The sequence below is a fragment of the Cucumis melo genome, chromosome 2 (genome assembly GCF_025177605.1).
Source record: "Cucumis melo cultivar AY chromosome 2, USDA_Cmelo_AY_1.0, whole genome shotgun sequence".
Lineage (NCBI taxonomy): Eukaryota > Viridiplantae > Streptophyta > Magnoliopsida > Cucurbitales > Cucurbitaceae > Cucumis > Cucumis melo.
In genome coordinates this window covers 15,782,311-15,926,489 of record NC_066858.1, presented here as the reverse complement: position 1 = coordinate 15,926,489, position 144,179 = coordinate 15,782,311, and the positions used below count along the sequence as shown (strand labels likewise).

At 37.9% G+C, this 144,179-nt stretch overlaps 2 protein-coding genes and 1 long non-coding RNA gene across 7 annotated transcripts; 2 read left to right on the top strand and 1 right to left on the bottom strand.

Moving 5' to 3' along the window:
• Positions 1-36,550: 36,550 nt before the first annotated feature.
• On the bottom strand, positions 36,551-38,456 carry LOC127148243 (uncharacterized). Of its 4 annotated transcripts, XR_007819094.1 has the most exons (5): positions 38,239-38,456; positions 38,048-38,132; positions 37,862-37,961; positions 37,566-37,615; positions 36,551-36,761 (listed from the first exon to the last, which is right to left on the bottom strand). It is a non-coding gene; the product is annotated as an uncharacterized LOC127148243 (long non-coding RNA). The 4 variants fall into 4 exon arrangements; XR_007819092.1 differs by having other exon boundaries at positions 38,048-38,456; XR_007819093.1 differs by having other exon boundaries at positions 37,862-38,132.
• Positions 38,457-59,945: 21,489 nt separating this feature from the next.
• On the top strand, positions 59,946-120,179 carry LOC127148241 (uncharacterized). 2 transcript variants are annotated; one of them, XM_051081635.1, is made up of 3 exons: positions 59,946-59,962; positions 118,887-118,953; positions 119,577-120,179. In XM_051081635.1, the coding sequence occupies exon 3, from the start codon at positions 119,582-119,584 to the stop codon at positions 120,173-120,175; it is 594 nt and encodes a 197-aa protein (XP_050937592.1). In that variant the 5' UTR covers positions 59,946-59,962; positions 118,887-118,953; positions 119,577-119,581; the 3' UTR covers positions 120,176-120,179. The 2 variants fall into 2 exon arrangements, with proteins under 2 accessions (XP_050937592.1, XP_050937591.1); XM_051081634.1 differs by lacking the exon at positions 59,946-59,962 and adding an exon at positions 63,551-63,600.
• Positions 94,667-96,834, top strand: LOC127148242 (uncharacterized). Its single transcript, XM_051081636.1, has 8 exons — positions 94,667-94,844; positions 94,935-95,348; positions 95,421-95,669; positions 95,737-95,904; positions 95,970-96,074; positions 96,167-96,239; positions 96,327-96,422; positions 96,504-96,834. The coding sequence occupies exons 3-8, from the start codon at positions 95,665-95,667 to the stop codon at positions 96,585-96,587; spliced, it is 531 nt and encodes a 176-aa protein (XP_050937593.1). The 5' UTR covers positions 94,667-94,844; positions 94,935-95,348; positions 95,421-95,664; the 3' UTR covers positions 96,588-96,834.
• Positions 120,180-144,179: the final 24,000 nt, after the last annotated feature.

The following is a 144,179-nucleotide window of genomic DNA, read 5'->3' as shown; positions in this document are numbered from 1 at the left end:
AAAATTTAGCCCTGTTCCCATTGCTTTCTGTAAACTAGGCCAAAATTTAGAAGTAAACCTCGGATCCCTATCTGAAACTATGGACACTGGTACTCCATACTGACTCACAATCTTATCAACATATAATCTCGCTAGCTGGTCTAATGTAGATGTCATTTTAATCGGTATAAATCGTGTCGTCTTGGTGAGTCTGTCTACTATTACCCATATACCATCATGTCCACTGGATGTACGAGGTAATCCAAATAGAAAATCCATAGTAATATGCTCCCATTTCCACTCTGGCACTGGCAAAGGATTAAGAAATCCTCCTGGCCTCTGTCTTACTGGTTTAACCTGTTGACAAATCAAACATCTATCAACATATTCAGCTATCTCTTGCTTCATTCCAGACCACCAATAAGTCTTCTTTAAAGTTCTGTACATCTTGGTGCTACCTGGATGCATAGCGTAAGCTGAACTGTGAGCTTCTTCTAGAATAGCATTCTTAAGCTCACTGATATTCAGAACACATAATCTTCCTTGTTTAACAATGGCTCCATCTGTTCTCAGCTCAAACTCCACCTCTAAGCCTTTCTTGGATTTCTCAAACTTCTTCTGTAAATTACTGTCTTATGACTGTCTTCTTACAATCTCAGTTACTAGAGAAGACCGAACCTGAAATTGAGCTAAGAGACTTCCTGAATCCTCTGTAGTTACTACTGCCTTGGAACCTTTTAACTCATTCAACAAAGCTACTCGAATACCACACAAGGCACTCTTCGCAAGTCTTGACTTCCTACTTAATGCATCTGCTACTACGTTGGCCTTACCTGGATGATACTCTATAGTACAATCATAATCTTTAATCAGTTCTAGCCATCGCCTTTGTCTCAGATTTAGCTCTTTTTGATCAAAAATATACTTCAGACTTTTATGATCTGTGAAACTATGGCACTTTTCCCCAAACAAATAGTGTCTCCAGATTTTTAGTGCTAAAACAACTGCTGCTAGCTCAAGATCATGGGTAGAGTAATTACACTCATGCTCCTTCAACTGCCTTGAAGCATAAGCTTACATTCCCATCTTGCATAAGCACACAACCTAATCCTAGCCTTGAAGCATCACAATAAATCACATAGTCCTTCCCTGTTACAGGAAGTGCCAAAATAGGTGCTGTAACTAGTCTTTTCTTCAATTCCTGAAAACTTTGCTCGCATTTATCTGACCACTCAAACTTAACATTCTTCCTTGTCAAAGCGGTCAAAGGCAATGCCAATCGAGAGAAATCCTCAATAAAACGCCTATAGTATCCTGCCAAACCCAGGAAACTACGTACTTCTGTGGCACTAATTGGTCTTTCCCAATTGACAATTGCTTCTACTTTTTGTGGATCGACGCTAACTCCTTTTGCTGAAACTACATGCCCTAAAAATACTACTTGTTCCAACCAGAACTCACATTTGCTGAACTTAAGTATAACTGTTTTTCACGTAGAGTCTGTAGAACAATCCTCAGATGTTCCTCATGAGATTCTCTGTCAACCGAGTAAACTAATATATCATCAATGAACACAATCACAAACTGATCTAAATATCGATGGAAGATCCTGTTCATAAGATCCATGAAAACCGTTGGCGCATTCGTTAAACCGAATGGCATAACTCGAAACTCATAATGCCCATACCTCGTTCTAAATGCTGTCTTAGCAATATCTGATTCTCTAACCTTCAACTGGTGGTATCCTGACCTTAAGTCAATCTTAGAGAACAACGCTGCTCCCCTTAGTTGATCAAATAAGTCATCGATGCGTGGTAAAGGATACTTGTTACATATTGTAACCTTGTTTAACTGTCTATAGTCAATACATAATCTGAGGGTACCATCTTTCTTTTTCACAAAAAGCACTGGTGCTCCCCACGGCGAAACACTAGGCCTGATGTATCCCTTGTCAACTAGTTCTTGTAACTGCATCTTCAATTCTTTTAGCTCGCTTAGAGCCATTCTATACGGGGACTGTGAAATAGGTGCTGTTCCTGGTAATAATTCAATGGTGAACTCAATCTCTCTATCAGGTGGCAAACCTGACAGATCATCTGGAAATACATCAAGAAACTCTTTCACCACAGGAACATCTTCTGGCTTTAGCTTTTCTCTCTGCACTACTACGATGTGTGCAAGAAACGCTGTGCAACCCTTCCTCAGTAATTTCTCAGCTTTCAAAACTGATATTAAACTTCTAGAAACGGCCTTCCTCATACCTCTAAAAACCACTTCAGCAAAGCCTGGTTTTCTGAAAACCACTTCCTTCCTATGGCAATCCATAGTGCATAGTGAGCAAATAAGAAATCCATTCCCAAAATTACATCTAACCTCTACAACTCTAGTGGTAGCAAGTCCACTAGCTAACTGATACCTTCTACTAAAACTTCACAATTACGTAAAACCTCATTAACAAGTAAAACGTCACCAACTGGAGTGTATATAGCTAACCCCTCAGATAAAGGCTCTAGCATCCTATTCAACTTAGTCAGAAATATACTAGAAACAAAGGAATGCGTAGCACCTGGATCAAATAAAACATCTGCAGGTACATTACAAATAAGAATCGTACCAGTAATAACGTATGGTGCGTCCTCCGCTTCTTCTTGAGTCATAGCATAGACTTTTCCCTGTTGCCTCGGTCTTCCAACAACTCCCTTTTGCCTTGCACCACTGGTGCCCTCTGTTGGAACCACTGAAACTCTGGATTGCTCAACTGTCTGGGACCCAACTCCCTGATCTCTCTGAATTATCATGTTCAACTGCGGACAATCTTTCTTGAAATGTCCTGGCTGTCCGCACTGGTAACATACACCGGCACCTACCAAACACTGACCCCGATGGTTCCTGCCACAACTCGTGCATGGTATTCGCCTGACGGTACTAGCAATGGACTCCTGACCTGGTTGCGATCTTACTGTTGATCTAATGGGTTGACTAGGTATTCTCTGGCTCTGTCTCTGAAAAACACTACCATAACTCACGTTCCTCGATGCTTGGCCTCCAGAGCGATTCTTAAAATCTTGACGGCTTGAAATATTTATCCCAGGCGTGAACCTCCGCTGCTCACGGCCTCTAAATCCACTAGCTGTTGAAGTCCCACGACTAAACTCCACTGCCGATTTCTCTTCTGTTATACTCTGCTCCACACGAAGGGCAGTCTCCACTAACTGAGAGAAATTCGTCCACTTAGCAATGGCTGTAACTGGGGTACGTATTTCAAAACGCAACCCTCTTTCAAACCTTCGGCACCTGTCACTCTCAGAAGCTACAATAACGTCAGCATACCGTGAAAGCTCGGTATACTTCCTCTCATACTCAGCCACTGAAAGTGATCCTTGTTTCAACCCCAGAAATTCATCCCTCTTGGCTTCGCAGTATGTGCTGGGATAATACTTATCTTCGAATATGCCTCTAAAAGTCTGCTAGTCTAAAGCACGTGCATCACTGCGTCTTGCTAATATAGATTTCCACCATCCTTCAGCCTCTTTTTGCAACAAAAATGTGGCCAATCTAACCTTTCACTCCTCAGGACAATTCATCACATCAAAACACTTTTCAAGCATATTCAACTAGTTCTCTGCATCAGCCATTCAATTCCGTATGCCTTTTCTGGATCACTAGGCTCTGCTCTATCTGGCCTTCCTATTTCATGTGTAGTTCTCGCAAACTGCTCATTTCCTGCCCCACCTCGAACTCCTAGGGTACTAGATTCCCCTACAAATGGACCTTGGGTAGGACCTTGCATCCCGTCCTGATTCTGCCGGCGTCGTCTACCAGTACGTGGTGGCATGACTCCTATAATATGTCAACACATTAGACATACTATAAATACTTAACTCAAATGCATGATACTAAATGTCTACTCACGTATTAATAATAATTGGACTCACTTCTACCCTTACCTAGACCATACTCCACTAGTTCCCTTTAAGCTAACTTGACTTTCAATTATTTACTTTCCAGTTTCTTCTTAGAGCTAACCGCTCTACCTTAATTCCCATGGAGCAAACTGCTCTGATACCAAGTTGTCACACCCCCTCCCGGACTACCTGCTACCTTAGACCGAAAGATGGCGTGAAGCCGACGAACAACGCTTTTCTGTACCTGTATCTGTCGACTCTGCTTAAAACTTTCATGTGATGAACTTGCCAATATAGTATATAAACTATTGTACATGCCACAAAACACAGCGGATCCTAGGCTAGTCAAACACAGCTAGTCAAACACATACATGAAGTGTACCTCAAAATTTACCGATTTCACGAGTAAACCTAAAGACACCTTAATCAAAATATAACCAAAAAAATTTACACAACTACAGCTCCTAAAGCTTATACAAACTGTGGAGTATATATAACATAAAAGGGTGTATATACACCACAACACAACAGACTCTATGCCCAACTCAAAACACGTACTGGCAATCGATAATGAAGCTTCCGCAGACTAAGGCAGTTTATCAGGCACCGGGAAGTCGATATCTACCTGGAAAATGGGTAAAACATTTTGAAAAGGGTGAGCTATGAAGCTGAGTGAGTGACTCAGTTTAAAACTATGAATTTAAAGATAAGAGCACGTGAAAACTTTACACATATAAATCTGTTTATACAAGTCGCAAATGTAAATGTGTAGTAGTAAGAATAGCTTCCTTAAATACTCAGCATGTTCATTATTGAAATCTAGCAAGGCATATCAAGTATATCGAAGCATTTTAACTAACATGACGAATCTACGTTGTGTAGGGTACACCTAGTACAACAACGTTTACAAGCACTACAATGTAGTGGGGCCCGCCCAACACTCCCATCATCTTTGTCGTAGTGGGGCCCGCCCAGCACTCAGGACAGCATCGTTGTTACGGAGTACACTCAACGTCAACAACGGAATCTAACCAGTGTGCACACGGTAATCTCTAGCCTCAGGCTCAAGATCTCAGTCATGTAGTTAATGAAAATTTCATAAATCATGTTTAAATATTAAAACATGCCTGCTTATAAATTTTACACAAAGCTCGAACTTTACTCAGCTCTTTTGTGGAAAATTGTAGTTCTTAAAACAAAACTTCATACTAATTCATGCTTTGCTTAAAATATTGTGGTTTAAATACTTTCCAAACATTTAATATCTACGTGCTAGCATAAATTTCTTTAAGAAATCTAGTCTCCAAATGTATACTTGAAAATAGTCATGAAATTCAAATACTTTTCATGGCTTCGTAAATAAACATTTATCGCATTCAATCATAATAACAATTATAGAAAACTCTTGGGCTAGATCCTTGATCTATAAGCTCGGTTTAATTCTTCTCGGCCTGCCAACAACCCAACCGAGTATTAAAACTCTAAACATTCTGGTTTCCTAAAGATATACATAACATGTCGCACCAAAGATGACGCTCACGAAAACAAAGCTTGAGAAATAAAATCCTATTTCAACAATTCTCTAAAATTTCCAGATTTCTAACATAAACTTCAAAGGACTATAACTTTCTCAATACTTAACTAAAATGAGTGTTCTTTATATAAAAAAATTCAGTTTGAGATCCTCTAAAACTTACCTGAAGACATATAAATCTGATTCCCCGTGCATAAACACATATAACCCTCAAAACAGAACCACTTCCAGAATCGCGCGCACACGACCTCTTTAACTTGTCCCTACAATTTAACTGATTTTTAGTCGTTTTTGGTTTACAATTTCTTCGTGAAAGTTGTAGTAAATTGAATAAGCTTTCCAACCATACCAAATAGAGATTCTAACTCCACCGATACACTCTGAAATACAAGAAAAACCAGAGACATTCTGATTTCGAGTGAAAACCAACTGCCCTGTTTTCTTCATCAAAAAGCACCAAATGAATATCCGAATTTGCTCCAACGTTCTTCATAAAGTTTGTTTAAAAATGAGTTAACTTTCAGTAAATGTAAATCTCACCTCTTAATTTCTTTTGAAGAGTTCAAACCGAATTAAAAACCATGATGTGCAGAATGAACTAAAATTCAGCCATTGATACACTTTGCTTGAGTTCTCCTCCTCTTCTTCAACCTAAAAATTCTAGTAAAATTTTTCTTCTTCTTTCAAACTCTCTCTTAGAAGTTCGCTGCAAATTGAAGAAGGAAAAAGAAAGAAAAAATGGAACTTGGATGTCTTCAAAATCTTGGCGGTGAAGGGAAGAGAAGAAGAAGAAGAAAAGAAAAAATGAAATTTTCTTCTCCTTTTCTTCTTTTTATCCTTTCTTTTCTTTCTTTTCTTTACTTTATTTAATAAAACTATTTAATATATAAATATATATATATATATATATATATATATATATATATATATTTACACTTAATTTCCATTTTCTTTTTCTTTTTTTTTTCTTTCCACATTTAAAGAAATTAAACCAAGAAAATATTGGGTTTACATGTTCTGTCGAGCCACCACATTAGATTAACTTAACCTCCCTCATCAGATGCCTAGAAAGAGATCCACTTGAATTCTCGTGGAAATCACCCTAATGCCAGAACATAGGCATAGATTTAGAAAGCTTAACACCTCCGTAGGATGTAGGAGGAGGTTCTTTGTCGTAGGTAAGGTATCGTAGGCTGCTTTTTATAGACGAATGACTAATTTATGGAACTGAAGCTCAGTCTCGTACATAAATACCAAATACTTGTGAACTATGTCGAATGAATAATTAGGGAGTGTGTCCTAATATAGTGAACATGCCTAGATGATAATAGTGTACAACCCAAGGCTAACCTACTCATTTGCATAAACAAAGGGGAAACCTCTGCTCTGCTGAAAATAGAAAGCTTGATCCCTTCTTCGGTAAGAAAGATCATTCGATTGTCACACCCTAGGCCTTGAACACAATTTCATGGGATAAACTTAGAGATGTAAGTAAAAGGATTTAACCTTAAAATTCATGCTTTAGTCTCAGTCTCAATTTACATACACTCGACAGATGAGGTGAAGGCCTTATTGTACGTACATGTTTCACGCAGAAAGTTACCTATGACAACTTACCTATGGAAACTGATATTGCATTGAGCATATGGACCCCTTATATTCTTCGAACTCGACCTTGTCTTCTTCCTTAGTGCGCCTTTCTCGCAACTTCTATAACTCCGTATGCTCAATGTAATCGAGCCTCGAAAAGAAGTATTTGAAGGAATGGAATTCCCAAAGCAGAAGTATATAAACACCATGCATGTGAAATTCAATTTGTAAAACCAAAAAATTCAAAGAAAAACAAAAACTAAAGCCCAAGCATGCTTCTGTGGAGAAAAAAAGGAAAAGAAACTAACCTTTGTAGAATCTTCCAAGCTTTCAAGAACCCACAAAGTCTTCCTCATTACTCTCAAGAAAAGAATCAATAGAGAGTTGTGGGCTTCTGTGATTTGGTAAAGGAATTTTCTTTATGAGATTTATTTTTCTTTTTTGAATGTAGAGAGATCGTTCAAAAAATGAGAGAGTATAGAGAAATACACAATGAATCTTCTTTATATCTCAACTATTAGGAGAGATAGAGGGAAGTTATTAAATAACTTCCTCCATCTATGCATGTAGAATAACTCCCTTGGGTGTTATTTTACTAATTAAAAATATATTAATTACAATAAAAATTAATATAAAGTTAATTTATATTATATCTCATATGACATAAGCAATCGTTTAGATCTCTCATATAATCTATAGTGCTAATATGAATCGAATCCACATTAATTTAACCTATATTTTATTTATGAGTCTTATTCATATTATATTCAGATATTAATTTCTCTCATAAAAATTTTATGTTATAATATATCAAATACATTATATTAATTGTACCATATACAATTTATTCCCTTTATACAATTTGTACAATTCAAATTAAATCAAAATAAATTTGATTCTCATTTATCCTTATCGAGCTAACAACGGGACCTTATGGATCTACAGATTGAAGCTCCAATGATATGAGGTTAATTAATTAAACTCTTTAATTAAATTAATCTATATTCATTAACTATCAGTCATTCCACTAAAGACTAATAGTTGAACTCTTCTTACTATAGATATATTTTTTTATGTCAATTAAATATAACCAATCAACAGTGCAATGACCCTTCACAAATCGCTCGTAAGTACATCTAAGCCAAAAATTACCATTTTGTCCCTATAGTTCATCTAACACCTTAAGTACCAATGATTCCTCTAATGAACAATAATTATAGTTCTACTATAACTGAACTCCTTTCGGTCCAAGAGAGGGTGTGGCGCCAGATTATTCAAGCCCTAGAATCAGCCCTTAAGAGAGCAATTTCTCTACTTACTCTATCTATAGAGGAGTGAATTCTTTCTTATGTAGCTGTGTTCCTAGCTCCCCAATTAGACGAATCTCCAAAATAGTAGGCATATTGAGCCAGCAACATAGGCCACTCTCACCTATGCAAATCAAAGAACCGCCTTCATAGGCAAGAGTTCACAACTCACTCAGGATTTAGGCCAAGTCCCCTATGGTCATCCTAGTGAAATGTAATTTCAACTAGTAACGGTATTAATAAGAGAGACTATTCATTTCATGGTCCAGTCTTATACAAACTCTTTGTATAGAATATCCTCGCTCTACTCTCTCGACATAAATGATTAGGATCAAATCATTTGTAGCACTTTAGAACAATTGTAACAACTAAAAAGTTGGTCGTATTCATAGTGTCACCAAGATAAGGTATCCACAGACCATTTAGGTTATCACTTAAACATGATCCACTTGTATGTCTCCACATACATGTTTAGGTTAAGAAGATAACATTGAATGTTAGTTTATTGGTTTTGTGGGTTAATGCAACTAAATGTCAAATAAAATAAAACACATTATTTTATTAGATAAATAAAATGTTTGTATAATATATACAATTACAAACTAGAAGACCACGAGATTTAGGACATCAACCTTAACAGTAATTTCCCAGGCCCATGGAGCGGGTTGCCTTTCAATCAATTTCATCAAGATTTTTCAAAAGGGTTCCGTAGGGTTGTCTTTAACTTGTTGTTTACTTCGTTGTGGATTAGACGCTCCCAATAAAGAACGGGGAATGAGGAATGGGAGCTTGTTCTCCCTACTTTTCTCATATAATAAGGAGAAAGTTTTTCTCATATAAGAAAATAGGGAGAAAGCCAAAGTCGGACAACTGACTGACGAACTAGTTAGGAAAGACAAAGCCGGTAGCCCAGGTAGCCCACAACAACTACCGACAAATAGGGAGAGAGAGACTAGAAAGCTTAGCTCTGAGGTTTCCTTTTCCCTAGTCTCTTTCCTACCTTCTTCTTCGTGGCATGAGGTTGTGGTATTTCAAATAGCGCTTCAGGGTTCTTTAGGAGCCTTGTTGATTTTGGCTCACTACATAGTTGGGGCTCTTTCTAGATTGTACGAACTATTTTTATCTTCTCTTTTTCGCTATATTAAAGGGCTTATGCCATGCCCCTTTTAGAATAAGGAATGTTAGTTCTCACCATGTGCTTGAGACGGTGTAGAGCGGTTGATGCCCTCAAAAATGGGTTAGTTTCAAATCAAAATAGGAGTCACCACCAATCCTTTTTACAGTGTGATTGGACGCCAAAATATAGTAAACACTTTTTAAAAAATAGTCTGTAAAAACTAGAGTTGAGTTTAGGAGTCATTTGTGTATGACGAAGGTGACCCGTTCAGAAAACGATAGCCAAATTTCAAATCTTGAATTGAAAATATTATTTTAATTCCTTTTAAAACTAGTGTCTTATTTTACCCCTCATTACTCAAATATTTAAAGCAATGATCTCATAAAATAAGTGGAGAGCATTCCATCAATTAGACTATATTGAAGAAAATCTTTTCACCACAAGAAAATGAGGATTTTATACAATTTCTCAAAATTCGTCATAGAAATAGCCTTCTAATAAAGAGATTTTTTTTTTAATCATTAATCAAAATCGTTTTCTTTTGGGATCAAATCTTGGACTCACAAAGATGTAATCCCTCACCTCAAGAATTCTAGAAATCGGACTCCCAGATTTCCTAGATTCCGTTGTAGGATTTCATTTAGGAAAAACGGTATAAGTTATTAGAAAAGATTGATTAGGAAACCTTATAAAATCATAGATTAAATTTTGAACATTTGAGAAAACATAAAAAGTTATAACTTTAAAAGGAAAATTTTCTAAGTGATATAAGAATAAAATTGTGAAAGATTTGAAAACTTGGAGAATTTTAAAATAGGAAGATTTTAAAACATTGAAAATTTTAACTAGAAAGAGTAGAAAATTTTAAATAGGAAACAAGATGGGGCTTAATAGGAAATTTTAGATAAGTAGAAACAAGAGTAAAGAAGCATTATAACAAATTATGCAAACACAAAACTACTGAAATTTATGTCCTAAACTCGTAGTTTGTAGTTGAAATTACATTATATTCAATAAAGTATTTATTGAGGATTTATTAGTGAAAATCAAATACTATAATATTGAATCCAATAAACTAAGGTCTAGAGGCTATCTAGTGTAGACTTGAACTTTATATAGAGAAATAAACTTGGATCAGGTTCGACTACTCAGCCCAAACAGTCTATAGTGAATGAATAAAGTTGGGCAGCTTATTTTGGAAACGTTATGGATGCAGCCTCCTTTATAGTTAGTACAAATGAAGTGATCCTAAATCCCTCATGTAGAGACATGGAAGTGGGGGCATCCTATGAAAGAGTTTACGTAAGACTTGAACCAAGAAATAGTCACTTTTAAGTTATAACACCGTTGACTAGATAAACTGACTATTTCGATTATGATGACCTAAGTAACTTAATCTTAATCATAACCTAACTATGACTTCTGTTCAAACGGTATTATCGTTAGATCTGCATGGGTGAGGGCAACTCAATGATGTTGGCCCAATAAGCCTCCTATTTTGGGGGTAAGACTGGGTGGATAGCTAGGGACATGACGTGCAAGACGAAAATCACTCCTACCCGCTTTAGGGTTAGTATATACGTTATTCTCTTAAGGATTGAATCCAAGTCTTGAAAAAGGGGCCCCACTCTCTCATTGGCCCAAGAGGGATTCGGTTTATAGGTTTGAGCTTAAACTAATTGTTCAATAGTGGATCAGCGGAACTTAAGGAACAAGATGTAGCCTCAGGAGTAAAATGATATTTTGACCCAATCAAGGTTACGAACAACTTGTGAATGATTAACTTACTGATCATGGTTATATCATATGGATAGAAATATATCTATAGTGAGAGGAGTGCAACTACGAAACTTTAGTGGAATGACTCGTTAGTTAACGAAAGTTTATTAGCTTGGTCTAAAAGGGTTTAGCCAGTTAATCTCGAATCGTTGGAGCCTATGATCTATAGGTGCATTAGGTTCCTCTGCTAGCTCATACGGAATTAACTTAGAACAGCATGTTGGAATAATTCGAATTGTTCGAATTATGTAAGGAGAGAGAAATCGACAACTACATGTGATGTAGTCGTCGATTATAGCTTTGAGCAAGAGCTTTATATTTAAACATGATTTAAATATTACAAATATGAATAGAGATTCATATTCGGAAGCTCGAAATTAATGGAAATGGTCAAAGTTGTAAAACGTCAATTGATTCTTGACTTTGAAAAGTCAAACTTTGATTGACTTTATACTCAAATATGATTTGAATTTGAAAAAATTGAATGCGGATTCATGATCAGGAGGTTGGAATTAGTCAAGATGGACAAAATGGTAAAAAGTCAAAATGTTGACTTTTGGCTTAAAAAGTCAATGTTTGACTTTGACTAGAATGGTCAAATGACCATTTTGCCCCTTGACCAAAGTTAATAGGAAAATCCAATATTTTGTTGGATAATCCCACTAACGCTTAGTGGGCTATGTGGAAGCTTATGGTGATGACACTAAACCCACTAAGATAAAATGGAATGATGATTAATTTCACTAAATGTTAGTGAAATGGTACGTATTGAGATTTTGGACAACTAATTACATACATTTTTGCATGTAATTATGTATAAATAGTCGTCTTTTCAAATTAAATGTTTTTTGGCCATTTGATGTTTTTTTTTCAAAACTTTTTTTCCTCTCTTAAAAAAATTAAACATATCTCAACCTAATTCCCTCCAAATTTTCACATCTCTCTCTAATTCCTTCAATTAACGAGTCCCACAACCTGCTTCTTAGTTCAGAGATTAGCAAGTCAACTCTAGTGGTAGTCCGGTTCGAGTTCGGGAGAAGATTTTGAGATTTCGGGAAACTACAAAGGTATGTTTTCCTTGAACCTTATTTTAGTGTAATTAGGGTTGTGTTTAATGCATGTTAATCTCGAAGTGTTTAGATGTAATTAGAGTAAAATTCGATCCATTTTTCCATTACTAATGTTCATATCCATAAAAAATAACATATTGAGATTTTAATAAAACATATTGGAGACCGATCTTGGACTTCCAAAGAATCTATTTTCTTACCTCAAGAATTTTAAGAAATCAGACTCTCAAATTTTCGTCGTCGGATGTTTTTAAAGAAAATAATTTAAAATGTTAACAAAACTAAACAATTTTTAGCAATAACATATTAAATTAACCACAAAAGTGGGAAAAAAATAAAATATTAAATAACATATAAAAGACAAGAACAAAAGCAATAATAAAGATGAGAAAAATATTTAAGAAGAAATAAACAATGCTATAAAAAGAAACAAAATTAAATAAATAAAAATGTTAATTATATATATATATATGTATATATATATATAAGTAAAGATTCAATATATAAGAAATAAAGCTTAAGAATAAATTAACAAAGGAAAGGAATAATAATAAATAAAAGATAACAACAACGTATGAAGAAATAAATAAATAAACTATAAAAGAGAAGCTCACAAGATAAATAAATAATTATAAGAGGAAGAAAAGTAAAGAAATAAGAACAAGAATAATAAGCAAATATTTAATCATTTGGTCTTTCTTTGTTTCTTTTTTCTTTCTCTTTTTTTTTTTTTTTTTTTTTTTGTGCATTTTTCATGGAAGCTTGAAGAAAGATAAATAAAACAATGATAATAGTAAAAATAAAAAAAAAATAAAGAACTTTGAAGAAAAAATAAATAAAATAAGAAGAAGAAGAAGAAAAAAGAAAAGAAAGAAAGATTGAAATCTCAACACACTAAACTCACTTGTTGTTTGAGGTGTCTATCATTCGGACCAAAGCCCTATCATAAACCTCCAACTAAGTCAGAGTTTTTTGTATGTTGGATACTTGACATTGTAGGGAGAAAGATGATGATTTTGGGGTTTCTATAAGAGAAAATGAAATGAGTGTTGTAGATTTTTTGGTTTTTTTTTTCTGTTTTTTAAAAGAAGATACGAAGGTTAAAGGAAGTAGAGGGTATGGAAGTTAGAGATATAGATGAAGAAGAAAGGATATGAAGGTTGTAAAAATTTCTAGGGTTTTTTTGTATGGCCTTGTTGGGATTTTGTGTCCCATGGATGAAGAAGAAGAAGAGATTATTTATAGCAAAAAATGCTTCTTCAAGTGGCTAAAAATTTAAAATGGTGGATTTTTTTTTCACAAAATTAAAAATAATCTAAATTAGTGCAAAAATTAATCTAACAATTAAATTGATTTTAAATAATGTAGACAAAATTAGGTGTCTACGTTAGTAAATGTGTATTCATGTTCATTAAAGGGATCTGAGGCTCAAAGAATTTGAGTGACTCTTTCCCAAGCCGAAAGGGTGGAAAGAGCTAGAGTCACACCACTACGTGGGTTAACAACAAGAGGTTGCAAAAGCAACTCAAGCTCCTAAAGCGAGAAGTGAAAAACTATATACTTAGAAGGAGAGGTTCAAAGGATATTGACGACTGTAAGGAGAGGCTCCGTAGGAGTTGAAAGTGAAACTCAGAAGTGAGGCTACCATAGGAGATTTATATAAAATCATTAGAAAGGACTCCCTAGAATTGAGGGAGTGGGGAGTGCAAGTGCAATAAAGGTAGCAATAGTAGCTATGTTTACTTAAAGAGTGAGAGGTTTGATGATGACTATTTAGGGGTTGCTCACCATCACTGCTAGTGAGTGTTCCAAAACCGTGGGTAATTAAAGTCCTTAGGAACTTTAGGCTGAAAGGGAAAGAACAATGCAGCTTGACCAAAAGTGGGTTTTCATGCACGAAGACTTCCTATCCTTGGTCTTTCCTTATTCATAATAGGAGAAACGAAGCACTAGAAAAGAGCATCAGATCGACGAGGAGGTCCAAAGTTAGGAGACTAAAGGAAGAAGAGCACAGTCACTCGACCATAAGATAAAGGAAAGAGAGAATGAGAAGTGGAATGAGTCAAGTGCTTTCGATTCTCTCTTTCAAGCGGTATTTGTAGTTTTGGAAGAAGCTTCAGAGGAGGCTCGATTAAATTAAAGACGTTCAGACCAAAAAAGCTTCTTACCCGAGCGAAAGGGTTAGAACAAGAATCATATGCTTTCCTCTTATGCTTTCTCGTATCTATAGAACGAGTAATTCTCTCTTTCATTCTTCTTTCATGACTAATTCCATGAGTCACTCTAACTATTAGAGCCATAAGAAAAGCCCACGTAGCGATAGCATTTTCGACAGCCCACGGAATGGGTAGAATATATTGTTCTCCTAATTAAGGGTATAGATATGGAAGACTTCTCTAACATAGACTTATGGGTTTTGAGGGAGATGATAGGACTGTTTCCTTTGTTCATTGAGGCGGTAACCACAAGAGCAGACTCTTGATATGAGTTTGAAGATAGGAATATAAGGAAGAAAGCTAAACAAAAGCATTTAAATAGGTTTTGTTGAAATAGGATCTAAGGGTGCGAATAGACCAATAAGGATCGAAGGATTGTCCAACGAAGATAGAAGTCTCCTTCTTCACTCTCATTCTATGAAATTGGTTATACTGCTCTGCTTCTTTGCTTCCTCGTCGAAATATAAATAATTAGAGGAGTCTTCTTCTGAGAAGAGAAGTTCAAGCCACTGAGACCCTTTAAGTACTAGTTCCCCTGAAGAAAGAACTCTCAGAGACGAGGTCCATTCTTAGGAGAACAAAGTCCCTCCCTTTTGGCATACTTGATGGACCGAACAACATATCAGGAAATGGGTCACAAGCAATGAATGAGTGAGGGTGTAGGATACTCGTTGGGGACCCCCAACAACATGATAAGCTGTCTAGCAGAGAATCTGTTGAGCTTTTAGAAGTAGCAGAGCATAAAAAGGGGAGGACTTTGATGGAATAGTTTTCTAAGAGGCGGAAGAGGATGCTTATTCCTTTTCTAGAACCTTCTAGAACCTAATATTTGGACGCCTTTGAGAGGTCCTTCATCCTTCAGACTCCTAACTACGGGGTTAGTGAAATTCGAAAAGAATTTAAGAATTCTTTAAGCCTTCAAATTCAAAAGATAAGGACTATACAAATTCTTTGCACCTACTCCGCCTTTCCTTCTTGGTCGAGATGCTTCGTACCCTATTGTTTTGAGTCTCGTTATTTCTAATCTTAAGGGCTCCTTAAACAGTCACTTCACCCCTCTCCTCTCCTATTTAGTTGAGCTTCTTCGAACCCAATTGTTTTGAGTCAAGTTATTTCATAATACACTCTCACCTAAGAATAATAGGGGATAATGACGTTCGCTCTCAAATTCTTTTCAAATTCTTTGATCCTTGAATCAAGTTATTTCTAAATACAGTCCTTTGATGAAGATAATGAGTTTCGCTTCGCCCCTCTCCTCTATTTGAAGTCAAGTTATTTCATAATGCACTCCTTCACAGTCGTTTCGCTTTGTGCCTTAAGGAGCCTTTGTTTTCGCCCTTTGTTTTTGGACTACGGATTAATATAGATTGAAGAGTCCTTCGGACCATTCAAAATTAAGAAAGAAGAAATTCAATGGATAAAGAAGTCCAAAAATAAAGGTCCTGATGACTTTAAATGTCCAGGTGCTAAAAAAGAAGAGGACTTTTTCATTGAAAAGCTATTATAAGGGGTCCAGATGACTATCCATATTAACCTGTGGAATCAGAATCGTCCTTCCGCGGTCTTAATACTCCTATTTAGTGGTCAAGGGTAGAAAACTTTTCCTTCGGAGTCCTACGCGGTCTTTCAAATGAATATGAATTCAGCCTCCTTCTATGTACTTCTAAGGACTGATGCATAAACAAGTCATATGGACCTTTGTTTTTTTAGCGATCGTGAATATGGATTTCTCAAATTCTTTGATAATTAATAGTCGTTTCGCTTCGTGCCTTTGATCTTAATACTCTTAATAGAGGGACCTTATCAATGATCTTTGCTTCTTCTTCGTTTTAGTGGAATTCACAAGTCCTTCGAAGATTTTGTGAATATGGTCCTTAGTGGAATTGGACTAAATATGAGCTAAAGCTCATTGAACTCGACTCAAAACAAAAGGAGGGGCAAAAAATAGCTCGATTATAAGGAAAGAGGTGGCGTAATTGAGTCGATTGTAGAAGGAGAGGGATGAAATTGTTGGAATTTATGTCATAAAACTCGTAGTTTATAGCTAAAACTATATTCTATTCAATAAAGTGGTTATTATAACTTATTAGTGAAAATAGAATACTATAATCTTAAATCAAATTAACAAAGGTCCAGAGGCTATCTAGTGTACACTTGATCTTTATGTAGAGACATAAACATGGATCAAGTTTGAGTTTATAACCCTAATGGTCTATAGTGTATGAAGGCCCAATTCGTTAGGCTTGCCGCTTGGTCCGCCAGCTCTCCCCGACTCGGTGTGACTCGCTTTACCCAACCTGCGTGCCTCTACCGCTGCCACACGTCTGTCTCTTCACCGACCTGGGTTGGACCTGGTTCACCCGACCCGCGCGTACCTGGTTTGTTGAATTGTACCGATTCAACCTCAAATGTTGGTTTCTTGGGCCGGTTCAAGCTTTTTTGGCCGATTCAAAGTTGTTTCAGTAGTTTTTCAGTCGGTTCGAGTTGTTCGGGAGCGGTTTATGTACTCCACCAAATTTTTATTGTAATAATTTTGTTTTTAGCTTAATTTTGTTTTTAGCTTAATTTAGAAGCTAAAACCAGTCCATTTTAAGGTGGTTCAATTAATTATGCATTTGATGTATGTTTTAATTAATGTTTAATTTGTATGTGCATAATGTATGCCATATAGATTTAAAATCCCACCATAGATTTAAAATCAACTGATGCATTGAAAGTATGTGATAATGGTTATAATGTATAGTATGCATGTTAATTAATTTATATGGAAATTAATTACTTTGATTAATTAATTATGTTAATTTTAATTAAATATGTTTTATTCAAATTAATTAATTAATTAATTAATGATTTATTTAATTTATTTAAATGTGATTTAATTAAATTAAATATGATCTAATTAAAAGTTAAATAAAAAAAATCCATATTAATTAATTTGTTTATATAATTATTATATATTACTAGATGAATGTTATAGGTTTGTCTAAGTTTTTTTTATAAGTGTTATAAAATGAATTAGACCTTTAAAATCTATAACAAAGCTAAGATGTATACTCACGTAGGTTAAAAAAATATCTTCCAAATTTCATAAAATTAGGTCGATATCTTGTATAACTAGTTACAAAAGGCTCACCTGATTAGATCTTGTCAACAACTCAGATAAGATAACTAAGGTTTGTAGTTCTTAAGTTGACGGTTTACGAAACACCTGCAACCTGGAGAACGTAATCAGTTCTTGAGCCTAATTAACCTAGTTTTATAAGCATGTGTGAGAGATTTGAGGTAATAAAACTGGATTATCACTTGTACATCGTATGTTAAAATCCGATATAATGGTTATACTGGATTTTTCACCTATAGATTAGGATATGTTTAAGTTAGCTTAAATATGATCCTATCTTTTTAGTATCCTTAAAAAAAACGCCTTGTACTTTTAGCTTTAGCGTCCCTAAGAGTTCGTACCGTGAGGTCCATACAGGGCTTTGGACCATGCATAGGAGCGAACTCCCTTAGGAGAGTGTTTGCATGGATCAATATCAAGGTGAATAGAGGAAGTAGTTCATAGTAAGTGGGTGAGGGATATATGACAACACATCCCACAATCTCTTTCATTGGGCCGCATCGTGAGATTTCTATAATGTGCCTGCTTGTCTTCCCTGGAGCGACGTTCCCTTAGGAGGGCTGTATTATAGAATTCGGAACACCGCGAACTCTATACATGGATAGGGTCTCTTAGATCAGTTTTCATATTGTCTTTCCACTTACGAGAGCATAATGATTCTTATCTCTGAGATCTGAAAATGGAGGGTTACACTTACAAAAATTACTAAGTTAGTATATTCTCGACTGAACTAGTGGTAACTAAGTGCTAAGCGAATATGAGATATTTAGGAGTTAGCATTTGGTCAAGGTTATCTTAGTTCAAAGGAGGAGTAATTGACTACCCTTCGGTAGAGGTTATTCTGAATCTTTGAAATATCGTCGCAAAACAGAATAATATTGGATACATTATTAATATTTGCTAAATTAATTGGTTCTTAAAGGATTATATTTTTTTACAAAATAAAGTATGTTTTACTTTTCTAGCATGAACAATTCAATAGTGCATCTCTTAGCTTTTGAAAAACTTAACGGCGACAACTATGCGACTTAGAAATCAAACCTAAATACAATACTAGTCGTAGATGATTTAAGGTTTGTCTTAACTGAGGAACGTCCTCAAGCCTCTGCCTCAAATGCTAATCGAAATGTTTGAGAAACATATGATCGATGGGTTAAGGCCAATCAAAAGGCTTGTGTCTATATTCTTGCCAATAGGTCTGATGTTTTGGCAAAGAAACATGAATCCTTAGCCACGGCTAAAGAGAATATGGATTCATTGAGGGAGATGTTTGGTCAGTCTTCATGGTCCCTCAGACACGAAGAATTTAAGTACATTTACACCAAGCAAATGAAGGAAGGGACCTCTATTAGAGAACATGTCCTGGACATGATGATGCACTTTAATATTGTTGAAGTAAATGACGGTCCCATCAATGAGGCAAATCAGGTGAGCTTTATTTTCCAATCTCTTCTGAAGAGTTTTGTACCGTTTCAGATGAAAGCGTCCGTGAACAAAATAGAGTTCACCTTGACCACTCTTCCAAATCAGCTCTAATGATTCCAGAACCTTACCATGGGTAAAGGGAAGGAAGTGGAAGCAAATGTTGCTACCACAGAGAAAGAGTTAGTAGGAGGATCGTCCTCTAAGACTAGAGTTGGAATTTTAAATATGAAGAATAAAAGAAATGGGAAGACTCCCAAGAATAGTGTGGGAAAGAAAGTTGATAAAGGTAAATGTTACCATTCGATGAGGACAGACATTGGTTGAGAAATTTTCCGAAGTACCTTACTGAGAAGAAAGCTGAGAAGGAAGCACAAGGAGACTAGTTCTTGAAAAGCTTGTTGAAGGCAAAATCATCCTCAAAGATTGGAACAAAAGAGACTATCTCAGCTAAAGAAGTGGGAGATCTGAAGTTGTTTAGGTAGATATTTCATACTTCAAAATATTTTGTATGCCTTTCAAAAGTTGAGGAATTTAATATCTATTTCATGTATTTTAGAAAAAATATATAGAATATATTTTGAAATCAATGAAGTGTTCACTTTTCTAGAAAAATTATTCTTTTTTGTTCTACTATACGTATAAACAACTTATATATAAGTTAAGACCGAATAAAGCGAAATTTATCTTTAATATTGAAATGTTTAGCATAATAGACAAAAAAGGTTTCTTCTAACGCCTTTATGGCATTTAAGATTCAATCATATAAATCTCAATTCGATTGAGAGATTGGTTAAGAGTAGACTTCTAAATTAGTTAGAAGACAAGACTTTACCTCCATGTGAGTCTTATCTTAAAAAGAATAATGACCAAAAGATCTTTTGCCGAAAAAGGTCTCAAAAACCAAAATACGATCAGAGCTCGTACATTCGGACCTCTTTGGACCATTGAATGTCAAAGTTCAAAGAGGGTATGAATATTTCATCAATTTTGTTGATGATTATTCAAGGTTTGGTCATATTTACCTATTGCATCACAAGTTCGATTCTCTTAAAAGTTCAAAGAATTTAAGACTAAAGTTAAGATTCAATTATGTAAAATAGAAAAAAGACACTTCGATCAGATCGAGGTGGAGAGTATGTGGACTTAAGATTACAAGACTATTTGATAGAGCACGAAATCCAATCACAACTCTCTGCATCTAGTACGTCTAAACAGAACGGTGTATCAGAAAGAAGAAATTAAGCCTTGTTAGACATGGTTTTCTTTACGATGAGCTTTACTCTTTGATCCTCAAGGAATAAGGAATTTATATAGACAAATACCGGATTCTTAGAGGAAAATATCACCATAAATCATCAAACTAGGTAGCCACATCCTTCTCAAAAGTTGAGAGTACATTGAAGTAGTGGGAGGTTGTTCATTAGCCTGATCGCTACTTGGTTTTATCGAAAACCAAATCGTCATACTTGATGATAGTTTAAGAGGATCCATTGACTTTATGAAAAGCAATGAATGATGTAAATTGTCTATCTAACGTCTAGAAATGACTAACTATGCACATTCAAATAAGAGTTTTGGAAATGCAAAATGTGTTCTCAAGATCCAAATTGTTTGGAACTACAAGAACATAATACTAGCCAGTGTCAAGCATCTTATATAGTCAAAGTGTTGTATATATATAGAAAATGTAGAATTCCAAAGAGTTGGATTACTGTTAAGAATATTCTAAAATGGTTTAGAAATTTAAAAGACTATGTGCTCGTATATAGTGCTAAGGATCTTATCCTTGTCAGATACACTAATTTTGATTTCTAAAAATGTTAGAAAGTCTACATTAAAATCAGTATTCATTCTAAATGGAGGAGCAGTAGTGTGAAGAAGCGTAAAGTTAAAATGTATTACTTTATCTGAGTAATTGTGCATCGTAGCGACGTTGTAGTAACCCAGATACTTGTTGAGCAAACTTGTGGCTGTTTAATTTGCAAAGCTAAAGTGTTTGAAGCTTACCTATAAATAGTTTAAGTCTACGAAGTTTATGCATTAGGACCTGTGGGAGAATTTTTTGGTATATGTTGTTCGTCCACTTGGCCCATTTTCTTTCCTGGAAATGTATTTCCAATAGTTTTTTCACGCTCGACAGACTTTCGTCGTTTTTTGGAAACATCGTCCATCTTTTCAACCGTTTTTGGATGCACCTAAACCCTCCCCCCAACGACCGCATTTTCCGACCTCTAATTTTGTAAATTTTTTACATACCATGTTCGAAATGTGGACTAAAGTAATTGTAGTTTAAATCCCTAAGCTCGAAATGCTTGTGACGAACACAACAGAAAGATACCGTTGACAGACCACTTTTGACCCCTATAAAAAAACTGTGTCCCGGGCATTGTCGTTGGCTTTTTTTCATGCTCGATAGACTCTTCCCACTTTTTGGAAACATCTTCCATCTTTTCGACCATTTTCGGATGCACCTAAATCCTCCCTCCAACGACCGCGTTCCCGCCTATAATTTGTGAAAATGTCTAATGGACCATGTCCGAATGTGGACAAAAGTAATTGTAGTTTAAATCCCTAACCTCGAAATGCTTATGAAAAACACAACACAAAGAAACCGTAGACAGATCACTTTTGACCCCTAGAAACAAAATTGAGTCCCGGGCATTGTCGTTCGCTTTTTCATGCTCGACAGACTTTTGCCACTTTTTGGAAACATTGTCCATCTTTTCAACCGTTTTTGGATGCACCTAAATCCTCCCTCTAACGACCTTGTTTCCCGCCTATAATTTGTATAACAGACCATGTCCGAATGTGGACAAAAGTAATGGTAGTTTAAATCCATAAGCTCGAAGTGCTTATGACGAACACAAAACAAAAAAACCTTTGACGGACCACTTTTGAGCTTTAGAAAAGAAACTGATCTCATGCATTCACGTTGGCCTTTTTCTATGACGAACACCAGGAGTTCATCTACTTGGCCCATTTTCTTTGCTGGAAATGCATTTGTAATAGTTTTTTCATGCTCGACAGACTTTCGCCACTTTTTGAAAACATTGTCCATCTTTTCGACCGTTTTTGGATGCACCTAAATCCTCCCTCCAACAATCGCGTTTCCCGCATATAATTTGTGTAAATGTCCAACGGACCATGTTCAAATGTGGACCAAAGTAATTGTAGTTTAAATCCCTAAGATCGAAGTGCTTATGACGAACACAAAACAAAGAAACCGTTGACGAACCACTTTTTAGCCCTAGAGAAAAACTAAGTCCCGGGCATTGTCGTTGGCCTTTTTTTTGAATGAACATCAGGAGTTCATCCACTTGGCCCATTTTCTTTGCTGGAAATTCATTTCCAATAGTTTTTTCACGCTCGACAGACTTTTGCCGTTTTTTGGAAACATCATCCATCTTTTCGACTGTTTTCGGATGCACCTAAACGCTTCCTCCAACGATCGCATTTCCCGACCTCTAATTTGTGTAAATGTCTTACGGACCATGTTCGGAATGTGGACTAAAGTAATTGTAGTTTAAATCCCTAAGTTTGAAATGCTTATGACGAACACAACACAAAGAAACCATTGACAGACCACTTTTTACCCCTAGAAAAAACACTGAGTCCTGGGCATTGTCGTTGGCCTTTTCATACTCGACAACTTTTTCCACTTTTGGGAAACATCGTCCATCTTTTCTACCGTTTTTGGATGCACCTAAATCCTCCCTCCAACGACTGCGTTCTCGCCTATATTTTGTGAAAATGTCTAATGAACCATGTCCGAATGTGGACAAAAGTAATTGAAGTTTAAATCCCTAAGCTTGAAATGCTTATAAAAAACACAACACAAAGAAACCCTTGACAGATCACTTTTGACCCCTAGAAAAAACACTGAGTCTCGGGCATTGTCGTTGGCTTTTTCATGCTCGACAGACTTTCGCCACTTTTTGGAAACATCATCCATCTTTTCAACCGTTTTCGGATGCACCTAAATCCTCCTTCCAACGATCGCATTTCCGGCGTATAATTTGTGTAAATGTCGAATGGACCATGTCCGAATGTGGACAAAAGTAATTGTAGTTTAAATCCCTAAGCTCGAAGTGCTTTTGACGAACATAAAACAAAGAAATCGTTGACCAACCACTTTTGAGCCCTTGAAAAGAAACTGAGTCCCGGGCATTGTCGTTGGCTTTTTCATGCTCGACAGACTTTTGCCACTTTTTGGAAACATCGTCCATCTTTTCGACCGTTTTCGGATGCATCTAAATCTTTCCTCCAATGACCGCGTTTTTCGCCTATAATTTGTGTAAATGTCCAACGGACCATGTCCGAATATGGACAAAAGTAATTGTAGTTCAAATCCCTAAGCTCGAAATGCTTATGAGGAACACAAAACAAAGAAACCTTTGACGGACCACTTTTGAGCCCTACAAAAAAAAATTAAGTCCCGGGCATTGTCGTTGGCCTTTTTTTGGGATGAACACCATGAGTTCATCCACTAGGCCCATTTTCTTTGCTGGAATTTCATTTCCAATAGTTTTTTCACGCTCGAAAGACTTTCACAACTTTTTGGAAACAACGTCCATCTTTTCGACCGTTTTCGGATGTACCTAAACCCTCCCTCCAACGACCGGATTTTCCGACCTCTAATTTATGTAAATGTCTTATCAACCATGTTGGGAATGTGGACTAAGGTAATTGTAGTTTAAATCCCTAAGTTTGAAATGCTTATGACGAACACAACACAAAGAAACCGTTGACAGACCACTTTTGACCCCTAGAAAAAAACTTGAGTCCTGGGCATTGTCGTTGGCATTTTTTTGAAATGAACACCATGAGTTCATCCACTTGGCCCATTTTCTTTGCTGGAAATGCATTTCCAATAGTATTTTCAGGCTCGACAGATTTTCGCCATGTTTTGGAAACATCGTCCATCTTTTCAACCGTTTTTGGATGCACCTAAACCCTCCCTTCAACGTCCGCATTTCCCGACCTTTAATTTGTGTAAATGTCTTACGGACCATGTTCGGAATGTGGATTAAAGTAATTGTAGTTTAAATCTCTAAGCTCGAAATGATTATGACGAACCCAACACAAAGAAACCGTTGACAGACCACTTTTGACCCCTAGAAAAAAACCTGAGTCCCGGGCATTATCGTTGGCATTTTTTTGAAATGAACACCATGAGTTCATCCACTTGGCTCATTTTATTTGCTGGAAATGCATTTTCAATAGTATTTTCACTCTCGATAGATTTTCGCCATTTTTTGGAAACATCGTCCATCTTTTCGACCGTTTTCAGAAGCACCTAAACCCTCCCTCCAACGTCCGTGTTTCCCGACCTTTAATTTGTGTAAATGTCTTACGGACCATGTTCGGAATGTGGATTAAAGTAATTTTAGTTTAAATCCCTAAGATCGAAATGATTATGACGAACACAACAAAAGGAAACCGTTGACAGACCACTTTTGACCCCTAGAAAAAAAAGTGAGTCCCGGGAATTATCGTTGGCTTTTTTATGCTTGACAAGCTTTCCCCACTTTTTGGAAACATTGTCCATCTTTTCAACCATTTTTGGATGCACCTAAATCCTTCCTCCAACGACCGCGTTTCACGACCTTTAATTTGGTCAATGTCTTATGGACCATGTTCTGAATGTGGACTAAAGTAATTGTAGTTTAAATCCCTAAGCTCAAAATGCTTATGACGAACACGACACAAAGAAACCGTTAACTGACAAGTTTTGACCCCTAGAAAAGAAACTGAGTCCCGGACATTGTTGTTGGACTTTTTTTTGGGACGAACACCAGGAGTTCCACCACTTGGCCCATTTTCTTTGGCGGAAATGCATTTTCAACAGTTTTTTCATGCCCAACAAACTTTCGCCACTTTCTGGAAACATCGTCCATCTTTACTACAGTTTTCGGATGCACTTTAATTTGTGTATATGTCTCACAGACCATGTCGGGAATGTAGACTAAAGTAATTGGAGTTTATACCCCTAAACTCGAAATGCTTGTGACGAACACAAAACAAAAAAACCGTTGACAGACCAGTTTTGACCCCTAGAAAAAAAACAGAGTCCCGAGTATTGTCGTTGGACTTTTTTTGGGACGAACACAAAGAAGCAGTCCACTTGGCCCATTTTCTTTGTTGGAAATGCATTTCAAATAGTTTTTTCATGCTCGACAGACTTTCGCCACATTTTGGAAACATCGTCCATCTTGTCGATTGTTTTTGGATACACCTCAATCCTCCCTCCAACGACCGAGTTTCTCGACCTCTAATTTGTGTAAATGTCTAAAGGACCATGTTGGTAATTTAGACTAAATTAATTGGAGTTATATCCCTAAGCTCGAAATTCATATGACGAACACAAGACAAAGAAACCGTTGACGGACCAGTTTTGACCCATAGAAAAAAAAAAGAGTCCTCGGCATTGTCGTCGGACTTTTCTTGGGACGAACACTAGGAGTTTGTCCACTTGGAACATTTTCTTTGCTGGAAGTGCATTTCCAATAGTTTTTCATGTTCGACAAACTTTCGCCACTTTTTGGAAAAATCATCCATCTTTTCGACTATTTTCGGATGCACCTATATCCTCCCTCCAACAATCCCATTTCCCAAACTCTAATTTGTTGAAATGTGTAACGGAGGATGTCGAAAATGTTGACTAAAGTAATTAGAGTTTATATCCCTAATCTCGAAATGCTTAAGACGAACACAAAACAAAGAAACCGTTGACGGATCACTTTTGACCCCAAGAAAAAAATATTATGTCACGGGCATTGTCGTTAGTGTTTTCTTGGCACGAACACCAGGAGTTCGTCCACTTGGAACATTTTCTTTGCTGGAAATGCATTTCCAATAGTTTTTTCATGCTCGACAGACTTTCCCCACCTTTTGGAGACATCGTCCATCTTTTCGACCGTTTTCGAAAGCACCTAAATCCTCCATCCAACGATCCCATTTCCTAACCTCTAATTTGTTGAAATGTGTAACGAAGGATGTTGGAAATGTTGACTAAAGTAATTAGAGTTTATATCCCTAATCTCGAAATGCTTAAGACGAACACAAAACAAAGAAACCATTGACGGACCACTTTTGACCCTTAGAAAAAAATATTGAGTCCCGGGCATTGTCGTTGGACTTTTCTTGGGACGAACACCAGGAGTTCATCCACTTGGAACATTTTCTTTGCTGGAAATGCATTTCCAATAGTTTTTTCATGCTGGACAGACTTTCCCCACCTTTTGGAAACATCGTCCATCTTTTCGACCGTTTTCGAATGCACCTAAATCCTCCCTCCAACGATCCCATTTCCCAACCTCCAATTTGTTGAAATGTCTAACGGAGCATGTCGAAAATGTTGACTAAATTAATTAGAGTTTATATCCCTAATCTTGAAATGCTTAAGACAAACACAAAACAAAGAAACCATTGGCAGACCACTTTTGACCCCTAGAAAAAAATACTGAGTCCCGAACATTGTTGTTGGACATTTCTTTGGACGAACACCAGGAGTTCGTCCACTTGGAACATTGTTTTTGCTGTAAATGCATTTCCAATAGTTTTTTCATGCTCGACAGACTTTCGCAACTTTTTGGAAACATTATCCACCTTTTCGACCGTTTTCGGATGAACCTAATTCCTCCCTCCAACGATCCCATTTACCGACCTAAAATTTATAGAAATGTGTAACAGAGCATGTTGGGAATGTAGACTAAACTAATTAGAGTTTAAATCCCAAAGTTCCAAATGCTTAAGACGAACACAAAAGAAAGAAACCGTTGATGGACCACTTTTGAACCCTAGAAAAAATTATTGAGTCCCAGGCATTGTCGTTGGACTTTTCTTGGGACGAACACCAGGAGTTCGTCCACTTGGAACATGTTCTTTGCTGAAAATGCATTTCCAATAGTTTTTCATGCTCGACAGACTTTCCCCACCTTTTGGAAATATCGTCCATCTTTTCGACCGTCTTCGAATGCACCTAAATCCTCCCTCAAACGATCCTATTTCTCGACCTCTAATTTGTTGAAATTTCTAACGGAGCATTTCGAAAATGTTGAATAAAGTAATTAGAGTTTATATCCCTAATGTCGAAATGCTTAAGACGAACACAAAACAGAGAAACCGTTGACGGACCAGTTTTGACCCATAGAAAAAATACTGAGTCATGGGCATTGTCGTTGGACTTTTCTTGGGACAAACACTAGGAGTTCATCCACTTGGGACATTTTCTTGGCTGGAAGTGCATTTCCAATAGTTTTTTCATGTTCGACAGACTTTTGCCACTTTTTGGAAACATCATCCATCTTTTCGACTGTTGATGGACCACTTTTGAACCCTAGAAAAAATTATTGAGTCCCAGGCATTGTCGTTGGACTTTTCTTGGGATGAACACCAGGAGTTCCTCCACTTGGAACATGTTCTTTGCTGAAAATGCATTTCCAATAGTTTTTCATGCTCGAAAGACTTTCCCCACCTTTTGGAAACATCGTCCATTTTTTCGACCGTCTTCGGATGCACCTATATCCTCCCACCAACGATCCCATTTCCCGACCTCTAATTTGTTGAAATGTGTAACAGAGCATTTTGAAAATTTTGACTAAAGTAATTAGAGTTTATATCCCTAATGTCAAAATGCTTAAGACGAACACAAAACAAAGAAACCATTGAAGGACCACTTTAGACCTCTAGAAAAAAATATTGAGTCCGGGGCATTGTCGTTGGACTTTTCTTGGGAAGAAAACCAGGAGTTCGTCCACTCGGAACATTTACTTTTGCTGGAAATGCATTTCCAATAATTTTTTCATGCTCGACTTATTTTTGCCACTTTTTTGAAACATCGTCCATGTTTTCAACGATTTCGGATGTACCTAAATCCACCCACCAACACTCCCATTTTCGGACCTATAATTTGTTGAAATGTGTAATGGAGCATGTTGGGAATGTACACTAAAGTAATTTGAGTTCAAATCCCAAAGCTCGAAATGTTTAATACGAACAGAAAAAATGAAACCGTTGACGGACCAGTTTTGACCCATACAAAAATAACTGAGTCTCGCCCATTTTGATTCCGTACAATGCATTTCCAATAGTTTTTTCATGCTCGACGGACTTTTCCCACTTTTTGGAAACATCGTCCATCTTTTCGACCGTTTTCGGATGCACCTAAATCCTCCCTCCAACGATCCATTTTCGAACCTATAATATGTTGAAATGTGTAACGGAGCATGCGGGAAAGTACACTAAAGTAATTGCAGTTTATATCCGTAAGCTCGAAATGCTTAAGACGAACACAAAGCAAATAAACCATTGACGGACCAGTTTTGACCCATAGAAAAAAAACTGAGTCCCTAGCATTGCAGTTGGACTTTTTTGTGACGAACACCAAGAGTTCATCTACTTGGCCCATTTTCATTGCTGGAAATGCATTTCCAATAGTTTTTTCATGCTCGATAGACTTTTGCCACTTTTTGGAAACATCGTCCATCTTTTCGACTGTTTTCGAATACAACTAAATCCTCCCTCCAACGATCCATTTCCGGACCTATAATTTGTTGAAATGTGTAACGGAGCATGCGGGAAAGTACACTAAAGTAATTGCAGTTTATATCTGTAAGCTCGAAATGCTTAAGACGAAAACAAAATAAAGAAACCGTTGCGGACCAGTTTTGACCCATAGAAAATTAACTGAGTGTCGGGCATTGTCGTTGGACTTTTTTTGGGACGAACACCAGAAGTTCGTCCACTTGGCCCATTTTCTTTGCTGGAAATGCATTTTGAATAGTTTTTTGGTGCTCGACTGCCTTTCCTCACTTTTAGGAAACATCGTCGATCTTTACGATTGTTTTCGGATGCACCTAAAACCTCCCTCCAACTACCGCGTTTCCTGATCTTTAATTAGTGTAAATGACTAACGGACCATGTCGCGAATGTAGACTAAATTTATTGGAGTTCATATCCCTAAGCTCAAAATGCTTAATACGAACACAAAACCGTTGGAGACCAGTTTTGACCCATAGAAAAAAAAGAGCCCCGGGCATTGTCGTTGGACTTTTTTTGGGACGAACTCCAGGAGTTCGTCCACTTGGCCCATTTTCTTTGCTGGAAATGCATTTCCAATAGTTTTTTCATGCTCGACGGACTTTCACCACTTTTAGGAAATATCGTCCATCTTTTCGACCGTTTTCGGATGCACCTAAATCCTCCCTCTAACGATCCCATTTCCTGACCTATAATTTGTCGAAATGTGTAACAGAGCATGTCGGGAATGTAGACTAAAGTAATTGCAGTTTAAATCCCAAAGCTCAAAATGCTTAAGACGAACACAAAAAAAAAAACCCTTGACGGACCAGTTTTGACTCATAGGAATAAAACTAAGTCTCGAGCATTGTCGTTGAACACAAGGAGTTCGTCCACTTTGCCCATTTTGTTTGCTGGAAGTGCATTTTCAATAGATTTTTTCATGCTCGATAGACTTTCGCCACTTTTTGGAATCATCGTCGATCTTTTCGACCATTTTCAGATGCACCTAAATCCTCCCTCCACCGATCCCATTTCCCGACCTATAATTTGTTGAAATGTGTAACAGAGCGTGTCAGGAATGTAGACAAAAGTAATTTCAGTTTAAATACCAAAGCTCGAAATACTTAAAACGAACATAAAAGAAAGAAACCGTTGACGGACCAGTTTTGACACACAGAAAAATAACCAAGTCACAGGCATTGTCGTTGGACTTTTTTGAGACAAACACAAATAGTTCGTCCACTTAGCCCATTTTCTTTGCTGAAAATGCATTTCCAATAGTTTTTTCATGCTCAACAGACTTTCGCCACTTTTTGGAAACATTGTCTAGCTTTTCGACTTTTTTTGGATGCACATAAATCCTCCCTCCAACGATCCCACTTCCCGACCTATAATTTTTTGAAAAGTGTAACAGTGCATGTCGGGAATGTAGACCAAAGTAGTTTCAGTTTAAATCCCAAAGCTCGAAATGCTGAAGACGAACACAAAAGAAAGAAACTGTTGACAAACCAGTTTTGGCCCATAGAATAATAACCGAGTCCCGGGCATTGTCGTTGGAATTTTTTTGCGACGAACAGCAGGAGTAAGTCCACTTGGCCAATTTTCTTTGCTGGAAATGCATTTTCGATAGTTGTTTCATGCTCGACAGACTTTCTCCTCTTTTTAGAAACATCGTCAATATTTTTCACCATTTTTAAATGCACCTAAATCCTCCGTCCAACGATCCCATTTCTCGACCTATAATTTGTTGAAATGTGTAACAGAGCATGTCGAGAATTTAGACTAAAGTAATTGCTGTTTAAATCCCAAAGCTCGAAATGCTTAAGACAAACATAAATCAAACAAACCGTTTACGGACCAGTTTTGACCCATAGAATAATAACCGAGTCCCGGGCATTGTCGTTGCAATTTTTTTGGGACGAACACCAGGAGTTCGTCCACTTGGCCAATTTTCTTTGCCGAAAATGCACTTCCAATAGTTGTTTCATGCTCGACAGACTTTCTCCACTTTTTTGAAACATCCTCCATCTTTTCGACCGTTTTCAAATGCACCTAAATCCTCCCTCCAACGATCCCTTTTCCTGACCTATAATTTGTTGCAATGTGTAACGGAGCATGTCGAGAATGTAGACTAAAGTAATTGTTGTTTAAATCCCAAAGCTCGAAATGTTTAAGACAAACACAAATCAAAGAAACCGTTTACGGACAAGTTTTGACCCCTAGTAAAAAAACTGAGTCCCGGGCATTATCGTTGGAATTTTCTTGGGACGAAAACCAGGAGTTCATCCACTTGGCCCATTTTCTTTGCTGGAAATGCATTTCCAAAAGTTTTTTAATGCTCGACCGACTTTCGTCACTTTTTGGAAACATCGTCCATCTTTTCGACCGTTTTCGAATGCACCTAAATCCTCTCTCCAACGATCCCATTTCTCGACCTATATTTTTTTGAAATGTGTAATGGAGCATGTCAGGAATACAAACTAAAGTAATTACAGTTTAAATCCCAAAGCTCAAAATGCTTAAGACGAACACAAAACAAGGAAACTGTTGACGGAGCAGTTTTGACACATAGAAAAATAACCGAGTCTCGGGCATTATCGTTGGACTTTTTTTGGGATGAACACCAGGAGTTCGTCGACTTGGCCCATTTTCTTTGCTGGAAAATGCATTTGCAATAGTTTTTTCAAGCTGGACGTACTTTCGCCACTTTTTGGAAACATCGTCCATCTTTACGACCGTTTTTAGATGGACCTAAATCCTCCCTCCAACGATCCCATTTCCCGACCTATAATTTGTTGACATGTGTAACGGAGCATGTTGGGAATGTAGACTAAAGTAATTGCAGTTTAAATCCCAAAGGTCGAAATGCTTACGACGAACACAAAACAAAGAAACCGTTGACGGACCAGTTTTGGCCCCTAGAAAAATAACTAAGTGTCGGGCTTTGTCGTTTGACTTTTTTTGGGACAAACACAAGGAGTTCATCCACTTGGCCCATTTTGTTTGCTAGAAGTGCATTTCCAATAGTTTTTTCATTTGGCAGACTTTCGCCGGTTTTAGAAAACATCGTCCATCTTTTCGACTGTTTTCGGATGCACCTAAATCCTCCCACCAATGATCCCATTTTCCGACCTATAATTTTTTGAAATATGGAACCGAGCATGTCAGGAATGTCGACTAAAGTAATTGCAGTTTAAATCCCAAAGCTCGAAATGCTTAGGACGAACACAAAACAAAGAAACCGTTGAAGGATCAGTTTTGACCCATAGAAAAAGAACCAAGTCTCGAGCATTGTCGTTGGACTTTTTTTGGGACAAACACCAGGAGTTCGTCCACTTGGCCCATTTCCTTTGCTGAAAATGCATTTCCAATAGTCTTTTCATGCTCGGTAGACTTTCGCCACTTTTAGGGAACATTGTCGATCTTTACGATTGTTTTCGGATGCACCTAAACCTCCCTCCAACGACCGCGTTTTCCGACCTTTAATTTCTGTACATGACTAACGGACCATGTCAGGAATGTAGACTATATTAATTAGATTTTATATCCCTAAGTTCAAAATACTTAATACGAACACAAAACAAAGAAATCGTTGACGAACCACTTTTCACCCCTAGAAAAAAAACTGAGTCCCTAGCATTGTCGTTGGACTTTTTTTGGGACGAACACATAGAGTTCGTCCACTTGGCCCATTTTCTTTGCTGGACATGCATTTCCAATAGTTTTTTCATGCTTGACAGACTTTCGCCACTTTTTGGAAACACCGTCCATCTTTTCAACGGTTTTCGGATGCACCTAAATCATCCCACGAACGATCCCATTTCCGGACCTATAATTTGTTGAAATGTGTAAAGGAGAATGTCGGGAATGTACACTAAAGTAATTGGAGTTCAAATTCCAAAGCTCGAAATGATTAAGAGGAAAAAAAAACTAAGAAACCGTTGACGGATTAGTTTTGACCCATAGAAAATTAAGTGAGACTCGGGCATTGTCGTTGGACTTTTTTTTGGGACGAACACCAGAAGTTCGTCCATTTGGCCCATTTTCTTTATTGGAAATGCAATTCCAATAGTCTTTTCATGCTCGACAGACTTTTGCCACTTTTAGGAAACATCGTCCATCTTTACGATTGTTTTAAGATGCACCTAAAATAATCCCTCCAACGATCCCATTTTCGGACCTATAATTTGTTGAAATGTGTAACGGAGCATGTCGGGAATGTACACTAAAGTAATTGGAGTTAAAATCCTAAAGCTCGAAATGCTTAAGAGGAAAACAAAACTAAGAAACCGTTGACGGGTCAGTTTTGACCCCTAGAAAACAAAATGAGTCCCGGGATTTGTCGTTGGACTTTTTTTGGGACGAACACTAGAAGTTCGTCCACTTGGCCCATTTTCTTTGCTGGAAATTCATTTCCAATAGTTTTTTCGTGCTCGACCAACTTTCCTCACTTTTAGGAAACATCGTCGATCTTTACGATTGTCTTCGGATGCACCTAAAACCTCCCTCCAACGACCGCGTTTCCTGATCTTTAATTTGTGTAAATGACTAACGGACCATGTCAGGAATGTAGACTAAATTAATTGGAGTTTATATCCCTAAGCTCAAAATGCTTAATACGAACACAAAACAAAGAAACCGTTGACGGACCAGTTTTGACCTATAGAAAAAAGCAGAGTCCCGGGCATTGTCGTTGGACTTTTTTTGGGACCAACACCAGGATTTCGTCCACTTGGCCCATTTTCTTTGCTTGAAATGCATTTTCAATAATTTTTTCCCAAAGCATTTCGAATAGTTTTTTTAGGACGGTTTTCGCTGCACCTAAAACCTCTCTCAAACGTCCACGTTTCCCGATCTTTAATTTGTGTAAATGACAAACGGACCATGTCGGGAATGTAGACTAAATTAATTGGAGTTCATATCCTTAAGCTCAAAATGCTTGATACGAACACAAAACAAAGAAACCGATGACGGACCAGTTTTGACCCCTAGAAAAAAAAATCGAGTCCCTGGCATTGCAGTTGGACTTGTTTTTGGAAAGAACACCAGAAGTTCGTCCACTTGGCCCATTTTCTTTGTTGGAAATGCATTTCCAATAGTTTTTTCATGCTCTATAAACTTTCGCCACTTTTTGGAAACATTGTGCATCTTTTCGCCTGTTTTCGGATACACCTAAATCCTCCCTCCAATGATCCCATTTCAAGAACTATAATTTGTTGAAATGTGTAACCGAGCATGTCGGGAATGTACACTACAGTAATTGGAGATCAAATCGCAAAGCATAAAATGTCACACCCCCTCCCGGACTACTTGCTACCTGGGACCGAAAGATGGCGTGAAGCCGATGAACAACTCTTTTCTGTACCTATATCTGTCGACTCTGCTTAAAACTTTCATGTGATGAACTTGCCAATCTAGTATATAAACTATTATATATCCAATAGAACACAATGTTGTTAAAACAAAGCATATATAAAACAAACTATTATATATGCCAATAACGACAACATCGTTGTTACGTAGTACACTCAACGTCAACAACGGAATCTAACCAGTGTGCACACGGTAATCTCTAGCCTCAGGCTCAAGATCTCAGTCATGTAGTTAATAAAAATTTCATAAATCATCTAAAAATATTAAAACATGCCTGCTTATAAATTTTACACAAAACTCACACCTTACTCAGCTCTTTCGTGGAAAACTGTAGTTCTTAAAACAAAACTTCTTACTAATTCATGCTTTGCTTAAAACATTGTAGTTTAAATACTTTCCAAACATTTAATATCTACGTGCTAGCATAAATTTCTTTAAGAAATCTAGTCTCCAAATGTATACTTGCAAATAGTCATGAAATTCAAATATCTTTCATAGCTTCGTAAGTAAACATTTATCGCATTCAATCATAATAACAGTTATGGATTATATTTCAAAGTTGGTTTTGTCACTCACCGTCTTGGGCTAGATCCTTGGTCTATAAGCTCGGTTTAATTCTTCTTGACCTGCCAACAACCCGATCGAGTATTCAAACTCTAAACATCCCGGTTTCCTAAATATATACGTAACATGTCACACCAAAGATGACGCTCACGAAAACAAAGCTTAAGAAATAAAATCCTATTTCAACAACTCTCTGAAATTTCCAGATTTCTAACATAAACTTTCTCAATACTTAACCAAAATGAGTGTTCTTTATATCAAAATCTTCATTATAAGATCCTCTAAAACTTATCTGAAGAAATGTAAATCTGATTCTCCGTGCATAAACTCAAATAACCCTCGAAACAGAACCGCTTCCAGAATCGCACGCACACGACCTCTTTAACTTGTCCCTACAATTTAACTGATTTTTAGTCGTTTTGGGTTCACGATTTCTTCATGAAAGTTGTAGTAAATTGAGTAAGCTTTCCAACCATACAAAATAAAGATTCTAACTCCACCGGTACACTCTGAAATACAAGAAAAATCAGAGACCTCTTGATTTCGAGTGAAAACCAACTACCCTGTTTTCTTCATCAAAAAGCACCAAATGAATATCCGAATTTGCTCCAACTTTCTTCATAAAGTTTGTTTGAAAATGAGTTCACTTTCAGTAAATGGAAATCTCACCTCTTAATTCCTTTTGAAGAGTTCAAACCGAATTAAAAACCAGTGATGTGGAGAATGAACTAAAATTCGCCATGGATACACTTTCCTTGAGTTCTCCTCCTCTTCTTCAACATCAAAATTCTAGTAAAATTCCTCTTCTTCTTCCAATCTCTCTCTTAGAAGTTCTCTGCAAATTGAAGAAGGAAAAAAAATAGAAGTTGGATGTCTTCAAAATTCTTGGCGGTGAAGGGAAGAGAAGAAGAAGAAGAAAAGAAAAAATGAAATTTTCTTCTCTTTTTCTTCTTTTTATCCTTTCTTTTCATTCTTTTCTTTAATTTATTTAATAAAACTATTTAATATATAAATATATATATATTTACACATAATTTTCATTTTCTTTTTCTTTTTTCCACATTTAAAGAAATTAAACCAAGAAAATATCGGGTTTACACAAAATGCTTAAGACGAACACAAAACAAAGAAACCGTTGACGGACCAGTTTTGACCCAAAGAAAATTAACTAAGTCCCGGGCATTGCCGTTGGACTTTTTTTGGGACGAACACCAGAAGTTCTTCCACTTGGCCAATGTTCTTTGGTGGAAATGCATTTCCAATAGTTTTTTCATGCACGACAGACTTTCGCCACTTTTTTCAAACATCGTCCATCTTTTCGACGGTTTCCGAATGCACCTAAATCCTCCCTCCAACGATCCCATTTCCCAACCTATAATTTGTTGAAATGTGTAACGGAGCATGTCGGGAATGTAAACTAAAGTAATTGCAGTTTAAATGCCAAAGCTTGAAATGCTTAAGACGAACCCAAAACAAAGAAACCGTTGATCGACCAGTTTTGACCCAAAGAAAAGTAACTGAGTCCCGGCGTTGTTGTTGGACTTTTTTGGGACAAACACCAGAAGTTCGTCCACTTTGCCCATTTTCTTTCTTGGAAATGCATTTCCAATAGTTTTTTCATGGTTCATAGACTTTCGCCACTTTTTGGAAACATCGTGCATCTTTTCGCCTGTTTTCGGATACACCTAAATCCTCCCTCCAATGATCCCATTTCCCGAACTATAATTTGTTGAAATGTGTAAACGAGCATGTCAAGAATGTACACTAAAGTAATTGGAGTTCAAATCCCAAAGCTCAAAATGTCACACCCCCTCCCGGACTATCTGCTACCTTAGACCGAAAGATGGCGTGAAGTCGACGAACAACGCATTTCTGTACCTGCATCTGTCGACTATGCTTAAAACTTTCATGTGATGAACTTGCCAATCTAGTATATAAACAATTATACATGCAACAGAACACAGCGGATCCTAGGCTAGTCAAACACAGCTAGTCAAACACATACATGAAGTGTACCTCAAAATTTACCGATTTCACGACTAAACCTAAAGACACCTTAATCAAAATATAACTAACAAAGTTTACAGAACTACAGCTCTTAAAGCTTTTACAAACTGTGGAGTATCTATAACATACAAGGGTGTATATACATCACAACACAACAGACTCTATGCCCAACTCAGAACACGTACTGGTAATCGATAACGGAGCTTCTGCAGACTAAGGCAGTTTATCAGGCACCGGGAACTCGATCTATACCTGGAAAATGGGTAAAACATTTTGAAAAAGGTCAGCTATGAAGCTCAGTGAGTGACTCTGTTTAAAACTATGAATTTAAAGATAAGAGCACGTGAAAACTTTGCACATATAAATCTGTTTATACAAGTCGTAAATGTAAATGTGTAGTAGTAAGAATAGCTTCCTAAAATACTCAGCATGTTCATCATTGAAATCTAGCAAGGCATATAAAGTATATCGAAGAATTTTAACTAACATGACAAATCTACGTTGTGTACGATACACCCAGTACAACAACGTTTACAAGCTCTACGATGTAGTGGGGTTCCCCCAGCACTCCCATCGTCTTTGTCGTAGTGGGGCCCGCCCAACACTCACGACAACATCGTTGTTACGGAGTACACTCAACGTCAACAACGGAATCTAACCAGTGTGCACACGGTAATCTCTAGCCTCAGGCTCAAGCTCTCAGTCATGTAGTTAATGAAAATTTCATAAATCATCTAAAAATATTAAAACATGTCTGCTTATAAATTTTACACAAAACTCGAACCTTACTCAGCTCTTTCGTGGAAAACTGTAGTTCTTAAAACAAAACTTCTTACCAATTCATGCTTTGCTTAAAACATTGTGGTTTAAATACTTTCCAAACATTTAATATCTATGTGCTAGCATAAATTTCTTTAAGAAATCTAGTCTCCAAATGTATACTTGAAAATAGTCATGAAATTCAAATACCTTTCATAGCTTCATAAGTAAACATTTATCGCATTCAATCATAATAACAGTTATGGATTATATTTCAAAGTTGGTTTTGTCACTTACCGTTTAGGGCTAGATCCTTGGTCTATAAGCTCGGTTTAATTCTTCTTGACCTGCCAACAACCCAACCGAGTATTAAAACTCTAAACATTCTGGTTTCCTAAATATATACATAACATTTCACACCAAAGATGACGCTCACGAAAACAAAGCTTAAGAAATAAAATCCTATTTCAACAACTCTCTGAAATTTCCAGATTTCTAACATAAACATTAAATGACTATAACTTTCTCAATACTTAACCAAAATAAGTGTTCTTTCTATCAAAACCTTGATTATAAGATCCTCTAAAACTTACCTGAAGACATATAAATCTGATTCCCCGTGCATACACTCAGATAACCCTCGGAACAGAACCACTTCCAGAATCGCGCGCACAAGACCTCTTTAACTTGTCCCTACAATTTAACTGATTTTTAGTCGTTTTGGGTTCACGATTTCTTCATGAAAGTTGTAGTAAATTGAGTAAGCTTTCCAAACATACAAAATAAAGATTCTAACTCCACCGGTACACTCTGAAATACAAGAAAAATCAGAGACCTCCTGATTTCGAGTGAAAACCATCTGCCCTGTTTTCTTCATCAAAAAGCACCAAATGAATATCCGAATTTGCTCCAACTTTCTTCATAAAGTTTGTTTGAAAATGAGTTCACTTTCAGTAAATGGAAATATCACCTCTTAATTCCTTTTGAAGCGTTCAAAACCGAATTAAAAACCAGTGATGTGGAGAATGAACTAAAATTCAGCCATGGATACACTTTGCTTGAGTTCTCCTCCTCTTCTTCAACATCAAAATTCTAGTAAAATTCCTCTTCTTCTTCCAATCTCTCTCTTAGAAGTTCTCTGCAAATTGAAGAAGGAAAAAAAAAATAGAAGTTGGATGTCTTCAAAATTCTTGGCGGTGAAGGGAAGAGAAGAAGAAGAAGAAAAGAAAAAAATGAAATTTTCTTCTCTTTTTCTTCTTTTTATCCTTTCTTTTCATTCTTTTCTTTAATTTATTTAATAAAACTATTTAATATATAAATATATATATATTTACACTTAATTTCTATTTTCTTTTTTTTTTCCACATTTAAAGAAATTAAACCAAGAAAATATCGGGTTTACACAAAATGCTTAAGACGAACACAAAACAAAGAAACCGTTGACGGACCAGTTTTGACCCAAAAAAATTAACTGAGTCCCGGACATTGTCGTTGGACTTTTTTTGGGACAAACACCAAGAGTTCTTCCACTTGGCCAATTTTCTTTGGTCGAAATGCATTTCCAATAGTTTTTTCATGCTCGACACACTTTCGCCACTTTTTCGAAACATCGTCCATTTTTTCGACGGTTTCCGAATGCACCTAAATCCTCCCTCCAACGATCCCATTTCCCAACCTATAATTTGTTGAAATGTGTAACGGAGCATGTCGGGAATGTAAACTAAAGCAATTGCAGTTTAAATGCCAAAGCTTGAAATGCTTAAGACGAACCCAAAACAAAGAAACCGTTGATCGACAAGTTTTGACCCAAAGAAAAGTAACTGAGTGCCGGGCATTGTCATTGGAATTTTTTGGGACAAACACCAGGAGTTCGTCCACTTTTCCCATTTTCTTTGCTGGAAATGCATTTCTAATAGTTTTTTCAAGCTCGATGGACTTTTGCCACTTTTTGGAAACATCGTCTATCTTTTCGACCGTTTACGGATGCACCTAAATCCTCCCTCCAACGATCCCATTTTCCGACCTATAATTTGTTGAAATGTGTAACAGTGCATGTCGTGAAAGTAGACTAAAGTAATTTCAGTTTAAATTCCAAAGCTCAAAATGCTTAAGACGAACACAAAACAAAGAAACTGTTGACGGGCCAGTTTTGACCCATAGAAAAATAATTGAGTCCTCGGCATTAACGTTGGACTTTTTTTGGGAGGAACACTAGGAGTTCGTCAACTTGGCCCATTTTCATTGCGGGAAATGCATTTCCAATAGTTCTTTCAAGCTTGACAGACTGTCGCCACTTTTTGAAAACATCGTCCATCTTTTCGACCCTTTTCAGATGAACCTAAATCCTCCCTCCAACTATCCCATTTCCCGACCTATAATTTGTTGAAATGTGTAATGGAGCATGTCGGGAATGTACACTAAAGTAATTGGAGTTCAAATCCCAAAGCTCGAAATGCTTAAGACGACAAAACAAAGAAACCGTTGACGGACTAGTTTTGACGGACTAGTTTGGACCGATAGAAAAAACTCGTTGGACTTTTTTTGGAACGAAGACAAGGAGTTCGTCCACTTGACCACTTTGTTTGCTGTAAGTGCGTTTCTAATAGTTCTTTCAAGCTCGACAGACTGTCGCCACATTTTGAAAACATCGTCCATCTTTTCGACCCTTTTCAGATGAACCTAAATTCTCCATCCAACGATCCAATTTCTCGACCTATAATTTGTAGAAATGTGTAACGGAGCATGTCGGAAATGTAGATTAAAGTAATTGCAATTTAAATCCCTAAGCTCGAAATGCTTAAGACGAACACAAAATAAAGAAACCCTTGACGGACCAGTTTTATTATTATTATTATTATCTATATTAAAACACCACTTTAGTATTTATACGATGTAGTTTTTTCTTTAGTTCTTATGTATATGTATATATACACTTTTAAACTATAAAATTAACAAATTGTCCTAAACAATATAAATCCACAATGGACAAATTATTTAGAAATTGTTCCGTATATAGTTGACAAAATTAAGGGGCCGTTTGGAGGAAAGAAAAGTAAAGAATTATGATAATCCTAAGGAATATGTGAGGAGATTATAATAATTCTTGTTATGGAAAATGAATAAGTGAGAATGATTACAAAGGGATTATGATAATCCTTATTTGGTGGGAGGAAGAATTATGGAAAAAAAATTATTATTTTTTGTATAAAATTTGTGCTCTTATATTTTTTAAAAAATTTGTATTATTGTATTTTTTTTAATTCATATTGTAAACCCAATAAAAAAATATTTATATTTTTAATTTAACGAAATTAGTTATTTATATCAGAAAGCATGTTCCATTATTTTCCATAAATACGATGTCAAATTTGAACGTGTTGTATACAAGCGTTGCATGCCAATAGATTATTAATTGATGAGTTACGTGCAAAAAAAATTATACCTCTTGTTTTAAATTGATGTTGTACATGCAATATCAGGAAATTGCGTAACGTTAACAATCGATTTAAACAAATTATAGGTCGGGAAATGGTCCTTCAAGGGTTTCTTTATTTTGTGTTTTTTGGGACAAACACCAGGAGTTCGTCCACTTGGATGATTTTCATTGCGGGAAATGCATTTCCAATAGTTTTTTCATGCTCGACAGACTTTCGCAACTTTTTGGAAACATCCTCAATCTTTTCGACCGTTTTCGGATGCACCTAAATTCTCACTCCAACGATCCCATTACCCGACCTATAATTTGTTGAAATATGAAACGGAGCATGTCGGGAATGTAGACTAAAGTAATTGAAGTTTAAATCCCAAAGCTCGAAATGCATAAGACGAACACAAAACAAAGAAACCGTTGACGGGTCAGTTTTAACACATAGAAAAAAAATAGAGTGCCGAGCATTGTCATTGGACTCTTTTGGGACGAACACCAGGAGTTCGTCCACTTGCCCATTTTGTTTGCTGGAAATGCATTTCAAATAGTTTTTTCATGCTCGACAGACTTTCGCCACTTTTTGGACACATCGTCCATCTTTTCAATCGTTTTCGCATGCACCTAAATCCTCTCTCCAACAATCCCATTACCCGACCTATAATTTGTTGAAATGTGTAACAATGCATGTCGGGAATGTAGACTAAAGTAATTGCAATTTAAATCCCAAAGCTTGAAATGCTTAAGACGAACACAACACAAAGAAACCGTTGACGGACAAGTTTTAACTCATAGAAAAAAACTGAGTCTCGGGCATTGTCGTTAGACTTTTTTTAGGACGAACCCCAGGAGTTCGTCCACTGGGCCCATTTTCATTGCGAGAAATGCATTTCCAATAGTTTTTTAATGCTCGATAGGCTTTTCCCACTTTTTGGAAACATTGTCCATCTTTTCGACCGTTTTCAGATGGACCTAAATCCTCCCTCCAACGATCCCATTTCCCGACCTATAATTTGTTGAAATGTTTAATGGAGCATATCAGGCATATAGACTTAAGTAATTGCAATTGAAATCCCAAAGCTTGAAATGTTTGAGACGAACTCAACAGAAAGAAACCGTTAAGGGACCAGTTTTGACCAATATAAAAAAATTGAGTCTCGAGCATTGTCGGTGGACAGTTTTGGGACGAACACTAGAAGTTCGTCCACTTGGCCCATTTTGTTTGCTAGAAGTGCATTTCCAATAGTTTTTTCATGCTCGACAGACTTTCGCCACTTTTTGGAAACATCGTCCTTTTTTTCGATCGTTTCCAAATGCACCTAAATCCTCTCTCCAACGATCCCATTTCACGACCTATAATTTGTTGAAATGTGTAATGGAGCATGTCGGGAATGTAGACTAAAGTAATTGCAATTGAAATCTCAAAGCTCAAAATGCTTAAGACGAATACAATAGAAAGAAACCGTTGACGGATCAGTTTTGACCTAGAGAAAAAAAACTGAGTCCCGACCATTGTCGTTGGAATTTTTTTGGTACGAACACGAGGAGTTCGTCCACTTGGACAATTTTGTTTGCTGGATGTTCATTTCCAATAGTTTTTTCATGCTCGACAGACTTTCGCCACTTTTTGTAAAGATCATCATTCTTTTCGATCGTTTTCGAATGCACGTAAATCCTCCCTCCAGCGATCCCATTTCTCGACCTATAATTTGTTGAAATGTGTAATGGAGCATGTGGGGTACGACCAGTTTTGACCTAGAGAAAAAAAACTGAGTCCCGAGCATTGTCGTTGGAATTTTTTTGGGACGAGCACCAAGAGTTCGTCCACTTGGCCAATTTTGTTTGCTGGATGTGCATTTCCAATAGTTTTTTCATGCTCGACAGGCTTTCGCCACTTTTTGGAAACATCGTCCATCTTTTCGACCGTTTTGAGATGGACCTAAATCCTCCCTTCAACGATCCCATTTCCCGACCTCTAATTTATTGAAATGTGTAACAGAGCGTGTCGGGAATGTAGACTAAAGTAATTGCGATTTAAATCCCAAAGCTTGAAATGTTTAAGACGAACTCAACAGAAAGAAACCGTTGACGGACAAGTTTTGACCCATATAAAAAAACTGAGTCTCGAGCATTGTCGTTGGACACTTTTGGGACGAACACTATGAGTTCGTCCACTTGGCCCATTTTTTTTGCTGAACGTGCATTTACAATAGTTTTTTCATGCTGGACAGACTTTCGCCGCTTTTTGGAAACATCATCCATCTTTTCCACCGTTTTCGGATGCACCTAAATCCTTCCTCCGGCCATCCCATGTCCCGACCTATGATTTGTTGAAATCTGTAATGGAGCATGTCGGGAATGTAGACTAAAGTAATTGCAATTTAAATTCCAAATCTCAAAATGCTTAAGACGAACACAACACAAAGAAACCGTTGACGGACAAGTTTTGACCCATAGAAAAATACTGAGTCTTGGGCATTGTCGTTAGACTTTTTTTGGGACGAACACAAGGAGTTCGTCCACTGGGCCCATTTTCATTGCGGGAAATGCATTTCCAATAGTTTTTTCATGCTCGACAGACTTCCGCCACTTTTTGGAAACATCATCCATCTTTTCGACCATTTTCAAATCGACCTAAATCCTCCCACAAACGATCCCATTTCCCGACCTATAATTTGTTGAAATGTGTAACGAAGCATGTCGGGAATGTAGACTAAAGTAATTGTAGTTTAAATCCCCAAGCATATAATACTTAAGACGAACACAAAACAAAGGAACCCTTGATAAACAAGTTTTGACCAATAGGAAAAAAACTGTGTCCCACGCATTGTCGTTGGACGTTTTTTGGGACGAACACCACGAGTTCGTCCACTTGGCCGATTTTCATTGCGGGAAATGCATTTCCAATAGGTTTTTCATGCTCGACAAACTTTCGCCACTTTTTGGAAACATCGTCCATCTTTTCGACCGTTTTCAGATGGACCTAAATCCTCCCACCAACGATCCCATTTCCCGACCTATAATTTGTTGAAATGTGTAACGGAGCATGTCAGGAATGTAGACTAAAGTAATTGTAGATTAAATCCCCAAGCTCGAAATGCTTAAGACGAACACAAAACAAAGGAACCCTTGACGAACACGTTTTGACCCATAGGAAAAAAACTGAGTCCTGCGCATTGTCGTTGGACGTTTTTTGCGACGAACACCAGGAGTTCGTCCACTTGGCCGATTTTTATTACGGGAAATGCATTTCCAATAGTTTTTTCATGCTCAACAGACTTTCGCCACTTTTTGGAAACATCGTCCATCTTTTCGACCGTTTTCGGATGCACCTAGATCCTCTCTCCAACGATCCCATTACCCGATCTATAATTTGTTGATATTTGTAATGGAGCATGTCGGGAATGTAGACTAAAGTAATTGCAGTTTAAATCCCAAAGCCCGAAATGCTTAAGACGAACACAAAACAAAGAAATCATTGACGGGTAACTTTTCACACATAGAAAAAAAACTGAGTCCCGAGCATTGTCTTTGGACTCTTTTGGGACGAACACAAAGAGTTCGTCCACTTGCCCATTTTGTTTGCTGGAAGTGCATTTCAAATAGTTTTTTTCATGCTCGAACGACTTTCGCCACTTTTTCGAAACATCGTCCATCTTTTCAATCGTTTTTGGATGCACCTAAATCCTCTCTCGAACAATACCATTACCCGACCTATAATGTGTTGAAATGTGTAACGGAGCATGTCGGGAATGTAGACTAAAGTAGTTGAAATTTAAATCCCAAAGCTCGAAATTCTTAAGAGGAACACAACACAAAGAAACCGTTGATGGACAAGTTTTGACCCATAGAAAAAACTAAGTCTCGGGCATTGTCGTTAGACTTTTTTTGGGACGAATACCAGGAGTTCGTCCACTAGGCCCATTTTCATTGCGTGAAATCCATTTCCAATAGTTTTTTCATGCTCGACAGACTTTTTCCACTTTTTGGAAACATCGTCCATCTTTGCGATCGTTTTCAGATGGACCTAAATCCTTCCACCAACGATCCCATTTCCCGACCTATTATTTGTTGAAATGTGTAACGGAGCATGTTGGGAATGTAGACTAAAGTAATTGTAGTTTAAATCCCCAAGCTCGAATGCTTAAGTCGACCACAAAACAAAGGAACTCTGGACGAACACGTTTTGACCCATAGGAAAAAAACTGAGTCCCGAGCATTGTCGTTGGACTCTTTTGGGACGAACACCAGGAGTTCGTCCACTTGCCCATTTTGTTTGCTGGAAGTGCATTTCAAATATTTTTTTTTCATGCTCGACAGACTTTCGCCACTTTTTGGAAACATCGTCCATCTTTTCAATCGTTTTCGTATGCACCTAAATCCTCCCTCCAACGATCCCATTTCCCGACCTATAATTTGTTGAAATGTGTAACGGAGCATGTCAGGAATGTGGATTAAAGTAAGTGTAGTTTAAATCCCCAAGCTCGAAATGCTTAAGACGAACACAAAACAAAGAAACCCTTGACGAACACGTTTTGACCTATAGGAAAAAAACTGAGTCCCGGGCATTGTCGTTGGAATTTTTTTGGGACGAAAACCAGGAGTTGATCCACTTGGCCAATTTTGTTTGCTGGATGTGCATTTCCAATAGTGTTTTCATGCTCGACAGGCTTTCGCCACTTTTTGAAACATCGTCCATCTTTTCGACCGTTTTCAGATGGACCTAAATCCTCCCTACAACGATCCCATTTCCCGACCTATAATTTGTTGAAATGTGTAACAGAGCATGTCAGGAATGTAGACTAAAGTAATTGCAATTTAAATCCCAAAGCTTGAAATGTTTAAGACGAACTCAACAGAAAGAAACCGTTGACGGACCAGTTTTGACCCATATAAAAAAACTGAGTCCCGACCATTGTCGTTGGACACTTTTGGGACGAACATTAGGAGTTCGTCCACTTGGCCCATTTTGTTTGCTGGAAGTGCATTTCCAATAGTTTTTTCATTCTCGACAGACTTTCGCCACTTTTGGGAAACAACGTCCATCTTTTCGACGGTTTTCGGATGCACCTAAATCCTCCCTCCAGAGATCCCATTTCCCGACCTTTAATTTGTTGAATGTGTAATAGAGCATGTCAGTAATGTAGACTAAAGTAATTATAGTTTAAATCCCAAAGCTAAAAAATGGTTAAGACGAACACAAAACAAAGAAACCCCTTGACCGACAAGTTTTAACCCCTAGAAAAATAATTGAGTCCAGGCATTGTCGTTGGAATTTTTTTGGGACGAACACTAGGAGTTCGTCCACTTGGCCCATTTTCTTTCTTGGAAATGCATTTCCAATAGGTTTTTCATGCTCGACGGACTTTCGCCACTTTTTGGAAACATCGTCCATCTTTACGATCGTTTTCAAATGCACCTAAATCCTCCCTCAAGCGATCCCATTTTCCGACCTATAATTTGTTGAAATGTGTAACGAAGCATGTCGGGAATGTAGACTAAAGTAATTGGAATTTAAATCCCAAAGCTCCAAAAATGGTTAAGATGAACACAAAACAAAAAAACCGTTGACAGACTAGTTTTGATCCATAGAAGAAAAATAAGTCCCGAGCTTGTCGTTGGACATTTTTTCGGACGAACACCAGGAGTTCGTCCACTTGGCCCATTTTGTTTGTTGGAAGTGAATTTCGAATAGTTTTGTCATGCTCGACAGACTTTCGCCACTTTTTGGAAACATCGTCCATCTTTTCGATCGTTTTCGAATGCACCTCAATCCTCCCTCCAGTGATCCCATTTCCCGACCTAGAATTTGTTGAAATATGTAAAAGAGCATGTTGGGAATGTAGACTAAAGTAATTGCAGTTTAAATCTCAAAGCTCGAAATGCTTAAGCAAACACAAAACAAAGAAACAGTTGACGGACCAGTTTTGACACCTAGAAGAGAAATTGAGACCCGGGCATTGTCGTTGCATTGTTTTGGGACGAACACCAGGAGTTCGTCCACTTAGCCCATTTTTATTGCGGGAAATGCATTTCCAATTGTTTTTTCATGCTCGACAGACTTTCACCACTTTTTGGAAACATCGTCCATCTTTTCGATCGTTTCCGGTTGCACTTAAATCCTCCCTCTGGTATTACCATTTCCCAACCCATAATTTGTGTAAATGTGTAATAGAGCATGTCGGGAATGTAGAATAAAGTAATTGCAGTTTAAATCCCAAAGCTAAAAAATGGTTAAGACGAACACAAAACAAAGAAACCCTTGACGGACAAGTTTTAACCCCTAGAAAAATAAGTGAGTCCAGGCATTGTCGTTGGAATTTTTTTGGGACGAACACTAGGAGCTCGTCCACTTCGCCCATTTTCTTTCCTGGAAATGCATTTCTAATAGGTTTTTCATGCTCGACAGACTTTCGCCACTTTTTGGAAACATCGTCCATCTTTTCGATCGTTTTCAATTTGCACCTAAATCCTCCCTCAAGCGATCCCATTTTCCGACCTATAATTTGTTGAAATGTGTAACGAAGCATATCGGGAATGTAGACTAAAGTATTTGGAATTTAAATCCCAAAGCTCCAAAAATGGTTAAGATGAACACAAAACAAAAAAACCGTTGACAGACTAGTTTTGATCCATAGAAGAAAAATAAGTCCCGAGCTTGTCGTTGGACATTTTTTCGAACGAACACCAGGAGTTCGTCCACTTGGCCCATTTTGTTTGTTGGAAGTGAATTTCGAATAGTTTTGTCATGCTCGACAGACTTTCGCCACTTTTTGGAAACATCGTCCATCTTTTCGATCGTTTTCGAATGCACCTTAATCCTCCCTCCAGTGATCCCATTGCCCGACCTAGAATTTGTTGAAATGTGTAACAGAGCATGTTGGGAATGTAGACTAAAGTAATTGCAGTTTAAATCCCAAAGCTCGAAATGCTTAAGCAAACACAAAACAAAGAAACAGTTGACGGACCAGTTTTGACACCTAGAAGAGAAACTGAGACCCGGGCATTGTCGTTGGATTGTTTTGGGACGAACACCAGGAGTTCGTCCATTTGGAAACATTGTCCATCTTTTCGACCGTTTTCGAATGCACCTAAATCCTCCCTCCAGTGATCCCATTTCCCGACCTATAATTTGTTGAAATGTGTAATAGAGCATGTCGGGAATGTAGACTAAAGTAATTGCAGTTTAAATTCCAAAGCGAAGAAATGGTTAAGACGAACACAAAACAAAGAAACCCTTGACGGACCAGTTTTAACCCCTAGAAAAATAAGTGAGTCTAGGCATTGTCGTTGGATTTTTTTTGGGACGAACACTGGAGTTCGTCAACTTGGCCCATTTTCTTTCTTGGAAATGCATTTCCAATAGGTTTTTCATGCTCGACAGACTTTCGCCACTTTTTGGAAACATCGTCCATCTTTTCGATCGTTTTCGAATGCACCTAAATCCTCCCTCCAGCGATCCCCATTTCCCGACCTATAATTTGTTGAAATGTGTAACGAAGCATGTCGGGAATGTAGACTAAAGTAATTGGAATTTAAATCCCAAAGCTCCGAAAATGGTTAAGACAAACACAAAACAAAAAAACCGTTGACGGACTAGTTTTGATCCATAGAAAAAAAATAAGTCCTGAGCATTGTGGGTCGACATTTTTTCGGACGAACACTAGGAGTTCGTCCACTTGGCCCATTTTGTTTGTTGGATGTGCATTTTGAATAGTTTTGTCATGCTCGACAGACTTTCGCCACTTTTTGGAAACATCGTCCATCTTTTCGACCGTTTTCGAATGCATCTAAATCCTCCCTCTAGTGATCCCATTTCCCGACCTAGAATTCGTTGAAATGTGTAACAGAGCATGTTGGGAATGTAGACTAAAGTAATTGCAGTTTAAATCCCAAAGTTCGAAATGCTTAAGATGAACACAAAACAAAGAAACAGTTGATGGACCAGTTTTGACACCTAGAAGAGAAACTGAGTCCCGGGGATTGTCGTTGGACTTTTTTTGGGACGAACACCAGGAGTTCGTCCATTTGGACCATTTTCATTACGGGAAATGCATTTCCAATTATTTTTTCATGCTCGACAGACTTTCGCCACTTTTTGGAAACATCGTCCATCTTTTCGATCGTTTTCGAATGCACCTAAATCTTCCCTCCAACGATCCCCATTTCCCGACCTATAATTTGTTGAAATGTGTAACGAAGCATGTCGGGAATGTAGACTAAAGTAATTGGAATTTAAATCCCAAAGCTCCAAAAATGGTTAAGACAAACACAAACAAAAAAACCGTTGACGGACTAGTTTTGATCCATAGAAACAAAATAAGTCCTGAGCATTGTGGTTGGACATTTTTTCGGATGAACACTAGGAGTTCGTCCACTTGGCCCATTTTGTTTGTTTGATGTGCATTTTGAATAGTTTTGTCATGCTCGACAGACTTTTGCCACTTTTTGGAAACATCGTCCATCTTTTCGATCGTTTTCGAATGCACCTAAATCCTCCCTCCAGTGATCCCATTTCCCGACCTAGAATTTGTTGAAATGTGTAACAGAGCATGTTGGGAATGTAGACTAAAGTAATTGCAGTTTAAATCCCAAAGCTCGAAATGCTTAAGACGAACACAAAACAAAGAAACAGTTGATGGACGAGTTTTGACACCTACAAGAGAAACTGAGTCCCGGGGATTGTCGTTGGACTTTTTTTGGGACGAACACTAGGAGTTCGTCCATTTGGACCATTTTCATTGCGGGAAATGCATTTCCAATTATTTTTTCATGCTCGACAGACTTTCGCCACTTTTTGGAAACATGGTCCATCTTTTCTATCATTTCTGGATGCACCTAAATCCTCCCTCCAGCGATACCACTTCCCGACCTATAATTTGTTGAAATGTGTAATAGAGCATGTCGGGAATGTAGACTAAAGTAATTGCAGTTTAAATCCCAAAGCTAAAAAATGGTTAAGACGAACACAAAAAAAAGAAACCCTTGACGGACCAGTTTTAACCCCTAGAAAAATAAGTGATTCGAGGCATTGTCGTTGCAAATTTTTTGGGACGAATACTAGGAGTTCGTCCACTTGACCCATTTTCTTTCCTGGAAATGCATTTCCAATAGGTTTTTCATGCTCGACAGACTTTCGCCACTTTTTGGAAACATCGTCCATCTTTTCGATCGTTTTCGAATGCACCTAAATCCTCCCTCCAGCGATCCCCATTTTCCAACCTATAATTTGTTGAAATGTGTAATGAAGCATGTCAGGAATGTAGACTAAAGTAATTGCAGTTTAAATCCCAAAGCTAAAAAATAAATAAGACGAACACAAAACAAAGAAACCCTTGACGGACCAGTTTTAACCCCTAGAAAAATAAGTGAGTCCAGGCATTGTCGTTGGAATTTTTTTGGGACGAACACCATGAGTTCGTCCACTTAGCCCATTTTCATTGCGGGAAATGCATTTCCCATAATTTCTTCATGCTCGACAGACTTTCGCTACTTTTCGCAAACATCGTCCATCTTTTCCGTCGTTTTCAGATGCACCTAAATCCTCCCTCAAACAATTCCATTTACCGACCTATAATTTGTTCAAATGTGTAACGAAGCATGTCGGGAATGTCACACCCCCTCCCAGACTACCTACTACCTTAGACCGAAAGATTGCATGAAGCCGACGAACAACGCTTTTCTCTACCTGTATCTGTCGACTCTAGTTAAAACTTTCATGTGATGAACTTGCCAATGTAGTTTATAAACTATTATACATGCAACAAAACACAGCGGATCCTAGGGTAGTCAAACACATACATGAAGTGTACCTCAAAATTTACTGATTTCACGGGTAAAACTAAAGACACCTTAATCAAAATATAACCAACAAAAATTTACACAACTACAGCTCCCAAAGCTTATACAAACTGTGGAGTATCTATAACATACAAGGGTGTATATACATCATAACACAATAGACTCTATGCCCAACTCAAAACACGTACTGTTAATCGATAACGGAGCTTTAGTAGACTAAGGAAGTTTATCAGGCACCGGGAACTCGATCTCTACTTGGAAAATGGATAAAACATTTTGGAAAGGGCGATCTATGAAGCTCAGTGAGTAACTCTGTTTAAAACTATGAATTTAAAGATAAGAGAACGTGAAAACTTTACACATATAAATCTGTTTATACAAGTCGTAAATGTAAACGTGTAGTAGTAATAATAGCTTCCTTAAATACTTAGCATGTTCATCATTGAAATCTAGCAAGGCATATCAAGTATATCGAAGAATTTTAACTAACATGACAAATCTACGTTATGTAGGGTACAACCAGTACAACAACGTTTACAAGCTCTACGATGTAGTGGGGCCCGCCCAGCACTCCCATCGTCTTTGTCGTAGTGGGGCCCGCCCAGCACTCACGACAGCATCGTTGTTACGGAGTACACTCAACTTCAACAACGGAATCTAACCAGTGTGCACACGGTAATCTCTAGCCTCAGGCTCAAGATCTCAGTCATGTAGTTAATGAAAATTTTATAAATCATCTAAAAATATTAAAACATGCCTACTTATAAATTTTACACAAAGTTCGAACTTTACTCAGCTCTTTCGTGGAAAACTGTAGTTCTTAAAACAAAACTTCTTACGAATTCATGCTTTGCTTAAAACATTGTGGTTTAAATACTTTCCAAACATTTAATATCTACGTTCTAGCATAAATTTCTTTAAGAAATCTAGTCTCCAAATGTATACTTGAAAATAGTCATGAAATTCAAATACCTTTCATAGCTTCGTATGTAAACATTTATCGCATTCAATCAAAATAACAGTTATGGATTATATTTCAAAGTTGGTTTTGTCACTCGCCGTCTTGGGCTAGATCCTTGGTCTATAAGCTCGATTTAATTCTTCTCGGCCTGCCAACAATCTAACGGAGTATTAAAACACTAAACATTCTGGTTTTCTAAAGATATACATAACCTGTCGCACCAAAGATGACGCTCACGAAAACAAAACTTAAGAAATAAAATCCTATTTCAACAACTCTCTGAAATTTCCAGATTTCTAAAATAAACTTCAAATGACTATAACTTTCTCAATACTTAACCAAAATGAGTGTTATTTATATCAAAATCTTCATTTTGAGATCCTCTAAAACTTACATGAAGACATGTAAATCTGATTCCCCGTGCATAAACTCAGATAACCCTCGAAACAGAACCACTTCCAGAATCGCGCGCACACGACCTCTTTAACTTTTCCCTACAATATAACTAAATTTTAGTCGTTTTTGGTTCACGAAGTCTTCATCAAAGTTGTAGTAATTTGAATAAGCTTTCCAACCATACTAAATAGAGATTCTAACTAAACTGGTACACTCTGAAATAAAAGAAAAACTAAAGACCTCTTGATTTCGAGCGAAAACCAACTGCCTTATTTTCTTCATCAAAAAGCACCCAATGAATATCCGAATTTGCTCCAACTTTCTTCATAACGATTGTTTGGAAATGAGTTAAATTTCAGTAAATGTAAATCTCATCTCTTAATTCCTTTTAAAGAGTTCAAACCGAATTAAAAACCAGTGATGTGCAGAATGAACTAAAATTCAGCCATGGATACATTTTGCTTGAGTTCTCCTCCTCTTCTTCAACCTAAAAATTCTAGTAAAATTCCTCTTCTTCTTCCAAAATCTCTTTTAAATGTTCTCTGCAAATTGAAGGACACAAAATTGGAAGTTGAATGTCTTCAAAATGCTTGGCGGTGAAGGGAAGAGAAGAAGCAGAAGAAAAGAAAAAAATGAAATTTTCTTCTCTTTTTCTTCTTTTTATCCTTTCTTTTCTTTCTTTTCTTTTAATTTATATAATAAAATTATTTAATATATATATATATATATATATATATATATATATATATATATATATATATATATATATATATATATATATTTACACTTAATTTCCATTTCCTTTTTTGTTCCACATTTAAAGAAATTAAACCAAGAAAATATCGGGTTTACAGGGAATGTAGACTAAAGTAATTGGAATATAAATCCCAAAGCTCAAAAAATGGTTAAGACGAACACAAAACAAAGAAACTGTTGACGGACTAGTTTTAACCCTTAGAAAAATAAGTGAGTCTTGGGCATTGTCGTTAGACTTTTTTTGGGACGAACAAAAGGAGTTCGTCCACTTGGCCCATTTTCTTTGCTGGAAATGCATTTCCAATAGGTTTTTCATGCTCGATAGATTTTCGCCACTTTTTGGAAACATCGTGCATCTTTTCGACCGTTTTCGTATGCACCTAAATCCTCCCTCCAGCGATCCCATTTCCCGACCTATAATTTGTTGAAATGTGTAATGGAGCATGTCGGGAATGTATACTAAAGTAATTGTAGTTTAAATCCCAAAGCTCGAAATGCTTAAGACGAACACAAAACAAAGAAACCGTTGACGGACCAGTTTTGACCCATAGAAAGAAACTGAGTCTCCGGCATTATCATTAGACTTTTTTGGGGAGGAACATAAGGAGTTCGTCCATTTGGCCCATTTTCATTGCGGAAAATCCATTTCCAATAGTTTTTTCATGCTCGATAAACTTTCGCCACTCTTGGAAACATCGTCTATCTTTTCGACATTTTTCGGATGCACCTAAACCCTCCTTCCAGCGATCTCATTTTCCGACCTATAATTTTTTGAAATGTGCAACGGAGCATGTCGGAAATGTAAACTAAAGTTATTGCAGTTTAAATCCCAAACTGAGTCCCGGGCATTGTCGTTGGACATTTTTTGGGACGAACATCAGGAGTTCGTCCACTTGGCCCATTTTCTTTGCTGGAAATGCATTTCTAATAGTTTTTTCATGCTCGACAGACTTTTGCGACCTTTTGGAAACATCTTCCATCTTTTCGACCGTTTTCGTATGCACCTAAATTCTTCCTCCAACGATCCTATTTGCCGACCTATAATTTGTTGAAATGTGTAACAGAGTATGTCAGGGATGTAGACTAAAGTAATTGGAATATAAATCCCAAAGCTCCAAAAATGGTTAAGACGAACACAAAACAATGAAACTGTTGATGGGCCAGTTTTAACCACTAGAAAAATAAGTGAGTCCCGGACATTGTCGTTAGAATTTTTTTGAGACGAACACCAGGAGTTCGTCCACTTGGCCCATTTCTTTGCTAGAAATGTATTTCCAAAAGTTTTTTCATGCTCGAAAGACTTTCTCCACTTGTTGGAAACATCATCCATCTTTTCCATTGTTTTCGGATGCACCTAAATCCTCCCTCAGACGATCCCATTTCCCGACCTATAATTTGTTGAAATGTGTAACGGAGCATGTTGGGAAGTAGACTAAATTAATTGTAGTTTAAATCCCAAACCTCGAAATGCTTAAGACAAACACAAAACTAACAAATCGTTGACGGATCAATTTTGACCCGTAGAAAAATAACTGAGTCCCGAGCATTATCGTTGGAATTTTTTTGGGACCAAGACCACGATTACGTTCACTTGGCCCATTTTGTTTGCTGGAAATGCATTTCAAGTAGTTTTTTCAAGCTTGAGAGACTTTCACCACTTTTTAGAAACATCGTCCATCTTTTCGATTGTTTTTGGATGCACCAAAATCCTCCCTCCAACGATCCCATTTCCCGACCAATAATTTGTTGAAATGTGTGATGGAGCATGTCGGGAATGTAGACTAAAGTAATTGCAGTTTAAATCCCCACGCTCGAAATGCTTAAGCCGAACACAAAACAAAGAAACCGTTGACGGACCAATTTTGACCCATAGAAAAAAAAATGAGTCCTCGGCATTGTCGTCGTACTTTTCTTAGGACAAACACTAGGAGTTCATCCACTTGGAACATTTTCTTTGCTGGAAGTGCATTTACAATAGTTTTTCATGTTCGACAGACTTTCGCCACTTTTTAGAATCATCGTCCATCTTTTCGATTTTTTCGGATGCACTTAAATCCTCCCTCCAACGATCCCATTTCCCGACCTATAGTTTGTTAAAATATGTAACGGAGCATGTCCAAAATGTACAGTAAAGTAATAGTCGTTTAAATCCCAAAGCTCGAAATGCTTAAGACGAACACAAAACAAAAAAACCTTTGACGGATCAGTTGTTTCCCCAAAAAAAATAACTGAGTCCCGGGCATTGTCGTTGGACTTTTTTTCGGACGAACACCAGAAGTTCATCCGCCTGGCCCATTTTCTTTGCTGGAAATGCATTTCCAATAGTTTTTTCATGCCAGACAGACTTTCGCAACTTTTTGGAAACACCGTCGATCTTTTCGACTGTTTTCGGATGCACCTAAATCCTCCCTTCAACGATCTCATTTCCCGACCTATAATTTGTTGAAATGTGTAACGGAGCTTGTTGGGAATGTAGACTAAAGTAATTGCAGTTTAAATCCCCAAGCTCGAAATGCTTAAGCCGAACACAAAACAAAGAAACCGTTGACGGACTTAAGAGGAACACAAATCAATGAAACTGTTGATGGACTAGTTTTGACCCCTAGAAAACAAACTGAGTCCCGAGCATTGTCGTTGGAATTTTTTTGGGACGAACACCAGGAGTTTGAACACTTAGCCCATTTTCTTTCCTGGAAATGCTTTTCTAAAAGTTTTTTCATGCTCGACAGACTTTCGCCACTTTTTGGAAACAACGTCCATCTTTTCTACCATTTTCAGATATACCTAAATCCTCCCTCCAACGACCGTGTTTTCCAACCTCTAATTTGTGTAAATGTCTAATAGATATTGTCGGAATATAGATTAAATTATTGGATTTTAAATCCCAAAGCTCGAAATGCTTAAGTCGAACACAAAACAAAGAAACCCTTGATGGACAAGTTTGAACCCCTATAAAAGAAATTGAGTCCCGGGCATTGTCGTTGTACTTTTTTTGGGGCAAACACCAGGATTTCGTCCACTTGGCCCATTTCCTTTGCTGCAACTGCATTTCCAATAGTTTTGTCATCCTTGACAGACTTTCGCCACTTTTTGGAAACATCATCCATCTTTTCGACCGTTTTCGGATGCACCTAAATCCTCCCTCCAACGATCCCAATTCCCGACATAAAATTTGTTGAAATGTGTAACAGACCAAGTCAGAAATGTAGTTTAAAGTATTTTCTTGGCCGAATATAGATGTCGTCCACTTGACAGACTTTGCCACTTTTTGGAAACGTCGTCCATCATTTCGACCGTTTTCCGATGCACCTAAATCCTCCCTCCAACGACAACTTTTTCGGACATCTAATTTGTGTAAATGTCAAACGAAGCATGTCGGGAATGTACACTAAAGTAATTGGAGTTCAAATCCTAAAGCTCGAAATGCTTAAGACAAACACAAAACAAAGAAACCGTTGACGGACCTGTTTTGACCCATAGAAAAAAATTGAGTCTCGGGCATTGTCGTTGGACTTTTTTTGGGATGAACACAAGGAGTTCGTCCACTTGGCCCATTTTCTTTGCTGCAAATGCATTTCCATTAGTTTTTTCGTGCTCGACAGACTTTCCCCACTTTTAGGAAACATCGTCGATCTTTACGATTGTTTTCGGATGCTCCTAAAACCTCTCTCCAACGACCGCGTTTCCTGATCTTTAATTTGTGTAAATGACTAACGGACCATGTCGGGAATGTAGACTAAATTAATTGGAGTTTATATCCCTAAGCTCAAAATGCTTGATACAAACACAAAATAAAGAAATCGTTGACGGGAATGTACATTTGGCCTATTTTCTTTGCTGAAAATGCATTTCCAATAGTTTTTTCATGCTCGGCCGACTTTCTCAACTTTTTGGAAACATCGTTCATCTTTTCGACTGTTTCCGGATGCACCTAAATCATCCCTCCAACGATCCCATTTTCGGACCTATAATTTCTTGAAATGTGTAACGGAGCAGGTCGGGAATGTAGACTAAAGTAATTGCAGTTTAAATCTCAAAGCTAAAAAATGCTTAAGGCGAACACAAAACAAAGAAATCGTTGACGGACCAGTTTTAACCCCTAGAAAAATAAGTGAGTCCCGGGCATTGTCGTTGGAATTTTTTGGGACGAACACCAGGAGTTCGTCCACTTGGTCCATTTCTTTGCTAGAAATGCATTTCCAATAGTTTTCTCATGCTCGAAAGACTTTCGCCACTTGTTGGAAACATTGTCCATCTTTTCCATTGTTTTCAGATGCACCTAAATCCTCCTTCCAACGATCCGATTTCCCGACCTATAATTTGTTGAAATGTGTAACGGAGCATGTCGAGAAGTGGACTAAACTAATTGCAGTTTAAATCCCAAAGCTCGAAATGCTTAAGACGAACACAAAACAAAGAATCCGTTGACGGACAAGTTTTGACCCATACAAAAAAACTGAGTCTCAGGTATTGTCGTTAGACTTTTTTTGGGAGGAACACCAGGAGTTCGTCCACTTAGACCATTTTCATTGCGGGAAATGCATTTCCAATAGTTTCTTCATGCTCGATAGACTTTCGCCACTCTTTGGAAACATCGTCCATCTTTTCGACCGTTTTCTGATACACATAATTCCTCCCTCCAACGATCCAAAAATGGTTAAGACGAACACAAAACAAAAAAACCGTTGCTGGACCAGTTTTCACCCCTAGAAAAATAAGTCAGTCCCGGGCATTGTCGCTGGAATTTTTTTGCGACGAACACCAGGAGTTTGTCCACTTGGCCCATTTTCTTTGCTGGAAATGCATTTCCAATAAATTTTTCATGCCCGACAGACTTTCGCCACTTTTTGGAAACATCGTCCATCTATTCGACCGTTTTCGTATACACCTAAAACCTCCCTCCAATGATCCCATTTCCCGACCTATAATTTGTTGAAATGTGTAATGGAGCATGTCGGGAATGTACACTAAAGTAATTGGAGTTGAAATCCCACAGCTCGAAATGCTTAAGACGAACACAGAACAAAGAAACCGTTGACAGACCAGTTTTGACCCCTAAAAAAATAATTGAGTCCTGGGCATTGTCGTTGGACATGTTTTGGGAAGAACACCAGGAGTTCGTCCACTTGGCCCATTTTCTTTGTTGGAAATGCATTTCCAATAGTTTTTCATGCTTGACAGACTTTCCGAAGCTTTTGGAAACATCTTCCATATTTTCGACTGTTTTCGGATGCATCTAAATTCTCTGTCCAACGATCCCATTTCTCGACCTATAATTTGTTGAAATGTTTAACAGAGCATGTTGGGAATATACACTAAAGTAATTGGAGTTTAAAACCCACAGCTCGAAATGCTAAAGACGAACACAAAACAAAGAAACCCATGACAGACCAGTTTTGACCCCTAAAAAAATAACTGAGTTCCGAGCATTGTCGTTGGACTGTATTTGGGACGAACACCAGGAGTTCGTCAACTTGGCACATTTCTTTGCTGGAAATGCATTTCCAATAGTTTTTTCATGCTCGACAGGCTTACCCCACTTTTTGGAAACATCGTCCATCTTTTCAACCGTTTTCGAATGCAGGTAAATCCTCTCTCCAAAGATTTCTTTTCCAAACCTATAATTTGTTGAAATGTGTAACGGAGCATGTAAGGAATGTACACTAAAGTAATTGGAGTTTAAATCCCAAAGCTCGAAATGCTTCAGACGAACACAAAACAAACATACCGTTGACAGACCAGTTTTGACCCCAAGAAAAAAAAACTGAGTACCGGCCATTGTCGTTGGACTTTTTCGGGACGAACACCAGGAGTTCGTCCACTTGGCCCATTTTCTTGGCTCGAAATGCATTTCCAATAGTTCTTTCATGCTCGACAGGCTTTCGCAACCTTTTGGAAACATCGTCGATCTTTTCGACCGTTTTCTGATGCACCTAAATCCTCTCTCCAACGATCTAAAAATTGTTAAGACGAACACAAAACAAAGAAACCGTTGATGGACCAGTTTTCACCCCTAGAAAAATAAGTCAGTCTCGGGCATTGTCGTTTGAATTTTTTTGGGACGAACACCAGGAGTTTGTCCACTTGACCCATTTTCTTTACTGGAAATGCATTTCCAATAGTTTTTTCATGCCCGATAGACTTTCGCCACTTTTTGGAAACATCGTCCATCTATTTGACCGTTTTCGTATGCACCTAAATCCTCCCTCCAATGATCCCATTTCCCGACCTATAATTTGTTGAAATGTGTAATGGAGCATGTCGGGAATGTACACTAAAGTAATTGGAGTTGAAATCCCACAGCTCGGAATGCTTAAGACAAACAAAAAACGAAGAAACCGTTGACAGACCAGTTTTGACCCCTAAAAAAATAATTGAGTCCTGGGCATTGTCGTTGGACTTGTTTTAGGAAGAACAGCAGGAGTTCGTCCACTTGGCCCATTTTCTTTGCTGGAAATGCATTTCCAATAGTTTTTTCATGCTCGACAGACTTTCCGAACCTTTTGGAAACATCTTCCATCTTTTCGACCGTTCTCGGATGCACCTAAATCGTCCGTCCAACGATCCCATTTCCTGACCTATAATTTGTTGAAATGTTTAACAGAGCATGTCGGGAATGTACACTAAAGCAATTGGAGTTTAAATCCCACAGCTCAAAATGCTAAAGACGAACACAAAACAAAGAAACCCTTGACAGATCAGTTTTGACCCCTAAAAAAATAACTCAGTTCCAAGCATTGTCACTAGCACGTAGATATTAAATGTTTGGAAAGTATTTAAACCACAATGTTTTAAGCAAAGCATGAATTAGTAAGAACTTTTGTTTTAAGAACTACAGTTTTCCACGAAAGAGCTGAGTAAAGTTCGAGTTTTGTGTAAAATTTATAAACATGCATGTTTTAATTTTTTTAGATGATTTATGAAATTTTCATTAACTACATGACTGAGATCTTGAGCCTAAGGCTAGAGATTACAGTGTGCACACTGGTTAGATTCCATTGTTGACGTTGAGTGTACTCCGTACCAACGATGCTGTCGTGAGTATTGGGCGGCCCCACTACATCGTAGAGCTTGTAAACGTTATTGTACTGGGTGTACCCTACACATCGTAGATTTGTCATGTTAGTTAAAATGCTTCGATATACTTGATATGCCTTACTAGATTTCAATGACGAACATGCCGAGTATTCGAGGATGCTATTCTTACTACTACACATTTACATTTACGACTTGTATAAACAGATTTACATGTGTAAAGTTTTCACGTGCTCTTATCTTTAAATTCATAGTTTTAAACTGAGTCACTCACTGAGCTTCATAGTTCACCCTTTCCAAAATGTTTTACCCATTTTCCAGGTAGAGATCGAGTTCCCGGAGCCTGATAGACTGCCTTAGTCTGCTGAAGCTTCGTTATCGATTGCCAGTACGTGTTTTGAGTTGGGAATAGAGTTTGTTGTGTTATGATGTATATACACCCTTGTATGTTATAGATACTCCACAGTTTGTATAAGCTTTAGGAGCCGTAGTTGTGTAAATTTTTGTTGGTTATATTTTGATTAAGGTGTCTTTAGGTTTACTCGTGAAATCAGTAAATTTCGAGGTACACTTCATGTATGTGTTTGACTAGCCTAGGATCCGCTGTGTTTTGTTGCATGTATAATAGTTTACATACTAGATTGGCAAGTTCATCACATGAAAGTTTTAAGCTGAGTCGACAGATACAGGTAGAGAAAAGCGTTGTTCGTCGACTTCACGCCATCTTTTGGTCTAAGGTAGCAAGTAGTCCGGGAGGGGGTGGACAACTTGGTATCAGAGCAGTTTGCTCCATGGGAATTAAGGTAGAGCGGTTAGCTCTAAGAAGAAACTGGAAAGTAAATAATTGAAAGTCAAGTTAGCTTAAATGGAACTAGTGGAGTATGGTCTAGGTAAGGGTAGAAGTGAGTCCAATTATAATTAATATGTGAGTAGACATTTAGTATCATGCATTTGAGTTAAGTATTTATAGTATGTCTAATGTGTTGACATATTATAGGAGTCATGCCACCACGTACTGGCAGATGACGCCAGCAGAATCAGGACGGGATGCAAGGTAATACCCAAGGTCCATCTGTAGGGGAATCTAGTACCCTAAGAGTTCGAGGTGGGGCAGAAAATAAGCAGTTTGCGAGAACAACACAGGAGATAGGAAGGCCAGATAGAGTAGAGCCTAGTGATCTAGAAAAGGCATATGGAATTGAACAGCTGAAGAAGTTAGGGGCTACAGTGTTTGAGGGTTCCACAAATCCAGCTGATGCAGAGAACTGGTTGAATATGCTTGAAAAATGTTTTGATGTGATGAATTGTCCTGAGGAGCGAAAGGTTAGATTGACCACATTTTTGTTGCAAAAAGAGGCTGAAGGATGGTGGAAATCTATATCAGCAAGGCGTAGTGATGCACGTGCTTTAGACTGGCAGACTTTTAGAGGCATATTCCAAGATAAGTATTATCCCAGCACAATACTGCGAAGCCAAGAGGGAGGAGTTTCTAGGGTTGAAATAAGGATCACTTTCAGTGGCTGAGTATGAGACGAAGTATACCGAGCTTTCACAGTATGCTGACGTTATTGTGGCTTCGGAGAGTGACAGGTGCCGAAGGTTTGAAATAGGGTTGCGTTTTGAAATACGCACCCCTGTTACAGCCATTGCTAAGTGGACAAATTTCTCTGAGTTAGTGGAGACTGCCCTTCGTGTGGAGCAGAGGATAACAGAAGAGAAATCAGCAGTGAAGCTTAGTCGTGGGACTTCAACAGCTAATGGATTTAGAAGCCGTGAGCAGCAGAGGTTCACGCCTGGGATAAATATTTCAAGCCATCAAGACCGTTTTCAACCATTTTTTGAAACAACGTCCATCTTTTCGACCGTTTTCAGATGGACCTAAATCCTCCCTCCAACGATCCCATTTCCCGACGTATAATTTGTTGAAATGTGTACCGAAGCATGTTGGGAATGTAGACTAAAGTAATTGCAGTTTAAATCCCAAAGCTCGAACTGCTTAAGACGAACACAAAACAACAAAAATCTTGACAGACCAATTTTAACCCATAGGAAAAAAATTGTGTCTCGGGCATTGTCGTTGGACTTTTTTTAGGACGAAAACCAGGAGTTCGTCCACTTGGCCCATTTTCATTGCGGAAAATGCCTTTCCAATAGTTTTTTCATGCTCAAAAGACTTTCACCACTTTTTGGAAACATCGTCCATCTTTTCGACCGTTTTCGGATGCACCCAAATCCTCTCAACAACAAAAAAAATTGTCCCGAGCATTGTTGTTGGACTCTTTTTGGACGAACACCAGGAGTTCATCAACTTGGCCCATTTTGTTTGCTGGAAGTGCATTTCCAATAGTTTTTTCATGCTTGACAGACTTTCGCCACTTTTTGGGAACATCGTCCATCTTTTCGATCGTTTTCAGATGGACCTAAATCCTCCGTCCAACGATCTCATTGCCCGACCTATAATTTGTTGAAATGTGTAATGGAGCATCTTGGGAATATAGACTAAAGTAATTGCAGTTTAAATCCCAAAGCTCGAAATGCTTAAGGCGAACACAAAACAAAGAAACCCTTAACGGACCGGTTTTGACCCATAGAAAAAAAACTGAGTCTCGAGCACTGTCGTTGCACTTTTCTTGGGACAAACACCAGGAGTTCATCCACTTGGCCCAATTTATTAACTGGAAGTACATTTCCAATTGTTTTTTCATGCTTGACAGACTTTCGCCACTTTTTGGAAACATCGTCCATCTTTTCGACAGTTTTCAGATGGACATAAATCCTCCGTCCAACGATCTCATTTCCGGACCTATAATTTATTGAAATGTGTAACGGAGCATGTAAACCCGATATTTTCTTGGTTTAATTTCTTTAAATGTGGAAAAAAAAAGAAAAAAAGAAAATGGAAATTAAGTGTATATATAAATATATATATTTATATATTAAATAGTTTTATTAAATTAATTAAAGAAAAGAAAGAAAAGAAAGGACAGAAAGAAGAAAAGGAGAAGAAAATTTCATTTTCTCTTTTCTTCTTCTTCTTCTCTTCCCTTCACCGCCAAGAGTTTGAAGACATCCAAGTTCCCTTTATTTATTTTTTTTCTTTTTCCTTCTTCAATTTGCAGAGAACTTCTAAGAGAGAGTTTTGAAGAAGAAGAGAAATTTTACTAGAATTTTTAGGTTGAAGAAGAGGAGGAGAACTCAAGCAAAGTGTATCAATGGCTGAATTTTAGTTCATTCTGCACATCACTGGTTTTTAATTCGGTTTGAACTCTTCAAAAGGAATTAAGAGGTGAAATTTACATTTACTGAAAGTTAACTCATTTTTAAACAAACTTTATGAAGAACGTTGGAGCAAATTCGGATATTCATTTGGTGCTTTTTGATGAAGAAAACAGGGAACTTGGTTTTCACTCGAAATCAGGAGGTCTCTGGTTTTGCTTGTATTTCAGAGTGTATCGGTGGAGTTAGAATCTCTATTTGGTATGGTTGGAAAGCTTATTCAATTTACTACAACTTGCATGAAGAAATTGTAAACCAAAAACGACTAAAAATTGTGTAAATTGTAGGAACAAGTTAAAGAGGTCGTGTGCGCGCGATTCTGGAAGTGGTTCTGTTTTGAGGGTTATATGTGTTTATGCACGGGGAATCAGATTTATATGTCTTCAGGTATGTTTTAGAGGATCTCAAAATGAAGCGTTTGATATAAAGAACACTCATTTTGGTTAAGTATTGAGAAAGTTATAGTCCTTTGAAGTTTATGTTAGAAATCTGGAAATTTTAGAGAATTGTTGAAATAGGATTTTATTTCTTAAGCTTTGTTTTCGTGAGCGTCATCTTTGGTGCGACATGTTATGTATATCTTTAGGAAACCAGAATGTTTAGGGTTTTGATACTCGGTTGGGTTGTTGGCAGGCCGAGAAGAATTAAACCGAGCTTATAGACCAAGGATCTAGCCCAAGACTGTGAGTGACAAAACCAACTTTGAAATATTTTCCATAACTGTTATTATGATTGAATGCGATAAATGTTTATTTACGAAGCCATGAAAGGTATTTGAATTTCATGACTATTTTCAAGTATACATTTGGAGACTAGATTTCTTAAAGAAATTTATGCTAGCACGTAGATATTAAATGTTTGGAAAGTATTTAAACCACAATATTTTAAGCAAACCATGAATTAGTATGATGTTTTGTTTTAAGAACTACAATTTTCCACGAAAGAGCTGAGTAAAGTTCGAGCTTTGTGTAAAATTTATAAGCACGCATGTTTTAATATTTTATGATGATTTATGAAATTTTCATTAACTACATGACTGAGATCTTGAGCCTGAGGCTAGAGATTACCGTGTGCACACTGGTTAGATTTCGTTGTTGACGTTGAGTGTACTCCGTAACAACGATGCTGTCGTGAGTGCTGGGCGGGCCCCACTACGACAAAGACGATGAGAGTGTTGGGCAGATTTCGACCGTTTTTCAGATGCACCTAAATCCTCCCTCCAACGATCCCATTTCCCGACCTATAATTTTTTGAAATGTGTAATGGAGCATGTCGAGAATGTAGACTAAAGTAATTGCAGTTTAAATCCCAAAGCTCGAAATACTTAAGACGAAAACAAAACAAAGAAATCGTTGAAGGACTAGTTTTGATCCATAGAAAAAAACTGAGTCCCGAGCATTGTCGTTGGACTTTTCTTGGGACAAACACCAGGAGTTCGTCCACTTGGCCAATTTTTTTTGCTGGAAGTACATTTCCAATAGTTTTTTCAGGCTCAACAGACTTTCGCCACCTATGGGAAACATCGTCCATCTTTTCGACCGTTTTCAGATGGACCTAAATCCTCCCTCTAACGATCCGATTTCCCAACCTATAATTTGTTAAACTGTATAACGGAGCATGTCGGGAATGTAGACTAAAGTAATTGCAGTTTAAATCCAAAAGCTCGAAATGCTTAAGACGAACACAAAACAAAAACACCGTTGACGGACCAGTTTTGACCAATAGAAAAAAACTGACTCCCGAGCATTGCCGTTGGACCTTTTTTGGGACAAACAGCAGGAGTTTGTCCACTTGGCCCATTTTTTTTGTTGGAAGTGCATTTCCAATATTTTTCTCATGCTCGATAGACTTTCGCCACTTTTTGGAAACATCGTCCATCTTTTCGATCATGTTTCAAATGCACCTAAATCCTCCCTCCAACGATCCCATTTCCTGACCTATAATTTGTTGAAATGTGTAACTGAGCATGTCGAGAATGTAGACTAAAGTAATTACAATTTAAATCCCAAAGCTCGAAATCGTTGATGGACTAGTTTTGACTCGTAGGAAAAAAACTGAGTCTAGGCCATTGTCGTTGGCGTTTTTTAGGACGAACACCAGGTGTTCATCAACTTGGGCCATTTTCATTGCGAGAAATGCAGTTCCAAGAGTTTCTTCATGCTCCACAGACTTTTGCCACTTTTTCGAAACATCGTCCATTTTTTCGACCGTTATCGGATGCACCTAAATCCTCCCTCCAACGATCCCATTTCCCGACCTATAATTTGTTGAAATGTGTTACGGAGCATGTCGGGAATGTAGACTAATGTAATTGGAATTTAAATCCCAAACCTTCAAAAATGGTTAATACGACACAAAACCAAAAAACTGTTGACGGACTAGTTTTGACCCATAGAATATAAAAATATTCCCCAGCATTGTCGTTTGTTTTTTTTTTTTTTTTTGGGACAAACACCAGTAGTTCGTCCACTTGTTTCATTTTGTATGCTGGAAGTGCATTTCCAATAGTTTTTTCTTGCTCGATAGACTTTCGCCACATTTTGGAAACATCGTCCATCTTTTCGATCATTTTCGGATGCACCTAAATCCTCCCTTCAACGATACCATTTCCCGACCTATAAGTTGTTCAAATATGTGACGGAGCATGTCGAGAATGTAGACTAAAGTAATTGGAATTTAAATCCCAAAGGTCCAAGAATAGTTAAGACAATTACAAACCAAAAAAATCGGTTACGGACTAGTTTTGACCCATAGAAAAAAAGAAGAGTCCCGAGCATTGTCGTTGGTTTTTTTTTTGGGACAAACTTCAGGAGTTCGTCCACTTGGTTTATTTTCTTTGCTGGAAGTGCATTTCCAATAGTTTTTTCATGCTTGATAGACTTTCACCACTTTTTAGAAACATCTTCCATCTTTTCGACCGTTTTCGGACCCACATAAATCCTCCCTCTAGCTATCCAATTTCCGGACCTATAATTTGTTCAAATATGTAAAGGAGCATGTCGTGAATGGTGACTAAAGTAATTGTAGTTTAAATCCCAAAGCTCGAAATGCTTAGGACGAACACAAAACAAAAAAACCGTCCACTTGGCCCATTTTCTTTGCTGGAAATGCATTTCCAATAGTTTTTTCATGCTCGACAGACTTTCGCAACTTTTTGGAAACAACTCCATCTTTTATACCGTTTTCATATGTACCTAATTCCTCACTCCAACGACCGTGTTTTCCAACCTCTAATTTGTGTAAATGTCTAACAGACCATGTCGGAAATGTAGACTAAAGTAATTGGAGTTTAAATCCCAAAGCTCGAAATGCTTAAGACGTAAACAAAACAAAGAAACCGTTGACGGACCAGTTTTGACTCCTAGAAAAGAAATTGAGTCCCGGGCATTGTCGTTAGACTTTTATTGGGAGGAACACCACGAGTTCGTTCACTTGGCCCATTTTCTTTGCTTGAAATGCATTTACAATAGTTTTTTCACGCTCAACAGACTTTCGCCACTTTTTGGAAATAACTTCCATCTTTTCCACCGTTTTCAGATGTACATAAATCCTCCCTCCAACGATCGCGTTTTCAAACCTCTAATTTGTGTAAATGTCTAACAAACCATGTCAGGAATGTAGACTAAAGTAATTGGAGTTTAAATCCTAAAGCTCAAAATGCTTAAGACGAACACAAAACAAAGATACCGTTGACGGACAAATTTTGATCCCTAGAAAAGAAACTGAGTCCCAGGTATTGTCTTTCGACTTTTCTTGGGACGAACACCAGGAGTTCGTCCACTTGACCCATTTTCTTTGCTTGAAATGCATTTCCAATAGGTTTTTCATGCTCTACAAGCTTTCGACACTTTTTGGAAATAACGTCCATCTTTTCCACCATTTTCAGATGTACCTAAATCCTCCCTCCAACGACCACATTTTCTGACATCTAATTTGTGTAAATGTCTAATAGACCATGTCGGGAATGTAGACTAAAGTAATTGGAGTTTAAATCCCACAACTCGAAATGCTTAAGACGAAGACAAAACAAAGAAACCTTTGACGGACTAGTTTTGACCCTTAGAAAAACAATGAGTCTCGGGCATTGTCGTTGAACTTTTTTTGGGACGAACACAAGGAGTTTGTCCACTTGGCCCATTTTCTTTGCTTGAAATGCATTTCCAATAGGTTTTTCATGCTCTACAGACTTTTGCCACTTTTTGGAAACAACGTCCATCTTTTCAACCGTTTATGGATGTACCTAAATCCTTCCTCCAACGACCGCATTTTCCAACCTCTAATTTGTGTAAATGTCTAGTGGACCATGTCGGGAATGTAGACTAAAGTAATTGGAGTTTAAATCCCAAAGCTTGAAATGCTTAAGACGTAAACAAAACAAAGAAACCGTTGACGGACCAGTTTGACCCCTTGAAAAACAATGAGTCTCGAGCATTGTCGTTGAACTTTTTTTGGGAGGAACACCAGGAGTTCGTCCACGTGGCCCATTTTCTTTGCTTGAAATGAATTTCCAATAGTTTTTTCACGCTCAACAGACTTTCGCCACTTTTTGGAAATAACTTCCATCTTTTCCACCGTTTTCAGATGTACATAAATCCTCCCTTCAACGATCGCATTTCCAAACCTCTAATTTTTGTAAATGTCTAACAAACCATGTCAGGAATGTAGACTAAAGTAATTGGAGTTTAAATCCCAAAGCTCAAAATGTTTAAGACGAACATAAAACAAAGAAACAATGAGTCCTGGGCATTGTCGTTGAACTTTTTTTGGGACGAACATTAGGAGTTCGTCCATTTGGCCCATTTTCTTTGCTTGGAATACATTTCCAATCGGTTTTTCATGCTCTACAGACTTTCGCCACTTTTTGGAAATAACGTCCATCTTTTCCACCGTTTTCAGATGTACCTAAATCCTCCCTCTAACGACCGCGTTTTCTGACCTCTAATTTGTGTAAATGTCTAACAAACCATGTCAGGAATGTAGACTAAAGTAATTGGAGTTTAAATCCCAAAGCTCAAAATGCTTAAGACGAAGACAAAACAAAGAAACCTTTGACGGATCAGTTTTGACCCCTAGAAAAACAATGAGTCTCGGGCATTTTCGTAGAACTTTTTTTGGGACGAACACCAGGAGTTCATCCACTTGGCCCATTTTCTTTGCTTGAAGTGCATTTCCAATAGATTTTTCATGCTCTACAGACTTTCGCAACGTTTGGGAAACAACGTCCATCTTTTCGACAGTTTATGGCTGTACCTAAATCCTCCCTCCAACGGCCGCATTTTCCAACCTCTAATTTGTGTAAATGTCTAGTGGACCATGTCGCGAATGTAAAACTAAAGTAATTGGAGTTTAAATCAAAAAGATCGAAATGCTTAAGACAAACACAAAACAAAGAAACCGTTGACGAACCTCTTTTGACCCTTAGAAAAGAAACTAAGTCCCGAGCATTGTTGTTGGACTTTTTTTGGGATGAACACCAGGAGTTCATCCACTTGGCCCATTTTATTTGCTTGAAATTCATTTCCAATAGGTTTTTCATTCTCTACAGACTTTCGCCACTTTTTGGAAACAACGTTCATCTTTTCGACCGTTTTTGGATGCACCTAAATCCTCCCTCCAATGACCGTGTTTTCTGAACTCTAATTTATGTAAATTTCTAACGGACCATGACAGAAATGTAGGATAAAGTAATTGGGGTTTAAATACCAAAGCTCGGAATGCTTAAGAAGAACACAAAACAAAAAAACCGTTGACAGACCACTTTTGACCCCTAGAAAAGAAACTGAGTCCCAGGCATTGTCGTTGGACTTTTTTTGGGAGGAACACCAAGAGTTCGTCCACATGGCCTATTTTCTTTAATTGAAATGCATTTCCAATAGTTTTTTCACGCTAAACAGACTTTCGCCACTTTTTGGAAATAACTTCCATCTTTTCCATCGTTTTTCGATGCACTTAAATCCAACCTCCAACGATCGCTTTTCAAACCTCTAATTTGTGTAAATGTCTAATAAACCATGTCCGGAATATGGACTAAATTAATTGGAGTTTATATCCCAAAGATCGAAATGCTTAAGACTAACACATAACAAAGAAACCGTTGACGGACCAGTTTTGACCCCTAGAAAAGAAACTATGTCTTGGGCATTGTCGTTGGACTTTTTTTTGGAAGAACACCAGGAGTTCGTCCACTTGGCCCATTTTCTTTGCTTGAAATGCATTTCCAATAGGTTTTTCATGCTCTACAGACTTTCGCCACTTTTTGGAAACAACGTCCATCTTTTAGACCGTTTATGGATGTACCTAAATCCTCCCTCCAACGACCGCATTTTCTAACCTCTAATTTGTGTAAATTTCTAACGGACCATGTGGGAAATGTAGACTAAAGTAATTGGAGTCTAAATCCCAAAGCTCGGAAAGCTTAAGAAGAACACAAAACAAAGAAACCATTGAAAGACCAGTTTTGACCCCTAGAAAAGAAACTTAGTCTCGGGCATTGTCGTTGGACTTTTTTTGGGAAGAACGCCAGGAGTTCGTCCACTTGGCCTATTTTCTTTGCTGGAAATGCATTTCCAATAGTTTTTTCATGCTCTACAAACTTTCGCCACTTTTTGGAAACAACGTCCATCTTTTATACCGTTTTTATATGTACCTAATTCCTCCCTCCAACGACCGCGTTTTCTGACCTCTAATTTGTGTAAATGTCTAACAGACCATGTCAGGAATGTAGACTAAATTAATTGGAGTTTAAATCCCAAAGCTCGAAATGCTTAAGATGAATACAAAACAAAGAAACCGTTGACGGACAAGTTTTGACCCCTAGAAAAGAAACTGAGTCCCGGACATTGTCGTTGGACTTTTTTTGGTACGAACACTTGGAGTTCATCCACTTGGCCCATTTTATTTGCTTGAAATGCATTTCCAATAGGTTTTTCATGCACTAAAGACTTTCGCCACTTTTTGGAAACAACGTTCATCTTTTCGACTATTTTTTGATGTACCTAAATCCTCCCTCCAACAATCGTGTTTTCTGACCTCTAATTTGTGTAAATTTTTAAAGGACCATGTCGAGAATGTAGACTAAAGTAATTGGAGTTTAAACCCAAAGCTCGGAATGCTAAATACGAACACAAAACAAAGAAACCGTTGACGGACAAGTTTTGACCCCTAGAAAACAAATTGAGTCTTGAGCATTGTCGTTGGACTTTTTTTGGAACGAACACCAGCAGTTCCTCCACTTGGCCCATTTTATTTGCTTGAAATGCATTTCCAATAGGTTTTTCATGCTCTACAGACTTTCGCCACCTTTTGGAAACAACGTTCATCTTTTCGATCGTTTTTTGATGTACATAAATCCTCCCTCCAACGACCGCATATTCTGACCTCTAATTTGTGCAAATTTCTAACGTACCATATCGGAAATTTAGACTAATGTAATTGGAGTTTAAATCCCAAAGCTCGGAATGCTTAAGACGAACACAAAACAAAGAAGTCGTTGACGGACTAGTTTTAACCTCTAGAAAAGAAACTGAGTCCCGGGCATTGTCGTTGGACTTTTTTTGGGAAGAACACCAGGAGTTCATCCACTTGGCCCATTTTCTTTGCTGGAAATGCATTTCCAATAGTTTTTTCAGGCTCCACAAACTTTCGCCACTTTTTGGAAACAACGTCCATGTTTTATACCGTTTTCATATGTACCTAATTCCTCCCTCCAACGATCGCGTTTTCGGACGTCTAATTTGTGTAAATGTCTAACAGACCATGTCAGGAATGTATACTAAAGTAATTGGAGTTTAAATCAAAAAGCTCGAAATGCTTAAGACGAACACAAAACAAAGAAACCTTTGACGAAACATTTTTGACCCCTAGAAAAGAAACTGAGTCCCGAGCATTGTCGGTGGACTTTTTTTGGTACGAACACCATGAGTTCGTCCACTTGGCCCATTTTCTTTGCTTGAAATGCATTTCCAATAGTTGTTTCATGCTGAATAGAGTTTCGCCACTTTTTGGAAATAAGTTCCATCTTTTCTACCGTTTTCAGATGTACATAAATCGTCCCTCCAACGACCACGTTTTCAAACCTATAATTTGTGTAAATATCTAATAAACCATGTTGGGAATGTAGACTAAATTAATTGGAGTTTAAATCCCAAAGCTCGAAATGCTTAAGACGAACACAAAACAAAGAAACCGTTGACAGACCACTTTTGACCCCTAGAAAAGAAACTGAGTCCCGAGCATTGTCGTTGGAGTTTTTTTCGGACGAACACCAGGAGTTCATCCACTTGGCCCATTTTATTTCCTTGAAATGCATTTCCAATAGGTTTTCCATGCTCTACAGACTTTCGCCAACTTTTGGAAACAACGTTCATCTTTTCGATCGTTTTTGGATGTACCTAAATCCTCCCTCCAACGACCACATATTCTGACCTCTAATTTGTGCAAATTTCTAACGTACCATGTCGGAAATTTAGACTAAAGTAATTGGAGTTTAAATCCTAAAGCTCGAAATGCTTAAGACGAACACAAAACAAAGAAGTCGTTGACGGACTAGTTTTAACCTCTAGAAAAGAAACTGAGTCCCGGGCATTGTCGTTGGACTTTTTTTGGGAAGAACACCAGGAGTTCATCCACTTGGCCCATTTTCTTTGCTAGAAATGCATTTCCAATAGTTTTTTCAGGCTCCACAAACTTTCGCCACTTTTTGGAAACAACGTCCATGTTTTATACCGTTTTCATATGTACCTAATTCCTCCCTCCAACGACCGCGTTTCCGGACTTCTAATTTGTGTAAATGTCTAACAGACCATGTCAGGAATGTATACTAAAGTAATTGGAGTTTAAATCCCAAAGCTCGAAATGCTTAAGACGAACACAAAACAAAGAAACCTTTGACGAACCATTTTTGACCCCTAGAAAAGAAACTGAGTCCCGAGCATTGTCGTTGGACTTTTTTTGGTACGAACACCATGAGTTCGTCCACTTGGCCCATTTTCTTTGCTTGAAATGCATTTCCAATAGTTGTTTCATGCTGAATAGAGTTTCGCCACTTTTTGGAAATAAGTTCCATCTTTTCTACCGTTTTCAGATGTACATAAATCGTCCCTCCAACGACCACGTTTTCAAACCTATAATTTGTGTAAATATCTAATAAACCATGTTGGGAATGTAGACTAAATTAATTGGAGTTTAAATCCCAAAGCTCGAAATGCTTAAGACGAACACAAAACAAAGAAACCGTTGACAGACCACTTTTGACCCCTAGAAAAGAAACTGAGTCCCGAGCATTGTCGTTGGAGTTTTTTTCGGACGAACACCAGGAGTTCATCCACTTGGCCCATTTTATTTCCTTGAAATGCATTTCCAATAGGTTTTCCATGCTCTACAGACTTTCGCCAACTTTTGGAAACAACGTTCATCTTTTCGATCGTTTTTGGATGTACCTAAATCCTCCCTCCAACGACCACATATTCTGACCTCTAATTTGTGCAAATTTCTAACGTACCATGTCGGAAATTTAGACTAAAGTAATTGGAGTTTAAATCCTAAAGCTCGAAATGCTTAAGACGAACACAAAACAAAGAAGTCGTTGACGGACTAGTTTTAACCTCTAGATAAGAAACTGAGTCCCGGGCATTGTCGTTGGACTTTTTTTGGGAAGAACACCAGGAGTTCATCCACTTGGCCCATTTTCTTTGCTAGAAATGCATTTCCAATAGTTTTTTCAGGCTCCACAAACTTTCGCCACTTTTTGGAAACAACGTCCATGTTTTATACCGTTTTCATATGTACCTAATTCCTCCCTCCAACGACCGCGTTTCCGGACTTCTAATTTGTGTAAATGTCTAACAGACCATGTCAGGAATGTATACTAAAGTAATTGGAGTTTAAATCCCAAAGCTCGAAATGCTTAAGACGAACACAAAACAAAGAAACCTTTGACGAACCATTTTTGACCCCTAGAAAAGAAACTGAGTCCCGAGCATTGTCGTTGGACTTTTTTTGGTACGAACACCATGAGTTCGTCCACTTGGCCCATTTTCTTTGCTTGAAATGCATTTCCAATAGTTTTTTCACGCTGAATAGAGTTTCGCCACTTTTTGGAAATAACTTCCATCTTTTCTACCGTTTTCAGATGTACATAAATCCTCCCTCCAACGACCGCGTTTTCAAACCTATAATTTGTGTAAATATCTAATAAACCATGTTGGGAATGTAGACTAAATTAATTGGAGTTTAAATCCCAAAGCTCGAAATGCTTAAGACGAACACAAAACAAAGAAACCGTTGACAGACCACTTTTGACCCCTAGAAAAGAAACTGAGTCCCGAGCATTGTCGTTGGAGTTTTTTTCGGACGAACACCAGGAGTTCATCCACTTGGCCCATTTTATTTGCTTGAAATGCATTTCCAATAGGTTTTTCATTCTCTACAGACTTTCGCCACTTTTGGGAAACAACGTTCATCTTTTCGACTATTTTTGGATGTACCTAAATCCTCCCTCCAACGACCGCGTTTTCTGACCTCTAATTTGTGTAAATTTTTAACGGGCCATGTTGGAAATTTAGACTAAAGTGATTGGAGTTTAAATCCCAAAGCTCAAAATGCTAAAGACGAACACAAAACAAAGAAACCGTTGACGGACAAGTTTTGACCCGTAGAAAAGAAACTGAGTCCTGGGCATTGGCGTTGGACGTTTTTTGGGACGAACACCAGGAGTTCATCCAGTTGGCCCATTTTATTTACTTGAAATTCATTTCCAATACGTTTTTCATGCTCTACATACTTTCGCCAATTTTTGGAAACACCGTTCATCTTTTCGATCGTTTTTGGATGTCCCTAAATCCTCCGTCCAATGGCCGCATTTTCTGACCTCTAATTTGTGTAAATTTCTAACGAATCATGTCGGGAATGTAGACTAAAGTAATTGGAGTTTAAGTCCCAAAGCTCGGAATGCTTAAGATGAACACAAAACGAAGAAACCGTTGACGGACCAGTTTTGACCCCTAGAAAAGAAACTGAGTCCCTGGCATTGTCGTGGACTTTTTTTGGGAAGAACACCAGGAGTTGGTCAACTTGGCCCATTTTCTTTGCTGGAAATGCATTTCCAATAGTTTTTTTAGGCTCGACAAACTTTTGCCACTTTTTGGAAACAACATCCATCTTTTATACCATTTTCATATGTACCTAATTCCTCCCTCGAACGAACCCGTTTTTCGACCTCTAATTTGTGTAAGTGTCTAACAGACCGTGTCGGGAATGTAGACTAAAGTAATTGGAGTTTAAATCCCAAAGCTCGAAATGCTTATGACGAACACAAAACGAAGAAACGGTTGACGAACCACTTTTGATCGCTAGAAAAAAAACTGAGTCCCGGGCATTGTCGTTAACCTTTTATTGGGACGAACACCAGGAATTCATCCTCTTGGCCCACTTTATATGCTATAAATGTATTTCCTCTAGTTTTTTCATGCTTGACTGACTTTCGCCACTTTTTGGAAAGATCGTCCATCTTTTCGACCGTTTTCGGATGCACTTAAATACCCTTTCCAACGACCGCGTTGCCAAACCTATAATTTGTGTAAATGTCTTACAGACCATTTCGACAATGTAGACTCAAGTAATTCGAGTTTAAATCCCTAAGCTCGAAATGGTTATGATGAATACAAAACAAAGAAACCAGTGACGGACCACTTTTGATCGCTAGAAAAACAACTGAGTCTCGGGCATTGTCGTTGGCCTTTTTTTAGGACGAACACAAGGAGTTCATCCACTTGAACCATTTTCTTTCAGGAAATGCATTTGCAATAGTTTTTTCATGCTCGACAGAATTTTGCCAGTTTTTGGAAACCTCGTCCAGCTTTTCGACCTTTTTGGATGCACCTAAATCCTATCTCCAATGACCGCGTTTCCCGATCATTAATTTGTGTAAATGTCTAACGAACCATGTCAGGAATGCTTATGACAAACACAAAATAAATAAACCGTTGACAAACCATTTTTGACCCCTGGAAAAACAACTGAGTCCCGGGCATTGTCGTTGGCATTTTTTGGGACAAACACCAGGAGTTCATCCACTTGGGTCATTTTCTTTCAGGAAATGTGTTTCCAATTGTTTTTTAATGCTCGACAGACTTTTACCGCTTTTTGGAAATATCGTCCATCTTTTCAACCACTTTTGGATGCACCTAAATCCTCCCTCCAACGATCGCATTTCTCGACCTCTAATTTGTGTAGATGTCTAACGAACCATGTCAGGAATGTAGACAAAAGTAATTGGAGTTTAAATCCCTAAGCTCGAAATGGTTATGATGAACACATAACAAAGAAACCGTTCACGTACCACTTTTGATCGCTAGAAAAACAACTGAGTCTCGGGCACTGTCGATGGACTTTTTTTGTGATGAACACCAGGTGTTCATCCACTTGGCCCATTTTTTTCAGAAAATGCGTTTTCAATCGTTTTTTCATGCTCGACAGACTTTCGCCACTTTTTGGAAACATCGTCCTTCTTTTCGACCTTTTTGGATGCACCTAAATCCACCCTCCAACGACCGCCTTTTCCGACCTCCAATTTGTGTAAATGTCTAACGAACCATGTCGGCAATATAGACTAAACTAACTGGAGTTTAAATCCCTAAGCTCGAAATGCTTATGACGAAGACAGAACAAAGAAACTGCTGACGGACCACTTTTGACCCCTAGAAAAACAATTGAGTCCAAGGCCTTGTCGTCGGCCTTTTTTTGGGACGAACACAAGGATTTCATCCACTTGGCTCATTTTCTTTCAAGAAATGCATTTCCAATAATTTTTTCATGCTCGACAGACTTTTGCCACTTTTTGGAAACATCGTCCATCTTTTCGACCGTTTTTGGATGCACCTAAATCCTCCCTCCAACTATCGTGTTTTCCGACCTCTAATTTGTGTAAATGTCTAATGAACCATGTCGTGAATATAGACTCACGTAATTTAAATTTAAATCCCTAAGCTCGAAATGCTTATGACGAACACAAAACAAAGAAACTGTTGACGGACCACCTTTGACCCCGGGAGTGTGTCCACTTGTTCCATTTTATATGCTGGAAATACATTTCCAATAGTTTTTCCATGCTGGACAGAATTTCGTTCATCTTTACGATCATTTTTGGATGCACCTAAATCATCCCTCCAACGATCGTATTTCCTGACCTCTACTTTGTGTAAATGTCTAACGGACCATATCGGAAATGTAAACTAAATTAATTGGAGTTTATAACCCTAAGCTCGAAATGCTTAATACGAACACAAAACAAAGAAACCGTTGACGGACCACTTTTATCCCCTAGAAAAAAAACTGAGTCCCATGGATTGTCGTTGGACTTTTTTTGGGACGAACACCAGAAGTTTGTTCACTTGACCAATTTTCTTTGATGGAAACGCATTTTCAATAGTTTTTCATGGTCGACAGACTGTCGCCACTTTTTGGAAACATCGTCCAACTTTACGATAGTTTTCGGTTGCACCTAAATCCTCGCTCCAACGACCTCTACTTTGTGTAAATGTCTAACGGACAATGTGGGGAATGTAGACTAAATTAATTGGATTTTATATCCCTAAGCTCGAAATGCTTAATACGAACACAAAACAAAGAAACCATTGACAGATCACTTTTGACCCCTAAAATAATGTAATTGGAGTTTAAATCCCAAAGTTCGAAATGCTTAAGACGAACACAAAACTAAGAAACCGTTGACAGACCAGTTTTGACACCTAGAAAAATAACTGAGTCCAAGGCATTTTCGTTGGACTTTTTTTGGAACGAACACCAGGAGTTCGTCCACTTGGCCCATTTTCTTTGATGGAAATGCATTTCCAATAGTTTTTTTCATGCTCGACAGACTTTTGGCAATTTTTGGAAACATCGTCCCTCTTTTCGACCGTTTTAGGATGCACCTAAATACTCCCTCCAACGATCCTATTTCTTGACCTATATTATGTTCAAATGTGAAACTGACCACGTCGAAAATGTAGACTAAAGTAATTGGAGTTTAAATCCCAAAGATTGAAATGCTTAAGACGAACACAAAACAAAGAAACCGTTGACGGACCACTTTTGACCCCTTGAAAAAAACTGAGTCTCGGGCATTGTCATTGGACTCTTTTTGGGACGAACACAAGGAGTTCGTTCACTTGGCCAATTTTCTTTGTTGGAAATGTATTTCCATTTGTTCTTTCATGCTCGACAGATTTTCGCCACTTTTTAGAAACATCGTTCATCTTTACAACCTTTTTCGGATGCACCTAAATACTCCCTTCAACGACAGCATTTCCTGACCTATAATTTGTTCAAATGTGTAACTGACCATGTCAGGAATGTAGACCAAAGTAATTGGAGTTTAAATCCCAAAGATCAAAATGCTTAAGACGAACACAAAACAAAGAAACCTTTGACAGACCACTTTTGACCTCTAGAAAAAAGTTGAGTCACGGGCATTGTCGTTGGACTTTTTTTGGGACGAACACTAGGAGTTCGTCCACTTGGCCGAGTTTCTTTTCTGGAAATGCATTTCCAATAGTTTTTTCATTCTCGACAGACTTTCGCCACTTTTTGGAAACATCGTCCATCTTTATGATCGTTTTCGGATGCACCTAAATCCTCCCTCCAACGACCGCATTTCCCGAACTCTACTTTATGTAAATTTCTAACGAACAATGTCGGGAATGTAGACTAAATTAATTAGAGTTTATATCCCTCAGCTCGAAATGCTTAATATGAACACAAAACAAAGAAACCATTGACATATCACTTTTGACCCCTAGAAAAAAAACTTAGTCCCAGGCATTGTTGTTGGACTTTTTTTGGGACAAACACCAGGAGTTCGTCCACTTGGCCCATTTTCTTTGGTGGAAATGCATTTTCAATAGCTCTTTTCGACCGTTTTCGGATGCACCTAATTCCTCCCTCCAACGATCCCATTTCCTGACCTATAATTTGTTCAAACCTGTAACGACCATGTCGTGAATGTGGACTAAATTAATTAGATTTTATATCCCTAAGCTCGAAATGCTTAATATGAACATGAAACAAGTAAACTGTTGACGGACCACTTTTGACCCCTAGAAAATACTGAGTCCCAGTTATTGTCGTTGGACTTTTTTTGGGATGAACACCAGGAGTTCGTCCCCTTGGCCCATTTTCTTTGCTGGAAATCCATTGCAAATAGTTCTTTCATGCTCGACAAACTTTCGCCACTTTCTGGAAACATCGTCCATCTTTACGATCATTTTCGGATGCACCTAAATCATACCTCCAACGACCTCGTTTCTCGACCTCTACTTTTTGTAAATCTTTAATGGACCACGTTGGGAATGTAGAGTAAATTAATTGGAATTTAAATCCCAAAGATTGAAATGCATAAGACGAACACAAAACAAAAAAACCGTTGATAGACCACTTTTGACTCCTAAATAAAAACTAAGTCACGGGCATTGTCTTTAGACTTTTTTGGGACGAACACTAGGAGTTCGTCCATTTGGCCCATTTTATTTGCTGGAAATGCTTTTCCAATAGTTTTTTCATGCTCGACGGACTTTTGCCACTTTTTGGAAACATGGTCCATCTTTTCGACCGTTTTACGATGCACCTAAATCCTCCCTCCAACGATCCCATTTCTTGACCTAGAATTTGTTCAAATGTGTAACTTGCCACGTTGGAAATGTAGACAAAAGTAATTGGAGTTTAAATCCCAAAGATCAAAATGCTTAAGACGAAGACAAAACAAAGAAACCGTTGACTGACCACTATTGACCCCTTGAAAAAAACTGAGCCCGGGCATTGTCGTTGGAGTTTTTTTGGGACGAACACCGAGAGTTCCTCCACTTGGCCCATTTTCTTTGTTGGAAATGCATTTCCAATAGTTCTTTCATGCTCGACAGACTTTCACCACTTTTTGGAAACATCCTCTATCTTTACAACCGTTTCCGGATGCACCTAAATACTCCCTAAAACGAGAACATTTCCTGACCTATAATTTGTTCAAATTTGTAACTGACCAGGTCAGGTATGTAGACCAAAGTAATTGGAGTTTATATCCTAAAGATCAAAATACTTAAGAACAAGACAAAACAAAGAAACCGTTGATGGACCATTTTTGACGTTAAGAAAAAAACTGTGTACTGGGCATTGTCGTTGGACTTTTTTTGGGACGAACACCTAGAGTTTGTCCACTTGGTCCATTTTCTTTGCTGTAATGCATTTTAAATAGTTTTTTCATGCTCGACAGATTTTTGCCACTTTTTGGAAACATTATCCATCTTTTCGACCGTTTTGGGATGCACCAAAATCCTCCCTCCAATGATACCATTTCCTGACCTATAATTTGTGTAAATGACCAACGGACCATGTCGGGAATGTAGACTAAAGTAATTGGAGTTTATATCCCTAAGCTCGAAATGCTTAATACGAAAACAAAACAAAGAAACAGTTGACGGATAACTTTTGAACCCTAGAAAAAAAACAGAGTCGAGGGCATTGTCGTTGGACTTTTTTTGGGACAAACACCAAAAGTTCGTCAACTTGGCCCATTTTCTTTGCTGGAAATGCATATCCAATAGCTTTTTCATGCTCGACAGACTTTCAATACTTTTTGGAAACATCGTCCATCTTTATGATCGTTTTGGTTGCACCTAAATTCTCCCTCCAATGACCGCGTTTCCCGACCTCTACTTTGTGTAAATGTCTAACAGACCATGTCGGGATTGTAGACTAAATTAATTTAAGTTTATATCCCTAAGCGCAAGATGCTTAATACGAACACAAAACAAAGAAACCGTTAACGGACCAATTTTGACCCCTAGAACAAAAATTGAGTCTCGGGCATTGTCGTTGGACTTTTTTTGGGACGAACATCAAAAGTTTGTCCACTTGGCCCATTTTCTTTGCTGGAAATGCAGTTCCAATAGTTTTTTCATGCTCGACAGACTTTTTCCACTTTCTGGAAACATCGTCCATCGTTTCGACCGTTTTTAGATGCACCTAAATCCTTCCTCAAACTATCCCATTTCCAATCCTATAATTTGTTGAAATGTGTAACGGAGCATGTCAAGAATGTACACTAAAGTAATTGGAGTTTAAATCCATAAAATCGAAATGCTTAAGACAAACACAATACAAAGAAACCGTTGACGGACTAGTTTTAACCCCTAGAAAAATAACTGAGTCTCGGGCATTGTCGTTGGACTTGTTTTTCGACAAACACAAGGATTTCATCCACTTGGCCCATTTTCTTTTCTTGAAATGCATTTCCAATAGTTTTTTCATGTTGGACAGACTTTCGCAACTTTTTCGATACATCGCCCATCTTTTCGACCGTTTTCGGATGCACCTAAATCCTCCCTCCAACAATCCCATTTCCCGACCTATAATTTGTTCAAATGTGTAACGGAGCATGTCGGGAATGTAGACTAAAGTAAGTGGAGTTTATATCCCAAAGCTCGAAATGCTTAAGACGAACACAAAACAAAGAAACCGTTGATCGATAAGTTTTGACCCCTAGAAAAATAATTGAGTCTCAGGCATTGTCGTTGGACTTTTTTTTGGGAAGAGCACCAGGAGTTCGTCCACTTGGCCCATTTTCTTTGATGGAAATGCATTTCAATTAGTTTTTCATGCTCAACAGACTTTTGCCAATTTTTGGAAACATTGCCCATCTTTTCGACCGTTTTTGATGCACCTAAATCCTCCATCCAACGATTCCATTTCCCAACCTATAATTTGTTGAAATGTGTGATGGAGCATGTCGGGAATGTAGACTAAATTAATTGAAGTTTAAATGCCAAAGCTCGAAATGCTTAAGACGAACACAAAACAAAGAAACCGTTGATGGACAAGTTTTGACCCCAAGAAAAATAATTGAGTCCCAGGCATTGCGTTGGACTTTTTTTGGGACAAACACCAGGAGTTCGTCTACTTGACCCATTTTCTTTGATGGAAATGCATTTCCAATAGTTTTCATGCTCGATAGACTTTCGCCAATGTTTGGAAACATTGCCCATCATTTCGATCGTTTTCGGATGCACCTAAATCCTTCATCCAACGATTCCATTTTCCGACCAATAATTTGTTGTAATGTGTAACGGAGCATGTCGGGAATGTAGACTAAAGTAATTGGAGTTTAAATCCCAAAGCTCAAAATGCTTAAGACAGACATAAAACAAAGAAACCATTGACAGGCCACTTTTAACCGCTAGAAAAATAACTGAGTCCCGACCATTGTCGTTCGACTTTTTTTTAGAGGAACACCAGGAGTTCATTAACTTGGCCCATTTTCTTTGCTGGAAATGTATTTCCAATAGTTTTTTCAGGCTCGAAAGACTTTCGCCACATTTTGGAAACATCGTCCGTCTTTTCGATCGTTTTCGGATGCACCTAAATCCTCCATCCAACGGTCGCGTTTCCCAACCTATAATTTGTGTAAATGTCTAATGGAACATGTCGGGAATGTAGACTAAAGTAATTGGATTTTATATCCCTAAGCTCGAAATGTTTAAGACGAACACAAAAAAAAAAGATAATGTTGACAGACCAGTTTTGACCCCTAGAAAAATAACGAAGTCTCGGGCATTGTCGTTGGAAGTTTTTTGTGACGAACACAAGGAGTTCATCCACTTGGCCCATTTTCTTTGCTGGAAACGCATTTCCAATAGTTTTTTCATGCTCGACAGACTTTCGCCAGTTTTTGGAAACATCGTCCATCTTTTCGACCGTTTTCAGATGCACCTAAATCCTCCCTCCAACGATCCCATTTCCCAACCTATAATTTGTTGAAATGTGTAATGAAGCATGTCGGGAATGTAGACTAAAGTAATTGCAGTTTAAATCCCAAAGGTCGAAATGCTTAAGACGAACACAAAACAAAGAAACTTGACTGACTAGTTTTGATCCATAAGATGAAACTGAGTCCCGGGCATTGTCGTTGGGCTTTTTTTAGGACGAACAGTAAGAGTGTCACACCCCCTCCCGGACTACCTGCTACCTTAGACCGAAAGATGGCGTGAAGCCGACGAACAACGCTTTTCTGTACCTGTATCTGTCGACTCTGCTTAAAACTTTCACGTGATGAACTTGCCAATCTAGTATATAAACTATTGTACATGCCACAAAACACAACGGATCCTAGGCTAGTCAAACACAGTTAGTCAAATACATACATGAAGTGTACCTCAAAATTTACCAATTTCACGAGTAAACCTAAAGACACCTTAATCAAAATATAACCAACAAAATTTACACAACTACAGCTCCTAAAGCTTATACAAACTGTGGAGTATCTATAACATACAAGGGTGTGAATACATCACAACATAACAGACTTTATGCCCAACTCAAAACACGTACTGGCAATCGATAATGAAGCTTCCGCAGACTAAGGCAGTCTATCAGGCACCGGGAAGTCGATCTCTACCTGGAAAATGGGTAAAACATTTTGGAAAGGGTGAGCTATGGAGCTCAGTGAGTGACTCAGTTTAAAACTATGAATTTAAAGATAAGAGCACGTGAAAACTTTACACATATAAATTTGTTTATACAAGTCGTAAATGTAAATGTGTAATAGTAAGAATAGCTTCCTTAAATACTCAGCATGTTCATCATTGAAATCTAGCAAGGCATATCAAGTATATCGAAGCATTTTAACTAACATGACGAATCTACGTTGTGTAGGGTACACCTAGTACAACAACGTTTACAAGCACTACGATGTAGTGGGGCCCGCCCAGCACTCCCATCGTCTTTTTCGTAGTGGGGCCCGCCTAGCACTCACGACAGCATCGTTGTTACGGAGTACACTCAACGTCAACAACGAAATCTAACCAGTGTGCACACGGTAATCTCTAGCCTCAGGCTCAAGATCTCAGTCATGTAGTTAATGAAAATTTCGTAAATCATCATAAAATATTAAAACATGCCTGCTTATAAATTTTACACAAAGCTCGAACTTTACTCAGCTCTTTCGTGGAAAATTGTAGTTCTTAAAACAAAACTTCATACTAATTCATGCTTTGCTTAAAATATTGTGGTTTAAATACTTTCCAAACATTTAATATCTACGTGCTAGCATAAATTTCTTTAAGAAATCTAGTCTCCAAATGTATACTTGAAAATAGTCATGAAATTCAAATACCTTTCATGGCTTCGTAAATAAACATTTATCGCATTCAATCATAATAACAGTTATGGAAAATATTTGAAAGTTGGTTTTGTCACTCACAGTCTTGGGCTAGATCCTTGGTCTATAAGCTCGGTTTAATTCTTCTCGGCCTGCCAGCAACCCAACCGAGTATTAAAACCTTAAACATTCTGGTTTCCTAAAGATATACATAACATGTCGCACCAAAGATGACGCTCACGAAAACAAAGCTTAAGAAATAAAATCCTATTTCAACAATTCTCTAAAATTTCCAGATTTCTAACATAAACTTCAAAGAACTATAACTTTCTCAATACTTAACCAAAATGAGTGTTCTTTATATCAAACTCTTCATTTTGAGATCCTCTAAAACTTACCTGAAGACATATAAATCTGATTCCCTGTGCATAAACACATATAACCCTCAAAACAGAACCACTTCCAGAATCACGCGCACACGACCTCTTTAACTTGTTCCTAAAATTTAACCAATTTTTAGTCGTTATTGGTTTACTATTTCTTCATGAAAGTTGTAGTAAATTGAATAAGCTTTCCAACCATACCAAATAGAAATTCTAACTCCACCGATACACTCTGAAATACAAGAAAAACCAGAGACCTTCTGATTTGGAGTGAAAACCAACTGCCCTGTTTTCTTCATCAAAAAGCACCAAATGAAAATCCGAATTTGCTCCAACATTCTTCATAAAGTTTGTTTACAAATGAGTTAACTTTCAGTAAATGTAAATCTCACCTCTTAATTCCTTTTGAATAGTTCAAACCGAATTAAAAACCAGTGATGTACAGAATGAACTAAAATTCAGCCATTGATACACTTTGCTTGAGTTCTCCTCCTCTTCTTCAACCTAAAAATTCTAGTAAAATTTCTCTTCTTCTTCCAAACTCTCTCTTAGAAGTTCTCTGCAAATTGAAGAAGGAAAAAGAAAAAAAAAATAAAGGGAACTTGGATGTCTTCAAACTTGGCGGTGAAGGGAAGAGAAGAAGAAGAAAAGAGAAAATGAAATTTTCTTCTCCTTTTCTTCTTTTTGTCCTTTCTTTTCTTTCTTTTCTTTAATTAATTTAATAAAACTATTTAATATATAAATATATATATTTATATTTACACTTAATTTCCATTTTTTTTTCTTTTTTTTTTTCCACATTTAAAGAAATTAAACCAAGAAAATATCGGGTTTACAAAGAGTTTGTCCACTTGGACCATTTTTTTTTATTGGAAATGCTTTTCCACTAGTTTATTGATGCTAGACAGACTTTCGCCATATTTTTGGAAACATCGTCCATCTTTTCGACCGTTTTCGGATGCACCTAAATCCTCCCTCCATCGGCGCGTTTCCTGACTACTAATTTGTGTAAATGTCTAACGGACCATGTAGTTGGGCTTTTTTTGGGACGAACACAAGGAGTTCGTCCAGTTGGCCAATTTTGTTTACTGGAAATGCATTTCCAATAGTTTTTTCATGCTCGACAAACTTTCGCCACATTTAGGACTCATCGTCCATCTCTTAGACCATTTTCGGATGTACCTAAATCCTCCCTCCAATGATGCCATTTCTCGACCTATAATTTATTGAAATATGTAACAGAGCATGTCGAGAATGTAAACTAAAGTAATTGGAGTTTAAATCAAAAAGCTCGAAATGCTTAAGACGAACACAAAACAAAGAAACCGTTGAGGGACCAGTTTTGACCCTTAGAATAAGAACTGAGTACCGGGCATTCTCGTTGGGCTTTTTTTGGGATGAACACAAGGAGTTCGTCCATTTTGCCCATTTTCTTTACTGGAAATGAATTTGTAATACTTTTTTCATGCTCGACAGACTTTCGCCACTTTTTGGAAACATCGTCCATTTTTTTGACCGTTTTCGGATGCACCTAAATCCTCCCTCCAACGATCCAATTTTCCGACCTATAATTTGTTGAAATGTGTAACGGAGCATGTCAAGAATGTAGACTAAAGTAATTGAAGTTCAAATCCTAATGTTTGAAACTCTTAAAACGAACAAAAAAAAAAAAAAAAGAAATCATTGACGAACCAGTCTTGATCCCTAGAAAAATAATTGAGTCCTGGGCATTGTCGTTGAATTGTTTTTGGGAGGACCACCAGGAGATCGTCCACTTGCCCATTTTCTATGTTGGAAATGCATTTCCAATGCTGTTTTCATGCTCGACAGACTTTCGCCACCTTTTGGAAACATCGTCCATCTTTTCGACCATTTGCGGATGCACCTAAATCCTCCCTCAAAAGCTTCCATTTCTCGACCTATAATTTGTTGAAAAGTGTAATGGAGCATGTCAAGAATGTACACTAAAGTAATTGGAGTTTAAATCCCAAAGCTCGTAATGCTTAAGACGAACACAAAACAAATAAACCGTTGACGGACCAGTTTTGACCCCTAGAAAAATAACTGAATCCCGAGGATTATCGTTGAACTTTTTTGGGACAAACACCAGGTGTTCGTCCACTTAGCCGATTTTCTTTGCTGGAAATGCATTTCCAATAGTGTTTTCATGCTCGACAGACTTTTGCCACTTTTTGGAAAGATCGTCCATCTTTTGACCGTGTCCGGATGCACCTAAATCCTCCCTCCAACGATCCAATTTCCCGACCTATAATTTATTAAAATGTGTAACGGACCATGTCGGGAATGTAGACTAAAGTAATTGGAGTTCAAATCTGAAAGCTCGAAATTCTTAAGACGAACACAAAACAAAGAAATCGTTGACGGACCAGTTTTGATCCCTAGAAAATAATTGAGTCCTGAGCACTGTCGTTGGACTTTTTTTGGGACGAACACCTGGAGTTCATCCACTTGGCCCATTTTCTATGTTGGAAATTCATTTCCAATAGTGTTTTCATGCTCGACAGACTTTCGTCACCTTTTAGAATCATCGTTCATCTTTTCGACCGTTTTCGGATGTACCTAAATCGTCCCTCAAACGATGATATTTCCGGACCTATAATTTATTGAAATGTGTAATAGAGCATGTCAGTAATGTAGACCAAAAGTAAATAAAGTTTAAATCCCAAAGCTCGAAATGCTTAAGACGAACACAAAACAAAGAAACCGTTGACGGACCAGTTTTGACCCATAGAAAAATAACTGAGTCCCGGGCATTGTCGTTGGAATTTTTTTGGGACGAACACTAGGAGTTCATCTACTTGGCCCATTGTCTTTGCTGGAAATGCATTTCGAATAGTTTTTTCATTCTCGACAGGCTTTCACCACTTTTTGGAAACATCGTCCATCTTTTCGATCGTTTTCGGATGCACCTAAATCCTCCCTCCACCGATCCCATCTCCCAAGCTATAATTTGTTGAAATGTGTAACGGAGCATGTCGTAAATGTAGACAAAAGTAATTGCAGTTTAAATCCCAAAGCTCGTAATGCTCAAGACGAATACAAATCAAAGAAACCGTTGACGGACAAGTTTTAACCCATAGAAAAAAAATTGATTTCTGGGCATTGTCGTTGGACTTTTTTTGGGACGAATACCAGTTATTCATGCACTTGGCCCATTTTATTTACTGGAAATGCATTTCCAATAGTTTTTTCATGCTCGACAAACTTTCGCGACATTTAGGAAACACCGTCATCTTTCAGACCGTTTTCGGATGCGCCTAACGCCTCCCTCCAACGATCCCATTTCCCAACCTACAATTTATTAAAATGTGTAATAGAGCATGTCAGGAATGTAGACTAAAGTAATTAGAGTTTAAATCCCAAAGCTAGAAATGCTTAAGACAAATACAAAACAAAGAAAACGTTGACAGACCAGTTTTGACCCCTAGAAAAATAACTAAGTCCCGAGCATTGTCGTTGAACTTTTATATGACGAACACCAGGAGTTCGTCCACTTGACCTATTTTCTTTGGTGGAAATGCATTTCCAATAGTTTTTCATGCTCGACAGACTTTCACCACTTTTTGGAAATATCGTCCATTTTTTCGACCGTTTTTGGATGCACCTACATCCTCCCTCCAACGATCCAATTTCCCGACCTATAATTTGTTGAAATTTGTGACGGAGCATGTTCGGAATGTAGACTAAATTAATTCGAGTTCAAATCCCAAAACTCGAAATGCTTAAGACAAACACAAAACAAAGAAATCGTTGACAGACGAGTTTTGACCCCTCGAAAAAAAAACTGAGTCCCGGGCATTGTCGTTGGACATTTTTTGGGACGAACACCAGGAGTTCGTCCACTTGGCCCATTTTCTTTGTTGGAAATGCTTTTCTAATAGTTTTTTGCAAACATCGTCTACCTTTTCAACCGTTTTCGGATGCACCTAAATCCTCCCTCCAACGATCCTATTTCCCGACCCACAATTTCTTGAAAAGTGTAAACGAGTATGTCAGGAATGTACACTAATGTAATTGGGGTTTAATCCCAAAGCTCGAAATGCTTAAGACGAACAAAAAACAAAGAAATCACTGACGGACAAGTTTTGACCCCTACAAAAATAACTGAGTCCTGGCCATTATCGTTGGAGTTTTTTTAAGACGAACATAAGCAGTTCGTCCACTTGGTCCATTTTCTTTGCTAGAACTGCATTACCAATAGTTTTTTCATTTTCGACAGACTTTCGCAACTTTTTTAGAAACATCGTCCAACTTTTCGACCGTTTTCGGATGCACCTAAATCCTCCCTCCAACGATCCCTTTTTCCGACCTATAATTTGTTGAAATGTGTAAATGACCAAGTCGAAAATGTAGACTAAAGTAATTGTAGTTTAAAACACAAAAGCTCGAAATGCTTAAGACGAACACAAAACAAAGAAACTATTGACGGACCAATTTTGACCCCTAGAAAAATAACTGAGTCTCGGGCATTGTCGTTGGACTTCTTTTGGGACGAACACCAAGAGTTCGTCCACTTGGCCCATTTTCTTTGCTGGAACTGCATTTCCAATAGTCTTTTCATGCTCGACAGACTTTCGGCACTTTTTGGAAACATTGTCCATCTTTTCGATCGTTTTCAGATCTACCTAATCCTTCCTCCAACGGTCCCATTTCCCGACCTATAATTTGTTGAAATATGGAACGGACCAAGTCGGGAATGTAGACTAAAATAATTGGAGTTTAAAACCCAAAGCTCGAAATGCTTGAGACGAACACAAAAGAAAGAAACCGGTGACGGACTAGTTTTGACCCCTTGAGAAAAAACTGATTGTCGTTGAACTTTTTTTGGGACGAACACCAAAAGTTCGTTCACTTGGCCCATTTTCTATGTTGGAGTTGCATTACCAATAGTTTTTTCATGCTCGACAGACTTTCACCACTTTTTGGAAACATCGTCCATCTTTTCGATCGTTTTTTGATGTGCTTAAATCCTCCCTCCAACGATCCCATTTTCCAAACTATAATGTGTTGAAATGTGTAACGGACCTAGTCGGGAATGTAGACTAAAGTAATTGGAGTTTAAAACCCAAAGCTCGAAATGCTGAAGATAAACACACACTACTAGAAAAAGACCCTTTCTTGACGGTTGATTTTTTCTTTTCTTGATGGTTTCTTGAAAAACCGTCAAGAAAAGGGCGGTTTAATGGGAAAACCATCAAGAATTTTGATTAAAAGGCGGAGGAAAGGAAATTTACAGAATTCTTGACGGTTTTGAAACGTCAAGTCATATGCAATTCTTTCTTGACGTTTTGAAACCGTCAAGTTGTTTATTCTACATTCTTGACATTTTTAAAACGTTTTATAAAAAAAACCTACATTTCCCCTTCTCTTTTTACTTTTTCCCTTTCCCTCCACACACAACTCAAATTTCATACTCCCTCCCGACGGCAACCCGATTTTCACACCCATCCAAAATGCCCCGAACGTTGCTTCTCGCCCAAACGACTGCTTGCGGAACGCCTCTTCACCGAACGCCTCCTCGTCAGACGCCTGCTGTCGAATACCTGCTCGTCGAACGCTTGCGGAACACCTGTCGAACGGTTGGCGAAAGATTGTCCAACGATTGCCGAACGGACGCCATTGTTGCCGAACGTCACGCCGCTCCCCTGCTGGCCGAACGCTGCTGCCCTGCTCGTCGAACACCACTCCCCTGCTCGCCAAACGCCTCTCCCCTGCTCCATTGCTCGCCCAACACCGAACGACGATTAGGTATTTTTTAATCATCTTTTTCGTGACAAATTGAGTGTTAACTTGGATATTCGATTAGGTATTTTTTATGGTACTTTGGCCTTAACTTGGATATTCATTGGTTGTGTTAATTTGAAGCATAATGAACAAGACAAAATTGAGTGTTGGGTTCCGCTTTCTATGGTTGATGATGGTTAGAGAATTCTGGTAGCATTACAATATTCATGTTTTCTTATGGATTGTGATATCAATTTTTCAATTTAAATTCATCTCTTGGCCTGAGGAAGAATGTCATATTCTTTGTGATAACCAAAACATTGTAGGTTGTTGTTAATGTTAATGTTCTCTATATGCTCTTAAACTGTTTCATGAAATGCCGGAAATAAAGTTAAGAGTTGAAGTCTGACACATTTGTGTGAAGAGAGTCATTTTTTGTAGTAGTGGAACCTTATTTTCTTTGTTTGTTTCATTGGGGAAAATTTTTTTATGGGGGCTTGAAGAAACCTAATGTTATCTAGGAATTTATTTTCTTTATTTGGTTAGTTGGTGGAAAGTTAGTCTTATTAAGCGAATGTTTGTTCAATCTCCATATTTCTTCTCTTTATATTATCTCAACAAGACTTTTTGAACTAATTTAATTTACTTTATTTGTCAATAGATTTACAATTATGGATAAATCATGGATGCATAAAAGTAGATTATCCAAAGAATATGAGTTGGGTGTGGAAATTTTCATCAAATTTGGATTTTCGAATACAAGTATCTCCTACATTTGTTGTCCTTGTTTGAAATGTGGGAATTGTGAAAAGCATAGTAGAAAGGATGTTAGAGATCATTTATATGTTAATGGTATTGATGAAAGTTATAAAATTTGGTTTTGGCATGGTGAAGCACTTCCTAACTCATCTTTCTATGGAGAATCTTCAAAGTTAGACACACATACATGTGAAGAGAATGATGTTGGAAGTGTAAAAGAAATGATTGAAGTTGCTCACAAGGAGTATTCAAAAGACCCAAATGGATTTGAGAAGTTGCTTATTGATGTTGAAAAACCATTGTATGAAGGATGTAAAAAGTACACCAAGTTGTCTACTCTAGTTAAATTGTATAATTTAAAAGTTAGATATGGATGGAGTGATATCAGTTTTTGAGAATTACTTAAAACTTTGAAGGAAATTCTACCAAATACCAATGAACTCCCAAATTCATTGTACGAAGCAAAGAAAAAATTAGGTGCATTAGGAATGGAATATGAAAAGATTCATGCATGTCCTAATAATTGTTGTCTCTATAGGAAAGAATTTGCTAATGCAACAGAATGTCCTGAATGTGGTCAATCGAGGTGGAAAAACGTTAAGGATAGAAATGAAGAGAGAAAGCAAATTCCCTCAAAAGTGATATGGTACTTCCCACCCATTCCACGATTCAAAAGGCTATTTAGGAGTATTGAATGTGCTGAAAACCTGACTTGGCATGCTAGTGAAAGAATTGATGATGGTAAGTTACGACATCCAGCGGACTCTCCAGCATAGAAGTTAGTAGACTTTAAATGGCCAGACTTTGGTTCCAAACCTAGAAATCTTCGTTTAGCATTGTCAGCCGATGGAGTAAATCCTCATGGTGACATGAGTTCTAAATACAGTTGTTGGCCAATAGTGATGGTTATTTATAATCTTCCACCATGGTTGTGTATGAAAAGAAAGTACATAATGCTCTTAATGCTAATTTCAGGGCCAAAACAACTAGGAGATGATATAGGCACATATTTAGCACCACTAATTGAAGACTTAAAACTTTTATGGGAAAATGGTGTTGAATGTTATGATGCTTATCGAGAAGAAGTATTCAACTTAAGGTCGGTTTTGTTGTGGACAATCAATGATTTTCCTGCATATGGTAACCTCAATGGATGTTGTGTTAAAGGGTATAAGGCATACCCAATTTGTGGAGATAATACAAATTCTATAAGGTTACGACAAGGGAAGAAAATAGCATACCTAGGACATCGAAGATTTCTAGCACGCGATCATCTGTACCGACGACAAAAAAAGTCATTCAACGGTAAAAAAGAACTTGGTACAATTTCAGAACCACTTTCTGGGGAGGATGTGTACTTGAAATTGAAAGATCTTGAATCTCCTAAAGGAAATAAGATCCATAAGAACCTATCGATGAACAGAAGTGAAAAGATTTGTTGGAATATGTTATCTTCCTTTTTTGAGTTGCCATATTGGAAAGATCTTCATGTTAGACATTGTTTAGATGTGATGCACATCAAAAAAAATGTTTGCATGAATATCTTAGGTACGCTTCTTGATATTCTTGGTAAATGTAAGGATGGGTTGAATGCTATATGTGATTTAGTTGATCTAAAACTTCGACCGGAGCTTGCCCCTATTAGTAGTGAGAAGAAAATATTCATTCCTCCTGCGTGTTATACTCTTACAAAGGAAGAAAAACGATGTGTTTTGAAGACTTTGTCAAGAATAAAGGTTCCCAAAGGTTACTCTTCCAATATTAGAAACCTTGTGTCAATGACGGATTTAAAACTTAATAGTTTAAAATCTCATGATTGTCATGTGCTCACACAACAGTTGTTTCCCATTGCGATAAGATTGGTGCTACCGAAACATCTTCGTTATGTTATAACTAGGTTGTGCATCTTTTTCAATTATGTATGCAACAAGGTGTTAGATGCGCAACAATTAGACAAGTTGGAAGAAGATATTGTGGTAACATTGTGTTTATTTGAAAAGTATTTTCCCCCTTCATTTTTCACAATCATGATTCATCTCACAGTACACATAGTTAGGGAAGTAAAACTTTGTGAACCTATATATCTTCGATGGATGTATCCCTTTGAAAGATTCATGAAATTCATCAAAAACTCTGTGAGGAATAGATATCGTCCAGAAGGTTGTATTGCCGAAAGTTATTTGATAGAAGAAGCTATTGAATTTTGTTCTGATTTCTTATCTGGAGTGGATCCCGTTGGGCTTGAGACTCGCAAGTTACAAGACCATTTAGACACTTCAAACATTGGTAGGTCGTTGTCCATGGGGGTTCCATTCAAACCTGAACAAGAACTTCTACGTCAAGCTCATCGATATGTGTTGAAAATACAATTGATGTTCAATCATATATGGAGTAAGTTTATTCATTGATTTCTTCATTCTTTCATGCACTTTTATATAATTAAATCTAACTATATTAGAATGTTTGAATGATGACTACAAAGAAAACATATGAAGACTTTGCAACTATAATATCCGAACAAGTCTAAAAATTAGAAATGGCTTCAAGAGAACATAATCGAACTTTTATACATTGGTTACAAGAAGAGGTACAGTGTTGAACTTTGTAATTTAGTTATACATATTATGTATTGAACTTGAAATAATAATTCTTGTGGTAGGTATCAACTGAGCTTGAAGTTGGAAATAGTGGAGTTTCAGATAACTTAAGGTGGATTGCTCATGGCCCTCATCCTTTTGTTATTACATATAGTGGTTATGCAATAAACGGATGTCGCTATCACACAAAATCTTCTAAGAAGGATCGAAGTGTACAAAATAGTGGAGTTAGTTTAGTTGCAAAAACAATGCAAGTGTCTAGTTCTAAAGATAAAAATCTCGTCATTTGAGATATGCCATTCTATGGAGTGATACAAGAGATATGGAAACTCAATTATAATACGTTTAATGTTCCGGTGTTTAAATGCGATTGGGTTCAGAATAGTGGTGGTGTTCGGATCGATGAACTTGGTTATACTTTAGTTGATTTAAATAGAGTATGACACAAGTCAGACTCATTTATACTAGCAAGCCAAGCAAAGCAAGTGTTTTATGTTGAGGATCCAAGTGATGTTAGATGGTTAGTTGTACTCACTCCACCACAAAGATACTTTTAAGATAGATATAATGACGATGAACTTGGTGATACAATACTCCGATGTGAAGGAATACCCAATCATATGTCAGATGTCTATTTAAACAATGATTTGGATGAAAATGTCTCAACGTACGTAAGGTCAGATTGTGAAGGCACATGGATACCTACATAATATTATAATGGTGTGTTCACAATTTCAAACAAGTAGACCATAAGTTTATTATGTTCATTTATCTTATTTCATTATTTATTGTTTAAAATTTGTATATCATGATAATTTTTTTCTTCATTTTGATTGACAGCTTCGCATAATATAATATGGACGATCTTAATGATGAAGTTGGTGTCGGTGAGTTGAATGCAACAGTTGAAGAAACCCCAAAAGAGTTGAAGCGACGACGAGGACCTACTATTATGATTGATATAACTCGCATTAGAAGTTTGGGAGACGAGAAGGTGGTGAGGTACAATGAAGACGGAGCACCTATTGGTGAGAATGGAGCGAAGTTAAAGTCTTTCATAGGGTCTGCAACCCATTATCATGTCCCTATCACATATATGTCTTGGAAAAGTGTGCCTGCAGAACTGAAATATAAGATATTCACTATAGTTGAGGTATATATAAATTTAATGTCCTTATTATTTTTGATAATGTTCTTGTTGTATGGACACTTGATTAAGTACTTTTAATTATTTAGGCTGCATTCGTCATTGATCCAAGATATAGGAAAAAAGTTCTCCAAACTGCAGGTATTTCGTTTCGTCAGTTTAAGAACTGGCTAACAACGAAATACATCATGCCGCATAAAGATGAACCACAATTGCTTCAAGTTCCACCTGAAAAGTATTCCTTCATTGAGCAAAATCACTGGGAAGAGTTTGTAAGGTCAAGGTTATTCGAGACATTTCAGGTATGAATAAATTTTATACATGAAAATCATTCGGAATAATATTTGCTACTTTCTCATTAACAAATACATTTGGATATAGGAAAAAAGACAATTACAACAAGATAGACGATCGAAGAAAAATACAATCATAGAATCTCAAGGAAAGGGTATGCCAATCTTAAGGAGGAAATGGTAAGATGTTTAAATGTTTAAGGAGGAAACTCCCATTTTTGTAGTTTGTTCTTTCTTTATTGCCGAAGAAACCTTATAGAATTTGGGATGTCTGGTTTGATATCTGGTGTAATACTCCTTTTTGCTTGTGTGGTGTAAGTTTGTTTGTTTCTTGTAAAGGGGGGGGGGGGGGGGGGGTTGTTTCTTTCTTGTAAAGGGTTGCATAAAAAGTTGTAAGTTTGTTGTTTGTTTCTTGTAAAGGGTTGCATAAAAAGTTGTAAGTTTGTTGTTTGTTTCTTGTAAAGGGTTGCATAAAAAGTTGTAAGTTTGTTGTTGGTTTCTTGTAAAGGGTTGCATAAAAAGTTGTAAGTTTGTTGTTTGTTTCTTGTAAAGGGTTGCATAAAAAGTTGTAACTAGGATTATTGTATGACTATGTCATTTTGGGGGGGGGGGGGGAGTTGTTTGTTTCTTGTAAGGGGTTGCATAAAAAGTTGAAAGTTTGTTGTTTGTTTCTTGTAAGTTTGCTTTATACCTAAAATGTAATACAAGGTAATTTGTTTACCACTTGAACTCCATGTTCTCGAATGAAGAAGGAGGGTTCAAATGAAGTTTATGTTGATCGAGCTAAAATGTGGAAGAAAGCTTGAGTTAACAAACAAGGACAGTACGACAACGACGACATTCAACAAGTCTTCCATAAAATAGTAAGTCATTATATGTAAATCACACATTTCAATTATCCATTACATAAGCAATCATTTCTATAACTTACATTAATTTTGCTATCTTTTTAGGATGAGATATCAATGAATACAGATTCATCGTCTGTGAATAGACACTGTTCGAATGATGTGTTAACCCAAGCATTGGGTACAAAAGAGCACAATGGTCGTGTGCATGGGGTTGGTGGATACGTTATTCCAACAACGTACTTTCATTCAGTTAAGAAAACATCAAAAGATGAGGCGAACATTTTAGTTGAGAATGAAGAACTCCGTAGGTGAGTTAGTGAATTAGAGGCACAAATTTGCTCGAACTTATCTACACCATTGTCTGCTCATGGGAGTTATTCAAGGCCAATAATATTAGAGGGGATTGAAGAGAAGGGTAAGAGAAAAGAAGTGGAATCGTTGGACAAACCAAAACAGAAGGAAAAGAAAGGGAAGGAGGTGATGAAGATGAATGAACCAGAGTTGGACGTCTTGAAGGTATGTAATCCACTATTAAACTCGAATGTCTAATATTGTACGTCTTACTGAATTTGGATGTTCTTGAATTAGGAGAGGGACTTAATAAAAATGCCTACAAAAAAAGAAGTTGTATGTGAATCGACATCAACTTTGCCATTAGCGTTGAAGTTGACTCTCAGATATGCTGAGAAGTTAATGGAGAAAAATTTCAGCATCACTTTTTCACTACCCGCTGACCTTTTTGGCATTAGTCGAAAGACTTATGTGCTTCGAGAGGATATCGTTGATCTTTATAACATGAACGACGTGAAAACGTTTACATTTGGTGGCCTATATGATGTAAGTCAATTTCATTCCTTTGCATCTAAATTTATGTATCTCCTTTACGAGTTTATATATTTTGTAGGTACTTGTATTCATCTGTTATTGGTTCGAAAGAAAATATGCAGTATGTCTTCGTAGATCCGTCCCTAATCTCTTCTGGAAACACACAAGAATCTCGAATTCGAAACTTGTGTAGTAGATTGATGGTGTCAAAACCAAACCAAGTAGTTCTTGCTCCTTCTAATCCCGGGTAAGTTTAGTTAGTGTATTGGTTGCATTGACAATGAAATAGTACTTACATTTTTGTATAATTAGGGGTCATTGGACACTGCTTGCTATAAATGCGTATGAGGATACAGTGTTTTACCTTGACTCGCTAAGGACGACATCAAAAGCATCTACAAGATATGTAACCGACACGTAAGTTTAATCTTTTATATCACGTAGTGCTGTTAATTCTAATGCAATGTACAATATTCTAAGATATGTGCAATCTTATCTTGGAAAAACAGAGCAATAGCGATATTTCACTCGCAAAAGAACATTAATAAAAGCAGGAAACAAACTTTATGGCGAACAATAAAGGCAAGTATAAATATTTAAATTCAATTGTATTTTGTAGATTACTAGTAATTAAGACTAGTCAGTTATTCTAATTTATTATTTTTATAGTGTCCACTACAAGTCGGGAGCACTACGTGTGGATACTATGTCATGAAGTATATGAGAGAAATTGTAAATAAGGGAAGCATTGTCATCTCGGATTCGGTATGTTATATATCAAACTATTTCTTTTGTACGTATAATAGTTTTCATGAATACTAATTCATTTATTTTGCATGTCTACAGATTGATACAAGAAAATCATACTCACAAGCCGAGTTAGATGAGGTGCGGGTTGAGTTGGTAGAGTTTTTGGGTTCGTACATATGATCTAGGACTTATTTGTCATCTCTGAAAAAGGAAATTAACTTTATTTTTTGTGGCTGATTTTTTGAAATGTTCATATGGAGGGGAGGGGTTGATTGATATACTTTTGAGACTTTGTAAAGGATTACAGTTTAGGTGAATTGTTGATAGGTGAACTGTTCATATGTAGGGGGTTGCCATCATGAAAGTTTATGTATGGGGATGATATACTTTTGGGCTAGGTTAGTTAATTAGATGATGTTTAGTTAAGTTCATGGAAATTTGTTGAAATTGTTTATATATATATTGGTTTTGTAAATGATATATGAATATGATGCAAAGTTTTGGAAATGATATTGAATGGATGATGTTTAGTTGCTATTTGATGTATATTTGTCATTTATATGTAGATGAAATTTTAGACCAACGAGAGCATAATACAGGAAGAATAATATAAAATAAATTACAATTAAAAAAAATGAAAAATTTCTTGACGGTTTTGAAACGTCATTAACAATACATTTCTTGATGGTTTGCAAATGTCATAAATAACAATATTCTTGACGGTTCTAAAATGTCATTAAAAAGAACTCTTGACGGTTCCAAAATGTCATGAAAAGAGTACTCTTGACGATTATTAAATGTCATTAAAAATGAACTCTTGACGGTTTCTAAATGTCATGAAAAATGCACTCTTGACCGTTTTAAAATGTCTTGACGGTTTTAAAACGTCATGAATATTCGTATTCTTGACAGTTTTTGGGCGTCATCATCTCATTCTTGACAGTTCTAAACGGTCATAAAAACGTATTCTCTTGACGGTTCTCAATTGTCACGAAAAATTGAATATTTGACTGTTATAAAATGTCAACGATACCAATTCTTGACACTTTTTAAAACCATCAAGAAAATGGCCTTTCTTGATATTGGATTCAAGGACGATTTTGAAACCGTCAAGAATACTCATTCTTGACAATTTAAAACCGTCAAGAGAGTCAGTTTCTGTAGTAGTGACAAAACAAGGAAACCGTTGACGGACCAAGTCGGGAATGTAGAGTAAAGTAATTGGAGTTTAAAACCCAAACTCGAAATTTTTAAGACGAACACAAAACAAAGAAACCATTGACGGACTAGTTTTGACCCCTTGAGAAAAAACTGAGTCTCGAGATTTGTGGTTGGACTTTATTTTGGACGAACACCAGAAGTTTGTTCACTTGGTCCATTTTCTTTGCTGGAACTTCATTACGAATAGTTTTTTTTATGCTCGACAGACTTTCGCCACTTTTTGAAAATATCGTCCGTCTTCTTGATCGTTGTTAGATGTACCTAAATCCTCCCTCCAACGATCCCATTTCCCGACCTATAATTTGTTGAAATGTGTAACGGACCAAGTCGGGAATGTAGAGTAAAGTAATTGGAGTTTAAAACCCAAACCCAAAATTCTTAAGACGAACACAAAACAAAGAAACAATTGACGGACTAGTTTTGACCCCTTGAGAAAAAAATGAGTCTTGGGATTTGTCCTTGGACTTTCTTTGGGACGAACACCAAAAGTTCGTTCACTTGGTCCATTTTCTTTGTTGGAACTGCATTACCAATAGTTTTTTTGATGCTAGACAGAGTTTCGCCACTTTTTGGAAACATCGTCCATCTTCTCGATCGTTGTTGGATGTACCTAAATCCTCCCTCCAACGATCCCATTTCCCGACCTATAATTTGTTGAAATGTGTAACGGACCAAGTCGGGAATGTAGAGTAAAGTAATTGGAGTTTAAAACTCAAACTCGAAATGCTTAAGACGAACATGAAACAAAGAAACTATTGCCGAACTAGTTTTGAACCTTTGAGAAAAACTGAGTCTCGGGATTTTTCGTTGGACTTTATTCGGGAGGAACACCAAAACTTCGTTCACTTGGCCCATTTTGTTTGCTAGAACTGCATTACCAATAGTTTTTTCGATGCTCGACAGACTTTCGCCACTTTTTCGAAACATAGTCCATCTTCTCGATCGTTGTTGGATGTACCTAAATCCTCCCTTCAACGATCCCATTTCCCGACCTATAATTTGTTAAAATGTGTAACGGACCAAGTCGGGAATGTAGAGTAAAGTAATTAGAGTTTAAAACTCAAACTCGAAATGCTTAAGACAAACATGAAACAAAGAAACCATTTACGGACTAGTTTTGACCCCTTGAGAAAAAACTGAGTCTCGGGATTTGTCGTTGGACTTTTTTGGGACGAAAACCAAAAGTTCCTTCACTTGGCCCATTTTCTTTGCTGGAACTGCATTACCAATAGTTTTTTCATGCTCGACAGACTTTCGCCACTTTTTGGAAACATCGTCCATCTTTTCGACTGTTTTCGAATGTGCCTAAATCCTCCGTCCAACGATCCCATTTTCCGACCTATATTTTGTTGAAATGTGTAACTGACCAAGTCAGGAATGTAGACTAAAGTAATTGGAGTTTAAAACTCAAAAGCTCGAAATGCTTAAGACGAACACAAAACAAAGAAACCGTTGAGGGACAAGTTTTGACCCCTAGAAAACAAACTGAGTCCCGGGCATTATCTTTGGTTTTTTTCTTGGGGCGAACACAAGGAGTTCGTCCACGTAGCCCATTTTCTTTGCTGGAACTGCATTTCCAATAGTTTTTTCATGCTCGACAGGCTTTCGGCACTTTTTGGAAACATTGTCCATCTTTTCAACCGTTTTCGGATGTGCCTAAATCCTGCCTCCAACGATCCCATTTCCCGACCTATAATTTGTGGAAATGTGTAACGGACCAAGTTCGGAATGTAGACTAAAATAATTGGATTTTAAAACCCAAACTCGAAATGCTTAAGACAAACACAAAACAAAGAAACCGTTGACGGACTACTTTTGACCCCTTGAGAAAAAATTGAGTCTCGGGATTTGTCGTTGGACTTTTTTTTGGGACGAACGCAAGGATTTCGTCCACTTGGCCCATTTTCTTTGCTGGAAATGCATTTCCAATAGTTTTTTATGCTCGACAGACTTTCGCCTCTTTTTGGAAACATCGTCCATCCTTTCGATCGTTGTTGGATGTACCTAAATCCTCCCTCCAACGATCCCATTTCCCGACCTATAATTTATTGAAAAGTTTAATGGACCAAGTCGCAAATGTAGACTCAAGTAATTGGAGTTTACAACTTAAACTCGAAATGCTTAAGATGAACACAAAACAAAGAAATTATTGATGGACCCGTTTTGAACCCTAGAAAAAAACTGAGTCCCAGGCATTGTCGTTGGACTTTTTTAAGGATGAACACCTTGAGTTCGTCCACTTGACCCATTTTCTTTGCTGGAAATGCATTTCCAATAGCTTTTTCATGCTTGACAAACTTTCGCCACTTTTTGGAAACATCGTCCATCTTTTCGACCGTTTTCGGATGAACCTAAATACTCCCTCCAACGATCGTTTTTTCGACCTCTAATTTGTGTACATGTCTAACAGACCATGTCGGGAATGTACACTAAAGTAATTGGAGTGTAAAACCCAAACCTTGAAAGGCTTAAGACGAACACAAAACAAAGAAACCATTGTCGGACCAGTTTTGACCCCTAGAAAAAAATTGAGTCCCGGGCATTGTCGTTGGACTTTTTTGGGATGAACACATGGAGTTCATTCACTTGGCCCATTCTCTTTGCTTGAAATGAATTTCCAATAAATTTTTCATGCTCGACAGACTTTCACCACTTTTCTGAAACATCGTCCATCTTTTCGACCGTTTTCGGATGCACCTAAATACTCACTCCAACGATCGTTTTCTCCACCTCTTATTTGTTTACATGTCTAACGGACCATGTCGGAAATGTAGACTAAAGTAATTGGAGTTTATATCCCTAAGCTCGAAATGCCTATGACGAACACAAAAGAAAGAAACCGTTGACAGACCAGTTTTGACCCTTAGAAAAAAACTGAGTCCCGGGCATTGTCATTGGACTGTTTTGAGACGAACACCAGGAGTTCGTCCACTTGGCCCATTTTCTTTGCTGGAAATGCATTTCCAATAAATTTTTCATGGTCGACAGACTTTATCCACTTTTTGGAAACATTGTCCATCTTTTCGATCGTTTTCGGATGTACCTAAATCCTCTCTCCAACGATCCCATTTCCCGACCTATAATTTATTGAAAAGTGTAACGGACCAAGTTTGGAATGTAGACTAAAGTAATTGGAGTTTAAAACCCAAACTCAAATTTCTTAAGACGAACACAAAACAAAGAAACTATTGATGGACTAGTTTTGACCCCTAGAAAAAAATTGAGTCTTAAGCATTGTCGTTGGACTTTTTTGGGACGAACACCAAAAGTTCATCCACTTGGCCCATTTTCTTTGCTGGAAATGCATTTCCAATAAATTTTTCATGCTCGACAGACTTTCGCCACTTTTTGGAAACATCGTCTATCTTTTCGACCCTTTTCGGATGAACCTAAATACTCCCTCTAACGATTGTTTTCTCGACCTCTAATTTATTTACATGTCTAATGGACCATGTCAAGAATGTAGACTAAAGTAATTGGAGTTTATATCCCTAAGCTCGAAATGCTTAAGACCAACACAAAACAAAGAAACCACGGACGGACCAATTTTGACCCCTAGAAAAAAATTGAGTCCCGGGCATTGTCGTTGGACCTTTTTGGGACGAACACCAGAAGTTCGTCCACTTGGCCCATTTTATTTACTAGAAATAAATTTCCAATAAATTTTTCATTCTCGACAGACTTTCGCCACTTTTTGGAAACATCGTCCATCTTTTCGACCATTTTCGGACGCACCTAAATACTACCTCCAACGATGGTTTTCTCGACCTCTATTTTGTTTACATGTCTAACGGACAATGTCGGGAATTTAGACTAAAGTAATTGGACTTTATATCCCTTAGCTCGAAATGCTTATGACGAACACAAAACAAAGAAACCATTGACGGACCAGTTTTGATCCCTTTAAAAAAACTGAGTCCTGGGCATTGTCATTGGACTTTTTTGGGACGAACACCAGAAGTTCGTCAACATGGCCCATTTTCTTTGCTAAAACTGCATTATCAATAGTTTTTTCATTGTCGGCAGACTTTCCCTTTTTTATGGAAACATCGTAAATCTTTTCAACCGTTTTCGAATGTGCCTAAATCCTCCGTCCAACAATCCCATTTCCCGACCTATAATTTGTTGAAAGGTGTAAAGAACCAAGTCGGAAATGTAGACTAAAGTAATTGAAGATTAAAACCCCAAGCTCGAAATGCTTAAGGCGATCACAAAACAAAAAAACCGTTGACGGACCAGTTTTGACCCCTAGAAAAAAACTGAGTCCCGGGCATTGTTGTTGGACTTTTTTGGGACGAACACCAGAAGTTTGTCCACTTGGCCCATTTTCTTTGCTGGAAATGCATTTCCAATAGGTTTTTCATGCTCTAAAGACTTTCGCCACTTTTTGGAAACAACGTTCATTTTTTCGATCGTTTTTGGATGTACCTAAATCCTCCCTCCAACAACCGCATTTTCTGACCTCTAATTTGTGTAAATTTCTAATAGACCATGTCGGGAATGTAGACTAAACTAATTGGAGTTTAAATCCCAAAGCCTGGAATGCTTAAGGCGAACACCAAACAAAGAAAGTGTTGACGGACCAGTTTTGACCCCTAGAAAAGAAACTAAGTCCCGGGCATTGTCGTTGGACTTTTTTTGGGACGAACACAAGGAGTTCCCCCACTTGGCCCATTTTCTTTGCTTGAAATGCATTTCCAATAGTTTTTTCATGCTCGACACACTTTCACCACATTTTGGAAACAACGTCCAGCTTTTCGACCGTTTTCGGATGTACCTAAATCCTCCCTCCAACGACCGCGTTTTCCGACCTCTAATTTGTGTAAATGTCTAACGGACCATGTCGAGGATGTAGACTAAAGTAAATGGAGTTTAAATCCCAAATCTTGAAATGCTTAAGACGAACACAAAACAAAGAAATATTTGACGAACCAGTTTTGACCCCTATAAAAGAAACTGAGTCCTAGGCATTGTCGTTGGACTTTTTTCGGACGAACACCAGGAGTTCATCCACTTAGCCCATTTTCTTTTCTTGAAATGAATTTCCAATAGTTTTTTCATGCTCGACAGACTTTCGCCACTTTTTGGAAACAACGTCCATCTTTTCGATCGTTTTTGGATGTACGTAAATCCTCCCTCCAACGATCGCATTTTCCGACTTCTAATTTGTGTAAATGTCTAACAGACCATGTTGGGGATGTAGACTAAAATAATTGGAATTTAAATCCCAAGTCTCGAAATGCTTAAGACGAACACAAAACAAAGAAATATTTGACGGACCAGTTTTGACCCCTATAAAAGAAACTGAGTCCTAGGCATTATCATTGGACTTTTTTTGGGATGAACCCCAGGAGTTCTTCCACTTTGTCCATTTTCTTTACTTGAAATGCTTTTGCAATAGTTTTTTCATGCTCGATAGACTTTCGCCACTTTTTGGAAACAACGTCCATCTTTTCGATCGTTTTTGGATGTACCTAAATCCTCCCTCCAACGACCGCGTTTTTGGACCTCTAATTTGTGTAAATGTCTAACGAACCATGTTGGGAATGTAGACTAAAGTAATTGGAGTTAAAATCGCAAAGCTCGAAATGTTTAAGATGAACACAAAACAAAGAAACTGTTGACTGAGCAGTTTTGACTCTTAGAAAAGAAACTTAGTGTTGGGCATTGTCGTTGGACTTTTTTTGGGACGAACCTCAGGAGTTCTTCCACTTGGCCAATTTTCTTTGCTTGAAATGCATTTCCAATAGTTTTTTCATGCTCGACAGACTTTCGTCACTGTTTGGAAACAACGTCCATCTTCTCGACCGTTTTCGGATGTACCTAAACCTCCCACCAACGACCGCGTTTTCCGTCCTCTAATTTGTGTAAATGTCTAACGGACCATGTCGGGGATGTAGACTAAAGTAAATGGAGTTTAAATCCCAAAGCACGAAATGCTTAAGACGAACACAAAACAAAGAAATATTTGACGGACCAGTTTTGACCCTATAAAAGAAACTGAGTCCTAGGCATTGTCGTTGGACAGTTTTTGGACGAACACCAGGAATTCATCCACTAGGCCCATTTTCTTTGCTTGAAATGCATTTCCAATAGTTTTTCATGCCCGACAGACTTTCGCCACTTTTTGGAAACAACGTCCATCTTTTCGACCGTTTTCGGATGTACCTAAATCCTCCCTCCAACGATCGCGTTTTCCGAACTCTAATTTGTGTAAATGTCTAATGGACCATGTCGAGGATGTAGACTAAAGTAAATGGAGTTTTAATCCCAAATCTCGAAATGCTTAAGACGAACACAAAACAAAAAAATATTTGACGGACCAGTTTTGACCCCTATAAAGGAAACTGAGTCCTAGGCATTGTCGTTGGACTTTTTTCGGACGAACACCAGGAGTTCGTCCACTTGGCCCATTTTCTTTTCTTGAAATGAATTTCCAATAGTTTTTTCATGCTCGACAGACTTTTGCCACTTTTTGGAAACAACGTCTATCTTTTCGACTGTTTTTGGATGTACGTAAATCCTCCTTCCAACGATCGCATTTTCCGACTTCTAATTTTTGTAAATGTCTAACAGACCATGTTGGGGATGTAGACTAAAATAATGGGAGTTTAAATCCTAAATCTCGAAATGCTTAAGACGAACACAAAACAAAGAAATATTTGACGAACCAGTTTTGACCCCTATAAAAGAAACTGAGTCCTAGGCATTATCATTGGACTTTTTTTGGGACGAACCCCAGGAGTTCTTCCACTTGGCCCATTTTCTTTGCTTGAAATGCATTTCCAATAGTTTTTTCATGCTCGATAGATATTCGTCACTGTTTGGAAACAACGTCCATCTTTTCGACCGATTTCGGATGTACCTAAAACCTCCCTCCAACGACCGCGTTTTTCGACCTCTAATTTTTGTAAATGTCTAACGGACCATGTCGAGAATGTAGACTAAAGTAATTAGGGTTTAAATCCCAAAGCTCGAAATGCTTAAGATGAACACAAAACAAAGAAACCGTTGACGGACCATTTTTCACCCCTAAAAAAGAAACTTAGTCCCGGGCATTGTCGTTGGACTTTTTTTGGGAGGAACACCAGGAGTTCGTCCATTTGGCCCATTTTCTTTCCTAGAAATTCATTTCCAATAGTTTTTTAATGCTCGACAGACTTTTGCCACTTTTTGAAAACAACGTCCATCTTTTCGACCGTTTTCGGATGTACCTAAATCCTCCCTCCAACGACCGCATTTTTCGACCTCTAATTTGTTGAAATGTGTAACGAACCATGTCGGGAATGTCGACTAAATTAATTGGAGTTTAAATTCCAAAGCTCAAAATGCTTAAGACAAACACAAAACAAAGAAACCGTTCACGAACCTGAGTCCCGGGCATTGTCGTTAGACTTTTTTTGGGACGAACACCAGGAGTTCGTCCATTTGGCCCATTTTCTTTGCTGGATATGCATCCAATTGTTCTTTGATGCTCGACAGACTTTCGACTCTTTTTGAAAACATCGTCCATCTTTACGATCATTTTCGTTTCACCTAAATCCTCCCACCAACGACCGCGTTTCCTGATATCTACTTTGTTTAAAAATCTAATGGACCAAATCGGGAATGTAGACTAAATTAGTTGGATTTTATATCCCTAAGGTCGAAATGCTTAATACGAACACAAAACAAAGAAACCGTTGACGGACCACTTTTGACCCCTAGAAAAAAAACTAAGTCCCTGGAAATGTCGTTGGACTTTTTTTGGGACGAACACAAGGAGTTCGTCCACTTGGCCCAGTTTCTGTGCTGGAAATGCATTGCCAATAGTTCTTTCATGCTCGACAGACTTTCGCCACTTTTTGGAAACATCGTCCATCTTTTCCACCATTTTTGGATGCACCTAAATCCTTCCTCCAACGACCGTATTTTTTGTCCTCTTATTTGTGTAAATGTCTAACGAACCATGTCGGGAATATAGACTAACGTAATCGAAATTTAAATCCCTAAGCTCGAAATGCTTATGACGAACACAAATCAAAGAAACCATTGATGGACCACATTAGACCCCTACAAAAACAACTGAGTCCCGGGCATTGTCGTTTTTCCATGCTCGGTAGAATTTCGCCACATTTTGGAAACACCATTCATCTTTACGATCATTTTCGGTTGCACCTAAATCATCCCTCCAATGACCTCATTTCCCGACCTCTACTTTGTGCAAATGTCTAACGGACCATGTCAAGATAGTAGACGAAAGTAATTCGAGTTTATATCCTAAAGCTCAAAATGCTTAAGACAAACACAAAACAAAGAAACCGTTGATGGACCAGTTTTGACCCCTAGAAAAGAAACCGAGTCCCAGGCATTGTCGTTGGACTTTTTTTGGGACGAACACCAGGAGTTCATCCACTTGCCCAATTTTCTTTGCTGGAAATGCATTTTCAATAGTTTTTTCATGCTCGACAGACTTTTGCCACTTTTTGGAAACACGTCCATCTTTACGATCGTTTTCGGTTGCACCTAAGCTCGAAATGCTTATGAAGAACACCAGGAGTTCATCCACTTGACTCATTTTCCTTTACGAAATGCATTTCCAATAGGTTTTTCATGCTTGACAGACTTTTGCCACTTTGTGGAAACATCGTCCATCTTTTCGACCATTTTTTGAAGCACCTAAATCTTCCCTCGAATGACCGCATTTTTCGTCCTCTAATTTGTGTAAATGTGTAACGAATCATGTCGGGAATATAGTCTAAAGTAATTGGAATTTAAATCCCTAAGCTCGAAATGCTTATGACAAACACAAAACAAAGAAACCATTGACGGACCACCTTAGACCCCTAGAAAAACAACTGAGTCTCGGGCATTGTCGTTCGACTTCTTTTGGGACGAACACCAAGAGTTCGTTCACTTGGCCCATTTTCTATGCTGGAAATGCATTTCCAATTTTTTTTCCATGCTCGGCAGAATTTTGCCACTTTTTGGAAACATCGTTCATTTTTACGATCTATTTCGTGTGCAACTAAATCATCCCTCCAATGACCACGTTTCCCGAACTCTACTTTGTCTAAATATCTAACTGACCATGTCGGGAATGTAGACTAAAGTAATTGGAGTTTATATCCTAAAGCTCGAAATGCTTAAGACGAACACAAAACAAAGAAACCGTTGACGGACCAGTTTTGACCCCTAGAAAAGAATTTGTCCCGGGCATTGTCGTTAGACTTTTTTTGGGACGAACACCAGGAATTCGTCCACTTGGTCCATTTTCTTTGCTGGAAATGCATTATCAATAGTATTTTCACGCTCAACAGACTTTCGCCACTTTTTGAAAACATCGTCCATCTTTACAATAGTTTTCGGTTGCACCTAAATCCTCTCTCCAACGACCGCGTTTCCCGACCTCTACTTTGTTTAAATGTCCAACGGACAATGGCGGGAATGTAGACTAAATTAATTGGAGTTTATATCCCTAAGCTCGAAATGCTTAAAACGAACACAAAACAAAGAATTCGTTGACAGATCACTTTTGCCCCTAGAAGAAAAACTGAGTCCCGGGCATTGTCGTTGGACTTTTTTTTGGACAAACACCAAGAATTCGTCCATTTGGCCCATTTTCTTTGCTGGATATGCATTTCCAATTTTTCTTTGAGGCTCGATAGACTTTCGGCACATTTTGAAAACATCGTCCATCTTTACGATCGTTTTCGGTTGGTCCTAAATCCTCCCTTCAACGATCGCATTTCCCGACCGCTACTTTGTGTGAATGTCTAACGGACCATCTCAAGAATGTAGACTAAATTAATTGGAGTTTATATCCCTAAGCTGGAAATGCTTAATATGAACACAAAACAAATAAACCGTTGACGGACCACTTTTGACCCCTAGAAAAAAAATTGAGTCCCTTGAAATGTTGTTGGACTTTTTTTGGACCGAACACCAGGAGTTCGTCCACTTGGCCCATTTTCTTTGCTGGAAATGCATTCCCAATAGTTCTTTCATGCTCGACAGATTTTCGCCACTTTTTGGAAACATTTCCATCTTTACGACCGTTTTCGGATTCACCTAAATCATCTCTCCAACGACCGCGTTTCCCGACCTCTACTTTGTGTAAATGCGTAACCGACCATGTCGGGAATGTAAACTAAATTAATTGTACTTTATATCCGTAAGCTCGAAATGCTTAATACAAACACAAAATGAAGAAACAGTTGACGAACCATTTTTGACCCCTAGAAAAATACTGAGTCTCGCACATTTTCGTTGGACTTTTTTTGGGACGAGCACCAGGAGTTCGTCCACTTGGCTCATTTTCTTTTCTGGAAATGCATTTCCAATAGTTCTTTCCTGCTCGACAGACTTTTGCCACATTTTGGAAAGAACGTCCATCTTTTCCACCGTTTTCAAATGTACCTAAATCCTCCCTCTAACGACCGCGCTTTCCGACCTCTAATTTGTGTAAATGACCTCTAATTTGTGTAAGCTCGAAATGCTTAAGATGAACACAAAACAAAGAAACCGTTGAAATACCAGTTTTGAACCGTAGAAAAGAAACTAAGTCCCGGGCTTTGTCATTGGACTTTTTTTAGGACGAACACCAGGAGTTCATCCACTTGGCCCATTTTCTTTGCTGGAAATGCATTTCCAATTGTTTTTTCATACTCGACAAACTTTCACCACTTTTTGGAAACATCGTTCATCTTTTCGATCGTTGTCCGTTGCACCTATATCCTCCATCCAACGACTGCGTTTCCTGACTTCTACTTTGTGTAAATGTCTAACGGACAATGTCGGGAATGTAGACTAAATTAATTGGAGTTTATATCGCTAAGCTCGAAATTCTTAATACGAACACAATAACGAAACCGTTGACGAACCATTTTTGACCCCTATAACAAAAATTGAGTCCCCGGCATTGTCGTTGGACTTGTTTTGGGACGAACATCAGGAGTTCGTCCATTTGATCCATTTTCTTTACTCAAAATTCATTTCCAATAGTTTTTTCATGCTCGACAGAGTTTCGTCACTTTTTGGAAACATCGCCAATCTTTTCGATCGTTTTTGGATGCACCTAAATCCTCCCTCCAACGATCCCATTTCCCGACCTATAATTTGTTGAAATGTGTAAGTGAGCATGTCGGGAATGTAGACTAAAGTAATTGGAGTTTAAATCCCAAAGCTCGGAATGCCAAATACCAACACATAACAAAGAAACAGTTGACTGACCGCTTTTGACCCCTAGAAAAACAACTGAGTCCCGAGCATTGTCGTTGGACTTTTTTTGAAACGAACTCTAAGAGTTCGTCCAATTGGACCATTTTCTTTGCTGGAGATTCATTTCCAACAGTTTTTTCATGCTCGACAGACTTTCGGCACTTGTTGGAAACATCGTCCATCTTTACGATCGTTTTTGGTTGCACCTAAATCTTCCCTTCAACGATCCCATTTCCTGACCTATACTTTGTTGAAATGTGTAACGGAGCATGTAGGGAATGTAGACTAGAGTAATTGGAGTTTAAATCCCAAAGCTCGAAATGCATAAGACGAACACAAAACAAAGAAACCGTTGATAGATCACTTTTGCCCCTAGAAAAACAACTGAGTCCCGGGCATTGTCGTAGGACTTTTTTAGGATGAACATCAGGACTTCGTCCACTTGGCCAATTTTCTTTGCTCAAAATTCATTTCCAATAGTTTTTTCATGCTCGACAGACTTTTGCAACTTTTTGGAAACATCGCCAATCTTTTTTAAAATTTTCGGATGCACCTAAATCCCGACCTATAATTTGTTGAAATGTGTAATGGAGCATGTCAGGAATGTAGACTATAGTAATTGGAGTTTAAAACCCAAAGCTCGGAATGCCTAATACCAACACAAAATAAAGAAACCGTTGAAGGATCACTTTTGATCCCTAAAAAAAACTGAGTCTCGGGCATTGTCTTTGGACTTTTTATGAAACGAACACTAGGAGTTCGTCCAATTGGCCCATTTTCTTCGCGGTAAATTCATTTCCAATACTTTTTTCATGCCCGACAGACTTTCGCCACTTGTTGGAAACATCGTCCATCTTTAAGATCGTTTTCGGTTGCACCTAAATCCTCCTTCCAACGACCCCATTTCCTGATCTATAATTTGTGTAAATGACGTATGGAATATGTTTGGAATGTAAACTAAAGTAATTGGAGTTTATATCCCTAAGCTCGAAATGCTTAATACGAACACCAAACAAAGAAACCATTGACGGACCACTTTTGACCCTAAGAAAAAAAACTGAATCCCGTGCATTATCGATGGATTTTTTTTGGGACGAACACCACAAGTTCGTCCACTTGGCCCATACTCTTTGCCGGAAATCCATTTCCAATAGTTCTTTTATGCTCGACAGACATTCGCCACTTGTTGGAAACATCGTCCATCTTTACAATCGTTTTCGGTTGCACCTAAATCCTCCCTCCAACGATCCCATTTCCTGACCTATAATTTATGTAAATTACTAACGGACTATGTCGGGAATGTAGATTAAAGTAATTGGATTTTATATCCCTAAGCTCGAAATGCTTAATACGAACACCAAACAAAGAAACCATTGACGGGCCACTTTTGACCCCTAGAAAAAAACTGAGGCCCGGGTATTCTCATTGGACTTTTTCTAGGACGAACACCTGGAATTCATCCACTTGGCCCTTTTTTTTGCTGGCAATGCATCTCCAATAGTTTTTTTATGCTCGACAGACATTCGCCACTTTTTGGTTACATCGTCTATCTTTACGATCGTTTTCGGTTGCTCCTAAATCCTCCCTCCAAAGACCGCGTTTCCCAACAGCTACTTTGTGTCAATGTCTAACGGACCATGTCAGGAATGTAGACTAAAGTAATTGGAGTTTAAATTCCAAAGCTTGTAATGCTTAAGAAGAAGACAAAACAAAGAAACTGTTGACGGACCAGTTTTGACCTCTAGAAAAGAAACTGAGTCCCGGGCATTATCGTTGGACTTTTTTTGAAACGAACACAAGGAGTTCATCCAATTGGCTTGTTTCCTTTGCTGGAAGTTCATTTCCAATAGTTTTTTCATGCTCGACAGACTTTCACCACTTTTTGGAAACATCGTCCATCTTTACGATCGTTTACGGTTGCACCTAAATCCTTCCTCCAACGATCCCATTTTCTGACCTATAATTTGTGTAAATGTCTGACGGACCATGTCGGGAATGTAAACTAAAGTAATTAGAGCTTGTATCCCTAAGCTCGAAATGCTTAATACGAACACAAAACAAAAAAACCATTGACGGACCAGTTTTGACCCATAGAAAATAAACTGAGTCCCGGCTATTGTCGTTGGACTTTTTTGGAACGAACACCAGAAGTTCGTCCACTTGGCCTATTTTCTTTGCTGGAAATGCATTTCCAATATTTTTTTCATGCTCGACAGACTTTCACCACTTTTTGGAAACATCGTCCATCTTTTCGAACGTTTTCCGTTGTACCTATATCCTCCCTCCAACGACTGTGTTTCCCGACTTCTACTTTGTGTAAATGTCCAACAGACAATGTCGAGAATGTAGACTAAATTAACTGGAGTTTATATCCTTAAGCTCGAAATGCTTAATACGAACACAAAACAAAGAAACCGTTGATGGACCACTTTTGACCTCTAGAAAAAAAACTGAGTCCCCTTCATTGTCGATGGATTTTTTTTGGGACGAACACCACGAGTTCTTCCACTTGGCCCATTTTCTTTGCTGGAAATCCATTTCCAATAGTTTTTTCATGCTCAACAGACTTTTGCCTCTTGTTGGAAACATCGTCCATCTTTTCGAACGTTTTTCATTGTACCTATATCCTCCCTCCAACGACTGCGTTTCTCAACCTCTACTTTGTGTAAATGTCTAACAGACAATGTCGAGAATGTAGACTAAATTAATTGGAGTTTATATCCATAAGCTCGAAATGCTTAATACGAACACAAAATAAAGAAACCGTTGATGGACCACTTTTGGCCCCTAGAAAAAAAACTGAGTCCCGTGCATTGTCGATGGATTTTTTTTGGGACGAACACCACGAGTTCTTCCACTTGGCCCATTTTCTTTGCTGGAAATCCATTTCCAATAGTTTTTTCATGCTCAACAGACTTTTGCCTCTTGTTGGAAACATCGTCCATCTTTACGATCGTTTTCGGTCGCACCTAAATCCTCCCTCCAACGATCCCATTTTCTGGCCTATAATTTATGTAAATTACTAACGGACTATGTCGGAAATGTAGACTAAAGTAATTGGAGTTTATATCCCTAAGCTCGAAATGCTCAATACGAACACCAAACAAAGAAACCATTGACGGTCTACTTTTGACCCCTTGAAAAAAACTGAGCTCCGGGCATTGTCGTTGGACTTTTTCTGAGACGAACACCTGGAGTTCATCCACTTGGCCCTTTTTTTGCTGGAAATGCATCCACAATAGTTTTTTTTTTGGTCGAATGACATTCGCCACTTTTTGGATACATCGTCCATCTTTATGATCGTTTCCGGTTGCTCCTAAATCCTTCCTCCAACGACCGCGTTTCCCGACCCCTACTTTGTGTCAATGTCTAATGAACCATGTCAGAAATGTAGACTAAAGTAATTGGAGTTTAAATTCCAAAGCTTGAAATGCTTAAGACAAACACAAAACAAAGAAACAGTTGACGGACCAGATTTGACCCCTAGAAAAGAAACTGAGTCCCGGGCATTGTCGTTGGACTTTTTTTGGGACGAACACCAGGAGTTCATCCACTTGGCCCATTTTCTTAGTTGGAAATTCATTTCCAATAGTTTTTTCATGCTCGACAGACTTTTGCCACTTTATGAAAACATCGTCCATCTTTACGATCAATTTCGGTTGCACTTAAATCCTCCCTTCAACAATACCACTTCCTGACCTATAATTTGTTGAAATGTGTAATGGAGCATGTAGGTAATGTAGACTAAAGTAATTGGTGTTTAAATCCCAAAGCTCGAAATGCTTAAGACGAACACAAAACAAAGAAACCGTTGATAGACCACTTTTGGCCCCTAGAAAAAAAACTGAGTCCCGGGCATTGTCGTTGGACTTTTTTTCGGACAAACACAAGGAGTTCGTCCACCTGGCCCATTTTCTTCGCTGGAAATGCTTTTCCAATAGTTTTTTTATTTCTCGACAGACTTTCGCCACTTTTTGGAAACATCGGCCATCTTTACAATCGTTTTCGATTGTACCTATATCCTCCCTCCAACGACTGCGTTTCCCGACCTCTAGTTTGTGTAAATGTCTAACAAAAAATGTCGGGAATGTAGACTATATTAATTGGAGTTTATATCCCTGAGCTCGAAATGCTTAATATGAACACCAAACAAAGAAACCGTTGATGCACCATGTCTGACCCCTATAAAACAAACTGAGTCCCGGGCATTCTCGTTGGACTTTTTTTGGGACGAACACCAAGAGTTCATTCACTTGACCCATTTTCTTTGCTGGAAATTCATTTCCAATAGTTTTTTCGTTCTCGACAGACCATCGCCACTTTTTGGAAATATCTTCCAACTTTACGATCGTTTTCGGTTGCACCTAAATCTTTCCTCCAACGACCGCGTTGCCCGACCTCTACTTTGTGTCAATGTTTAATGGACAATGTCTGGAATGTCAACTAAATTAATTGGAGTTTATATCCTTAAGCTTGAAATGCTTAATACGAACACAAAACAAAGGAACCGTTGACGGACCACTTCTGACCCCTAGAAAACAAACTTAGTCTCGAGCATTGTCGTTGGACTTTGTTTGGGATGAACACCAGGAGTTTGTCCACTTGGCCCATTTTTTTTTGCAGGAAACGCATTTCCAATAGTTTTTTCATGCTCGACAGACTTTCGTCACTTTTTAGAAACATCGTCCATCTTTACGATCGTTTTCGGTTGAACCTAAAGCCTCTCTCCAACGACTGCGTTTTCCGACCTCTACTTTGTGTCAATGTCTAACGGAAAATGTGGGGAATGTAGACTAAATGAATTGAAGTTTATATCCCTATGATCAAAATGCTTAATACAGACACAAAATAAAAAACCGTTGACGGACCACTTTTGACTCCTAGAAAAATACTGAGTCCCGGGCATTGTCGTTGGACTTTTTTTAGGACGAACACCAGGAGTTCATCCACTTGACCCATTTTCTTTGTAGGAAATGCATTTCCAATAGTTTTTTCATGTTCGACAGACTTTCGTCACTTTTTGGAAACATCGTCCATCTTTACGATCGTTTTCGGTTGAACCTAAAGCCTCCCTCCAACGACTACGTTTCCCGACCTACAATTTGTTGAAATGTGTTACGGAGCATGTCGGGAACGTAGACTATAGTAATTGGAGTTTATATCCCAAAGCTCGAAATGCTGAATACGAACGCAAAACAAAGAAACCGTTGACGGACCACTTTTGACCCCTAGAAAAAAAAACTGAATCCCGGGCATTCTCGTTGGACTTTTTTTGGACGAACACCAGAAGATCGTTCACTTGGCCCATTTTCATTGCTGGAAATTCATTTCCAATAGTTTTTTCGTGCTCGACAGACCATCGCCACTTTTTGGAAACATCGTCCAACTTTACGATCGTTTTCAGTTGCTCCTAAATCCTTCCTCCAACGACTGTGTTTCCCGACCTCTACTTTGTGTCAATGTCTAACGAACAATGTCTGGAATGTCAACTAAATTTATTGGAGTTTATATCGTTAAGCTCGAAATACTTAACACAACAAAAAACAAAGGAACCATTGACGGACAAGTTTTGACCCCTAGAAAAAAAACTGAGTCTTGGGCATTGTCATTGAACTTTTTTTGGGATGAACACCAGGAGTTCGTCCACTTGGCCCATTTTCTTTGCTGGAAATGCATTTCCAATAGTTTTTTCATGCTCGACAGACTTTCACCACTTTTTGGAAACATGGTCCATCTTTACGATCTTTTTCGGATGCACCTAAATTCTCTCTCCAACGACCGCGTTTCCCGACCTCTAATTTGTTTAAATGTCTAACGGACCATGTGGGGAATGTAGAGTAAATTAATTGGTGTTTAAATCCCTAATCTCATAATGCTTAAACGAACACAAAACAAAGAAACCGTTGACGGACCACTTTTGACTCCTAGAAAAAAACGGAGTTCCAGGCATTGTCGTTGGACTTTTTCGGGGACGAACAGTAGGAGTTTGTCCACTTGGCCCATTTTTTTTTTGCTGAAAAAGCATTTCCAACAGTTAAATCATGCTTGAAAGACTTTCGCCACTTTTTGGAAACATCGTCCATTAGTAAGATCGTTTTCGGATGCACCTAAATCCTCCCTCCAACGATCCCATTTCCTGACCTATAATTTGTTGAAATCTATAACTGACCATGTCGGGAATGTAAACTAAAGTAATTGGAGTTTATATCCTTAAGCTCGAAATGTTTAATACGAACACAAAACAAAGAAACCGTTGATGGTATACTTTTAAGCCCTAGAAAAAAACTGAGTCCCGGACATTCCCGTTGCACTTTTTTTGGGACGAACAACAGGAGTTCCTCCACCTGGCCCATTTTCTTTGCTGGAAATGGATTTCCAATCGTTTTCATGCTCAACAGACTTTCGCCACTTTTTGGAAACATCGTCCATCTTCACGATCGTCTTTGAATGCACTTAAATCCTCCCTCCAATGATCGTGTTTCCCGATCGCTAATTTGTGTAAATGTCTAACGGACCATGTCAGGAATGTAGATTAAATTAATTGGTGTTTATATCCCTAAACTCGAAATGCTTAATCCGAACACAAAACAAAGAAACCGTTGATAGACCACTTTTGACCCCTAGAAAAAAAACTGAGTCTCGGGCATTCTCGTTGGACTTTTTTTTGTACGAACACCAGGAGTTCCCCCACTTGGCCCATTTTCTTTGCTCAAAATGAATTTCCAATAGTTTTTTCATGCTCGATAGACTTCGCCACTTTTTGGAAACATCGTCCGTCTTTATGATCGTTTTCGGATGCACTTAAATTTTCCCTCCAGCGACCGCGTTTCCTGACCTTTAATTTGTCCAAATGTCTAACGGCCATGTCAGGAATGTACAGTATATTAATTAGAGTTTAAATCCCTAAGCTTGAAATGCTTAATATGAACACAAAACAAAGAAACCGTTGATGGTATACTTTTGAACCCTAGAAAAAAGACTGAGTCCCGGGCATTCTCGTTGGACTTTTTTTGGGACGAACACCAGGAGATCCTCCACTTGGCCCATTTTCTTTGCTGGAAATGCATTCCAATAGTTTTTTTGTGCTCAACGGACTTTCGCCACTTTTTGGAAACATCGTTCATCTTTACGATCGTATTCGGATCCACCTAATTCCTCCGTCCAATTATCGTGTTTCCCGACCTCTAATTTGTGTAAATGTCTAACGGACCATGTTAGGAATGTAGACTAAATTAATTGGAGTTTATATCCTTAAGCTCGAAATGCTTAATACAAACACAAAACAAAGAAACTGTTGACTTACCACTTTTGAACTCTAAAAAAAAACTATCCCGGGCATTCTCGTTGGACTTTTTTTGGCACGAACACCAGGAGTTCCTCCACTTGGCCCATTTTCTTTGCTGGATATGGATTTCCAATAGTTTTTTCATGCTCGACTAACTTTCGCCACTTTTTGGAAACATCGTCCATCTTTTCGTCCGTTTTCGGATGTACCTAAATCCTCCCTCCAAAGATCCAAATTCATGACCTATAATTTGTTCAAATGTGTAATTGACGATGTCGAGAATGTAGACTAAAGTAATTGGAGTTTAAATCCCATAGATCGAAATGCTCAATAAGAACACAAAACAAAGAAACTAGTGACTTACCACTTTTGAACCCTAGAAAAAAACCGAATCCCGGGCATTCTCGTTGGACTATTTTTGGGACGAACACCAAGAGTTCGTCCACCTGGCCCATTTTTTTTTTTGCTGGAAATGCATTTCCAATAGTTTTTTCATGCTCAACGGACTTTTGACCCTTTTTGGAAACATCGTCCATCCTTTCGTCCGATTTCGGATGCACCTAAATCCTCCCTCCAAAGATCCCATTTCCTAAACTATAATTTGCCTAAATGAGTAACGGACCATGTGGGGAATGTAGACTAAATTAATTGGAGTTTATATCCGTAAGTTCGAAATGCTTAATACGAATACAAAACGCAAAGAAACCGTTGGCGGACCACTTTTAACAACTAGACATAAAATAGAGTCCCTGGCATTATCGTTGGACTTTTTTTGGGACAAACACCAAGAGTCCCTCCACTTGGCCCATTTTTTTTGCTGGAAATGGTTTTCCAATAGTTTTTTCATGCTCGACTAACTTTTGCCACTTTTTGGAAACATCGTCCATCTTCTCGTCTGTTTTTGGATGTGCCTAAATCCTCCCTCCAACGATCCCATTTCCTGACCTATAATTTGTTCAAATGTGTAACTAACCATGTCGGTAATGTAGACTAAAGTAATTGGAGTTTAAATCTGAAAGATGGAAATGATTAATAAGAACACAAAACAAAGAAACTGTTAACTTAGCACTTTTGAACACTACAAAAAAACTTAGTCATAGGCATTCTCGTTGGACTTTTTTGGGACGAACACCAGGAGTTCCTCTCACTTGGCCCATTTTCTTTGTTGGAAAAGCATTTCCAATAGTTTTGTCATGCTCGACAGACTTTCGCCACTTTTTGGAAACATCGTCCATCTTTTCGTCCGTTTTCGGATGCACCTAAATCCTCCCTCCAAGGATCCCATTTCCCGACTTATAATTTGTTCAAATGTGTAACTGACCATGTTGGGAATGTAGACTAAAGTAATTGGAATTTAAATCCCAAAGATCGAAATGCTCAATAAGAACACAAAATGAATAAACTGTTGACTTATCACTTTTGAACCCTAGAAAAAAACTGAGTCTGAGGCATTCTCGTTGGACTTTTTTTCGAACGAACACCAGGAGTTCGGCCGCTTGGCCAATTTTCTTTGCTGGAAATGCATTTCCAATAGTTCTTTCATGCTCGACAAACTTTCACCACTTTTTAGAAACATCGTCCATCTTTTCGTCCGTTTCCGGATGCACCTAAATCCTCCCTCCAACGACCCCATTTTCTGACCTATAATTTGTTCAAATGTGTAACAGACCATGTCGGGAATGTAGACTAAAGTAATTGGAGTTTAAATCCTAAAAATCGAAATGCTTAATAAGAACACAAAACAAAGTAACTGTTCACGGACCATTTTTGACCCCTAGAAAAAAACTAAGTTCCAGGTAATGTCGTTGGACATTTTTAGGAGTGTTCGTCCACTTGGCCAATTTTCTTTGCTGGAAATGCATTTCCAATAGTTTTTTAATGCTCGACAGACTTTCGCCACTTTTTGGAAACATCGTCCATCTTTACGATCGTTTTCGGATGCACCTAGACCAAGGATCTAGCCCAAGATTGTGAGTGACAAAACAAACTTTCAAATATTTTCCATAACTGTTATTATGATTGAATGCGATAAATGTTTATTTACGAAGCCATGAAAGGTATTTGAATTTCATGACTATTTTCAAGTATACATTTGGAGACTAGATTTCTTAAAGAAATTTATGCTAGCACGTAGATATTAAATGTTTGGAAAGTATTTAAACCACAATATTTTAAGCAAAGCATGAATTAGTATGAAGTTTTGTTTTAAGAACTACAATTTTCCACGAAAGAGCTGAGTAAAGTTCGAGCTTTGTGTAAAATTTATAACCAGACATGTTTTAATATTTTATGATGATTTATGAAATTTTCATTAACTACATGACTGAGATTTTGAGCCTGAGGCTAGAGATTACCGTGTGCACACTGGTTAGATTTCGTTGTTGACGTTGAGTGTACTCCGTAACAACGATGTTGTCGTGAGTGCTGGGCGGGCCCCACTACGACAAAGACGATGGGAGTGCTGGGCGGGCCCCACTACATCGTAGTGCTTGTAAACGTTGTTGTACTAGGTGTACCCTACACAACGTAGATTCGTCATGTTAGTTAAAATGCTTCGATATACTTGATATGCCTTGCTAGATTTCAATGATGAACATGCTGAGTATTTAAGGAAGCTATTCTTACTATTACACATTTACATTTACGACTGGTATAAACAGATTTATATGTGTAAAGTTTTCACGTGCTCTTATCTTTAAATTCATAGTTTTAAACTGAGTCACTCACTGAGCTTCATAGCTCACCCTTTCCAAAATGTTTTACCCATTTTCCAGGTAGAGATCGACTTCCCGGTGCCTGATAGACTGCCTTAGTCTGCGGAAGCTTCATTATCGATTGCCAGTACGTGTTTTGAGTTGGGCATAAAGTCTGTTGTGTTGTGATGTATTCACACCCTTGTATGTTATAGATACTCCACAGTTTGTATAAGCTTTAGGAGCTGTAGTTGTGTAAATTTTGTTGGTTATATTTTGATTAAGGTGTCTTTATGTTTACTCGTGAAATTGGTAAATTTTGAGGTACACTTCATGTATGTGTTTGACTAGCTGTGTTTGACTAGCCTAGGATCCGATGTGTTTTGTGGAATGTACAATAGTTTATATACTAGATTGGCAAGTTCATCACATGAAAGTTTTAAGCAGAGTCGACAGATACAGGTACAGAATAACGTTGTTCGTCGGCTTCACGCCATCTTTCGGTCTAAGGTAGCAAGTAGTCCGGGAGGGGGTGTGACAACTTGGTATCAGAGCAGTTTGCTCCATGGGAATTAAGGTAGAGCGGTTAGCTCTAAGAAGAAACTGGAAAGTAAATAATTGAACGTCAAGTTAGCTTAAAGGGAACTAGTGGAGTATGGTCTAGGTAAGGGTAGAAGTGAGTCCAATTATTATTAATACGTGAGTAGACATTTAGTATCATGCATTTGAGTTAAGTATTTATAGTATGTCTAATGTGTTGACATATTATAGGAGTCATGCCACCACGTACTGGTAGACGACGCCGGCAGAATCAGGACGGGATGCAAGGTCCTACCCAAGGTCCATCTGTAGGGGAATCTAGTACCCTAGGAATTCGAGGTGGTGCAGGAAACAAGCAGTTTGCGAGAACAACACAGGAAATAGGAAGGACAAATAGAGCAGAGCCTAGTGATCCAGAAAAGGCATACGGAATTGAACGGCTGAAGAAGTTAGGGGCTACAGTGTTTGAAGGTTCCACAGATCCAGCTGATGCAGAGAACTGGTTGAATATGCTTGAAAAGTGTTTTGATGTGATGAATTGTCCTGAGGAGCGAAAGGTTAGATTGGCCACATTTTTGTTGCAAAAAGAGGTTGAAGGATGGTGGAAATCTATATTAGCAAGACGCAGTGATGCACGTGCTTTAGACTGGCAGACTTTTAGAGGCATATTCGAAGATAAGTATTATCCCAGCACATACTGCGAAGCCAAGAGGGATGAATTTCTGGGGTTGAAACAAGGATCACTTTCAGTGGCTGAGTATGAGAGGAAGTATACCGAGCTTTCACGGTATGCTGACGTTATTATAGCTTCTGAGAGTGACAGGTGCTGAAGGTTTGAAAGAGGGTTGCGTTTTGAAACACGTACCCCAGTTACAGCCATTGCTAAGTGGACGAATTTCTCTTAGTTAGTGGAGACTGCTCTTCGTGTGGAGCAGAGTATAACAGAAAAGAAATCGGCAGTGGAGCTTAGTCGTGGGACTTCAACAGCTAGTGGATTTAGAGGTCGTGAGCAGCGGAGGTTCACGCCTGGGATAAATATTTCAAGCCGTCAAGATTTTAAGAATCGCTCTGGAGGCCAAGCATCGAGGAACGTGAGTTATGGTAGTGTTTTTCAGAGACAGAGCCAGAGAATACCTAGTCAACCCATTAGATCAACAGTAAGATCGCAACCAGGTCAGGAGTCCATTGCTAGTACCGTCAGGCGAATACCATGCACGAGTTGTGGCAGGAACCATCGGGGTCAGTGTTTGGTAGGTGCCGGTGTATGTTACCAGTGCGGACAGCCAGGACATTTCAAGAAAGATTGTCCGCAGTTGAACATGACAGTTCAGAGAGATCAGGGAGTTAGGTCCCAAACAATTGAGCAATCGAGAGTTTCAGTGGTTCCAACAGAGGGCACCAGTGGTGCAAGGCAAAAGGGAGTTGTTGGAAGACCGAGGCAACAGGGAAAAGTCTATGCTATGACTCAACAAGAAGTAGAGGATGCACCAGACGTTATTACTGGTATGATTCTTATTTGTAATGTACATGCAGATGTTTTATTTGATCCAGGTGCTACGCATTCCTTTGTTTCTAGTATATTTCTGACTAAGTTGAATAGGATCCTAGAGCCTTTATCTGAGGGGTTAGCTATATACACTCCAGTTGGTGACGTTTTACTTGTTAATGAGGTGTTACGTAATTGTGAAGTTTTAGTAGAAGGTATCAGTTTGCTAGTGGACTTGCTACCACTAGAGTTGCAGAGGTTAGATGTAATTTTGGGAATGGATTTCTTATTTGCTCATTATGCATCTATGGATTGCCATAGGAAGGAAGTGGTTTTCAGAAAACCAGGCTTTGCTGAAGTGGTTTTTAGAGGAATGAGGAAGGCTGTTTCTAGAAGTCTAATCTCAGTTTTGAAAGCCGAGAAATTACTGAGGAAGGGTTGCACAGTGTTTCTTGCACACATCGTAGTAGTGCAGAGAGAAAAACTAAAGCCAGAAGATGTTCCTGTGGTGAAAGAGTTTCTTGATGTATTTCCAGATGATCTGTCAGGTTTGCCACCTGATAGAGAGATTGAGTTCACCATTGAATTATTACCAGGAACAGCACCTATTTCACAGGCCCCGTATAGAATGGCTCCAAGCGAGCTAAAAGAATTGAAGATGCAGTTACAGGAACTAGTTGACAAGGGATACATCAGGCCTAGTGTTTCGCCGTGGGGAGCACCAGTGCTTTTTGTGAAAAAGAAAGATGGTACCCTCATATTATGTATTGACTATAGACAGTTAAACAAGGTTACAATACGTAACAAGTATCCTTTACCACGCATCGATGACTTATTTGATCAACTAAGGGGAGCAACGTTGTTCTCTAAGATTGACTTAAGGTCAGGATACCACCAGTTGAAGGTTAGAGAATCAGATATTGCTAAGACAGCATTTAGAACGAGGTATGGGCATTATGAGTTTCGAGTTATGCCATTCGGTTTAACGAATGCGCCAGCAGTTTTCATGGATCTCATGAACAGGATCTTCCATCAGTATTTAGATCAGTTTGTGATTGTGTTCATTGATGATATATTAGTTTACTCAGTTGACAGAGAATCTCATGAGGAACATCTGAGGATTGTTCTACAGACTCTACGTGAAAAACAGTTATATGCTAAGTTCAGCAAATGTGAGTTCTGGTTGGAACAAGTAGTATTTTTGGGGCATGTAGTTTCAGCAAAAGGAGTTAGTGTCGATCCACAAAAAGTAGAAGCGGTTGTCAATTGGGAAAGACCAATTAGTGCGACAGAAGTACGTAGTTTCCTGGGTTTGGCAGGATACTATAGGCGTTTTATTGAGGATTTCTCTCGATTGGCATTGCCTTTGACCGCTTTGACAAGGAAGAATGTTAAGTTTGAGTGGTCAGATAAATGCGAGCAAAGTTTTCAGGAATTGAAGAAAAGACTAGTTACAGCACCTATTTTGGCACTTCCTGTAACAGGGAAGGACTATGTGATTTATTGTGATGCTTCAAGGCTAGGATTAGGTTGTGTGCTTATGCAAGATGGGAATGTAATAGCTTATGCTTCAAGGCAGTTGAAGAAGCATGAGTGTAATTACCCTACCCATGATCTTGAGCTAGCAGCAGTTGTTTTAGCACTAAAAATCTGGAGACACTATTTGTTCGGGGAAAAGTGCCATATTTTCACAGATCATAAAAGTCTGAAGTATATTTTTGATCAAAAAGAGCTAAATCTGAGACAAAGGCGATGGCTAGAACTGATTAAAGATTATGATTGTACTATAGAGTATCATCCAGGTAAGGCCAACGTAGTAGCAGATGCATTAAGTAGGAAGTCAAGACTTCCGAAGAGTGCCTTGTGTGGTATTCGAGTAGCTTTGTTGAATGAGTTAAGAGGTTCCAAGGCAGTAGTAACTACAGAGGATTCAGGAAGTCTCTTAGCTCAATTTCAGGTTCGGTGTTCTCTAGTAACTGAGATTGTAAGAAGACAGTCAGAAGACAGTAATTTACAGAAGAAGTTTGAGAAATCCAAGAAAGGCTTAGAGGTGGAGTTTGAGCTGAGAACAGATGGAGCCATTGTTAAACAAGGAAGATTATGTGTTCCGAATATTAGTGAGCTTAAGAATGCTATTCTAGAAGAAGCTCACAGTTCAGCTTACGCTATGCATCCAGGTAGCACCAAGATGTACAGAAGTTTAAAGAAGACTTATTGGTGGTCTGGAATGAAGCAAGAGATAGCTGAATATGTTGATAGATGTTTGATTTGTCAACAGGTTAAACCATTCAGACAGAGGCCAGGAGGATTTCTTAATCCTTTGCCAGTGCCAGAGTGGAAATGGGAGCATATTACTATGGATTTTCTATTTGGATTACCTCGTACATCCAGTGGACATGATGGTATATGGGTAATAGTAGACAGACTCACCAAGACGACACGATTTATACCGATTAAAATGACATCTACGTTAGACCAGCTAGCAAGATTATATGTTGATAAGATTGTGAGTCAGTATGGAGTACCAGTGTCCATAGTTTCAGATAGGGATCTGAGGTTTACTTCTAAATTTTGGCCTAGTTTACAGAAAGCAATGGGAACAGGGCTAAAGTTTAGTACATCATTTCATCCCCAAACAGATGGTCAGTCCGAGAGGACCATCCAAACTTTAGAGGACATGTTGAGAGCATGTGTCCTACAACTTAAAGGAAGTTGGGATACCCACTTGCCACTTATGGAGTTTGCTTATAATAATAACTATCAGTCTAGTATCGGTATGACACCATATGAAGCCTTATACGGGAGACCATGCAGAACTCCTGTGTGCTGGAATGAAGTGGGAGAGCGGAAGTTAGTAGGTCCTGAGTTGGTTCAGATTACGACAAACAATATTAAGTTGATCAGAGAAAATCTGAGGAAAGCCCAAGATGGACAGAAAAGTTATGCGGATAAGCGACGAAGAAACCTAGAATTCCAAGTTGGAGATCAAGTTTTCTTTAAATTATCTCCATGGCGAGGTGTTATTCGTTTCGGAAGAAAAGGTAAGTTAAGTCCTAGATATATTGGGCCATATCAGATAACGGAACGAGTTGGACCAGCAGCATATAGACTTGAGTTGCCAATAGAACTTGCACGAATACATGATGTTTTCCATGTATCCATGTTAAGAAAATATATACCAGATCCATCACATGTGTTGCAAGATCAATCAGTTGAATTAAAAGAAGATTTGAGTTATGTTGAAGATTCAGTTCAGATTCTCGACAGAAAGGAACAAGTTTTGAGAAACAAAACGATTCCACTCATAAAAGTTTTGTGGAGACATCATGGAGCGGAGGAGGCAACTTGGGAACCAGAATATCAGATGAAGAAGAGCTATCCAATACTTTTCAGTTAAGGACATTTTAAATTTCGAGGACGAAATTTTCTAAAGGGAAGGTAAGTTGTAAACCCGATATTTTCTTGGTTTAATTTCTTTAAATGTGGAAAAAAAAAGAAAAAAAAATGGAAATTAAGTGTAAATATAAATATATATATTTATATATTAAATAGTTTTATTAAATTAATTAAAGAAAAGAAAGAAAAGAAAGGACAAAAAGAAGAAAATGAGAAGAAAATTTCATTTTCTCTTTTCTTCTTCTTCTTCTCTTCCCTTCACCGCCAAGTTTGAAGACATCCAAGTTCCCTTTATTTTTTTTTTCTTTTTCCTTCTTCAATTTGCAGAGAACTTCTAAGAGAGAGTTTGGAAGAATAAGAGAAATTTTACTAGAATTTTTAGGTTGAAGAAGAGGAGGAGAACTCAAGCAAAGTGTATCAATGGCTGAATTTTAGTTCATTCTGCACATCACTGGTTTTTAATTCGGTTTGAACTCTTCAAAAGGAATTAAGAGGTGAGATTTACATTTACTGAAAGTTAACTCATTTTTAAACAAACTTTATGAAGAACGTTGGAGCAAATTCGGATTTTCATTTGGTGCTTTTTGATGAAGAAAACAGGGCAGTTGGTTTTCACTCGAAATCAGGAGGTCTCTGGTTTTTCTTGTATTTCAGAGTGTATCGGTGAAGTTAGAATTTCTATTTGGTATGGTTTGAAAGATTATTAAATTTACTACAACTTTCATGAAGAAATTGTAAACCAAAAACGACTAAACATTTGTTAAATTGTAGGAACAATTTAAAGAGGTCGTGTGCGCGCGATTCTGGAAGTGGTTCTGTTTTGAGGGTTATATGTGTTTATGCACGGGAAATCAGATTTATATGTCTTCAGGTAAGTTTTAGAGGATCTCAAAATGAAGAGTTGGATATAAAGAACACTCATTTTGGTTAATTATTGAGAAAGTTATAGTTCTTTGAAGTTTATGTTAGAAATCTGGAAATTTTAGAGAATTGTTGAAATAGGATTTTATTTCTTAAGCTTTGTTTTCGTGAGCGTCATCTTTGGTGCGACATGTTATGTATATCTTTAGGAAACCAGAATGTTTAAGGTTTTAATACTCGGTTGGGTTGTTGGCAGGCCGAGAAGAATTAAACCGAGCTTATAGACCAAGGATCTAGCCCAAGACTGTGAGTGACAAAACCAACTTTCAAATATTTTCCATAACTGTTATTATGATTGAATGCGATAAATGTTTATTTACGAAGCCATGAAAGGTATTTGAATTTCATGACTATTTTCAAGTATACATTTGGAGACTAGATTTCTTAAAGAAATTTATGCTAGCACGTAGATATTAAATGTTTGGAAAGAATTTAAACCACAATATTTTAAGCAAAGCATGAATTTGTATGAAGTTTTGTTTTAAGAACTACAATTTTCCACGAAAGAGCTGAGTAAAGTTCGAGCTTTGTGTAAAATTTATAAGCAGGCATGTTTTAATATTTTATGATGATTTATGAAATTTTCATTAACTACATGACTGAGATCTTGAGCCTGAGGCTAGAGATTACCGTGTGCACACTGGTTAGATTTCGTTGTTGACGTTGAGTGTACTCCGTAACAACGATGCTGTCGTGAGTGCTGGGCGGGCCCCACTACGACAAAGACGATGGGAGTGCTGGGCGGGCCCCACTACATCGTAGTGCTTGTAAACGTTGTTGTACTAGGTGTACCCTACACAACGTAGATTCGTCATGTTAGTTAAAATGCTTCGATATACTTGATATGCCTTGCTAGATTTCAATGATGAACATGCTGAGTATTTAAGGAAGCTATTCTTACTATTACACATTTACATTTACGACTTGTATAAACAGATTTATATGTGTAAAGTTTTCACGTGCTCTTATCTTTAAATTCATAGTTTTAAACTGAGTCACTCACTGAGCTCCATAGCTCACCCTTTCCAAAATGTTTTACCCATTTTCCAGGTAGAGATCGACTTCCCGGTGCCTGATAGACTGCCTTAGTCTGCGGAAGCTTCATTATCGATTACGAGTACGTGTTTTGAGTTGGGCATAAAGTCTGCTGTGTTGTGATGTATTCACACCCTTGTATGTTATAGATACTCCACAGTTTGTATAAGCTTTAGGAGCTGTAGGTGTGTAAATTTTGTTGGTTATATTTTGATTAAGGTGTCTTTAGGTTTACTCGTGAAATTGGTAAATTTTGAGGTACACTTCATGTATGTGTTTGACTAGCTGTGTTTGACTAGCCTAGGATCCGATGTGTTTTGTGGCATGTACAATAGTTTATATACTAGATTGGCAAGTTCATCACATGAAAGTTTTAAGCAGAGTCGACAGATACAGGTACAGAATAACGTTGTTCGTCGGCTTCACGCCATCTTTCGGTCTAAGGTAGCAGGTAGTCCGGGAGGGGGTGTGACAATATATATATATATATAATTAAAGGTTTTATTTTTAAAAAAGAAAAGAAAAGAAAAGAAAAGATAAAAGGAAAGAAAGAGGAAAGTGGGAGAGAAGAGAAAAGTTAATTGGTTTTCTTTCTCATTCTTCTTCCCCACCGCCAAACACATCTTCTCCATTTTCTTATTTCTTTGGGTCTTTAAACTTGAGATAGATGTTGAGGTAGAATCTGAGAAAGAAGAAGAAGAGGAAAGGGCTGAGAATTAAGGTGAAGAGATAAAGAAAATAATGAAGAGATAGATAGCCATGACAGAAGCTTCGTGTTTACAGACATCTTCTTGTTTTTTGCATCAATTTGAACACCACAAAAAGAATTAAGAGGTGAGGGTTACATTTAATGAAAGCTACTTCATTTTCAAACAAAATTTAAGAAGAAATCTTGAGCAAATTCGGATGTTCATTGGGTGATTGTGGATGAAGAAAACAGGGTAGCTTGTTTTAACGCGAATCCAGGAGGTCTCTAAATTTTCTTGTATTGCTGAGAGTAACGGTGGCGTTAGGATCTTAATTTGGTATGGTTGGAAAGCTTATTTCATTTACTACAACTTTTATGAAGAAATTGTGAGCTAAATATGATTAGAAGTAAGCTTAATTTCAGAAACAAGTCAGGGGATAGAAGAAGACTCCATTTTTGAACTCTCTCTGTTTTGGGCCATTTCTGTACCAATCTGTTAGGCATCGTATTTTCACTCCTTCTGATAAATTATAGAGGACATAAAAGTGAAGATTTTGACATAAATAACACTCATGTTTGTTAAGTATTGAGGAAGTTATAGTCATTTGAAATTTATGTTAAAAATCTGGAAAATGCAGAGAGTTGTTCAAATAGGATTTTATTTCTTAAGCTTTGCTTTCGTGAGCGTCATCTTTAGTGCGACATGTTATATATATCTTTAGAAAACCAGAATGTTTAGAGTTCTAATACTCGGTTAGGTTGTTGGCAGGCTGAGAAGAATTAAATCGAGCTTACAGACCAAGGATCTAGCCCAAGACTATGAGTGACAAAACCAATTTTGAAATATTTTCCATAACTGCTATTTATGATTGAATGCGATAAATGTTTTTTTACGAAGCCATGAAAGGTATTTGAATTTCATGAATATTTTTAAGTATACGTTTGGAAACTAGATTTCTTAATGAAATTTATGCTAGCACGTGGATATTAAATGTTTGGAAAGTATTTAAACCACAATGTTTTAAGCAAAGCATGAATTAGTAAGAAGTTTTGTTTTAAGAACTACAGTTTTCAACGAAAGAGCTGAGTAAAGTTTGAGCTTTGTGTAATATTTATAAGCAGGCATGTTTTAATATTTTTAGATGATTTATGAAATTTTCATTGACTAGGATCTTGAGCCTGAGGCTAGAGAATACCGTGTGCACACTGGTTAGATTTCGTTGTTGACGTTGAGTGTACTCCATGACAACGATGCTGTCGTGAGTGCTGGGCGGGCCCTACTACGACAAAGGCGATTGGAGTGCTAGGCAGGCCCCACTACATCGTAAAGCTTGTAAACATTGGTTGTACTGGGCGTGCCCTACACAACGTAGATTTGTCATGTTAGTTAAAATGTTTCGATATACTTGATATGCCTTGCTAGATTTGAATGACGTACATGCTGAGTATTTGAGAAAGCTATTCTTACTACTATACGTTTACATTTACGACTTGTATAAACAGATTTATATGTGTAAAGTTTTCAGATGCTCTTATCTTTAAATTTATAGTTTTAAACTGAGTCACTCACTGAGCTTTATAGCTCACCCTCTCCAAAATGTTTTACCCATTTTTCAAGTAGAGATCGAGTTCCCAGTGCCTGATAGACTGCCTTAGTCTGCTGAAGCTCTGTTATCGATTGCCAGTACGTGTTTCGAGTTGGGCATAGAGTTTGTTGTGTTATGTGTATACACCCTTGTATGTTATAGATACTCCACAGTTTGTATAAGCTTTAGGAGCTTCAGTTGTGTAAATTTTTGCTGGTTATGTTTTGGAAAACGTGTCTTTAATTTTACTTGTGAAATTAGTTATATCTGAGATACATTTTATGATGTATGTGATTAGTCTAGGATTCGCTGTGTTGTGTGCATGTATAATATTTTATATACTAGACTGGCAAGTTCATCACATTAATTTTTTAAGCAAAGTCGACAGATACAGGTAAAGAAAAGCGTTGTTTGTCGGCTTCACGCCATCTTTCGGTCTAAGCTAGTAGGTAGTCCGGAAGGGGGTGCGACAGTAAATCTGTAACGGACCATGTCAGGAATGTCGACTAAAGTCCTTGGAATATAAATCCTTAGACTCGATAAGCTTATGACGAAGACAAAACAAAGAAACCATTGACGGACCACTTTTGACCCAAAGAAAAAAATATGAGTCCTGGGCATTGTCGTTGGCCATTTTTTGGGAGAACACCAGGAGTTCATCCACTTGGCCCATTTTCTTTGGTGGAAACGCATTTCCAATAGTTTTTTCATGCTCGACAGACTTTCGCCACTTTTTGAAAACATCGTCCATCTTTTCGACCGTTTTCAGATGCACCTAAATCCTCCCTCCAACGAACGTGTTTCCTGACCTATAATTTGTGTAAATGTGTAATGGACCATGTCAAAAATGTAGACTAAAGTCCATGGAGTTTAAATCCTTAGGCTCGAAATGCTTATGACGAAGACAAAACAAAGAAACCGTTGTCGGACCACTTTTGACCCCAAGAAAAAAATCTGAGTCATGGGCATTGTCGTTGGCCTTTTTTTGGGACGAACACGAGGAGTTCATCCACTTGGCCCATTTTCTTTGGTGGAAATGCATTTCCAATAGTTTTTTCATGCTCGAAAGACTTTCGAAACATCGTCCATCTTTTCGACCGTTTTTGGATGCACCTTCATCCTCCCTCCAACAATCGCGTTTCTAGACCTATAATTTTTGTAAATGTGTAATGGACCATGTCGGGAATGTCGACTAAAGTCCTTGGAGTTTAAATCCTTAGGCTCAAAATGCTTATGACAAAGACAAAACAAAGAAACAGTTGATGGACCACTTTTGACCTCAAGAAAAAAATCTGAGTCCTGGGCATTGTCGTTGGTCTTTTTTAGGGACGAACACCAGGAGTCCCTCCACTTGGCCCATTTTCTTTCTTGGAAATTTTTCAGTAGTTCTTTCATGCTCAACAGACGTTCGACACATTTTGGAAACATCGTCCATCTTTTCGACCGTTTTCGGATGCATCTAAATCCTCCCTCCAACGATCGTGTTTCCCGACATATTATTTGTGTAAATTTTTAACGGCCCATGTCAGGAATGTAGACTAAAATCCTTGAAGTTTAAATCAATGAAGCTCGAAATGCTTATGACGAACACAAAACAAAGAAACCGTTGACTGACCACTTTTGACCCCGAAAAAAAGTGAGTCCTGGCCATTGTCGTTTGTCGTATTTTGGGATGAACACCAGGAGTTCATCCACTTGGCCATATTTTCTTTGCTGGAAATGCATTTCCAATAGTTTTTCCAGGCTCGACATACTTTCGCCACTTTTTGGAAACATCGTCCATCTTTTCGACCCTTTTCTGATGGACCTAAATTCTCCCTCCAATGATAGCGTTTCCCGACCTATAATTTGTGGCAATGTCTAACGGACCATGTTGGGAATGTAGAGTAAAGTCCTTGGAGTTGAAGTCCCTAGGGTCGAAATGCTTATGACGAAGACAAAACAAAGAAACCGTTGCCTGATCACTTTTAACACCTAGAAAAATAACTGACTCCTGGGCATTGTCGTTGGATGCACCTAAATCCACTTTTTCTATTTTCTTTGCTGGAAATTCATTTCCAATAGTTTTTTCATGCTCAATAGACATTCGCCACATTTTGGAAATATTGTCCATCTTTTCAACCGTTTTTAGATGCACGTAAAAACTCTCTCCAACGATCGCATTTCTTGACCTATAATTTATGTAAATGTCTAACAAATCAAGTCGGGAATGTAGATTGAAGTCTTTGGAGTTTAAATCCCTAGGCTCGAAATGCTTATGATGGAAACAAAACAAAGAAACGTTAATGGACCACTTTTGACCCCTAGAAAAAAAACTGAGTCCTCGGCATTGTCGTTGGCCTTTTTTGGGACGAACACCAAGAGATCATCCACTTGGCCCATTTTCTATGCTGGAAATGCATTTTCAATAGTTTTTTCATGCTCGACAGACTTTCACCATTTTTTGGAAACATTGTCCATCTTTTCGATCGTTTTCTAATGGACTTAAATCCTCCCTCCAATTATAGCGTTTCCTGACCAATAATTTGTGTAAATGTCTAGGATCATGTCGGGAGTGTAGACTAAAGTCCTTGGAGTTTAAATCCCTAGGCCCGAAATGCTTATGATGAATACAAAACAAAGAAACCATTGACAGACCACTTTTGACCCCTAGAAAAAAAACTGATTCCTGGACATTATTGTTGACCTTTTTTTGGGACGAACACTAGGAGTTCATCCACTTGGCCCATTTTCTTTGCTGGAAATGCATTTTCAATAGTTTTTCCATGCTCGAGAAACTTCCGTCAGTTTTTGAAAACATCGTCCATCTTTTCGACTGTTTTAGGATGCACCTAAATCCTCCCTCCAATTACCGAGTTTCCCAACCTATATTTTGTCTAAGTGTCTAACGAACCATGTTAGGAGTGTAGACTGAAGTCTTTAGCGCTTAAATCTCTGAGCTGGAAATGGTTATGACGAACACAAAATAAAGAAACCGTTGACTGACCACTTTTGACCCCTAGAAAAAACTAAGTCATGGGCATTGTCGTTTGCCTTTTTTTGGGAAGAACACAAGGTGTTCCTCCACTTGGCCCATTTTCTTTGCTGGAAATGCATTTCCAATTGTTTTTTCTTGCTTGACAAACTTTCGCCACTTTTGGAAACATTGTTCATCGTTTCGACCAATATCGGATGCACATAAATCCTTCCTCCATCGACAGTGTTTCCCAACCTATAATTTGTGTAAATGTCTAACGGGCCATGTTGGGAATGTAGACTAAAGTCTTTGGAGTTTAAATCTCTAAGCTGGAAATGCTTATGACGATGACGAAACAAAGAAACAATTGACAGACCACTTTTGACCCCTAGAAAATAACTGAGTCCTGGGAATTGTCGTTGGCCTTTTTTAGGACGAACACCAAGTGTTCATCAACTTGGCCCATTTTCTTTGCTAGAAACGCATTTCCAATTGTTTTTTCATGCTCGAATGACTTTCGCCCCTTTTTGGAAACATCATCCATCATTTCGACACATTTCGATTTCACCTAAATCCAGGTAGCACCAAGATGTATAGAACTTTAAAGAAGACTTATTGGTGGCCTGGAATGAAGCAAGAGATAGCTGAATATGTTGATAGATGTTTGATCTATAACAGGTGTTTGATCTGTAACAGGTTAAACTAGTGAGACAGAGAACAAAAGGACTTCTTAATCCTTTGACAGTGCCAGAGTGGAAATCGGTGCATATCACTATGGATTTTCCGTTTGGATTACCTCGTACATTCAGTAGACAGGATGGTATAGGGTAATACTAGATAGACTCACCAAGACGACACGATTTATACCGGTTAAAGTGACGTCTATGTTAGACCAACTTGCTAGATTATATGTCGATAAGATTGTGAGTCAGTATGGAGTGTCAGTGTCCATTGTTTCAGATAGGGATCTGAGGTTTACTTCTAAATTTTGGCCTAGTTTGCAGAAAGCAATGAGAATAGGGCTAAAGTTTAGTACATCATTTCATCCTCACACAGATGGTCAGTCTGAGAGGACCATCCAAACTTTAAAGGACATGTTGAGACCATGTTTCCTTCAATTTAAGGGAAGTTGGGACACCCACTTGCCACTCATGGAGTTTGCTTATAATAATAGCTATCAGTCTAGTATCGGTATGGCACCATATGAGGCCTTATAGATAGACCATGCAGAACTCTTGTGTGCTGGAATGAAGTGGAGAGCAGAAGTTAGTAGGTCCTGAGTTGGTTCAGATTACAACAAACAATATTAAGTTAATCAGAGAAAACTTGAGAATAGCCCAAGATCGACAGAAAAGTTATGCGGATAGGTGACGAAAAAACTTAGAATTCCAAGTTGGAGACCAAGTTTTCTTGAAGTTATCTCCATGGAAGGAAAGGTAAGTTAAGTCCTAGATATATTGGACCGTATTAGATAACAGAACAAGTGGAACCAACAACATATAAACTTGAGTTACCAATAGAACTTGCTCGAATACATAATGTTTTCATGTATCCACATTAAGGAAATATATACTAGACCCATCACATGTGTTGCGATAGGAATCAGTTGAATTGAAAGAAGATTTGAGTTATGATGAAGAACCAGTTTAGATTCTCGACAGAAAGGAACAAGTTTTGAGAAACAAGACGATTCCACTCATAAAGGTTTTGTGGAGACATCACGGAGTGGAGGAGGCAACTTGGGAACAGGAAGAACAAATAAAAAGAGATACCCTGTACTTTTCAGTTAAGGACATTTAAATTTCGAGGACAAAATTTTCTAAGAGGAAGGTAAGTTGTAAATCCGATATTTTCTTGGTCTATTTTATTTTATTTTTATGTAAAATGAATAAAAGGAAAATGGAAATAATGTATATATATATACATATTATATATATATATATATATATATATATATATATATATATATATATATATATATATATATATTTAATGGTTTTTATTAAGTAAAATAAAGAGAAAATAAAAGAAAGGATAAAAAGGAAGGAAAAAGAAGAAAATTTCCATTTTTCTTTTCTTCTTCTCTTTCCCTCCACCGCCAAGTTTCCCTCATCCATTTCCACCACTTTTTTCACCATTTCTGCACCAAATTTCAAAGGAACTTCAAAGGGAAGAAGGCTAAGAAAGGAAGAAGAAGAAGTTCAACAAGTGTTTGTTGAAGAAGACAAGGAGTTTGCAAGATCAACTTCTCTATAGTTCACTAAGCACATCTCTAGTTTTTTATTGATTCTGAGCTACACAAACAGAATCAAGAGGTGAGGTTTAAATTTACTAAAAGCTAATTCATTTTCAAACAAATTATATGAAGAAAATTTGAGTAAATTCTGATGATCAGTCGGCTTCACGTTGTCTTCCGATCTAAGCTACTAGGTAGTCCGAGATAGGGTGTGAAAACTTGGTATCAGAGCAGTTTGCTCCATGGGAATTAAGATAGAGAAGTTAGCTCTAAGAAGAAACTGGAAAGTAAATAGTTATAAGTCAAGTTAGCTTAGAGGGAACTAGTGGAGTATGGTATAGGTAATGGTAGAAGTAAGTCCAGTTATGATTAACATGTGAGTAGACATTTATGATCATGCATTTGAGTTAAGTATCTATAATATGTCTAATGTGTTGACATATTATAGAAGTCATGCCACCACGTACTAGCAAACGACGTAGGCAAAATCAGGACGGGATGCAAGGTCCTACCCAGAGTCAGTCTGTAGGGGAATCTAATACCCTAAGAGTTCAGGTTGGGGCAGGAAAGGAGCGGTTTGTGATAACTGCACAGGAGATAGGAAGGCCAAAGAAAGCAGAGCCTAGTGATCCAAAAAAGGCATACGGAATTGAACGACTAAAGAAGTTAGGGGCTATAGTGTTTCGGAGTTCCACATATCCAGCTGATGCAGAGGGCTGGTTGAATATGCTCGAAAAATATTTTAACGCGATGAATTGTCCTAAGGAACGAAAGGTTAGATTGGCCACATTTTTGTTGCAGAAGGAGACTGAAGGATGGTGGAAATCTATATTAGCTAGCACAGTGATGCACGTACTTTAGACTAGCATACATTTAGAGGCATATTCGAAGATAAGTATTATCCCAGCACATACTGCGAGGCCAAGAGGGCTGAGTTTCTGGGGTTGAAACAAGGATCACTTTCAGTGGCTGAGTACGAGAGAAAGTATATCGGGCTTTCACGGTATGTTGATGTTATTATGGCATCTGAGAGTGACAAGTGTCGAAGGTTTGAAAGAGGGTTGCGTTTTGAAATACGTACCCCAGTTACATCCATTGCTAAATGGACGGGTTTTTCTCAATTAGTGGAGACTGCCCTTCGGGTTGAGTAAAGTATAACAGAAGAGAAATCAGCAATGGAACTTAGTTGTGGGGCTTCAACAGCTAGCGGGTTTAGAGGCAGGGAGCAGCGGAGGTTCACACCTGGGGTAAATATTTCAGGCCATCAAGACTTTAAGAGTCGCTCTAGAGGCCAAGCATCGAGGAACATGAGTTTGTTGGAATTTATGTTCTAAAACTCGTAGTTTGTAATCATATTCTATTCAATAAAATCATTATGGAAAAATTGAATACTATAATCTTAAATCCAATAAACTAAAATCCCAAGGCTATTTTAAGTAAACTTGAACTTTATGTAGAGACATGAATATGGATTAAGTTCGAGTAAATAGCCTAAATTGTCTATAGTATATAAATAAAGGTTGGCCGCCTTATTCAGAGATACTATGGATGTGGCTCACTTTGTAGTTAATACAAACGATGTAATCCTGAATCGTTCATGTAGAGACATGAAAGTGGAGGCATCCTATGTAAAAGGTTTACACAAGACAAAACCATGAAATAGTCACTTTTGCATTATAACGTCGTTTTCTGTTCAAAACTAACTATCTCGATTACTGATAACCTACATAACTTAATCTTAATCCTGAGCTAACTGTGAACTCCTGTTCTCACGAGATTATCCTTAGATCTGCATAGGTGAGCGAAACTCATTAGCATTAGCCCAATAAGCCTCCCATTTCAGGGGTAAATCGAGTGGATAGATGGGAACATAGGGTGCAAGACGGAATTCACTCTTACCAGCTTTAGGGTTAGTACATAGGTTGTTCTCTTAAGGACTGAATCCAAGTCTTGAACAATGGGGCGCTACCCTCTCATTGGCCTGAGAGGGATTCGATTTATAGGTTATACCTTAAACCAATTGTTCAATGGTGGATTAGTGGAACTTAAGGAACAAGATGTAGCATCGGGGGTAAAACGGTATTTTGACCTAGCCGAGGTTACGAACAACTTGTGAAGTATTAACTTACTGATCATGGTTATATCAGATGGACATAAATACATCTATAATGAGGGGAGTGCAACTACGAAACTTTAGTGGAATGACCCGTTAGTTCACGAATGTTGATTAGCTCGGTATAAAAGAGTTTAGCCTGTTAACCTCGGATCGTTAGAGCCCATGCTCTATAGTTCCATTAGGTTCCTCTGCTAGCTCATATGGAATAAACTTAGAACAGTATCATGGAATGAGTCGAATTGTTTGAACTTGGAGAGGAGAGAGAAACCGACAAGTATATGTGATATAGCCGTCGATTTTAAATTACTAATAGAGCTTTATGCTTAAATGAGATTTAAATATTAAAGATATGAATGTGGATTCATACCTGGAAGCTCAAAAAATATGGAAATAGTAAAAAATGTTGACTTTTGAAATTGACTTTCAAAAGTCAAACTTTGACCGGAAATATATTCAAATTTGATTTGAATCTGTAGAAAATAAATGTGGATTCATGCTCGGAAGGTCAAAATTAGTCAAGATGGATAAAATTGTAAAAAGTCAAAATGTTAACTTTTTTTGTTTGAAAAGTCAACATTTGACCTTGACCAAATAACAATTTTACCATTTGACTAAAGTTAGTGGGTTTATCCAACGAGGAAAATCCAACATTTTGTTGGATAAACCCACTAACTATAGTGGGCTAGGTGTTAGCAAACTATATTGACATTAAACCCACTAATGGTCAGTGGATTATGTGTTGTTGGCCCATGTATTTGCATGCACATGCAGCCTTGCATGAAAAGATACTATAAATTGGTCTCTTAGGGCCTCATAGAAGGGGTTGGATTATTTCCTAAACAAAAAATTGGGTTGTATTTTTTTAATAAAACTCAATCCATTTCCATATTACTTTCCATCTTTTTTTCTCTCTCCTGATTTCCTTCATCCAACGGGTCTCAAACCCAATTTTGACTCCAGGGGATAGTAGGTCAATCCTAGTGGTGGTTCAAGCATCAATCGGAGCTTCGAACATAAGTTTTTCCTAAAAAACCCTATTTTATTTTTTTTGGTTTAGGGGTTTTTTTTTTTTGGTTAATTTATTGCAATTAGAGTAAGTATTCGATCCTGTTTCAGCTGATTTGTATGATTTTCTATCATGTGGTATCAGAGCATGCATGTGTTTACTCAATTGGATTTTGTTGGTATTTAATTTATTTGATAAATTTGTGATGAACTAAAATGGATTAATGTTTTTGGCAATTAAATTAAGCTTGGTTTTTATATTAATTATTGTAATTAGCCCGGTTTGTGGCTTAATTATTATTGCAAAGAGTCTGTAATTTATTTAGAGTCATTAGAGTTGATTCTAGGTTGTAATTTTTGCACTGAGAGAGAGAAATTCAAAGTTTTAAAAAGGGCAGACCCCGTTTTCTTCTCCAGACACGATTGGATACCCGACGGGTCGTCCGACCCATGTACGCCTGCCTACATCCGGCCCTCCTCAAGCAAAACTCGTTGTCTCAGCCTAGTTTTGCGCATGCCAGGCCCAAGCCCGCGATTTTCGTTCGATCTTCACACGTCCGCGCGCCCGTGCCCTAACCCGGGTATGACCCAGTTCTCTTGCCTCGTGCCTTGTGCCTGCCCTGCCCTATCCGACCCATGCGCGCCTGAAGGTTTTAAGAGAAGATTGGACCAGTTCAAGCCCAATCTGTTGGGTCTTGGGTCGGTTCAATGTTTTATGAGCTGGTTCAGCATTCTTTTGGTGGTTTTCCAGCCGGTTCAAAGTATTCGGAAGCTTTTATGTATTTCAAATTATTAATGTAATAATTTAGGTGTTAGCTTAATTTAGGAGCTAAAACCAATCTATTATAGGGTGTTTAATTAATTATGCATGTGATGTATGTTTAATTAAAGCTTAAATTGTATGTGCATAATGTATGTCATATAGATTTAAAATCCCACCATAGGTTAACATGTTCATGCATTGAAAGTATGTTATAATGGTTATAATGTATAGTATGCATGTTGATTAATTTATATGGAAATTAATTAATTAGGTTAATTATTTGGTTAATTAATTAAGTTATTTTTTATTAAATATGATTTATTGAAATTAATTAATTAATTAGTTATGATTTAATTAATTTTATTAAATTTGATTTAATTTTATTAAATGTGATTTAGTTTAATTAAATATGATTTAATTTAATTAAATGTGATTTAATTTAATTAAATATGATTTAATTTAATTAAATATGATTTAATTAAAAGTTAAATAAATCAAAAATTCATATTAATTAATTTGTTTATATAATGGTTATATATATTGTTCGATGAATGTCATAGGGTTTGTCTAAGTTTTTATAAGTGTTATGAAATGAGTTAGACGTTTAAAATTTATAACAAAGATAAGTTGCATGCTCATCTAGGTTAAATTCATATCTTCCAATTTTTTCCATAGAATTAGGTCGATATCTTGTAAAATTGGTTGCAAGAGGCTCACCTGATTCGATCTTGTCAACAAGTCTGGTAAGATGATTAAGGTTGGAGGTTCTTAAGTTGACGGTTTACGGAACACCTCCTACCTAGAAATCGTAATCAGTTCTTGAGCCTAGTTAACCTAGTTTTATGAGCATGCGTGAGAGGTGTGAGGTAATAAAATTGGTTTATCACCTAGACATCGTAGTTAAAATCCAGTATAAATAAGTTATGCTCGGATGTTTCACCTAAACTTAGGATTTGTTTACGTTAGCCTAAATATAATCCTAAAGTTTCAAATACCCTTAAAATCATTATAGAACACTTCAGCTAGAGAGAAGTAATGTACTTTTTAGCTCTAGCATCCCTAAGGGTTCAGACCGTGAGATCCATGCAGGGATTTGCACTGTATATAAGAGCGGACTCCCTTCGGAGAGTGTTTGCATGGATCAAGATCAAGGTGTATAGGGGAAGTAGTTCATAGTAAGTGGATAAGGGATATGTGACGACACATCCCACGATCTCTTCCATTAAGTCGCACCGTGATGACCTAAAACTCGTAGTTTGTAATCATATTCTTTTCAATAAAATCCTTATTGAAAAATTGAATACTATAATTTTAAATCCAATAAACTAAAATCTCAAGGCTATTTTAAGTAAACTTGAACTTTATGTAGAGACATAAATATGATTAAGTTCGAGTAAATAGCCCAAATTGTTTATAGTATATAAATAAAGGTTGGACGCCTTATTCAGAGATACTATGGATGCAACTCGCTTTGTAATTAATACAACGATGTAATTCTGAATCATTCATGTAGAGACATGAAAGTGGGGGCATCCTATGTAAAGGGTTTACATAAGACAGAATCATGAAATAGTCTCTTTTGCGTTATAACGTCGTTTACTGTTCAAAACTGACTATGACCTAGGTAACTTAATCTTAATCCTGAGCTAACTATGAACTCCTGTTCTCACAAGATTATCCTTAGATCTGCATAGGTGAGTGTAACTCATTAGTGTTGGCCAAATAAGCCTCCCATTTCAGGGGTAAGATCGAGTGGATAGATGAGAACATAGGGTGCAAGACAGAATTCACTCCTACCCACTTTAGGATTAGTAGATAAGTTGTTCTCTAAAGGACTGAATCCAAGTCTTGAACAATTGGGCCCCACCTTCTCATTGGCTCGAGAGGGATCCGGTTTATAGGTTATACCTTAAACCAATTGTTCAATAGTGGATCAGTGGGACTTCAGGAACAAGATATAGCATCGGGGGTAAAACGGTATTTTAACCCAGTCGAGGTTACGAACAACTTGTGAAGGATGGTATTTTAACTTACTAATCATGGTTATATCAGATGGACATAAATATATCTATAGTGAGGGGAGTGCAACTACAGGACTTTAGTGGAATGACCTGTTAGTTAACGAATGTTGATTAGCTCGGTATAAAAGAGTTTAGCCTGTTAATCTCAGATCGTTGGAGCCCATGATCTATAGGTCCATTAGGTTCCCCTACTAGCTCATATGGAATAAACTTATAATAGTATCATGGAATGAGTCGAATTGTTTGAAATAGGAGAGGAGAGAGAAATCGACAAGTATATGTGATATAGTCATCGATTTTAGATTACTAATAGAGCTTTATGCCTAAATGGGATTTAAATATTAAAGATATGAATGTGGATTCATACCGGAAGCTCAAAAAAGATAGAAATAGTCAAATTTGTAAAAAGTCAAAAATGTTGACTTTTGACTTTGAAAAGTCAAATTTTGACCACCAATATATTCAAATGTGATTTGAATCTTCAGAGAATAAATACGGATTCATGCTCGAAAGGTCAAAATTAGTCAAGATGGACAAAATTGTAAAAAGTCAAAATGTTGACTTTTTTGTTTGAAAAGTCAAAGTTTGACTTTGACCAAATGACAATTATACCCTTTGACTAAAGTTAGTGGAAAAATCAAACATTTTGTTGAATAAACCCACTAACTATAGTGGGCTATGTGTTAGCAAACTATATTGACATTAAGCCCACTAATGGTTAGTGAGTTATGTGTTGTTGGCCCATGTATTTGCATGCGCATGTAACCTTGCATGACACGCCACCATAAATTGGGCTCTTAGAGCCTCAAGGAAGGGGTTGGATTATTTTCTAAAGAAAAAATTGGGCTGTATTTTTTTAATAAAACTCAACCCATTTCCATATTCTTTTCCATCTTTTTTTTTCTCACCCGATTTCCTTCATCCAACAGGTCCCACAACCCGGTTCTGAGTCTAGAGGATAGTAGGTCAACCCTAGTGGTGGTTCAAGCATCAATCGGAGCTTCGAACGTAAGTTTTTCCTAAAAAACCCTATTTTTATTTTTATTTTTTTGGTTTAGGGTTTTTTTTAATTTATTACAATTAGAGTAATTATTCGATCCTGTTTCCGCTTATTTGTATGCTTTTCTATCAGAGTTATGGTAGTGTTTTTCAGAGACAAAGCCAGAGAGTACCTAGTCAATCCACTAGATCAACAATAAGACCGCAACCAGGTTAGGAGTCTGTTGCTAGTATAGTCAAGCAAACACCATGCACTAGTTGTGGCAAGAACCATTGGGGTTAGTGTTTAGTAGGTGTCGATGTGTGTTACCAGTGTGGAGAGCCAGGACATTTCAAGAAAGATTGCCCGCAATTGAACATGACAGTTCAGAGAGATCAGGGAGTTGGATCCCAGACAGTTGAGCAATCGAGAGTTTCAATGGTTGCAACAGAAGGCAACAGTGGTGCAAGGTAAAAGGGAGTCGTTGGAAGACCTAGGCAACAGGGAAAGGTCTATGTTATGACTCAACAATAAGCGGAGGATGCACCAGACATTATTACTGGTACGATTCTTATTTGTAATGTACCTGCAGTTGTTTTATTTGATCCAGGTGCTACACATTCCTTTGTTTCTAGTATATTTCTAACTAAGCTGAATAGGATGCTAGAGCCTTTATCTGAGGGGTTAGCTATATACACTCCAGTTGGTGACGTTTTACTTGTCAATGAGGTGTTGTGTAATTGTGAAGTTTTAGTAGAAGGTATCAGTATGCTAGTGAACTTGATACCATTAGATTACAAAAGTTAGATTTTTAGGAATGGATTTCTTATTTACTCACTATGCATCTATGGATTGCCATAGGAAGGAAGTGATTTTCAGAAAACCAGGCTTTGCTGAAGTGGTTATTAGAGGTATGAAGAAGGTTGTTCCTAGGAGTTTAATCTCAGTTTTGAAAGCTGAGAAATTGCTGAGAAAAGGTTGCACAACATTTCTTGCACACGTGGTAGTAGTGTAGAGAGAAAAGCAAAAGCCAAAAGATGTTCCTGTGGTAAAAGAGTTTCTTGATGTATTTCCAGATGATCTGTCAGGTTTGCCACCTGATAGAGAGATCGAGTTCACTATTGAATTGTTACCAGGGACAGCACCTGTTTCACAGGTACCATATAGAATGGCTCCAATCGAGCTTAAAGAATTGAAGGTGCAGTTACAAGAACTGGTTGACAAGGGATACATCAGGCCTAGTGTATCGCCTTGGGGAGCACCAGTGCTATTTGTGAAAAAGAAAGATGGTACTCTCAGATTATGTATTGACTATAAACAGTTAAACAAGGTTACAATACGTAACAAGTATCCTTTACCACACATCGATGACTTATTTGATCAGCTAAAGGGAGCAACGTTGTTCTCTAAGATTAACTTAAGATCAAGATACCACCAGTTGAAGGTTAGAGAATCGGATATTCCTAAGACAGCATTCAGAACGAGGTATGGGCACTATGAGTTCCGAGTTATGCCATTCGGTTTAACGAATGCGCGAGCGGTTTTCATGGATCTCATGAACAGGATCTTCCATCAGTATTTAGATCAGTTTGTGATCGTGTTCATTGATGATATACTAGTTTACTCGGTTGACAGAAAAGCCCATGAGGAACATCTTAGGATTATTCTACACACTCTATGTGATAAACAGATGTACGCTAAGTTCAGAAAATGTGAGTTCTTGTTGGAACAAGTAGTATTCTTGGGACATGTAGTTTCAGCAAAAGGAGTTAGTGTCGATCCACAAAAAGTAGAAGCGATTGTAAATTGGGAAAGACTAACCAGTGCGACAGAAGTACGTAGTTTCTTGGGTTTGGCAAGATACTATAGGTGTTTTATTAAGGATTTCTCACGATTGGCATTGCCTTTGACAGCTTTAACAAGGAAGAATGCTAAGTTTGAGTGGTCAGATAGATGCGAACAAAGTTTTAAGGAATTGAAAAAGAGATTAGTCACAGCACCTATTCTGGCACTCCCTGTAACAGGGAAGGACTATGTGATTTATTGTGACGCTTCGAGGCAAGGATTAGGTTGTGTTCTTATGCAATATGGGAATGTAATAGCTTATGCTTCAAGATAGTTGAAGACGCATGAGTGTAATTACCCTATCCATGATCTTGAGCTAGCAGCAGTTGTTTTAGCATTGAAGATCTAGAGACACTATTTGTTTAGGGAAAAGTGCCATATTTTCACCGATCATAAGAGTCTGAAGTAAATTTTTGATCAGAAAGAGCTAATTTGAGACAAAGTCAATGGCTAGAACTGATTAAAGAGTATGACTATACTATAGAGTACCATCCAGGTAAGGCTAATGTAGTAGCAGATGCATTAAGTAGGAAGTCAAGACTTCCGAAGAGTGCTTTATATGGTATTCGAGAAGCTTTGTTGAGTGAGTTAAGAGGTTCCAAGGTAGTAGTGACTTCAGAGGATTCAGGTAGTCTCCTAGTTCATTTTCAGGTCTAGTCTTCTCTAGTAGCTGAGATTGTGACAAGACAGTCAGAGGATAGTAATTTACAGAAGAAGCTTGGAAAATCCAAGAAATGCTTAGAGTTGAAGTTTGAACTGAGAACAGATGGAGCCATTGTTAAACAGGGAAGATTATGTGTTCCAAATGTCAGTGAGCTTAAGGATGCTATTCTAGAAGAAGCTCACAGTTCAACTTACGCTATGCATCCAGGTAGCACCAAGATGTACAAAACTTTAAAGAAGACTTATTGGTGGCCTGGAATGAAGCAAGAGATAGTTGAATATGTTGATAGATGTTTGATCTGTCAATAGGTTAAACCAGTGAGACAGAGGCCAGGAGGACTTCTTAATCCTTTCCCAGTGCCAGAGTGGAAATGGGAGCATATCACTATGGATTTTCTATTTGGATTACCTCGTACATCCAGTGGACATGATTGTATATGGGTAATAGTAGACGGACTCACCAAGACAGCACGATTTATATCGGTTAAAGCGACATCTACGTTAGACCAGCTAGCTAGATTATATGTCGATAAGATTGTGAGTCAGTATGGAGTGCCAGTGTCCATAGTTTCAGATAGGGATCCGAGGTTTACTTATAAATTTTGGCATAGTTTGCAGAAAGCAATGGGAACAGGGCTAAAGTTTAGTACATCATTTCATCCTCAGACTGATGGTCAGTCTGAGATGACCATCCAAACTTTAGAGGATAGGTTGAGAGTATGTGTCCATCAATTTAAGGGAAGTGTGGATACCAACTTGCCAGTTATGAAGTTTTCTTATAATAATAGCTATCCGTCTACTATCAGTATGGCACCATATGAGGCCTTATACGACAAACCATGCAGAACTCATGTGTGCTGGAATGAAGTGGCAGAGCGGCAGTTAGTAGGTCCTGAGTTGGTTCAGATTACAACAAACAATATTAAGTTAATCAGAAAAAACCTGAGAATAGCCCAAGATCGATAGAAAAGTTATGCGGATAGCCGACGAAAAAACTTAAAATTCCAAGTTGGAGATCAAGTTTTCTTGAAGTTCTCTCCATGGCAAGGTGTTATTCGTTTTGGAAGGAAAGGTACGTTAACTCCTAGATATATTGGGTCGTATTAGATAACAAAACGAGTGAGACCAACAGCGTATA

Excerpts from the sequence above, each read along its gene's own strand:
- LOC127148242 (XM_051081636.1), top strand. Across the intron at positions 96,075-96,166 it reads ACAAGATATGTAACCGACAC|AGCAATAGCGATATTTCACT; the intron begins GTAAGTTTAATC and ends TTGGAAAAACAG. Across the intron at positions 96,423-96,503 it reads GCATTGTCATCTCGGATTCG|ATTGATACAAGAAAATCATA; the intron begins GTATGTTATATA and ends GCATGTCTACAG.
- LOC127148241 (XM_051081635.1), top strand. The coding sequence starts at position 119,582 with ATGCCACCACGTACTGGTAGACGACGCCGGCAGAATCAGGACGGGATG.